The 144179-nt window shown below is 35.5% G+C and overlaps 1 protein-coding gene and 1 long non-coding RNA gene across 2 annotated transcripts; both read right to left on the reverse strand.

Annotated features, from left to right (window-relative positions):
- Positions 1–9197: 9197 nt before the first annotated feature.
- Positions 9198–9532, reverse strand: LOC149566749 (uncharacterized). Its single transcript, XR_016362295.1, has 2 exons — positions 9426–9532; positions 9198–9318 (listed from the first exon to the last, which is right to left on the reverse strand). It is a non-coding gene; the product is annotated as an uncharacterized LOC149566749 (long non-coding RNA).
- A 225-nt stretch (positions 9533–9757) lies between these two features.
- TWN2 (valyl-tRNA synthetase / valine-tRNA ligase (VALRS)) lies at positions 9758–108058 on the reverse strand. Its single transcript, XM_089820086.1, has 21 exons — positions 107599–108058; positions 107445–107516; positions 90821–90883; positions 90462–90631; positions 90236–90308; positions 72289–72354; positions 72082–72165; positions 71897–71974; positions 71640–71723; positions 71421–71500; positions 68567–68624; positions 68103–68405; positions 67702–67872; positions 34275–34465; positions 33763–34165; positions 27703–27954; positions 27106–27612; positions 26819–26922; positions 26605–26704; positions 10219–10364; positions 9758–10133 (listed from the first exon to the last, which is right to left on the reverse strand). Exons 1-21 carry the CDS (start codon positions 107713–107715, stop codon positions 9965–9967), a joined length of 3291 nt encoding a protein of 1096 aa, XP_089676212.1. The 5' UTR covers positions 107716–108058; the 3' UTR covers positions 9758–9964.
- Between the last annotated feature and the right edge of the window lie 36121 nt (positions 108059–144179).

Consider the following 144179-nt stretch of genomic DNA (forward strand, 5'->3'; position numbering starts at 1 on the left):
GCTTCTGGTCAAAGAGTGAATGCTAAAAAATTAGAAATTTTTTTCATTAACACCAAACCTGAAATTGAAAAATAGATCTTTTTTTTTCATTATTTTGGCCGAGTTTAGTGCTCACCCATTCAGACTTGCAGCCATTTTTTACTTGATCTAGTTTCTCCACCATCTTTGTGGCTTTGCTGACTCAGAGGAAGGCCAACATAGATACCCTTATTTAGCCTATTGCTCCTCAGTTGCTATTGTTGACGTCGATCCTGCCACTAGAGCCCGCGGTTGGTATGCTCAGGCTACTATCCTACTGAGTTTAGTGGGGATCGACATTGATCATCTTCCTCCCTACCAGTTCTCATTGGATGCCCCTACTCATCTACTCCCTTCTTGGCAGGAGTTGAACGGGCATGTTAGACTTGACATTTACAGGGAGTATATCACACGGACCTAGGTGGATCCTCCAGGGGGACTATGTCCAAGGATGGCTTTCTACACTGAGCACTTCTTAGTTATCTGAGATGGGATTATTGTACGCCCTGAGTACTTACATAGATACTGGACTCATGCCTTGCATATCTCCCTTGGCTCCTTTAGGGTGGGCTCACACAAACTCTGGATTCAAGTCAATCACCATATTGCTAGAGAGGATCGGGTGTGTACACTTTGTAACTTACCAGAGGCAGAATCTGAGATTCATTTTCTTTTCAAATGCCCCATATACTACGAGATTAGAGGGAGATTTTACTATCTGTTTAGAGACTGCAAATCCCTCTCAAATTTTTTCAGGTACATCGATCAGCGTTGCATTGCACTCTATCTCCGCGAGTCCTTATAGCTTCGTGACCATACTTTACAGCTTTCATTTCCCAAGAGTCAGACCCAGGCACAGCTTATTATGACCTTCTTCTTGCCCTTAACTCCAGCTCGGGGTTTGAAGTGACCGTATAATTTCCCTAACACGGGTTGTTCCAGATCGGTGAGACCCCGCAGGGGACCTTTTTGCCAACGACACTCCTCTTGTGGCACTCAGCTTCATCACAGGGCTTCTGGTAGCTACACAGATAAGTCACTGTTGAAATTTTTCCCTATGAAGACGGATACCTAATCTTTTCCGTGATGTTTCCTACTTTCTTCTTCTTTTGTTGTGCTTGTTCTTTTTTGGACACCGTTTGGTGCTCCGTTTGTCTGCTTTTTCCTTGTTGTAAGCTTCCAGTCCCATAGACCCATGCTGTGGTCTTTTGTTGGACATTAATAAATTTATCTTATCTTATCTTATCTATAATATTATGGGATATAAAAGAGGTACATTCTCATGTAAAATTAGGAATAGAATTAGAAAAAGGAAGTAAAACTAACAAGTGTTGGCATAGTATTCTTGATAGAATGGATGCTAGGATAGGAGGTTGAAAAGATAAATGGCTTACAAAAGCTGGTAAAGTTACCAAGATCAAAGTAGGTTGTCCACTCTTCCAACATACCCTCTTTCCTACCTACCTCTATCTAAACATATCAATAAGAAGTTTGAGGCAAAACTTAGAAGCTTCCTTTGGAATGACTTTGATGATAAGAAAAATTGGCTCTCATAAAATGGGATAATGAATGTAAACCAAAGAAATTAGGAGGCCTAGGTATCAAAAACTTAAACTAATAAAATGAAGCTCTAGAGGCCAAATTGACATGGCGACTTTTTTTAGAAAGAGAACAAAAATGGGCAAAAATTATGTACAACAAATATCTAAATGTTGTCAACCCTTACTCCTTGTTTAGAATGTGGACCCTTCCTAAAGGATCCAAAAGCTATAATTTTATAATTAAAAATAGGGCCCTAATTAGTAATTATCTCACTTGGGATGTTGGTAATGGTGATGAAGCTCTCTTTTGAGAGGATTCATGAGATGGGCAACCCCCAATTGATAGCATGGGCATTCCTTCTATCCTTAAGGAACAACTAGTCAAACTTTGGGGGTGTAAGGTTAGTAATTATAAAACTAAAATATACATTAATGGTGTTATTAGCTGGGAATGGAAAACCCTAGACAAGATTGAACTTGATTCGGCAGTTTAAAAAGGTTTATGAAAATATAATTCATAAGAAGAAAATTAAGAAATTAGAGAGAAATGGAAAACTCATATAGGCAGCATCAAAAGATGGCAGATTTATTGTTAAATCTGGATATAGAGTAATCACTAACTCCCAAAGGTGGGAAGAAGTAAATATCCCCCGTAAGCTTTGTTGGGACTCTTCCCGTATGCCAAAGGAAGGATAATTTCTGTGGATTGCCTCACAAAATAGGATTTTATCTGCTAACAAACTCAGAAATTTTGGCATTGAGGGTCCTTCTAGATGCGTGCTTTGTAAACATGACAGTGAAGATGTTGGTCATCTCTTATTTAAATGCCCATGTTCTCAATATTGTTGGGAATGGCTCCATCATATGCTGGGTTGGACAACTCCTATGCCAAAATCTCTAGACGACCTTAATAGGGGTTGGCCAACTATTAAGAATGGAAGTATATATGGAAAACTCTAGAATATTTGTCCATCCATTCTTGTCTAAGAAATATGGAAAGAAAGAAATAGAAGAATATTTCACGATCAAGGCATGAGTGCTCTTGAGCTTACTAATAAAATCGAGGCCTGTATTGTGGAAACCTTAAACTCTCACCTTAGGAAAAATCCGAAAGAGGAAGGAACATTTTTAGAATGGGATGGTCTAATGAGAAAGAGTTGGGAAAGTCTTATTAATCCTCCACTTATGTATTAAAAAAAAAATAAAGATGTGAGGGACAAGTGTAGATGGATTCCTCCCCCTAGCGGGTGGGCCAAATTAAATTTTGATGGGGCCTCAACAGGTAATCTTGGTATGGCGGGAATAGGATGCATCATTAATAATGACTCTGGCAAGTAGATAGCTAAAAGAGTCAACTTTATTGGATCAACCACTAATAACCTTGTGGAACTAGAAGCTCTTCAAGAAGGCCTCCAAATGTGTCAAAATTTAAGTATCTCTAAACTTATCATTGAAGGAGATTCACAGATCGTCCTAAATGCCATTAGAAAAAGGGAAACACCAAACTGGATTTTAAATTCTAAACTGGAAGAAATTCTAAAACTTATGGAAATCTTTGAAGATATTCAAATTCTCCATATTTTTAGGGAAGGTAATAAAGCGGCAAATAAATTAACAAATTTAGGTGCTAACGATGAAAATATCCTAATCTATAATCATAAAACTTAAGCATAAATTAAAGAGCCTAAGTATTAACTGAAATTGGATAATGCAACTTTCATTCGTAATAACTTAATTAGATCTGACTAATAATTTAGCCAATAAGGGGTTTAGTAGTTATCTCTTGTAGCTGCATCATAACTTTTAGATATCTTTGTACATATATGGATTTTACACACACACACAAGTGTGTGTGTGTGTGTGTGTGTGTGTGTGTGTGTGTGTGTGTGTGTCTATAGCTTTATTCCTATATGTATGTATGTATGAGTTCATATATATATCATTTGTTAGGAGTAATCTAATTTAACCCCAGGTAGACTAATGTTAAATTAAGTCACTTCTAACTTCCAATGATTCAATGGTTAAAGATTGGATTATACTCTTAGTATTGCATAAGCTATGTTGGTCTTGTATCTTTTTTTAGTATTGTGCATCATATATTAATAGTTTTAGTTGTTGATTGGGTGGCCTAATCAAGATACGTTCTGGTGGAAGTTTGTGATGCTTTTCTAATTTAGAAATATTCTGATTCTAATTCCTATGGTTTTAGTCTTATGTTACTAACCCTGCTAGAAGCAAAACATTTGTTATGGTTTTGTTTGGCAACCTAGTTTGTACAAGGCATAGATTTTTTTAATGGAACAAAGTGGAGGCTAGGATCTTCTCTCCCTTTTCTTCGCTTCAATTGGCCTCAATATTGTATTGTGTTACTTGTGGAAATGCATAACGTAATCAATGTAAAACATTAACATATTGATGAGCCCAAGCTCACAGAGGTATTCTAAATTGTAAGAAATAAACTAGAGAATGCCCCTTTAAATTATGTATAGTAAAAAAGTATGTCTCGAGCAAGACTAGAGGTTTTCTTTCCCCGTTCTTTCCTACCAATACCCATTTGATCGAAGGACTTTTAATTTCTTTTATTTATTTAATAATATAATGAAAGGCTTTGGTCATTCACCGATAAAAGAAATTAAAAATTAAAAATAATTTATTAGACATCCCAATCTCTAATGGTTTGTACCCATGGAATAATATAAGATCGGGTTTCTACAAAATAGCAAAAAAATTAGACAGATTTTTCTTTAGATGAGACTTGTTTATCTTCAATTTCTTCTTTAATTCATATATCCTACCTAATGAAGGCTCGGATAATTTTGTGTTTAGACTAGATATAAGAGATCAAACCTACTCATAACCCCTTAAAATGTGGAAAAATGTGGTTTCTAGATAATTTTCTAAAGAAAACAAACCAGTGGTGACATGAAGAAAATGTCATTAAATCAAAAATGTTCTACTTTCACAAAAACTAAAAGGAAAATGGAAAAAATCTTTTATGGAATGAAGAACATTTCAATAACATATTCGAAGAAAACCTAAACAATGAAAGAGGAATTAAGGAAACTAAACAAAGAAATTATTAAAGATGGAATGAACAATGAAAAATATTTGAAGGAGAAAGACTTATTAGCCAAAAAAGAAAATATATTAGCAAAAGAAGACATATTCTCAAAATAGAATTTTTGTCAAATATGGTTAGCAGAAGGAGACAGAAACACAAAAAAAACATTACAACACTATTTATAAAAGGAACGTAAATAGAATCACAAAGATTAAGGATGGGGAAGGCAATGTAAATGAAGACCCAACCCAAATAGCAGAGGTTTTTGTCAAATATTTCACTCATATCTTAAATAATTTTGAATGCATCCCAAAAATAGTTGAAGACAACAAAAATCTAAATAAAGGATTTTCAAAGGAGAAGATTAAAGAAGCACTCTTTCAACTTAACCCAAACAAATCAACAAGCTCAGATGTGTTTCAAGCTTTCTTCTTTCACAAATATTGAGATGTCCTTGGTCAGGATTTATGAAAGGCTATTGAAGCTACTAGAAATTCAAAATCATTACTAAGATGAATAATACATTCTTAGCTCTAATCCTTAAGAAACCAAATTGTGAGGATCCAGGTGACTTTAGGCCAATAGCTTTAGGTAATACCATATATAAAATTTTATCCAAAGCATTAGAAAATAGGCTCAAGAAATTGCTACCAAAACTAATATCAGAGGAACTGACTGTTTTTGTTCCTTCTAGGTCAATCTTGAATCGAATAATAATCATTCAAGAACTTATACACTCAGTGTAATCTAATAAAGATTCCTATATGTTAATGAAGTTAGACATCCAAAAAGCTTATGATAAAATTGATTGGAGATTCCTATTTAAAACTCGTATAGAATTTGGCTTCTCTCATCAATGGATTGATCTAATTTTTAACTATTTTTTGACACCTTAGATCTCCATACTTGTCAATAGAACCTTTGAAGGCTTCTTTAACATTTTGAAAGAGATAAGGTACAATCTCACCTTTTCTTTTTATAATCATGGCGGAAGCCTTTGGTAGAGCAATTAAATCTACACAATCAATAGGTAATATCAAAGGAATCCTTGTCACTGATGGCATTCCCAAAATAACTCATCAACAATTCGTAGACAATATGATTCTTCGTGGAGAAAGCACAGTAGAAGAGGCTAGAAATTTCAAACTAGTAATAAAAACCTACATGTAGGCTTCATGACAAAAAGTCAATGCAGCCAAATCAAAAATCTTTTTTATTAATACACTCGACTTTTAGAAAAATATATTCGTAACGTAATGGGTTATAGGAAAGGATCCTTCCCATGTATACACTTTGGTATCCAATTAGAAAATGTTGTTCACAATAAGAATTCTTGGAACCCAATCATGGATAAAATAGATAAGAAAATGGAAAGTTGGAAGGGGAAATGGTTAACTAGAGTGGGTAAATCTACTATGATAAAGGAAAAATTGTCTGTTATCCCCACATATCATCTTTCCTACATCCCCCTTCCTAAAGGGGTTAAAAGTAAGTTAGACAATAAATAAAAGAACTTTTTTTGGCAAGGCACAACATATAAAAAGAAACAAGCCTTAATTATGTGGGACCAATTCTATTGACCCAAAGAATTTGGGGGATCAAGAATAAGAACCTAGGTTGGAAAAATGAGGCCTTGGGAGCCAAACTAGTATGAAGGATGTTCAAGAAAGTGAAAGTAAATGGGCAAAAATCTTATTCCATAAATATTTGGATAGCTCAAATCCCTTGTCCATCTTTCGGACTAGGAATCCCTTAAAAGGGTCTAGAATTTGGAATTTCATATTGAATTGTCATCTCTTATTTCTGACAATCTTACCCGAGACATTGGTTTAGGAGAGGATTTTCTATTATGAGAATATTCTTGGAACAGTCTCCCTCCCTTAGACATTTCAATTTGCCAATAAATATAAAATACCCTCACAAGTTGTTGGGAGACAAGAATCAAAGACTACGAGATTAAATTGAATGGCTTTTTGTACAAAGGCTAGCAGTGGAACTCTATAAAAGACACGTCCCTTTCAAACCAAGAAAAATGCATTTTTGACCAATTAGTAAGCTAGAAGTTTGTTAATCATAAGCATATGAAGGATAGGCTAATTTGGAGAGCTCCACAAAATGGACAATATAACCTAAAAATAGGATACAAGAAGATTATAAACTCTTAGCTATGGGATAAAATTGGCATCCCCCTCAACTTATGTTGGGATTCAATCTATCTCCCAAAAGTTGGTATCTTTCTTTAGGTGGCTCTTTAGAATAGAATCCCTATCGTCGATCATTTTTACTAAGATGGATTTTGAAGGGCTTTCTAGATGCTCCCTCTGCAAAAATGATTATGAATCCGTTGAATACTTATTATTTCAATGTATGCATGCTCTGCAATTTTGGCAATGGCTATGCCAGAAACTTAATTTTCAATCAGCTCAACCAAATAGCCTTCTTGATTTTCTTAAAGGCTGACCTAAACATTGGTATTCTAAGGTTTATGACAAATCTCTGGAAAATCGTTTCTTTCATTTAACCATGGAAGTTATGGAAAGAAAGGAATAGAAGAATTTTTAAAAACGATAGGTTGAAATTATGTCCCTTTTTAAACAAATTAGAAGCATGTATTGTAGAAGTGGCCAACAATAACCTTAGAGATACACACAAAGACGAAGGCTCCATTTTTTAGTGGGATGTTGAAATGTGTAAAAATTGGCATAGTCTAATTAACCCCTTGATGACCTACTCAAAATCTAATATGTTAGAATGGCTTACAAATGGTCTCCACCTCTACGAGGCAGGGCAAAGCTAAATTTTGGTGGAGCTTCTAGAGGTAACCCCGATCAAGGGTGTATTATTCATTCTAACAAAGGTAAATGCATAGGAAAAAGAGTTGAGCCTCTACCGGTAATATCCAATAATCTAGCAGAACTAGAGGCTTTAAATGAAGGAATAAGAAAATATTCTTAAAAATATTAAAGGATATGTTGTGTATAGCATTAATTAATCTTCCAATACCTTCGTTATAATCGAAATTCAGGAATAAACAGGGGATTCTAATAATTAGGTAACACTTCACATCTAACTCTCAATGATCAAATCATGTTATTTTGTATCCAGAATTTAGTCTATTTGGCTATCCACGGAGCATTACTCTAGATTGGTCTTTCAACCCCTACTTCGTATTTATCGTTTATTCTTCTACGGCTTCAGATTATCCCTTCAATCACAGGCATGCTAAATGAAAGTTGGCTTGAAACCAAACCAATCCATATCCTAATAAGCTACATGGGTGAAGCTCTCTTCCAATAGACTCGTGTCCAGCATTAATAGAACGAGTAAAACTAATATCAATAAACAAATACAAAAAAAGGGAATGTTGGAACGACTTATTAATCATTAACTAGGATTAATAACAAATGGTTTGATATTGGACATCTTTTAAGAAAAAGACTCTTAGAGCTCTCAATATCATTACAACCATCTAGCTTTAACCTCCTCGATCATGTCATTTTCAAGAGATTAATACATTAATCAATTAAAATCAGTATAGACATGATAAAAGAAAAAAAAGAAGCCATTGGTAACAAGATAAAAGAGAAATCCAATTTATTATTATTAAATGCCAATATATTGTCATTCAGCGCATTTAGGTAGTAGCTAGATTTTGATATTAACCACTTTGTCTTGGTACAGGCTAATCTCCTACAAAAAAAAGTACAAAAGACAAAACAAAGTCAAAATTTTAAAACATATTGATTTTTGTCTAAATTTTTTGTTGTTTTCGACTACAAATTATACAGATCATGAAGATCAAACGTGAAAATTTTCAAAGAAGTCCACAATGTTTTCAATCTTTTGAAAATTGGTCAACTATACATTTTTGTGGGAGGATAACCATATCCCTTTGTTTTTTAGTATTTGTGATTTGGTTTAGGTCTCCTAGAGCTCTTCCCATTCCTCTTGATCTCCTTCATTTATGATAGATATGCTTTTTCAGTTTTTAGCCAATTTGGCCTTATTTTAAGCATTTCTATTTTGTCTTAATATTCAATATAAATTTAATATTTAATGGATTTATATTGTTTCTTATCATTGCAATTAGATTAAGACGCCCAATTCATAAGAAACAGATTTTTAAACCAATTTTGCATGATCAACATTAATTTCTTCTAAATGTACAAATCTTCGGATTATGACGGTAAGAGGTGTGCAATCTTTAATATTTCAATTTGGTAGCATCAATGCTAAGCCATTAGACATATAAGACTCTTCTTTCTACATATTAACCAAAATATTTGATTTTATGTTTTCGATGTCTTTTAAGACTAGATAAGTAAAAGGAATTTTACTACCTTAATTAATTCATATCTAAAATTCAATATATAGTCAAGCTTTCAATTCCTGATGTAAACTAACCATTGTAATTAAATTTGTATGGCATACAAAGATAAATAAGGTTATTTCAATCATCCTTGTTGATCTAACAACGATCTTGGTTAAGGACATTTGTATGCAGGATAAACAAAACGGAAATTCTAACAAGAAGGCTATGGAACAAGATTATGAATTTTAAGTAAAAGAACAACGTATATCAAACAGAAGACCATATTTCATATTGTAAAGTGAAGTAGTTCTTACAATCTATTATATTTGTAAATAGGGGAGTGCCCCTATACACAGTTTTCTGGACTGGATTCCAACTTTCTTTGACTGTCAAAGAATGGAGATGCAAAAAATTACTCGATTTCATTAATATTTGACAATGAAATGAAAGATTTTTAATGATGCTCACGAGGCCACAAGCCTAAGGGACCCACCTAAAACTCCTTAGTCAGTCTGACGTGATTTCTCCAAGGTGTCCCTTTTGTTGTGAATCTGCATGAGTAAAATGGCCATCTTGATCACTTAGTCATTCAGACTCAAATAAGATAATCATTATTTTTTAAAGTATCATTGTCTTGTTACTGCTGCTCTTTATGTTACTGCATATTTCTAAAGATTCACTGTTTGTCAAATCTCATTGTGTAACCGAGTCTGCTCCATAACATTTCATAAATCAAGCGAAGCAATTCACATAATTTTGTGATAAATATAAATTCTTGTATTTGCAACCAATAAATCATCAAAGTAGTCATGCAACTAGATACTGTTGTAACACGAAAAACCATGACAGGCAATACCTTATTTTCATAATCAAAGCATATATTTAAGACAAGGCTAATGGATGGACAAATGTTATTTCTGCATTCGAACTCAAATAAATACTTGTCAAGTTTCTGGTCACATGAGCTAAGCTCTTCTGAGCTACAAAACTGTTCCCTCTTGACACAACATTTAATATTTGAAAAATTCTTTTTCATCTGCTGTTGGCCAAGAGTTTTTCAAAGTTTGCATTTGCCTCCTCAATGATGTTCAGTTCAGCCATTAGTTTATTCAACTTGGCCAGGTTTTCTTCTTGAATATGGACTGGTACTTTTTCGCTATAGCCAGGAATGTTCATTTTCTTTGATAGTGCTTCCTGTTGCCTGCTACCAGCAAGAAAATGTATAAGATCGAGAAACAAATGTGAAGTCCCCCATGGTATGGTTTATGTAACCTAATCTAACTTACCTGGAAATATCATCCTTCTTTTTGCTAAGTTTTGAAAGTTCAACCTCTGCATCTACTTGACCTCGAAGTAATAAATAAGCAGAAATCTGATCATTTACAATATTCACTGCACACCCAACTGGAGGCGCATCACCTTCCCTTAGCACCTGGTAAGATACAGCACATAAATTAGTGTGTTATATGTAAGCAAGCAAATATTACTTGAAAAATAAATTATGTGCTATGCTAAATCAGCAGTTATGAACAAAAGACAGACTGAAAAATGAAGACATGTGCATGCCAAAGATGATAGTGAGTTTGAGAATAACATAAATTCAACACTATTACGGTATGACTACATGATGTTTCTTGTGCATTTTCAGGAATTCAGCTGAGAACAAAACTAAATAAGGACACCCTCAGAAAACACAATCAAATAAATAAAAAGTATATTTCTAACATGCACAGGTAAGTAACCAATTGACAATGTAAATGACAAAATTATATCTAACAAAAAAATTTAAAATAAGTTCAACGAGTCCTTGCTGTCTCAGACTCTTGAAACCATATTTGACTAAGTCCTTTTCTTTTGCAATTTATATAGTCCGAGCTTATCTTGTCCCACCAGAATGGTTACTGATGGCCTTGTGACAATTTCCCTGGCTAAATTAACAGGGTTAAATATTGATGTCATATGCAGCATTTGATTTAAACTTGGCCTTGACATCCATCTTCCTGTTGTGATATTGCTATCAGGATTTTTTTGAGTCAAATTCATTAGCTCGTGTATCATGAGTAGTGGTTCCCAAGAACCCATCTCTCGCAAGAATGAATGGAACACTTAGCACATATTGCATCTAGGTGATAATCACAGAGGTCAAGCACTGGGACTTCCTCGTAGACCCCCCACCCTAGTACTAATCCAGCTTGAACACTCTTAACTACAAAGTTTCCTTCATGGTTAAGCACACTCTGCTTGCAACCCCGTTCGAGGCTAACAAATCATGTAAATGTATGTTTAGCATGGATCAAAATACATATTATCTCAGGAACATTCATAAGGGAAACTTGACAAATCAGACAAGGGCTCCCAAGCTTACTTTCACTATGTTACATGTTCTCAAGATAGAAAAAATGCACTCCACAAGCAGAATTAGGCAACCTGAGATACCTAGGGTCGGAGGATGCAAGATCAGAATCATTCCTAATCAAAGAACATCTATAGACCCAGAACAAGAAGGCATTATTTTTAACCGTCTTTCATCTGCCCTAAATATCTATTTTGCTTCTTGTTCATTAAATAGCTTGTTGCCCTGCATTCTAATCATTCTGCGTTGTCAGCCTCTTTACTAAGGTTGTCTAAACTCATATTTTCTTTTGTGCTTTCCTCCTACTTCTCTCTGCCTATTGTGGGGAAAGCCAAGGCTTCCAAAATTATGTAGTCTTTTTTAAAGTCTATGTTTTATTTACACCATTCTTCTCACCTACCTTTTTAGTTTCCTTAAATTAAGGCACATGGACTTAATGTGAAGTTTCACACCATCACCTCACCCCATTGCAAATGGGGACTCTTCTTTTTGCTTCAATTGTAGGAGTAGGTGGTCTAGGAGCCTTAGGTGATTGCAACAATTTCAAGTCTTTAGGCCTTAGTAGGAGGTAAAATGGTTGCAAGATCTAGTCAAAGGGATTGAGTTCGGAGTCTTAGAAAATGGTCGATCAGATTAAGAGGCAGCCAGGCAACAATTTGACTTCATCTTGAGCACAAAAAGAAGATCCGCTCAGCCCCAATTCATGGTCTTGTTTCCAGTCAACACATTAGGCAAAACTGAGGGAAAAATAATGACCGACTAATAGAAGAGGCTGTGACTGTCTACATCTGGAATTCCTCTGGCTTATAGGAAATTTGTCATGGGAATTCCTCTATTCTAGTAATCCCTGCCTTCACAAAGACTACCGAAATTTGGTAATATCTAAGTCCTTAGGTTTGGGAAAGGATCAAATTTGCCAGATATGGGTGAATTTTGAGTGACTTGATAGTTTCGGAAGGTTTTCAGTGCCAAGATTAGAGAATTTCCACCATGGAAATTCATGATTGCCACAATTTCGATAGTGATTAAAATGCCTAAGTGCTGTTACCCCACTTTTCATCCCTTAATCATTCTGCAAAGTGGAAATTTTGTGTCCTAGTAAATTCCTAGGTGTTTCCGAGTCTAAGTTCAAACCTCTTTAGGTGGAAGGAGTCTTCATCGGATTTTTCATTTTCCCCTTCCCCCCCACATTTCATAGCCGAGCGGTTTTCCTTTTCGTATGGTGAGTTTTTGTGGGTAGCTTAGTACCTAATCCGATGGAAATTCCCGTAACATGCAACGATCATTCACAAGAGTTGTATCCGCTTGCGGCCTATCATTTTCTCCATGAAAAGAAGAAGCTTGCAGAAATCTAGACTATCCCTTCTCCTCGGCAGGTTTTCAACCCATGAACGCGATTTCTCGTGAAGAGCACCAAATGATGCATATGAGCCACAATAAGAAGATGATGAGGTACCTTATGATAAATTCTTGTTTCCTTTATGATTATCTACCTCAGGAAGTATTAAAGATTCATCACAGCTCTCAAAATCATCCTAGGTGGAAAATTGAAAATTGACTTCTCCTCGGCGGGTTTTCAACCCATTAAGTCTATTTTCCGCAAAAGGCAATTCTAAAGGAAAGGAAACGAAAGGTGGGTCCCTAATAAAGCTTCGCACTCCTTGTGGACATCTCTAAACCCAAAGGAAGGAATAAGTCAAAAAGAAAAGTTGAAAGGCAAGCCTAGGCGGAGAATTGAAAATCGTCTTCTCCTTGTCGGGGTTTCAACCCATGAAGACAATTTTTCGAATTTTAAAGAAAATAAAGTATGTAAGCAGATGGAACCAACAAATTGTACGTAAAACATCTTGAGATGATCATGGAAACAATCTAACCATTGTGGGAAAGATCTATAAAGTAGAATCCGATTTGGCGCAATTTCCTTACGAAGTACTCTATTTATAATTTTCCGAAACTTAGTGGAAAATGGGAAAGTAAATATGAACGATAGAAAATTACCGTTGGCCAAACGGAAAAATGAAAGGACATCAAGGTATCCGTTGAAAATATGCATTTATTGCTACGATGGACCTCTCTTTTAATTCATGTGTGTGAAGCGAACCCTAGAGATTAACAGATGGATTGAAACCTCTATATAGAGATATATGAACAGTTGCAAAATTTACCACTCTTACTCAAACTGTTATTCTGTTAATTTGCACAACTTTTGTTTGAAAAGCTAGCATCTGTGCACTTACCATTCTTTGCTTTCCTAGATTTTGAAATTCACCCATGAACAAAATGGCAACTAGATTCGCGGGTTTTGATGGGCTAAATGGAATCAAGTCTGCGTTGTAGAATTTCACGGTCACCTCTCTCCATTTCTATGATATGCAAGATTTCCAGGAAGAGAGTGAGATCGAAGCTAATTCACCCCATAACTGAGAAGCTCCGAGGATGCAAGCTAGTTGAGGCGGCTGGTTTCCCAGTGGCGGTCCAAGCTCCAAAATTAATCTACGAATGCATAAATCATTACAACCCAAACACCAGGCATATTGTATTGTCGGATGATACAGTATTGATTTCCATTGATAGAACAGTGGTAAATTGTCTACAAATTCTAGAACGAGAGGAGTTTTCAGATTTGACAATTCGTAGAGCTGTCTCTAAGTTTTCCGCAAAGAAAATGGTCTGGAGAAAGGAGATTATGTAATCATGGTTTCAAAAGCCACGGAGCACCAAAAGTAAGGTCCCTAAGACCCTTTTTGGTACTAATCTCAAACCTAAGATTGTAGACATCCTGGTTCTCCTACACGGATTGAAAGGTGAGGTAGAAGCTTTATATTTCGTTGAGCAATATTTCTTTTTGGTACATGTCATCTATTCAGATACCCAATTTATTGACTGGGCTTACGAGGTAGGTGAGAATCTATCCAATGCTCTCAATGCCACGAAGCTCTACAACACCTTCTATATGTCCTCTTTTCTGATTTACATGTTAGCTTCTCTACAGTTATGGTCGGGCCTCCCGAGGATAGAAAATTTCCCTAATGAAGTGAAGTCCTATGAATTCTACCCATGTTTGCAACTGGAAAATAGTTATGCAGAATATATAAGCGTTAATGATACATTTACAATGAGAACTTGCAGAGAGCTCCAAGGTTGCCCAAAGAGGAGATTCAATCCAAAAGCAATGGCGGCTATCAATTAATTTGGCATCCAATTCTCATCTTTTTCATATTTGCGTCGTGCAGCTTTTGATGGGTTCCCCTTGAAGCTGTCGAGGTATCCAAGCGATATGATTGTGCTGATCAAGATCGTGAGGCAAGCAATCCAAGTGAATGTGCTAAGCGGGAGTCTGAAGAAGAAAGGTTATGAGTTTCCAATGAAGGTGGGAGCTTTTAGCTACGAGTCCTATTCCGATGCAAAGAACATGTTAAAAGTGTTTGAAATGAAGTATCAATTGGAGATGTACGAGGTCTTGAGACCTATGTTTGATCCAAATGAATATGCAAGAGATGTTCTCCAGATTGGTAGTGTGATCAAACATGTCACCACTGTTGAAGACTACTAGATTGATTTCAGAGATGAGTTCAAGAGCCATGACCGTGCTTTCACCAAGCCCACAGTAGATCAAGTAAAAATGTATAAAATCAACCTTGGTGTTAAAGGAATTGAAGATGATGGGCAGAATATGTATAGTAATACATATTTAACAAAGTTAAGAAATACCCCTATCAGTTCAAAGCCCTATCAAGATGTTGGGGATGATCTAGAAGTTATGATAGCCCAAATTATTAAAAGGATTGGGAAGTGGGTCGAGTGGACTACAACAAGAAGAAGCCAAAGTAAAAGTACCCCCACTCAAGCTCCTTCAACGTCTACCCCTGCTTCCTCACACGCTGACACATCAGGTGTGACCTTGGCCATAACTCAAGGACAAGCTCAACCGGTGGGTGGAGATGACCAACCTCCAGATAAAAACATTCCTTTGAAAAAGACTTGTCAAGATGGCTCCTCTCCAGTGATTGGTGCCTAGCCAGAAGCTGAGAAGAAAGTAAAGAAGCCAAAAGATAGTACTGCTAATCCGATTCCTTCACCTACTAGCAATCCAATCCCATCTACTAGCCCTGCACTTCTCCTTCAAAGCAGCCCTCATCTGCAAGTAATGGACTTAGGTGATGGAGGAAGTAGTGATAGTGAGTCCACTAAGTCAGATGAAGTAGCCAAGAAGACTGCAAAGACAGAGAAAGGCCAAGAGTCCTCAAAGCTTGTCTCTCAAGCTCAAAAGAATCCTTTCTCTTTGACCACAAAAACAATCACTTCGGTCAAAAGGAAAATGTTTGGCATAGATTCTCTTGGGACAGCCTCAAAGGCAATAGGCACGGATTCATGGTTAGAAGACACTTTGGATAGAAAGAGAGAGGAAAAATGAAGGTGCTCCCAACAAGGATACCTTATCCCTTGTTGTTCATTCTAGATCTGCATTGACTAAGGTGAAGAAACAGAAGGCCTTGTTTATCCTCAAGCAAGATCCTAAAATAGGACATTTAACAATGGAGATAGCCAAACCTAACAAAGAAGGAAGGATTGAGGATATGACTACAGATGATTTCACCATGCATTCAATAGATCTCAGGGAAGCCGGAGACAATACCAAAGTCGGCTTATAGAAGTCCACGAACGAGGTGATCGAAGGACAACTAGAAAATCTTAAGTTGTCAAAGGTTCAAATGAAAGCAGAGATACAAGAATTGAACGGGTATATTAGACAATTGGTCACTCCGTTGGCGAGCATCTCCGGGATGCCCATAACTAGAAACCCCACTACTACAGATGTCCAAGCACTTATATCTCAACTTCAAGAAGATAAGCATTTTGGGCAAATTGGAAGAGAGTGGAGTTAGAAGATCAAGGTGGAAGGACTCTCTGTTATAGACTAGATTGGTAATGCTATTTTTAGATTGGAAATAGAGAAAGATAATATATCATCAAATAGGGCTACCTTGGCTGCAGAAAAGGTCAAGAGTGACGATTGTGTCTCTTTGTTGAAAATGCTCATCCACGTGAAAGTGAAGGAGGTCGTTGAAGCAAAGATTTTACCCAAAGGAGATAAGCCCCTAATTGAGTGGTTCCAAAGTGTGCAATTCAAATCTGAAATGATTATGGCAGTGAAAGGACATAAAGAAATTGAAGCTCAAGCAAAGAAAGAGCAAGATAGAGACTATGAACTGCTAAAAGGATTGCATACTAATTCACAGTCTAGTGGACAAGGGAAGGCAATAATTGGAGTAACTATCATGCAAGCAAACTTCACTAACTTCTGATGAGTTGACAAGAATAACCCCTAGTTGTCAGGACAAAATTTCTGAGCTTCAGAAGCTTGGCGTATGTGTGCACGTGGCCATGGAAGAACTACAGACCGGTTGAGTGCCATCAAAGATCTGGCCCGAGAGCATTCTAAGTGGCTCTTGAGGTACAGAAATGTGCATGTCCATAAGCATGAAGAGTTGATTCCGATCATTGCCAAAGCCTATAGGGCAAAAGCAAAAAAGGGGAAGAAGGCGAAGTGATTCATATTCTGCCCTTTCCATTTTTGTTTTGTAATCATTGTAATAGACGAACTGGCTCTTTGCCATTTGTCAATTTTGAGAAGATGAACCGATTAAACTTCCATTGTTACAATCATCTCGAAATCCTATATGTATGATAATGAAAGAATAATAAAAGGTTGCCAAATTTTTGGTGTGAAGTACTTGATGTTATAAAGTCAATCGAATGGTATTTCTGTATCAATCATTTTCTGTTCCATTTGTAATTATTGTTGTTTCTCTTGATCTTGATTTGAAACGAGGAATAAACAGAGTTTTATTACCCCTATTTTAATACAGCGAACTTAATATGATATGAATTGTAACTTTAAGCTCAAAGAGATCCTTTAGATGTTTTCATTCAATATAACCTTACAGCGAACTTAATATGATATGAATTGTAACTTTAAGCTCAAAGAGATCCTTTAGATGTTTTCATTCAATATAACCTTTCTCTGCAATTTAGTTCCTAGATAGATCAATCAGTCTAGTGCATATTAACTATGAATTCATAAGATGTGTGAGTCCATAGATTTGACTAATCCCCGAAACCTCACTTCTTGCCTAGGTTGAATTCCTTGTAGGATTGGCTTTGTTTACCTCTCCTGTTCTCTGGTTAAGAACATACCCTGTTTAGATTTAGGAATAAACAAAATTCATTGCAGATTTCACAATAGGGAGCTATACCTAACAATTCAGAGAAAAGTAAATCTTCAAGATGCTACTTTCCAAGTTGTTGTAATCAGAATTTGTTCACAAATTAGGGCACTTGTGAGTCAAGGCTGGAAAGAACAAATCTGTTTACCAACAAGTGTGAAGCAAAAATTGAGGTGGTGAAGGGGGCAACTTTGGAAAGTTTTGAAGTTAGAAGGTAATGATACGTGCTGGAATTCTGGTGGGAAATCCTCTAATTAGAGGATTTCTGCCATGGAAATTCCTCTATCAAAGGGACCTCCGCCTAGCCTTGAATCCTTCTTTTTGATGCAATTTGAAGTTTGAGAAAGGGGAGAGGAGTTAGTATATCAAATCATTGAGTGTTCAAACAAAACAATTTTTTGAAACAAACTGAACTACAAAGTGGATCGGAATAAGAGGAATTCTGCCCATGGATTAAACCATGAAAACTCAACCTATGAAGAATGACCTCCCCTATAATGGCAAATTGCCCAAGTTGCTAAAAGGCTGATAAACAAAGGTCGAAGGCCAACAAACTAAGCCAAAATGAGGATGAAAAATACATTGGCAGAATTCCTCATATCTCGGGAATTTTGCTAATCATTATTATTCTTCATATCATAGAAATTGGATGAAAGCTCAATGACAAGGTGTTGAAAGAAAAAAATTGAAAGTCTAAAAGATAGCAATGGAACAAGTTCTGGACTGCAATGTCAAGGGACGGAAGGAAGGCCAATATTGGTGGAATTCTGGCCCCATAGATTCCTCAAAAGTTCAAAATTCCACCCCCTTCTAAATACAGTTCATGGCCAAATCAAGCTGAAAGTCTAAAAGATAGCAATGGAACATGTTCTGGACTGCAATGTCAAGGGACGGAAGGCCAATATTGGTGGAATTCCGGCCCCATAGATTTCTCAAAAGTTCAAAATTCCACCCCCTTCTAAATACAGTTCATGGCCAAATCAAGTTGATCACAAGAGAGTTCAAGGTTGAAAGGAAGGGAGGTTTTGATTTAAGAGAAAAACTCAATCAGAAGACCGAGAAATTCTTGGCAAAATTCTTCTGATTAGAGGAATTCTACCCAAGATTTCTCCTCTAAAATGGGTAATTTTAAATAATAATAAATAATTCTTTTATAGTCATTGGCCTGTATTATGAAATAAAAGCAGATCAATCAAAATAATTTCATTGGCTAATTATGGCTAGGTCAGCCAATATTCAAGAATGTGCCCTTTCAAGGTCTCCCTACTTATAAAATAGAGGCAAGATGGATTCAATTTAACATCACATAAGGACAAATTTGTCTCTTCTCCAAGGCAGCAACTGTTAGCATGAATGCTGATGATATTCCTATGGGGGAGTATCCTAGCATTGCTGGAACATTGGAGAGATTGACAGCATGATTGTGTGTTGCATTCATGACTATGTTTATCATTGATGTCAACATAATGAAAAGATAGGCAATGTAGCAGACATAGATTGAGGTCATAAGAATCAAGTATTGAAGATGAGATCAAGCGCAAATGGGGACATGTTCTACAAGGTGTCTTGATGATGTGACTAAGAGTGCGTACAAAAAGTCAATGACTAGTAATAGTTATTTGAGATTTACAAAAGACAGTATGCAGACAGAGTTCCTGAGAAGTTGTTTTTGGTAATCGGACTATATCTCCTAATCGGAATAGAATCTAGTTAAGCGCAATAAGACAAAGGAAGAAGACAGCCTGATGATGATGTCAGCGAGTGCACGAAGTCCAAGGTCGCACATGTGAGAATTTGTGAAGATTGTGAGCCGACAGTGTTGTGTACTTATGAAAAGATTTAATGTATTGTTTTATCTTAATGAGGTCCTAATGCAATTGCAATTGGGAAAGCCTCAAGGCTGACCCAATGAATTATTTTGAGGACTTGGTATAAAGGATTGTTTCCTTGGTTGTGAATGTAATGTATTGGAATTGTGAGGTATATTGGTAAATGTGAGTAAGCAATCAAAGGGATCATTGCGATGCAAGTTTGCAGATATGGTATTGAGATCTGAGAAGTGTTTTGGTGCGGTAGCGGCACCGTAAGAAGATTGAGCAAGAATTTGAGTTGCTGAGATCAGTTGCATTTCTATTATTCTGAAAGGAATAATACAAAGGCAAGTTGGACAGTGAGTTCGGTAGTCTTGCCCCTAAAGCTATTTGAACAATGGGTCCATCTGCATTCTACAACTCCTAATAGGAATTCAAAGTCTCCTAACAAGAACTGATATGTATTGAATGTATTTCATTGGCTCCTAATAGAGTCCATACTCTTGCAAGGAACTTATATATTAGTACATCATTTGTGAGGACCATCCCCATCGAGGTTTTCCCTCTAATCAAAGGGTTTCCTAGTTAACATATCTGGTGTTATTGTATGTGTATCTTCTTATGGTTACTGTTGATCTTGATCACATGTTTAAGGTTTAATAAGGTTGATAAAAGTTGTATTGATCTGATAACTGATTCACAACCCCCCCCCCCCCCTCCCCCTCAATTATCTTGGTGGACTTTACTTTCTAACAATCAGTATCAAAGCTTGGTCAAGTCCTAAGTTTGATAGAGTTAATTATGAAGTTGGAAAGAGGAAGATGAGAAGCAAGATGAAGGTTTGTGTTTTGATGATGATGAAGAATTTAAAGCAAGTATGGAAAGATTATTGAATGATAGTGATGATGAAGATGATGAACATGGATTGGTTGAGAAAGAGGAAATAATAGAAGAGATAGCTCTAGTAGCTATTGTTGATGATTATGATTTAGATGAAGAAGTTAATCCTAAGTCTAATCATGAGAATGTTGACTTATTTTATGAGACTAACAATGATTTGCAAAATGAGATTCAAATTGTGGAACAAAGAGAGGAACCAAGAGCAGAAGTACGAATTGAGCCAATGAAACCAACACAAAACAAGAATTTGACAAAGAACCACCCTATTGATCGAATTATTGAAAGCAAAGACAAAGGAGTTATGACAAGAGACATTGTAAATAAGAATTATGTTTGATTTCTCAAGTTGAACCAAAGAGTGCAGATGAAGAATGCAAATACGATTATTGAATTCAACTAATGAAGGAAGAACTAGATCAGATTGTGAAGAATGAGACATGGGAATTGGTCCCTAGACCAAAGGACAAAAATGCTATAGTAGCTAAGTGGATTTTCAAGAACAAAATGAATGAATAAGGAGAGGTTGTGAGAAACAAAGATAGATTGGTATGCAAAGGATATTCACAACAAGAAGGTATACACTATGAAGAGACATTTGAACGTATTACAAGAATTGAAGCAGTAAGGATGTTATTGGCTTATGCAACAAATAAGAAGTTCAAAGTGCATTAGATGGATGTGAAGTCAACATTTTTAGATGGAGAACTTCAAGAAGAAGTCTACAATAAGCAACCTAAAGGACTTCCTTTGATAGAAGAAGGAGATATGGTATGCAAATTGAAAAAAACATTGTATGGATTAAAGCAAGCACCTAGAACTTGCTATGCAAGGTTGGATAAGTATTTGGCAAAATTGGGATTTCCTAAAGGTATTGCAGAGAGTAACTTATATTTGAGATGAAATGAAAAATGAATTTGAGATGAGTATGATTAGTGAGATGAAATATTTCTTGGGTCTACAAATTGTACAGAACAGTGATGGAATTTTCCTATCACACACTAAGTATTTGAAAGACTTGTTGAAGAGATTTGGCTTGGAAAGTGGTAAGCCTATTGGTACACCTATGGTAACTGGTCACAAGTTATCTAGAAAAGATGAGACACCTACAGTTGAGCAGAAGAAGTACAAATACAAGATTGAAGATTCAGATATAGCCAATGCAATTGGAATAGTAGCAAGATTTCAAGTTGATCCTAAAGAGTCACATTATGCAGCAATAAAAAGAATATTCCAATATTTGAAGGGTATACCTGATTTTGGGTTATGGTATGATAAATCGAATGACTCTACTCTATGTGCATATATTGATGCAAACTAGATAGGGAGTATGGATTTTAGAAAGAGTACAAGTGGTGGAGCATTTTTCCTTGGAGGAAGACCGGTTTCTTAGCTAACCAAGAAACAAGATTGTATTTCACCAAGTACAATCAAAAGCAGAGAATGTAGCAACAGCAAACAATTGCAATCAGATCATGTGGATGAAACATATGATGAAGGACATTGGGGTAGAGTTTTTAGAACCTGTTATCATACATTGTGATAACACATGTACAGTGAGTATGTCTAAGAATCTTGTATTACATTCTAAAACAAAACACGCATAAATTAAGTATCATGTTCTGAGAGAGTAAGTTGCAGAGAAAGAGATCATATTAGAGAAGGTTAACATGAAGGAGAAGATTGCATATATTTTAACAAAGCCTTTGCCTATTTGTGAGGTATGATTGGGGTTATGCCCCTGCCTATTTTAAAATCGAAGATGCAGAGATTGCATTAATCCAGTGGTACAAAGTACTATTGTTTATCTGGATTGAATGCGTATGCTTCCTCTATGGGGGAGTATATATGATTGAGCAGATTCATGAAGGACTCTTGATAGCTAGTATTGAACATTGTCTTTGGAAACTTGACTTGGTTGAAGACATTTGAGTAGCTGATTGACATAATGATGTCTTTGTCATTGATGTCAATGGAGGAGATAGAGTGCATGAAAAAACATCTACTATGATTGGAGGAAAGTGGGGAGAAGTAAGTGCAGCATACATGACAAATGAGTATATAGAATGAGGGAGAAGTTTATCAATGGGGGAGCAACAATTGTTCCTCAAAGTTTTAGATTTGATTGAAGAAGATTATTTGGAAAGATGATAATAGCAGCAACAGAACAATATGTTTGGTATTCTTGGAACTTAGATGTTTTTCATCTATCTTATCATCAATGCCAAAGGGGGAGATTGTTAGCATGAATGCTAATGATATTCCTATGGGGAGTATCCTAGCATTGTTGGAGCATTGGAGAGATTGACAGCATGACTATGAGTTGCATTCATGACTATGTTTGTCATTGATATCAACATATATTAGTAGAATAGCAAACAAAGATTGAGGTTTTACGGATCGAGTATTAAAGATGAGGTCAAGTGCAGTTAGGGACATGTTCTACACTGTGTCCTAATTCAATGGTCAAGTGCACATGCAGTAAGTGAAAAACTAGTAGTAGTTATTTGTGATTTACAGAAGACAGTTTGTAGGTAGAGTTCCTACAAAGTGGTTTCTGGTAATTGGATTATATCTCCTAACAAGGAATCTGGTTAAGTGTAGTTACAAAGAGATAGAAGATAGCCTGATGATGGCATCAACGAGTGCACAAAGTCTGAAGTCACATGTATGAGAAGTTGTGAAGATTGTGAGCCAACAGTATTTTGTAATTGTGAAAAAATGTAATGAATTGTATTATCTTATTCAGGTGCTATTATAATTGTAATTGAGAAAGCCTCAAGGCCAACTCAATGAATTATTTTGAGGACTTGGTATAAAAGAAGGATTGTTTCCTTGGTTGTAAATGTATTGTATTGGATTTGCGAAGTATATTGGTAAATGCGAGTAAGCAATCAAAGGGATCATTGTGATGCAAGTTTGCAAATCTAGTATTGAGATATGAGAAGTGTTTTGGTGCGGTAGAGGCACTGTAAGAAGATAGAGCAAGAATTTAAGTTGTTGAGATCAGTTGCATTTTTATTATTCTAAAAGGAATAACATAAAGGCAAGTTGGACAGCGAGTTCAATGGTCTTGCCACTGAACCTATTTGGGCAATGGGTTCATCTGCCTTCTACAACTCCTAACAAGGTTGGAATTTCTTAACAAGGATTCAAAGTCTCATGACTGGGACTAATATGTACTAAATGTATTTCATTGGCTACTAACAGAGTCCATCCTATGACAGGGAACTTATATATTAGTACATCATTTGTGGGTACCATCCCTACCAAGGTTTTCCCTTTGATCAAAGGGTTCCCTAGTTAACATATCTAGAGTTATTGTGTATGTGTATCATCTTATGGTTACTATTGATATTGATCACATATTTAAGGTTGATAAAAGTTGTATTGATCTGATTACTGATTCATCACTCCCCACTCTCAGCTATCCTAGTGGACATTACTTTCTAACAGCAATTACTACTTATAATGACAGCAAGTTATCCCAGGACTAACAATGATGTACTTTCCAGTACAGTAAATTCACCCTTAATTTCCAGCAAGTTGAAATCTGAATTGGCTGATAATCAAGGGAGGGAGGTTGAAATCTCAGGGAAACTGAAATATGGGTGAATATAAACAATTTCATTTCAAGGTTTGATGGGAAGGATTAAAGAGAGTTGAATCTGTAACTTGTTTGAACTAAAAGACATACTAATATGGGTGAATATAAACAATTTCATTTCAAGGTTTGATGGGAAGGATTAAATTGAGTTGAATCTGTAACTTGTTTCAACAAAAAGACTTACTTATTCTCAGATTTTAACATTTCAAGACTTGCAAGAAATGAAGGAATCCAGCCTGCAATTTGAGGCGATCTAGGATTAACTATTCTGGCTCGATATGTAGTTCCTTTTCACAAAATTTCCAGACTCTCACATAACATCATTTCAAGATTTGCAGGAGGAAGATAGTTGCTTTGAAACTTGAATCAATCCATGATCTGAGCCCCCTTTGTTTTGGTACTAGTGCAATGTAGTCTTATGAAAAGTCCAGATTTCATCATTCAACAAACTTGATTCCTTTCCTTCGTTGTTTTGCAAGGTCAAAGATGTAGGGCTTGGGAGGTGGAAGATGGAAGCTCAAGTCCAAGACTTAGAACGAGATCAAGCTACAGTAGGAGTGCTTCAAGTTTCAAGACATCCAAATCAGAGGAAGATACATCATCAAAGTGCAATTCAGGTTCCAGATCAAGACAGGTTCAATCACATGAAGACATCTTCAAATACAACAGAGTTCAAATTAGATCGAGATACAATTTCAAGATGCAAATTCAAGTTAAGCCATGAGAAAAATCTCAAAGGATAGAGAACACTCGCAAGATGAGGCATTTGAGAACATGGGCCATCACATTCATCCTCAAGAAATTAATAGTTCTGGAAGAGTTAATCAAAGTTAGAAACGTTGAGTTACTTTATAACAATCAACAAAGAAATATTTGCAGTTTTAATAGCCACATTCTACAAGCCAAGATTCAAAACTCATCTTCTTAAATGGAGCTATAGGATAAGGATGATGAGGTGGCACTGAGTTGTCTTGGTTCCGGCCAATCTGGGCAGGATCCTTACTTTACATAATGGAATCATCTGGATTCGCAGGCTCGCGAATCCGGAGGAATCCACTATGTAAAACAAGGATCATGCCCAAATCAGCACAAATCCAGTAGGAATCCTCAAGGATCCAATGCAAATCTGTACAAATCCTTGAGGATCAACAGGGAGGCCAAGCTTTTAAGTGGGTCCAACTTATTTAATATGACTTTTTTTAATATTTTTTTTGCCTTCTAACCCTAAAATGACCCTTATATTCAACATCCAAATATATTTCACCTCAAATTTTCTCTCTATTTTACTCTCATTATATATTTCTCTTTTTTTTTGTATATATAATACATGTATGCATGTATGTATATACACGAATTCTTATGAATCATGATAGGAATTTTTTTTTCACGAATCCACGGAACTGATTCACATGCTCAAGTCGGATTCGTATCCTGAATTGGCAACTAAGGAAAACTCCAATTCAAGCACAATCAATCACATTATGCCAAGTGTCATTTTCTCATTGACTAGAAAATCATTGTAATTTTCTTATTGGCCCACGATGTGGTGTGCTCATGTAATTAGATGTGAATTTGGCAACCCTAATTACAATTTCTAGGGTTAAATCTTGGCCCTTGATCTTCAATTGCATTGGCCTTTTGTGTGATTGAGTGTCCATAAGAGGCCAAGGCCTTCTCATTTGTAAAGAGTTAAACACTAATAGTGGAGTTAGAGGCTAAAGAGCTAATACTTTAGGAGATTAGGGTATGCTGGCTAAGGAAGGACTTGATCAAATTGTTACTATGATGCTTATCAAAGTATTTGATAATTCATTAATGGTTTTCATAGTGGATTATTTAATATTGCTTTGAAGTGTTGCATGGTTTTCAATCTTTCACTTGGAGTAGATTTATTTTCATGTTGAAGTAGTTTAGTTGAATGAAAGTAATTGTGGATGTCAGCTTGCTTAACTTGAGCAAATCTGGGCCACTAGCCTCTTGCTGATTGTAAGTGTGCCTTGTGAGGTTAGTCGATGATTGAAAGCAATTAACTTCAATTGATATTCACTCGTTATTTTACATCCAGGTGATGGTGATGGAGAGGGAAATTCTATTTAAGACTATTTGAGTGTTCTTTAGAAGCTTGCGCTAGGCTAGACTTGTTGATTAAGCTGCATCTAATAGAGTCCTAAGTCATCCATGATCCCTTGCATTCATAGTTAGAAGTAGAAGTAGAAGTACATTTAAATTTTAGTTGAACAAGAAAAGTTGAAGATCAAAACTATCTTTTCATTGTACACTGTGAAGTCAAATCTGTAGAAGTGCAAGCAGTTATCCATTGAATGAACAGTATAAGACCCCTAAGTGATTACCTGCAAATCACATCATTTCATTGAGCAAGTTTCCATAGTTAATGGAACCTTTAAGTCACTTCATAATCTTATTTTGCAAGCTTAGCATGACAGATGACCTTATATCAAGAGAGAATTGAATTTGATGTTTCATTCTGAAAGATTGAGTATTTGATTCTCCATGTTGTAATGGAACAAAACAAGCAATTTGATCAACACATTAAAGATTTTCAAATAATTCAATAGTATTATCTACCATCCCAGCATTTCTAGATATGCTTCAACATTCTAATAATGATATAGTATTAAAAAGTTCACAACTGACCCTGACTCATAAGAAAAAAAATTTCAAATGTTGACGATGAGATACCTACATAAAAATTGTATTGGTCAGGGAATTCTTATACCAGAGTAAGATTACAAAATTTGGCAAACTACTATCACTACCTTCACTGATGCTACAGTTGCAAGCGTGCAGATCTCTGCAGCACATCTTTCCAGTACTACAGCCACATCATCAGTTTTGCATAGAAGAAAAGCCTCTGGCCTGGAAATGCATTTTTTGGTTAAGAGAGGATCTTCTTTAATAACGTCTGTACTTATAGTAACATAATCATGTAATAAATAAATTTAGTGTTAGGTATTGAATTTCAAGCGCTACCTTTGCTTTGGTTGTAATAGATAGGTCATACGAAGCGACCTTATTGACCTTACTGTGAATTCAATAAGAGCCATTTCTGACTCAATATCATCATTTGTCCATTCCTGCAGTGTACGAAAATGACTATAAGTTTCAGTCAAACTATACACCAGAATAGATATCAAGACAATGATCAACATAGACAATAGTTAATCACACCATAGGTGTCTATAATAAAAAAGCATAGTCAAGCAGGTAAAGGAAAGCAAATAAACCATTAATACAACAAAAGCCTTTACATTACAGACCTCCACTACTGCAGGATAATCAGAAATCATGATTGACTCTTTTCTTGAAGCATCACCTGGCCTTTGAGGAAGTCGCTGCCACAACTCTTCAGTAACAAAGGGCATGAATGGATGTAGTAACCGCAATCCAGTATCCAAGCATAGCCATAATGTATCCCTGGTTGCCTGTTTTATTTCAGCAGATGTTGAATTGTCATCTGCTGACATGACAGGCTTTATTATCTCAATGAAAACATCACACAACTGGTATTGCCACCAAGAATAAACTGCACTTGTTGCATCAGAAAACTCATATGCCTCCATGGCTGTAACAGTCTTTGAGATGGCTTTATTTAGAGCTGTGAGTACCCACTTGCAGCCAAATGGCAAAGATCCAATATTCAATTCCTTAGAAGGCACAAAATCTTTTCCCAGATTAAGCATTGCAAAGCGTATAGCATTCCATAGCTTATTGCACCAATGTCGATACCCAACCACCCTTTGGATATCCAAATTTATCTTATCTGACTGTACATTCAAGTTAAAGCATGCAGAACAAGTTAAAACACTCAAATTATAATGTTATTGTTTACCAAAACTTAAGATTAAGATTAATACCTGAGCAGTATAGGCAACAAGAGCAAAACGAAGAGCATCTGCCCCACACTCTGTTATACCATTTGGGAAGTCTTTTACTTGCCCTGCTTTTGCAACCTCAAGTTCATTACGATCAAGATTTCCTTGCTCCAGCCTTTTATGAAGGCCCTCTAGTGTTATACCATTTATAACTTCCAAAGGATCAATAACATTGCCTAGTGACTTGGACATTTTACGGCCATGAGCATCACGTACCATGGGATGCAAATATACCTGTATCAGATGTAAAGAATTATTTAAGAAATAAATAGAAATGTGTACATACAAATCGAAACAATGAGAATGTGCAATTATATAACTCAAGAATCACATATATACAATCATTGAGACTCATTGTTTGTTTCATCCTACTCAAGTTGTCAGTCTGGACCAAAGTAACGATAATCAGAATCGGATCAGAATCGGTAAGGCCAAATCGAATCGTGAATCGGCCACAAATAAGCAAATTTAAAAAACCCTTGAAATTTCGTAACTTATTTCATTAACCCTTTATCACTGGTTTGATTCACCGATTCACAAAAATGTTTGGCTTGAATCAAATCGCCGAATCGTGTGAATCGCTGTGATTCTCGTTACTATGGTCTGGATGCCTAACAAGTGGGATAAAAGCATGAAAACTGGTGCTTGGGATTATCGATAAATAATCACTTATATAAGTGCTGAAAAAGATACAAACATTTAAAAATGCTTCTGGCAGCCATTACATTGCTACATTTCCGATAGATCTTAAGATCACAAAGAAACTCCCAATCCAAAAATACAGCTACATACCGAGTGGTGGTGTAGAAACACAAAACATTGGAAGAGAAAAAAAAACTAGAACTCTGCAAAAATATATAAGAAGATAAGTGTGAACCAAGAGAAAAAACTTTCCACACACTTGGACAGTTGGCTCCTCTTTATAGCCCAAGTGCTACTATGAAGCCCTAGCTGGGTTACTGCCCAGGAGTGAAGAGTAAATCTCCAAACTAACATGCACTGAGTCAGTCACTCAAGATAAAAGTGTCAAATCTTGACCTAACCAAGCAAAGCTGGGGGCATAGATCCCAAAAACAAGTACAATTTTTCAATTAGTTTCAATTGTTGTTGTATAAAATGGCAACCCAAAAACAAGGAGTATTCAAATGGCATCCCTAAAAGAAGTACAAGATGTACATGCAGAGTAATGGAAACCAATGAAGATTGAAACTGACAGAAAGAAAAAGTAATCATGTGTCTACAGTCTGTCAGGTATCAAATGGGGATACTGATAGAGAATGACTGATATAGAATCAGTAATCATTGTTGGAGTACTGATATAGAATCTGAGAATGCTTGATAGGTACTCCCCTAACACTTGAGGTCAAAGAACTGTAGGTAGAAGAAATGAAACTACTATTGTGTGTTGGAGTTGATAGCTAACCCCATGGTTCCCTGAAATCATCTGCAACCAAAATGCCTATCACATCTGAAGACAAAAGGTCACGATTAATGCTACACAACCTTTAGAGAGAGCGATCCAAAGAGAAATCCAATGTTTGGATTAACCTGTAATGCAATTGGATAGATTACAATAAATGCTTGTTAAGGCATAATGAAGAAACCCTAGATGAAAACCCTAGGACAAGGTCAAAAGAGAGCTTGGCAAGTGTCCACATCATAATGAATGAAACATGTGCAAAATATAACTCAATCTAATAAGTTCAAAAGGACTCCAAAGTTTGCCTTGACTGCGATAGAGTGATAAAAGGATATAATTAGATAATTAATTAAGTGAAATTTGAATATTCTAAATACTTTAACACCCCGCTTAAGATTAACTAAGGGGTAAACTGAAAGCTTAATGGTGAATGCAAAGAAGAATGCATGAATGCACGAATAGGTCCCGACTACCAAGCCTAATGAGGTACCCATGTGCAATGAATGCAATATCTCACAACCAGAGAAAAGGAGATAAGTATGTGGAAAAAATTCCTCCCCAAAAGGAGATAAAACAAAAAATAGATTAGTGAAAGAAGGATAAAACAAGGACTCAATATGACCCCGCAAGGACTGCTTCGACCACAGTAGTACAATACATGTGCCAATGATGAAAGTCTAAAGACAGATCAAGATCCAACGTCACTAAACAAAGTTTCTCTTCTTAGCAAGAAAAAAAAGTCAGTAGAGATTGGAGAAACCATTCCCATAAATTGGAAGAATAAAAAATCCAAATCCAGATAGTGTTTCTCTGGAAATTGCTTAAGTATTGCTATGTCCATAAAAGATGATGACGCCACAAACCAATCAGGTGCATGTCCAATGAATGTAGAAGGTGACAGTCTAGGATTTCCAAAAATGGTCTAGGAAAAGCTCCACGGGCAATTAAGATGATAACACTAATGAGGCTGTCAGCAAAGAGGAGATAAATGTCCTCAAGACGAACCTCCATATCTGTGAGTTGAGACTCTACAAACAAGCATGATATGCCTGCAAGATATGAATCCCAAGTAGCAATATTTGGAAGAAACGGAGGTGATGGGCTAATAGAAATGATGTGGCTATTAGCAAAAACATGCAATGAATATCCTCAAGATAATCTGCCAAATATACAATCTATGACTCTACATACAAAGGTGATATGTTTGCAAGATACAAATCTCAAGTAGCTATGTCTGGGAGATGAATGTCATGATGCATGGAATCAATGTGGGCCGCACATGTGCCGAGGCCCCGCTGATCAAGAAAAAGAATAGTAAATGAGATTTCAGTACGAATAGGGGCATGAACACAGCTATCTGTTCATCAAAATATGCAATACCTATGGTATACTCAAGCTCCTCTAAAGTATCATCAAAGAGTACGTAATCTGCATCTGCTACAAGGTTCTCTAGGAATGGAGAAATATGGAGGTCTCCATGCATCTAGCAGAGTTTAGTCCAAAGTGAACAGGGACAATCAATGTATGATGTAGCATACACTGTCAAGATCCACACTATAACAAATCAATCCCACAGCACGGTTTATGATAATACCCGTGCTGATCTACACCCTTGTGTGATCAGTTCAGATATGAGTCCACATAAACAAGGTGAAAAATCCAGCCACTAGAGACGTGTCAAGATGCCATTTAGCCCAAACTCATCATTACCTGTTGCCAATAATAAGAAAAATTTATGTCCCAGATTATGCCATATTTTACCCTTCATATTCATTTTAATGTTCCATTTTCTCCTTCTATGTTGCATATGATCTAATATTTATAAGTAATATTTAATATAGTTAGTAGATAAAATATGTGAATAAATAGATGAAATTGTATTTATCTAACAAGTTGATAATATGCTATTGTTCTTCCTGTCGCCCGCTATGTATCATGTAGCTCTTTCATCAATATAAAACTCCATCAACTTTGAAATAAGATGCATTTGCTGCACCCTACGTAAATATGAGGAAAGGGCATTGAATACTAGTGGAGGATATGATGCAATATGGAACCTTCTTCTTGTGTGCCACCAAATTACACAATTTCTTGGTAGATGTTATGATAGAATGATCTCTCACATAATACATGAGGCTGATATGCTTTTACAGGACTCTGTAACTCCCTCTCCACCAACTATTCTATTTTCGTATTGTAGGCAATATTATCAAGCCAACCACATGCCTTAATGGCCGAATCTCCACATATAATATTTGTACGGTGGTTAAAATGATATCAAGTCGAGTAATATGTGGGAGGACAGAAATTAACATCCAAACATAATTCATTTTCTGTTGCTGTTGATAATGTGACTGAGAAATGATTAAGTTTCATAGCTCACATGGACAAGGCACTCATTGGTCACCTCTTTCCTATATTCAGATTTTGTTATATATTAGCCATTTCAAACCATGGTTCCAGATTTACGGGTGAAAACAATGTTATTTTGATAACAATAAGTTACCTACTTTTGGCATACAACAGATTTCTGTTCTATTGCCACATATTGCTTATTGTACATATTATCAAAATGGTTTTAAACCTGTTATAAGCTTTTCATATAAAAGCAGCGTAGCATATTGGAGAGGCAGATTTGAATATATTGTTTTCAACAGGAAGAAATTGTTGTACGCAGTTTGAGGCTGCATTATTTAAAGTAAATAAAACATCAGTTGTCGGATGGTCACAGCAGCGTAGATCTTGTTTCTCTATGCATCGTGCAAACTAAGGAGTTCGGGCCTGCTCTTTGGCGAAGCACAATAGTATTTTTGTTTCGTGTGTTTTTTTAATATGTTAGTTAAGCATTCAATTTCATAATTAGTATTTTTGTTTAGTGTGTTTTTTTAATATGTTAGTTAAGCACTCAATTTCGTAATTAGTCTATTTGATAAATTAGATGTTTACATTTTTATCTGTTTATTGATTTCTCATATTAGTTATTTTAGATCTGAATGTATTATTTATATAACTAGTAATGTTATTGTTATCTATTATTGTTTTTAATATTCTATAGATTAATGTTTATATATGTTTCAGAAATTCCTGTCACCAAGAAGTGACAGTTCCCATCGCTGGGATTTACTTGGTTTTTCATAGATTCAATTTCATGTGTTGTAAATGCATTCATAAACCCTCATCTCACAACTACCATCCCTTGATAGCATATTGCTCGGACGCCTTTCGCAAGCTTATGCTCTCGGATTGACATGTATAGACCAGCCAAATTCCATCATCAATCGGTAAAACCTTAGTGCATGCAACTCAGATCAAATAAAGTCTTTCCCTACTAACATATCATTTTCCAGTGCCAAAATGTCTCAAGTAATTGACCCAAAACTGAAAACAAAAAAATCTGAACGAAAAATCCCTAGGCAGATGTTGGAAAAAATTTCATATATGGATCTAAAGAGGGCTATGAATCACCTTTCTATAATGGCAAGATTACAAATATCAGCGATACAGGCGAAAAAAGATATGAGCTTGGATATAGAAACAGAAGATCTAACTTTGATTGAGAATATCAGAAACCTAAATGTAAAATCTTAAAATGAAACCTGCACCATTAGAAAGTGCTCGGAACTATCAATCTGGTGATATCGTGTTTGCCCAAATTTGACCCCATAGACAAAAGTTATGACAAAAGGAAAAATAGACCAACTTTAGCCAACTGATAACCATCAAACACAATTATTCCAATCAGGTTTCTGCAAAATATATCATTACATGCATAACCTATCAAATTTTGTGTCAAACAACAGGAAGACAGGAAAGAAAAAAATTTCAAGCAACGCATTGTGGATAGGAAAAAAAAGTACATTGGATAGAATGTAGTTGAAAATAGCGGCGATATACCACTAATCTCGCATGATGCCATGAGCTAAATAGCAAGGCGATATAATCGCCACTGATATTTTGAATCATTCACGCAGTAATAAGGGATAAAAAACTCATGATATCCATCAATATTTTTGTCAAAAAACTGCTGACTAAAGTCAACTTTAAAAACAATAAAATTCCCAAAAACTGTTTAAGGTTTTTCCATTTCCTCCGCTAATATTTTGCAAGCATACGAGTTAATCCCTTCGGAGTCTGGAAGCATGCCGTGGTCGAAGCAATAATGGCTTCAACCAAGCAAGTAAAGGTCAAAGGGGCAAACCAAAAAATGTTTTTGTTCGATGCCTCCTCAGAGGAGAATGTAGGATGTCAAGGTGCATTAGGGTGAAAATGGCCAAGAGGACATGAGGCATGAGTTTGTTGATGTTTATTTTTTATTGAGAGAGATTGATCCAAAGAGGAATATATTGTTTTTGTGCTTGTTCTCCTTCCCCTAGGAGATGTCTTTTCCCAGGCGTTGTATTGGCAAACAACATCCAATGGCTGAATCATCTTTTCATAGTCTTGGACCCATCGGTACTCTACATCTTCATGGTGGAGTCAACCCTTTAAACTAGTCCATTAATTAAAAATGGCATGAGGATGCCCAATGATCCATACTTCAAAAAACAAGTACAGAAACATCATTATTTGTTGCGACTCCCTCCCTAGTCCAGGAGAAAAAAGAAAATCCCATTTGAACTAACCTGTTTAAAGGGAACACATCCTGTAATCTTCATTCCTAGTATTACCATACGAGCTACCCAGAAGAAAAGAATATCATGTCCAGTTTCAAGCAGCGATGTAGGATAAAATGTCCCCATATCAGCAGTGTCTTCAGGCCAACCCATCACTGAAAAAGGGAAGAGCCCAGAAGAGAACCATGTGTCAAGCACATCCGGGTCTTGTTCTATATGATAATGTTTCCCAGGGAATTTTGCATTTGCTTCAGCTGCAGCTTCTTGTTCATTTCTTCCCACTACCCAATGATCATTGTAGAATCCAAACTCTTTGTATGCATCATCCTCCAAACTGACATACCATGCTGGTACACGATGGCCCCACCAGAGTTGTCTGGATATACACCAATCTCGTATGTTCCTTAACCATCTGCATGACATACACCGTTGACAAATGAGCACAATCGAAACAAGGATCTTGAAAAAACAAGGTTTTGCATTAAACTAAAGGCTTAAATGAACATGATAGTAAAAGAAACCTGAACCATTCAGCTTCATACTGTTTCGGAATGATCTCAAGCCTACCATCTTCCACAGCTTCACAGGCTTCCCTACCCATGTCACTGCAGTTGACAAACCACTGTGGCTTAATCATCGGTTCCACAATGTCATCACTCCGTGAACATGTGCCAAGACGCATCTCATTATCTACAGAGCCTCTGTAAAGACCCTGTATCCATTAAACAAGAAAGTTCCAACATAAAACAAATTTAGAACCTTTGTGTTCTAACAGATAGATAAAATATGCTTTGCAAAACAATGTCTTATATTACAGTCCAGCTAATGCAAATGGAAATGATGTGTAAAAATTAAACAGCTTTGAAAAAATTAAAAATTCTAAACTGCCAGAAAGTTTGTTAAAGAAATTTAAATGCATAGAATAGTGACCGTGCTATTTTGTTTTTGGCAATTAAAGAGAGACATAGCCCATCTTTTCTCATAGTAATTAGATAGAAGAGGATTCAATTATGGCAGAGCATGAACAATAAAACTTTGGTAGTATGGAAAACTATCTTAGAATTTACTCTTGGATAAAATGTGCCCATCAAGCTCCATGTTTTCAAGTGAACATACTCTTGCCTAAGGAAGAATACAATGACTCAGAATCAAATTCTTGCCAGTGCATGTGATTGAAAAGCCTTATGAGAGGCACCACAGGTTCTCCACTAAGTACCTGATAAACCCCAGGGGATTGCATGCATCCCCTTCCAGAGCTTGCAGACATGAAAGCAAGAACCACATACATGACAGAGGAGTCTCCTCTAAAAACTTATCTTCTAAAGCAGTGGTCACAACTTCAAACCCAAAATAAGATCGAAATTCTCCTATAATTTTGCTTATTAAGCATCCCTAATAAATCCTCACTTGCTTATAAGTAATCTAACTGGCAAACTTATTTGATGAAGCTGACTTTTACAGCACATAAAAGGTTGCCACAGGCTACAGCTTAAAATAGTGTGGATGATAAATCAAAACCTGTTAGTGTCTTCTTACCCTTTCATCATTATTACATAAGCACAAGTCACCATCACTTTGAGACAGAATTTCAAACTTCTTAACCATTCAGTTATTTTTTATGCTCAAACCAAAGCAATGCTGAGAATAGGATCTTCTGCACAAAATTTGTGTATGCTCTCAATAAAGTAGGCACTATATGACTCCACCGGCAACTGTTCTTTTCTGTTTTCACTCCTATGCATAATATAAGCTCCTGGTAGCCTCTCTTCTCCTTCAATAACATTTGAAGCAAACAGGAAGTGATAAAGAGACTGCTCTTGCACATTGTCTACCACATGCATATGCTTAAGAGTGTTTTGAGACATAATGGCTTCTAAAAATAACATAAACCATGAATAATGAACCCTCCAAGAAAGTTCTGATATTGAAATTTGATAATCACATATCCCATGTTTTTCAGAGATCCTTCAGAATTTTTAGTCTTTACCTTTTTCAAGCACTAGGAACCAATTTCACAACTTATCATCTTGTTTTGCCTCTTCATAGATCATGGTATCAAACAACTTGCAAGTTGACATACAAAAGTTCTCAGGTATCAGTCTGTGAATGTACAATGAATGTAGCTTAATGTACTAACAAATAAAGATACAATTGTTTCAGCAATTAAATACTCTTCCTTGTGCAATTATTTTCATATCAACAGTGAGATGTGTGTGGTGTCCCCATCAATTACTTCGATCGGAAAGAAATTAAATTATCATCACGCATGCCCCAACAATTTCAAGATGAATATATTTTAAGAATCAAGATTGACCTGTTATTTGCATAGACTCAACTTTGAGACACATTGGCAACCATCCTCTTGTTGTCAGAGGCACATGACCTGCAGATTGAAATCTATATATCTGAGAGGAAAGGGCCTGCAGATCTACTTCATTTTTCACATTTATTTGCTGGTATAACTCGGCCATGTGTTTTCAAACCTACTGACCTACTTCACTCAATTGGAAGCATAAATTAGTTATTTTCTCATGTTTCTGTCCACCATGCACTTAATACATTCGGACAATTTCATCAGATAGCATTGTACAGGAATTGGATAGCATCTCCAAAAACAGCATTTGTAACTTGATGATCATCAATGCCAGTTATAAGACAAATATTGAGGAAACCATGCTAAAGGATTTTTTTCTTTCTTGCTCCAATATTATAAATTATTAAGTATGATCCGATTGTTATTATCATTGTCTCCTATTGTATTTGATTTAGTTTTCGAAGGTTATGACCTTCATACTTCTTTTTCTGTTATAACTTAATGTATTTCTGTCACCAGAGAGCAGTTATAATGTCCCTATCCTAGTTTTCCCTGGAATCACAATTGCAACAAATTACAGTTAGTGTTACACCTAACCAAGAAAATATTCCTTTAAATATTTCTTTGAATGTCATGGGTGCCCCTTAGAGGATGGTATCTATTATTGAGCGCTCCTTACATGGTTCCAATGACTTAAGAGTCTTGCTTATTGTTTGTCATGATTGTATGGCTATTATTCTTAACATATTTTGTTTCATGTTTTATAACACTTTGTAGGCAACTTACTATACTCGTCAAAAGGTCTCATACTATCACTTCACAATGTTTTTGTATTTGAATTCTCGCACCTTCCTTCCTATCCTTATATATTTCCATGGCATTATCATATTGAACAATCCCTATGTTGTTTTACAAGTCTTACCAATGTTATTTAGGGACTGAGAAAATCATGATTGCAGAAAGAAGGGTCTTGATAATCTGAAACATACATCCCATTTTTACTTGATGCTGAAAAAATGATACATGGAGCAAACATATAAATTTGAAGAAGATGTGAAGCATATCCATAAATACACATGAAGCATAGACATAAATAGATGTAAAGATGGAGTATACACTCAAGGGATGAAGCATCCTGGTTAAACATGTATGGTATGCAAGTACATGTTGAAGCACAAACAGAAATATATGTAAAGCATGAATATACACTTAAGGCACAAAGCATCCCTCTAAGACATGTAAGAGACACAAGTACACAAGACGCATGCATGAAGAAGTGTATGCAAGAACTCACGTAGGGCATGAATCATACATGTGAACACTTCAAACATGAATCATAAACATGAGGCATGAATCATAAAAGTGAATACACTTAAAGCACAAATCATATGCATGAGGCAAATATACATGTGACTGATGGTTCATAAACATGAATACACTTAAATCAATGAATCATACATCTAAGGCAAGAATCATAAACAAGAATACAGTTAAAATACGAATCATACATACAACGCATGAATCATAACAATGAAACATTTAAATACACATCAGACATGTAAGGCATGAAACAGTAAATAAAGGCATGTCAAACACGTAAAGCATGAAGCAATACACATAAATGCAGGTCAGACATGTAAGGTACGAAGCATTACATTAAGGCAAAGCATAGATGAGGAATGTTCTCCTGGAGTAAACATGCTGAAATCCATCTGTTGTAAGCAACCCAAGGCATACAAGAGACCAAAAAAATATCCATGGAGTAGAATTCTTATATTAGACAAGAAGTTGTTATAACATATAGAAATCAATATTGACCTAATTGATTTTATTTTTGACCCGCTTAAGAAAATGGCTGTATAATTAACCCTAATTAGAGGACTGTTAAATTAGGTTTATCCCACAAGCTGGCAGGATTATGCTCTAATCCCATTTCTACTGGCCCTGTCCTGATTTGCCGTAGAATCACAATTGCAACAAACTAGTGTTAGGGTTATATCTTAACAAGTAAATATTTCTTTAAATAATGTGATCTTGAGTTAGATAGGATAACATCATAATCATATACTATCAATATAATTATGCAAGCATATTAGAGACTGGAGGAAGAAACATGAAAAGTCCGCTAGAAGCCATTTCTACGCAAGCCCAAGAGTGGATGTCTGTCAGAGCCCTCTTTGCTCGCTTAGTGGTTTGCTTGTCTTATCAATGTCTCATCCTCCTAAAGATAAGTGTCAAGTCGCAAACTTGGGCAGAGGTTGTAAAGGGGTTTCTTGGTCCTTAGGTAAGTGCCCTCTTGTCTCTAGCACCCAGTTTGTGATCAACTTTAGGATAGGTTACTCACATGACCCTTTTATAACCCTCCTCTTACACCCCAAGCCCTTCCTACAAAATGGATTTTAAACAGTCAGACATATCTTATATTCTATCATGCTTGAGCATTATCATTATGCACAAGCAGTATGTATATATATAGCAACATTGCTTGTGAAAAGGAAAGCGCTGAAAATGGCAGATCAATCAGGCTTCTTTATTACTCTTGGTCTGAACATTAATCTCCTTGATATATTTTCTGTAAGACTTTAACAAGTCAATCTCAGATTTATGAGGTTTTGTTTGGAATGCTTCTTATATACATTCTGCTTCTCTTCCTGATATCTTCGTGATTGTATTTCGTTTCGTGACTGAAAAGATCTTGCTTGGTAATCGCATTTTCTTGCTAATTCTGTTTCGTTTTGACAATATCTGCCGATTGTACTTGATTGATTGAATGATTTGTTCGTTCAATTATGTTTTGCGATTCATTCCCTTAATACCTTCATATCTCATTGGGGAGACACGTCTCTTTGAAGAGAGATATTCATTTAAAAGATCTTGTTGCCTGATCACTGCCTTATTGTATAACTCAGATCTGATTTTCCTGATTATAGATCAAATGCCTATTGTTTATTTCTTGGATGCCCTTCTCCATGTATAACCCACCCTAGTCATATTCCTCATGAAGGTACGAAGACCCACTATTCTTCCCACAGAATACTATTCCCTCAACTGATGTGTCACTTCCTTAATGCCAATCACAACTCTACCCTAAAAAACACTTCATTTATTTAATTAAAATGTTATTTGACGAACATTGCCCCCTCTTTATCTCAGTCTGCCCTTTGAATTTATTACGAGGTAATTGGTAAATACTTGCTTATAAATAACAGAGACCGAAAGGTCAATTTATACAAAAGAATGAGACGATGTTTCCTTAGGAAACGATCGTAAAGAATAGAAACATTCTATTCCAAAGAAAGCAAAAAACGAAAGCAAACTAAAGCTAAAGATATTTACAAGATAACCATTAACTAATAATAGACGTCTTATCTATTATTGTAATACCCTCCCTTAATGGTTAATCTATCTAACACACCAAGCTGTCCTCTGAATTTGACAAACTTATCGGGACCAAGAGGCTTGGTGAGAATGTCTGCAGTCTGATCTGTGGTAGGAACATACTGCAGATCTATAGTCCTGTCTTCAACCAGCTGTCGTATGTAATGACAATGAACATCCACATGCTTGGTTCGTTCATGGAAGACTGGATTCCGTGCTAACTTGATAACGCCTTCGTTATCAACAAACAGAGTAGTCGATCCTGCTGGTGACATCTGCATATCCCCAAGCATCCGACGAAGCCAGACAGCTTCACATCCTGCCTTAACAGTCCCTCTGTATTCAGCCTCTGTAGAAGAGAGAGAAACTGCCTGCTGCTTCTTGCTGGTCCATGTGACTGCACCGGATCCCAAACTAAACACATATCCAGATGTTGACTTTTTATCATCAACAGAGCCTGCCCAATCTGAATCTGTGAACCCACTGAGTTTAGGATTAGAACTCCGAGAATATAGAAGTCCATAATCATGAGTGCCCTTCACATAACGAAACACACGCTTTGCTGCCATCCAATGATCAGCCTTAGGAGCTGTCATAAAGTGTGAAATATAGCTGACTGCGAAGCTGATATCAGGCCTAGTAGCAAATAGGTAGATGAGGCTGCCTACTAGTTGCCTATACGTAGTATCATCAACGGAAGGAGAATCAGACTTGGCTGATAACTTGAGACCTTTCTCCATAGGTGTAGATGCAGGTTTGCAATCCTGCATTCGGAATTTGTCTAACAAGGCCCTAGCATATTTGGACTGAGAGATGAATATACCAGAAGACTGTTGCCAAACTTCAACACCTAAGCAATAATGCATGAGCCCAAGGTCAGTCATATCAAAAGACTGGCATAAGTGTTGTTTGATTCCCTGAATCAAAGATGCCGAACTGCCAGTGATGATCAGATCATCCACATAGATAACCAGAAGGATGATGTCACTGTCAGTAGTCTTGATGTACAGATTTGAGTCTGAAGAACTCCTCTTGAAGCCTTGATCACTGAGGTACCTATCAATCTTGATGTACCATGCCCGAGGGGCCTGCTTCAAACCATAGAGAGCTTTTACCAATCTGAGAACCTGATGGTCTTTACCAGCAACCTTGAAACCAGGAGGCTGCGTCATGTAGACCTCTTCATGGAGATCACCATTCAGGAAAGCACTCTTCACGTCCATCTGATGGACCTTCCAGCCAAACTGTGCTGCCATGGCTAGGACTAATCTGATGGTGCTTATCTTTGCAGTAGGAGCAAAGGTCTCCTCATAATCAATGCCCTGACGTTGAGAAAAGCCCTTTGCCACTAAACAAGCTTTGTACTTATCCAAAGTACCATCTGATTTGTATTTGATTTTGTAGACCCATTTGCAGCTAATGGGTTTCTTCCCTGGGGGAAGATCAGAAAGGACCCAAGTGTTGTTCTTCAGCAGGCTCTGGTGTTCAGATTGCATGGCCTGTTCCCACTTTGGAATTCCTTTAGCCTCGGAATATGTTTGAGGTTCAAACACACTGTGAATGTTGGCCATAAGAGCAAAGTTAACAGAATCTATAGTTTTGCTCTTTTTCCGAGTAGTTTCCCATCAATGAGCTCATCATCATGAAAATCAACAAGTGTCTTAGCCCACCACTTAAGCCGGAGAGGAGAATGACCAACAGTAGTACTAGGAGATGCTTGATCAGCAGGATCCTGATCAGAAGAATCTGGATCAAACTCAGGTGAAGCATCTTCAAAACGAGGTGATCCTGCAGGAGAAGCCGGAGGTGGCTGTACAGGTATCACTGGCAGGACTGGAGCTGTAGGAGCTACTGGAGCCCTCCCATCAAGTGGACCTAATGGAAGCCGAACTCCCAAATCATGAACCTGCATAGGCTGGTCTGTTGGATCAGGAACAGGAGAAACAGGCATGAATGGTCCTCGCTGCTCATCAAAGACTACATCGCGGCTGTATATGAGACGAGATGTCTCAACATCAATAAGGCGGTAGGCTTTGTGAAGACTGCTATATCCAGCAAGCATCAGTTTCTGACTCTTGGCATCCAACTTAGTGCGTGAAGCATCAGGAATCCAAACAAAAGCAAGAGAGCCAAAAACCTTCAGGTGACTGATTCTGGGCTTGCGACTTGACCAGGCCTCTTCCGGAGTTTTACCTTTGACCGCCACTGTGGGTGACCGGTTCAACAGATAAACTGCAGTGTTAACTGCTTCTGCCCAAAAACGCTTCGGAACATGTCTGTATTCGAGCATGGAACGAGCCATCTCGGTGATTGTCCTGTTTCGACGTTCAACTACACTGTTCTGTTGTGGCGTGTGGGGTGTGGTGAACTGGCGTTGGATGCCATGTGTATCCAAGAAGCTGGAGAAAACATTAGAACAAAATTCCCCCCCATTGTCTGATCTAAGAGTAATAATAGATTTCCCAGACTCTTTTTCAACTAAGGGTTTAAACTTCTGAAATACAATAAATGCATCGGATTTTTTTTTAAGGAAATACACCCACATTTTTCTACTGAAATCATCTACAAACAACAGAAAATACCTGTACCCAAGATCAGAAGGAGTGGCCATAGGGCCGTAGATATCAGCATAAACAAGCTGAAGTACTTGAGAAGCTCGCCAAGAATCGCCACTGGGGAAAGGTGTGCGATGTTGCTTCCCAGCCTGACATGCGTCACAAACTCCAAGGTGTTGGGTTTGAATCTCTGGCAAACCAAGAACAAGCTCATCCCGAGCAAGTTGTGAGAGATAATGCACATTTAAGTGCCCATATCGCTGATGCCAAAGTGTGCTGATGGAAGATCGCCGAGCAGCCATAGCTAAGTCCTGAGAATCACCAGAATCAGTAAGTCTGAAAAGACCATGATCCTCAAGACCAACTGCAACAGTAGACTTAGTCGCCCGATCAGTGATGGTGCACTGATGTGAACTGAAGGTGACTGCCAAGTGTGGAGAATGTCGCAGCAACTGACTGACCGAGAGTAGATTTAGTTCCATCCCTGGAACGTAGTACACATCAAGGAATATGAGCTTCCTCCCAACAGACTGAATTTGAATGTTGCCTTTACCAACAACCGTGTACTCTTCTCCACCACCAAAGATAACAAAATCTGAATAAGGCTGGTAGTCAATAAACCAATCTCTGCGGTGAGTGAAATGTCGAGAGGCACCTGAATCAATGTACCAGGCAGATGACTGTACATGATCTGTGGGTCTTTTAGCCATGAAGGCGTAAAAGGCAGATTTCGCCTGCTTAGTGTGCTCTGCACTGTTCGCTTTGAGTTGCGAACCTGATTGCTTAAACTGGGCAGCTAAGCGTTTCCGACATGCAACCTTCATGTGACCATACTTGTGGCAATAGTTGCATTGAATGTTCTTCTTTTTGGTACCATCGGATGCTGGAGCAAAAGACTTCTGCTGAGATGGTTGCTGAAACTTGCCCTTATCCTTCTGAAAGGATTTCGCAGCAAAGGCTTGCTCAGTGGAGGTGGAACTGGAGCTGCTACCGAACTGTTGTTTCCACCGATCTTGCTGAAGTAGCAGGGTGCAGAGATCAATGAACTTTAGATCAACACCAGTAGATGTGATGTTGAGAGTCTCGATAAAATGCTCATAGGAATTTGGTAAACTCCGAAGAGTGATTACCACAATATCCTCTTCCTCCATCTTGCGACCGATGGCAAGTAACTGATCACGGATTTCCTGAATCCGATTCAGGTGTGCCTGGAGCGAGGTGCGCTCATCCATGACAATAGAAAACAAAGTGTTTTTCAGAAAGAAGGCTCTGCTCTTGTCGGAAGTCTCATGAAGACCTTTTAGATGTGTCCAGATTTCGGCCGCTGTCTTGCCGGATGGAATCTGAGAAAGCTGGTCATCAGCTACAGATAGTTTGAGAAGCATTACTGCCTCTCGATTGTTTAGATCCCATGTATCTTGATCAGGACCCGAAGAAGTCGGACACTGCTTAACACCCAGAACAAGTTGATCGGTGTTTCGATATTCGAAGATTGCGATGATGCGCTGCTTCCAGATTCCATAATTGCGACCATTGAATTTGGAATTATGCTCGAGCAGAATATTTGTCAGAGATGCCAAGGCACATTTTTCAATGAAAATTGTGAAAATCTGTGAAGGCACATTTTTCGAAGAAAAAATACGGAAGACCCAGAAGAATCAGAGAATGACCCAAAAGAGAGCTCGAAAAACCCAGAAGGAATCTACTGTCGTTTTCTGAATCCGCTGGCTCGAAAATCGAGGCACCCAGAAAAAACGGACGACAACCCAGTTGAGCTCTCGAAAAACCCATCAAGAATCTGCAAACAAAAAATTTTTTGGACCCCAAAAATTAGGGTTTCGAAAAAAAAACGGCCCTAGCTGAAAAAAGCTTGAAAAAACTTCAGATTTCTTGATAAAAAATGGTCGAATCTGCTTCCCATAGCACGATGATAGACTGAGACGGCTAAGAGCATGAAGATTTGATACAGAAACATGCAGATTTTCACCCCAAAAACGTGAGTCTCCAAAAAATGGCCACGATTTCCACGCGATTTGCAGACCCGTAATTCGGGAATTTCTCCAAGCAGAAAAACCCTAGGTGGGTTTTGGAGAAATTAGCTGAAATAATTTTGGAAAAATTTAAACAAATAATTTCGAGAAGAAATTATAAATTTTTCCAAAAAAATTTAAGTATTTAGCTCTGATACCATATTACGAGGTAATTGGTAAATACTTGCTTATAAATAACAGAGACCGAAAGGTCAATTTATACAAAAGAATGAGACGATGTTTCCTTAGGAAACGATCGTAAAGAATAGAAACATTCTATTCCAGAGAAAGCAAAAAACGAAAGCAAACTAAAGCTAAAGATATTTACAAGATAACTATTAACTAATAATAGACGTCTTATCTATTATTGTAATAATTAAATGCTATAATTTTATTTTATTTTTGGTTGGCCCTGCATTCATCACTGAAGTTTTGGGGCTGCGAGCCTATTTATTTTGTTGCAATTTCCTTTATTGGCTGGGACATGACAGTACTAATGTAATTTTTTCTGTTAATCATTCCTTTTGTGTTACAACTTGGCTGTCTAATTTTAGTCATTAGGGCCAACTTTGGTATATAGGAATTTAATTTTCTATTATTATGTACTTCCCAGATTTGGACAACTACATCAGATGGCATGAAGTGCTACTTTTCTTTTGCCATGAGGAATCAAGAGTTTAGTCCAGCAACCCACAACTTACCTCCTTACAATGCAAGCCGTCCCTATAAACTCTCAAACAATGTACAAAGGACATTATACCATACTGTTGATAAATCACGGTTGAACCCATGACCAGAGCTACCTAAAGTAGCAGCCAAGACTAAAAGTGCTAACCCCAAGAGTCGCATTAGAGAGTACTTGAGGAAAAGACTTTATAGTTGTCTACATGCCATTATCAAGGACATTCTTCAAGAATATGTGGTGGTTATAACAATAGTTTACAAACTCACCAAGTCTCACTTAAATTTCGGCTGGGTAAGTCTTCACCATATTTACTTGGGGGTTACATGTAGAAAAGTTCCCAAGCAGTTCTGGCACTGAACTCACACTAGCACTCGGAAAATCTGAAGCTGAAACTTGCTGGATGCAAAGATTCATTGGGGAATGTTAAAAAACTATAAATTGTTATATAAAGATTTCTCTGTAAATGTCCTATGCCCATGCACCTGCACCATGGCATCATGCATATTTTGAGCATTCTTGAGTGAATTGTTTTGGATATGACAAGCAGATTTAGGGAATTTTGGGTGTTCAAGTTAATTCTTTCCTTTCTTCTTTCTTAATTTTCCAGTCATGTAGTTTTAATCTGTTAATATTAAGTTTGTAAACATTATTTACAATTTTATGTGCCAATATTCAATTCAAAGAAATTTTATTGATGATTTAATCTCTTTTTTTTAAGAAATTGTTAGCATTTTTCCTATACAATTCTAGGCTTTAAAGTCAAAAAAAAAAATTATTTCAGTTGAATAAATTAATAGGGTTGCTATTCAATTTGTGTATTACATTTGAAATGAATCTTATGTTATATGAATTTTAATTTATTTTTCTTATTGTCATTTTTTTGTATTTATGCTAGGTTACCTGGTCCGGTCCCCATGCCCTTGGACCTGATCCAATCTGCAATGCAGCAACAATTATGTTAAATAAAAGTTGTTTGGAAAAAAATAACATATAGCATTATTTCAAGTTTCTATTCAATTTGTGTATACGTTTGAAATGAATCTTATATTATATGAATTTTAATTTAGTTTTTATATTCACATTTTAGAGTTTTTAAAACATTATTTTTGTATTTAAACTGTGTTACTTGGCTCAGCCCCCGAGGCCCTTGGACCTGGTCCAATCTGTGGTCCAGTAACAATTCCCCTGTGGATGTGGACAATGTCTGGCTTAAAGGCAGCCAGTTCGATCTGGCCATAGTTGGCCAGACCACATGTGAAACAAGGCAAGTCCATGCAGACAAGTGACAGACAGTCAACCTGGTCCAGTAACAATTCCCCTGTGGATGCCGACAAAGTCTGGCCCAAAGGTAGGCAGTTCAATCCGGCCATACTTGGCCAGACCACATGCGAAACAAGGAAAGCCCGTGCAGACAAGTGACAGACAGTCACGTTTTTTTGGTGCAAATTCAATGAATTTTTCACATCCAAAAATCTGTTGGTTGGTGAAGTTAGAACCTATTGGGGTTCTTACACAAATGGGTTGCCTTTCAGTGTTGTTTGCTCCCCATACTAGAAGCAGACGTTGAAAAGTGTCAATGAAGCTCCAAGAGCCCCAGTTATGAGAAGTACGCACCAGCTTGTTAGAAAGAGAGTTCAAGGGGGTTGAGGGTGCATTGAAGCTCATAAAGAATTCATGGATTGAATCAGATGTATAGATTGTTTCAGATAGGTGAACGATGCAAGAAATCACCTCCTCATTAATATCATAGCACGTTTTTGAAATCTTTCAATTATAAGGAGCAAGTAAAAGATGGGCAATTTATTGATAATATTCTCATCTCCACCATTAAGAGAATGAGACCTAGAATCATTGTCCACGTCGTAGAAAACAACACAAATAACTGTAAAGCTGCTGGTTTGTTGGTTGAAGAACTATATCAGCATATCTTTTGGGCACCTTGTGTGGTCCACTCACTTTATCTTATGCTACAAAAGTTTGGGAACAAAATTGGGTGGAACAAAGAGGTGTATGCAGAGGTTATGTGCATCTAGATGTTCATCACAAGCCACCACATGACTCAGAATTTTCAGATTATTTTCAAGCTTGGGACTATTGAAGCTAAGGGAACTTGAAGTGGTAACTTATTTATTTTATTTTTAAAAAAATTGACAATTTTCATTTTCTGATTTTCCTAATTTGATTGATTAATGTGTTTTCTTTTTAAAAGTTTGTCTCTATTTAATTGTACTTTTTTCCCTCTAATTTACATTAATAGATTGTTGAAGCCCATTTTATATCAAACTTAATCATCTTGGGATGACTTATGAAAGCGAAAGTGGCACTTTGCAATAAGGTGATCAGAAATAATTGACCTATATGGAGGTAAAGAAGCACTGAGAGGGAAACATAAAATAAGCTACGGATATCGGATGACTTGTGGTGTGAATTTGTTAAGTGTCTCCTTAGCTTCCTCCTTATCTTCACTACACTAACATGGATAGTCCTTGCCTTGGGGATGTGTATGATGGCAGACTTCATGATTGACAAGATGAAGAAAATAATAAATGTCAAAAAGCAAGACCCTAAGGAGAACTTCTTCAAACAATTCCAAGCAATTGTTGTATAACAATGGAATGAGAAGGTACAACGCAGCATTCTTAGACTCTTTCTTCATGATGATATGCGAGACCTTATTACAAATGACTTCATAGAGTTTTTTTTTGCAAGAGGTATAAGAGATGATGCTCTTTGTATCGATTTCTAGAAGGATGCAGTTGGCGGAACCCCATGGCCAACGATTCCAATTGCTGCAGCCCCTTGCAATCAGAATTATATCACAAGCTTTTTTTTTTTAAAAGTAATTTACTTCATCAACATGGTTTGCTAGTAATTTTGTAACTTCAAAAAAAATTATTTTAATTGTTCACTTTGTCTTGTATTCATAGGTTGCTAGTTCATCTGCGTTAGAAAGAAATTGTCGCATGTATTCTTTCATCCACTTAGTAAACTGCAATAGATGACAATCGAAAAGATAAACTTAGTGTAGTCCAACTTGCATCTTCTTTCACACAAGCAGAATGAATACAAAGAAGGGGAGATAGATATGGAATTTAAATGCAAAGCATACAAACTTGTATACTTCCACTTCTATTGTGACTGCTGAGTTGAAAGAATTTGGCACCAATGATGTTATTGGTGCAGCCGATCCTCATTGGCCTTGCCACTATTTGTGAATCAACTAATGCCATTGAAGAAGATGAGGGTGAGAATGAAGAATTAATTATTAATCCATTAGTTGAAAACTTGAAACAATGATATTTGAACTTGATGTTATGATTCATTATTTGACATTCCAATATTTTGATGTTTAAGTATATGATGCTAAGATTACTGTGGTGTTTTTGTTGTTCATATAGTGACATTCTAATCTTAATTTATGCTTACAGGCTGCATACATACATACATACATACATACATACATACATATATATATATATATATATATAACACGGTTTTGTACTAGTGAACCCAAACCCCATTTCAGAATTTTGGCATAACAGTGAAACAGTTCTTCGAACCCGAACACTTACCCATACCGCCAACTTGGAGTTTAAAAATGTTGCAAGTTAGACACGATAGCATCAAGTTCCGAATCAGTATTAGTATCAATTAGTGGAAACCATCTCACTCAAAGTTGTAACCCCATTTAAAAATCTCATGATAGGGCAAATATCAAGGAGTGTGATTTGTTTGTTGCCATAAACAAGCTTAATGCGGGCATCAACCACCTCAAGCACCATATTGCATGAATTCCTTACTAGGACACAAGCATTGTCACAAAAGAGGCAACTTGAGAGATGTAAGAAAACCTTGCCTTGTTGGATGTGATGAAAGCAAAGATGAGGACACAAACACCAATAGCAACAACCATTAATCCTAACGTGCCAATGGATGCAAGGGGAGATATGGTAATTATATGGGCTCTAGTCATGGTCTATGCATCTAATGCTCATCTACCTCATTCAATTTATTCATAGCCTAATCACAGATTTCAAAGATAGGAGATACAACCAAATTTCATCAAACATACAACCTACACAATGAAGGGCACATGACCTAGTAGAGAACTTCTACCTTGCACAACCCATACCTAATTCAAATCCATCTCAAGAAAGATCAGTGCACCATTCTAATATTATGTTGAGCACTTCAGGCATTAAAAGTGCAATGCTAAAATAGTGTTTTATAGCATCCAAACTCAATAAAACCCCAGATGTTTTTCCCCAATATGTAATTTTCTATATCTTTTAAATACTTTCATAAAGTAGATCTGATGTTTTGGTTGTCTGATTGGCCAGAAATTGATTTGGAATTTTAAAATTAAAACCAGCAATTTACATGTTCATGGTATTTGTTTAGAAATCAAATCTTCATTTTGATACTAACTACCATTAGCACCAAAGGGAGGTGCAATGGTTATGCTGATAGCAAGATATACATGCTAAATAATATGTTAAAGGAATAACAAATATAACCAGAACATCAATTACATCCTGTACCATTAACTCTAATTGTAATATTAAACCTAAACTTAATACTAATTTAATGCTAATCCTAAGACTATATCATTAATTTAAATCTAAGGAACACCAACTCCAATACTAATTAAACTTTAATGCAAACCATAGTACTGTCATGTTCTGTACTCGACTTGAGAAGCATCTTCACTTGAAAAATCAAACCTTTGCTAGTGTTACAGATGCACATGTTGAGCAAGTACATACAAAGGTCATTGGAAATAGATTGCAATCAAGGATGAAAGAATTTGATGTGTAGTCATGGGATAAAGAGTGACTGAAAACCCTATAAAATGGAGTAAGTGGGAATTTTACATTGTGGGGGGAATTATAACCAATGTTTCATTCCCATTATTTGAAAAATGCTTATATGGAGACAATTTTCTGATTTGTTGCATGTGGACCCTCACTAGAGCAACTTGTATCAATGATGTTTATGCGCAGATAAGTATTTTTGAGTATTACATTTATCTACTCGCTGTATTCTTTCTATTTGTAGTTCTATACATGCTATAAGAGTTATTTGCCTTGATCTTTTCCTTTATGTCTAAGGATGTTTTTTGCAGGAAAAGAAGGTTCGTACCTTACACATGCTACCAAATATTGTGCAGACTCAATCTTATGACAAAAGCTCCGAAAAAGTTGGGATCTAGAATTCATTAGTCATCTGATGATCAAGCTTGGATAAAGTGAGACTCTTGAAGTAAATATTTGCGATGACTCAGATTATGAGTATCCTTCTATATTAAGAGGGAGTCTGACACTTCTTCAAAGGCAACGTAGGAGCTCAAAATATACATATATATATTTATATATTTATACATAAATATACATACATACATATATATATTATACAAATTATTATTTTTAATATATTAATTAAATGATGATTAAACCTTAGAGACATGTCTCCTCTCATTCCTCTCATATTTATATGATATTCAAATCTGAATTTGGAACACATCAATTACAATGGCCTTGTTAGTACATTTGCAGAAAATGATCATTGTTACTCAACATATTGAAAAAAGTGATAATGTGCAGATAACATGATTATATATTTTATATGATCTATCTCATATGGATGTATGCAATATGATAATATATTTTACTCTCATGCATAATGTTAAATATTTAGATTTCAAACACTGACATCACCCCGTGCTATCAGTGATGTCAGTGTTTGAAATCTAAATATTTAACATACGGGGTTATTTTTCCTTTGTACCGAGTTATAATTTTTCTACGTGCCCTAAATCTTGGTGTTATCATTTTTTTTGGTGTTATGAGTTTGGCTTGGGCTTCTTCCTTCACCCCTGCATTTGTGTGTATTTGCATTTCTTTAACTTTTTGCTTTCTTTGGTGTGTGTGAGCCCTTGCCCTAGATCTGGTTGACCATGGCCGCCAAGGATAACACTGATGGTAGAGACAAACCGAAGGAAGACATCATTGATGAAATAGGGAAGTAGGGTTTTAAGAACACAGATCCTAAGCCCTCTTATAGCGTCATTGTTGCAGATAATATCGCGAATGTGTTACCAAAGACAGTAGTTTTCAATGGAGCATTTTGTAGAAGAAATGTGAAGATAGGAAGTAACGAAGCCAGTGTTGACGAAGATAGACAAAGTGGGACAAACCCAACAGTGGTAAACCCTCAAACATGAGCCGAATAATGACATGGTAAAAGCCATTAAGCTTGCGCAAGAACACTTAAAAAGTGTTGCTATCTTTTTTGTTTGCGTGGATATTAAATTTCTTCCTGCTGGAAAATTTAGGATGTTTGGTTTAATAATGGATGGGGTAAAAAACTTGGAATTCTGGTTAACTTTAGTAGAATGAACCAGAAGGGCATGTTTGTTATTTTCTTAAAAAACCATGCTATGCACATGAATGTTCGTAATAAAGGATTATAAAATGTTGGCCAGACTTTGTTTAGGACATTCCCATGGTCTTCCAAGAACCAACCAAAGCATTTGTATTCTTCCTCAGCCCCTACTTGGGTAGAGATTCAAAATGTATATCCAAAATTCTGGTCCATTTTACCCCATATATTAAAACCCCTAGGGTTAGTGCTTCAAGTTGAAAATTCCAGAATTACCCTGTGGCATCTCAATGCTCGAGCTCTCATTTCCATTAACCCTAACATTAACTTTCCAGAGTAGATTTCGGCTAGACCTGAAGAGGACACTTTTTGTTGGAAAATTAACAAACTGGGTGATGTTACTATTTGTTTTCATTGTAAAGTTAATGGCCATGATTGCAGAGACTGCCCGCTGCTTAAAAATATTCAGAAGTCATTTGTTCTTCCAACCAATGGCCAACTCCCAAACCCTAATTTTGTGGACTCTTTGAATAAGGATGATGCTATTACCAAAGATAGCTTTGTTAATCATGTTGATGACCCTAACAATGCGGATATCTTGCAGGTTGATCATGGAGAAACATTTGTTACTTTTAACTAATCCCTTACATGGGGAGCAATATGTTGTCTTACATGTTTCTCACCAAAAACATAATACTCATAACCCTTTTAATTCTTGGCCACAGTATATGCCTTAAAATTGAACGCTCAGCAGTTAGCCCTCAAAAATATTAATGATTAAATAGATTTGGGTTTGAGGCAGCAACCTTTGGGTTCAAATGGTTGCCCTGGTTCAGTGCCTATCCACAATGAGGAAACACATTCTGACAATAACACTACAAATAATGCAGCAGACATTACTCCCATAGATTAATGATTTAAAGAGATAGTGAACAAAAAAAAAGAGAAAAACCTATGAAAGAACAACTACTGGGAAGAATTGTCTGAGAACTGCCAAAATGCAAAACAGTGAAATGCCTAAGTGTTTTAATAGATTGTGTAGCAATACTACCCAACCCAAAAGTTGATTATGAATTGCGACATTCACAGTTGGAATATTAGGGGTCTCGAGATGGTCGACAGTAAATATATGGTGAGAAATTGGTGCAATCAATTGCACCATAAAGATATTGTTTGTCTCCAAGAGATTAAAGTTTCTTGTTACCATGCTCTCAATACTCTTAAACTCATTTGGGACAAGGCTAAATGTATCTACTCAGGGCATGTTAGAGATAAGGGAGGTGTTGCTATTCTAATAGGCCCGAGATGGATTGACAATATGGTAACTCATGAAATTTCCCCTTGTCAAAGAGCAATTTGGGCCATCTTTAAAAATAATAATAATACTTTTGGAATATACAATATCTATGCATCTAATGATTATAGAGAAAGAGCAATCCTATGGGATTGGCTTGCTGAAAATCTCCCTAATAGTAATTGGATTTTCATAGGAGATTTTAATATGATTTAAAATGGCTAGATAAAATGGGTGGTTCAAAACATGAATGGAAGGGTAATGAGATGTACTTCTGGTCCAAGTTTAGAAGAAGGTTCAAGATTAAAGACCCTTTGGGAAAAAAAAAGGAGATGGAGGGAAGTTGGTTCATATGGCATATCAATCAAGCTAGCAAAAGAAGGATATATTGCAGGTTAGATTGGATCTATTATAATACCTACTCTATAGAACTGATGCAGCAACCAAGGATGTATCCTGTCATGGTCCTTCTAGTCAGTATGTCAGACCACTCCCCCATCTTAGCATGTATCCATTTTAAGGAAGATGATGCTCCTAACTATTGCCATAAGAGGAATTCTTTCAAACTTCATACCTCTTTGCTACATGATGAAGATTCCCTCGATACTATTAAGATGCCATCTATCCTTACTAAATTTTGCAGCAACTCTAGCTCTTCCAAGCACAAGTGAGATCTAATGGTTGAATCTTGGAGAAAGATCTTTCAAATTATTGGGGCCAAAGAAACTAAAGATAGAAGGCTTAAAGAACATATTTATCAAAAGAATCTCAGTCATATTGAGGGAAGATTACAGCACGAAGGAAATGATGTGGATTTGGAGAAAGAATTGGTCACTACTAAGATACCGTTCAAGAACATTCAGAATTACAAAATTCAGGAGCAGAGAATCAAAGCTATCGCCAACTGGCTTAAAGATGGTGTCAGGGGATCCAAGTATTTCTTTAACTTGATTAGAGCCAAACATGTTAGGGAGAAAGATTGGGAATATTCAAACTGAGAAAGGATTCACTAATAACAATATAGTTATTATTGATGCTTTCCAGCATTATTATAAAGAGTTGTTCACCTCAGAGGTTGAGCAACAGAATAATGAAGTCCTTAATAAATGTCTTAGGCTCATTCCTCGCAAGGTATATAAAATTCAAGTGAAGATCCTTTGTCAAAGCATTGAGATCCAAGAGATTGATGATACTATTAGTTCTTTAGCCAATGTGTAACATCCCGATTTCTCGGGTCTTATTTAACAACTAACATCTCCAAGAAATACAATTATTACTTGAATTTCATAGGAAGATAGTTATAATAGTCATGTTCATGTGAAAGAGATTTACCGTTAAAAACAGTTAAACAAAATTTCTTAACTTAAAACATCATCAATGAATTTACTATAGAAAATAAAATCCAGATACCATGGAATTCAAACCAAGAAATCATCGTAGGGATGCTTCCGCAACCACCCAAGTTAGTCCCCATATACCACTATAACAATATCAAACAACAAATACCATCCAATACTGCTACATTGAAATTAAATGACGATTACCATTAAATACCATTATATAAAATTAGGGCATTACATAAAATTGTATCAATTAGGACATCGATTACCATTGGATCATTTAGGGCTTCTGATACCACTGTATCAATTAGGGCTTCTAATACCACTGATTCAATTAGGGCTTTCGATACCACTGATTCAATTAGGACTTCTGATACCACTGTATCATTTAGGGTTCCAGATACCACTGAATCAAATTAGGGCTTCAGATACCACCGTATCATTCCCTTCCTTCCAATTACTTTAACTGTGGCAATAACTCAAGATTAGAAAATATGCTCATATTCAATATTCATATAAATGAAAAACAATTCATAAATCTATCTCTCGCATCCAAGTGTAAAATAACTGTAACAATGAATTAAATTAATCTTACCTTCTTGCGTATACATCATAAAAGTGATAATACTTGTTTCCGACAAACAATTGAATGTATAGTTTATCTTTGTCCAATGTGCCTCCGACAACTGGGGGAGAGGTGAAACATTGTCAGGGGCTTAACCACCCAACCTCGGACCTCAACTTTATCCCCACACAATCTCTAATGAGAAAGGCCCTCCCTACCTGGAATAGACAGGGACCATCTTGTCATCAGCTAAGCAACCTGGTATCTAACCATACCCCTCGCTTGACAACATGAGATTACATTAAACGGAATCATGCATGAGCTATTAAAAAAAAATCATATTAAAATAATAAACATTGATATGTCAAAGCTGATTACTGTTTCATGTTATTACAGATTTCTTTCTCTCACCTCATCACCCATTTCCTTGGCTACACAGCCAGGTGAGTCCCAGGTGTTCGAAATTCTTAGAACCGGTTCTTTCTGTTGATTCTTGACAGATAAAAAAATATTATATGTTTTCCATTTTATCACAAATTGTGACTTGAAAGAATATGCTCTTTAAAACTAGCGGAAATATCATAGACTCTTATTTCCAAATTGTATAATTAAATCATGATTTTTATTGCATCTTCAATAAACTCTATCTCCAAAGGTTTCATCCGATGATTATAACTACAGTTTAGCTATTATAGAAAATCGGAAGCCAATAAGTAATGATATGAGATATACAGCTATGCTTAGAACATGAATGATATATAGTTCCAGCTTTGTCACAACCTGTGATTTGAGTGATTATATTCTTTGAAACATGCAAAAATAACTACCATCCCGATCCTGATGACTAGTAGCAATAATAATCTCTTGATGACATGAATACTTTACTATGATTAATGGTAAGCTACTCCCTAGAGTTATTTAGTTAAAAAATAATAATCTTCAGCTGCAACTATGGGAATCATTTTGCAATAATAAAGGGATATAACAATACCTAGGAATGGCTAGCACATAACCCGATATAAATCCAGAACTCTCTGGAGTCTTGCTAAGCAATTTGTATTAACTCTTCTTCGGTTTGCTTGCAGGCGAATCCAGTGTATAAATACCATAGTAACGAGAATCGCGTGAATCGGCGATTCAGCGATAAGATTCAAGGTGGGCGATTTTTTTGGAGTTGGGAATTGCCACACCCAATTTTTTTGGATGAATCGCATGAATTGCCGGTATCAGCGATTCATCAAAAAAATCGCATGAATCAGATGAAAAATCGGCAAGAAATCGCCTGCGGCCAGAAAAGTATGGAGTTGTAAATTTAAAAAAAAATAACTTGTTTTTTTTACTTTCTTTTTGACCTATTCTCTTTGTTATAACCCTAAAGGGCTTTCTATTTGTTAAGCATGAGTAGAAGAGAAGAAAAGTGAGAGAGAAGAAGAGAAAAGAAAAGCCATAGGTTTCTAACCGGCAAGAAGGAAGAGCACCAAAGAGATCAACAGTCCATTTGGAGAGGCCATCAATTGCATTGGGGGCATTAAGGAGCCAATATCAACACTCCTCAACTCATTTGCAAGAGGTAAGTGCTCTTTTTTTTTTTGCATGTTAGTGTATTATGCATTTTTTCTTAAATTTTTAGTGTATTATGCATTTTTTGTTAAATTTTTATAGTTTTTAAGATTTTTAGTTTAAATCTTAAAGGTTCTTTATTTTTACTAAGTTGCAAACTAGGGTTTGTTGTTTTGTAGCTTTTATTAGCTTCAAACTTTGATATTTTACATTAAAAAAATTATTGCAACAACCTTTGCTTTCATTTTTTGCAAATTCGCAATGGGTAAAAAAGATGAATGTTAAAAATATAACGAAGAGTTTCCTAGAAGAACCAAATATCAAACAAAACGTATGTTTTGTAAAGAAAAAATAACTTATGGAGGTATTTATAGATTGAAATACCACATTGCTGCTATACCTGGACACGATGTTACAATTTGCACTCACCAAACTCCTAAGGCAAAACGCACTTGCTTAATGGCATTAGAAAAAATTGAAAAAGACAAAGCGAATAGGAAAATGCAACTTGAAGGGTTAAAAGGGTATTGGCTCCCATGTTCCCGCATCCACATCTGCATCTGCATTAGCTTCCGCATCCATAAGTTGTGTTGGAGAGGGTTCTTCTAGGCCTCCTTTTTATCCTAGTTCTTCTGCTCGTGCTAGTGCTAGTCGGTCACACACTAAGACAGAGACCCACACCAACCTATTGCAGCCTAGAGTGTGGAAAAACAAAATGGATAGTTACTTTGCGCCCCGCACTACTCCTGGTTCCCAACCCATGCTTGACGGCATGGGTTTGAACAAGGAGATTCATGATGCTGCCAGAAAGGAGATATGCAAATTTTGATACTTTTACAACATTCCATTTATTGCAGCCAAGTAATTGATTATTGTTGCTTTGTTTTCTTTAAAGTTAAAATTAAAAGTAAAAGTAAAACTTTAATTATATCTACTTGTTTTATAATTTAAGTCTTTGACATCTAAATTTTTATTTGTGGCAGGGCTCCTTATTGGCAGAACATGATAGATGCAGTTGCAATTTGTGGTCTAGGGTTTAAAGCCCCAATTGAGGCTGAGCTAAGCGGATACCTCTTGGATGAGATGGTAGAGGACATGAGGGTTGAGCTCAAGGAGAACCGAAAGGAGTGGATTGCAAAGGGTTGCACCATCATGACTGATGGTTGGACAGATAGGAGGAATAGAACACTCCTCAATTTTCTTGTATCCTGTGGAGGTGATTGATCATTCTACTTTCCTACATACATAATTGTAAATTTTGATTTGTTGAATGCTAATTTATTGATGATCCATTTAATATTATAATTCCTTGTTTTGTTACTTGTAGGATATACTATGTTCATCAAATCCATTGATGCTTCCGCACATGTAAAAAATGCCACATAGTTATGTGAGGCTATTGAGAAAGTCATAGCAGAGGTGGGAGAACAAAATGTGATCCAGGTGTTGACAGATAATGCAGCAAGTTATGTTTCTGCATGTAAACTTTTAACTTTTCAAGTTTTGAAAATAAATTTATTTAAATTTTGAAATTTGAATTTCTAATTGACTTAAAATTGTTCTAGGTAAACTTTTGATAGAGAAGCACCCCACCATATTTTGGTCCCTTGTGCGGCACACTGCATTGACCTCATGTTAGAGGAAATTGGCAAACTTGAGTTTGTCAAGTCATGTGTGGAAAGGGCAAAAAACATATGCAAGTTCATTTATAATCATTCATTTGTCCTTAGCACAATGAGGAAGTACACAGGAGGCAAGGAGTTAGCTCACCCAGGTATCAAGAGGTTTGCCTCGAATTTCATCACCCTGCAGTCCTTGTTCACATCAAGGGATGAATTGAGGAGCATGTTTGTTGGGCGGGAGTGGATTTGCTCTTCCTATGCTACGACCACTGCAGGGATAGATGTGGGGGATTGCATATTTGATGAGGATGGTTTTTGGAAACCCGCTAGAGAAATCCTTAAGGTAAATTTATTGCAATTTAATATTTAGTATTTTACTTTTACTTTAAGTTATATTATTTTATATTAAGTTTTGACTCAAATTTTTTGTTTTACTTTATTTGTACGTCACTGAGCCCCTTGTAGCTTTGCTACAAACTGTTGATGGGGAGAAGCCCTCTATAGGCTTCATTTATGAGGGCATGGATAGGGCCAAGAATGCCATCAAATCCCAATATGCAAGAGTGCAGGAGAGGTATGGCCCTATTTGGGACATCATCGATAGGAGATGGCAGAATCAGCTCCATTGACCCATCCATGCAGTAGCTTACTATCTAAATCCGGCATTTCGTTTCCGTCCTGAGTTCAAGGCAAATGCGGAGGTTCTCACCGACTTATACACAGTGATTCAGAGGTTGAGTAGCGATGAAGATAGTGTTGCTGCGATTGTTGAGCTAGACCATTTCAACAATAAAGAGGGGCCACTTTTCTCTAGCAGGATGGCCATAAATGCTCAGACAACACTACAGCCAAGTAAAAAATAAATAATATATTCAATGTTCATGAATCTAGCTTCTAAACTTAAAGTTGTTTATATAATGCATTAATTTTAGAGTTGTAATTTGTAAATGAGACTAATTGTTTTTGTTTTTCCTTATTTCAAATAGATGGTGGCAAATGTTTGGGGCCACAACCCCAAACCTTCAAGAAATTGCCATTTGTTTTCTAAGTCAGCCGAGCAGCGCTTCTGAATGTGAGCACAGTTGGTCCATGTTCGAGCACATCCACTCGAAGAGGAGAAATAGGTTGACAGTGCAGAGGTTGAATGATCTTGTCTTCGTTCATTACAACCTTCGTCTTAGGATCAAACAAATTTTGGGCATTGACTCCTCTCCGATCATTCTGGAGGAGATTGATCCAGAATCAAAGTGGATCACAGAGACTGTGGAACTAGTCTTCACTGAGGAAGACCGCACGTGGGTTGACCAAGTGGATGTAGAGGCTGAAGCTGTGGCCAAGGCAAAGGAGGCAGCTAGAGCATGTTCAGGCATTGGTAGACACACATGCGCACGCACAGACGCAGGCCCTAGCGACATTGTTCGTGAGCCCATTGCCCATGCAAGGGACATGGCTCGGCAGTCCTCTAGGACCTACCTTAGACGCCTTTCTTATAGGCACACTGGATACTCAGAGGCTGAGGTTGAGGCTGCAGCAGAGCTAGAGAGGATGATGATGAGGCTTGAGTTGGAGCCTTGTTTTTATATTTTGTTTACACTGTATAGATATTGATACTGATACTGATACTAATACTGAATCACTGATAGACATACGTTTCAAACTTTCATGGATCTTCATCTTAGATTTATACATACATTTATGATTTGATGTCTTATAGATCTTCATGATTTCATCTTACATACATTCTATGATTTGAATCATTATGATCATTTAATTTTTATTTACTTCAGCTAGCCTACAATTTACATTTTAGTACATAATGATAACATAGTTACATATGTGATGGATTTTATGTTTCATGTTTATGTATGTTAAGTTTTAACTTCTATTTGATGATGTTATAGTGTGTTTAAGTTATATTCAATAAAGGGTGCATGAAATAAGTCTTAAATTGTTAAAATCTCTACATTTAAAGGGTTTTTTCAAATTTGCCGATTCATCGCCGATTCACAGGCAATTCACCCCCGATTCACGATTCGATTCGGCCATGCCAATTCCATTACGATTCTGATTCTCGTTACTTTGATAAATACTACTTAAATCTTCGGTAAAAATAAACATGTACGGCAGGCTAGATTAGGAAAGTGCTGCTATGAAATGAAAGGGATTTCAAATGGACCTATAGAAGTTCAATTGTGCATCAATGGTGAAGGACACCGCATTTAACAGAAAAGAATACGATATTAAAAAGGAATCGGAAATGGGAGTTCTCCCTCTTTTTCTCACTCGACTCCCAATAAGAAGAATGAAGGTTGAATGTTATGCGGAAGTGGTAATAATAATGGAAAAGAAAACGTTGCCAGCAAAAACTCAGGTGAATGAAATATATATCCGTCTCTTCTCACGGCTTCCACATAATAAGAATAAAAATGTGACTTCTTAGCTCCCATCTGTTTCTCAAGATGTCCATTCGAATTCAAACATTAATTCCATTTAACATGCCAAATGTTAATTGGTTAAAAGCAAGAATATTAAAATAAAAAGCATGGCAAGAAAGTTGGAAGATTATAATTCAAAAATTATAATAATTCAAATGTTATTATAATTCGTATATTATTATAATCTTATATGTACACGTAAACATCACTTTATTAAATTATTAAATTATAATGGTGCCAAATCATTTTTATATTATATGCGCATATATAGATATATCTATATAATAATAAGGTGAATGATCATATTAAATCCTTAGAAGTACGTTTTTATATTTCAACTCAATTAGTTTATATTTCTCAAACTATTTAAATAAATAGCTCATGAGGTTCCACAAATGTATCTTGTTTCAAATCGCTAGGTCCTCAACCCATTTGCCCAGTGATGGTGATGTTGCTATGCCTAATTCTTTTCTAACAATGCTTCCACCCCTTCAACGTGTTTCCTGAAAGGAAATTCTCCGTGATTAAATTATATTATCATAATAAATTATTTAATCGTAAATAATCATAATAGTTAACCATCTTCTCAATTCCATGAATTTGTGACAAATGATCAACTAGTTTGCTATCTTAATTTGAAATTATAACGACTAACCATCTTACCATTTCGCAAGATTATAACAAATTAAACTGCCAACTGACTTCATCTAAACATCAACGGCTATATTTCAAATTAGGTCCAAATTTGGGATCTAACACAATGGGACCTTGATGGTTTACCAGGGGAATTCTACATAGAGAACAAAGCTTGGATATCAGCAGAGCTTCGCCGCGACTATGAGGAGGCCTTTGAGGTTGGGACCCTTGGTGAAAACATCAACAAGGGAGTCATTAAATTGTTACCTTAAGGGGGAGATAGATCTCAAATTAAAAATTGGAGCCCAACCACTTTGTTGACTTTGCCATATAAAATTATTGCTAAACTATTGGCAAGAAGAGTTGAAAACATGCTTGTGGTACCATTTTTGTCACACAAATTGGATTCGTCAAAGGGGGATTCATTTGAAAACTTAATCACTCGTTGGGAGGCTATGAAATGGGCCAAAGATAATGGACAAAATGTTGGTATGATTTTTCTTGACTTTGAAAAGGCATATGATAGAATTGAATGACAGTTTGTGATTGGTGTTCTCCAAGCCATGGGATTTCCCCCTTTCTTTTGTAGATCAGTTAGTGTTCTTTTCAAAGATGCTTCCACTATAATTGAGGTTAATGGTGAATTATCAGAGGTGATATTCTTGGGCAGATCTATCAGACAGGGATGCCCCCTTGCTCCTTTGTTTGTTTTAGTAGCAAATGCTTTATCGAATGTGCCTAAGACTAAAGAATTAGGCCTACATCTTAAAGGCATTGTGTTGCCCAATGAGGAAGATTTGATTTTAGAACAATTTGCAGATGATACTGTTAGAAAGGCCAGGGTTGTTATTGCACCAAAAGATCAATCTGTTAATGCCCAATACAACCAATAGTCTTATAGAATCACAGGAGGTGGTTAAGCCATGTCACGAAGCTTGCGAGGGATGCTGGCCCAGTGCCAACAATCCCCCTCCCAGCGTCACTCATTGTGGCCTGTGGGATTCGAACCTGAGACCAAGCTCTAATACCAATTGTTAGAAAGGCCATGGTTGCCATTGCACCAAAAGATCAACTTGTTAATGCCCGATACAACCAATAGAGTTATAGAACCACAGGAGGTGGTTAAGCCATGTCACGAACCCTGCGAGGGATACTGGCGCACTGCCAACAAATACATCTTTGTTCATTGACCTCTCTGAGATTAACTTTGACAATATGGTGAATAGATTGTTTTTCTTTTCTAAAGCCTCAGGAGCCAAGATCGCTCAATTGAAATCCTCTATCCTTGGTTAGGAGGAAAACCCTACCAAGTTGGTCTTGAATAAAAGGTAGCAATGGGTTGGACCCAACAAGATCGTAAGGTATCTCAGTATTCCCTTTTTTAAAAGAGATGTGGAATTGGATTTTTAAAAAGATTGAAAATAAACATCTAAAATGGAAAACACATTTTCTTTCTTTGGCCAGGAGAACCCAAATTGTCCAAAAAGTACTTTCTTCTAATGCAATCTATTATGCCTCTACCTGGATGTTTGTTAACTATCAGTATAATAAGTTACAGAAAACTTTGAGGGAGTTCCTATGGTATGATGGTATTGGGAATAAGAAGAACCATTATGTTAAATGGAAGAGGTGTTGTTATCATAAGAATCTTGGTGGCCTTGGCATGAGAGATCGCAGAAAACAAGATCTTGCCCTTGAACAAACATGGAAAGGGTTAATCAAAAACAGCTTGGTTAGGGCCAGGATTAAAAAGGGTAAACAGTGGGACGATGTTCCTATGATTGACATTGTTTTGGGGAGCTTTGATGTTAAGGTCGCAGGATCTATAGTGTTTCAATCATTGTAGAAGGCACAGTGCTAGGTTAAACAGATGCTTGACCCAAGGGGTGCTGCAGGGAAGAATCCATATTATGCAGTGTTAGACAGATCTATATGGTGGGGGATCTATCATAACGATAAGCCCTTGGCTCTTACTCAAAGTTGTTCTGCCAAGGTGTGGAATAAGAAAGGCATGTGTCTGGTTCAGGATATTGTGGTCAAGAATAGGGTGTATTCTTGGGATGAATTAAAGTGCAAATATAATCTCCCTCAATCCCAAAAAAGGACTTATACATTGATTATCAAAGCTATTGGTAACTTCTTCCTAGGCAAGATTTTCAATTCTAATCACTTTCTTGAACAGGTGAAGTGGGCTGATGGTAAATTATTGAATGAAAGTTCTAGCAAGCATATTTATAAAATGCTTAATGGTGAGATGAATTTTTTTTTTAAAACCAGATCTGCAGTTTTGACTGGTCATGCTCTAAATGGCAGTTTGTTTTTTATTTGTTTTGGCATTCACATATTGAACCCAAAAAACTTTGCTTTAGATGGTTGTTGTTGCTCATAAAGTTGGGCAGTTCGTTTTTTATTTGTTTCGGCATTCACATATTGAACCCAAAAAGCTTTGCTTTAGATGGTTGTTGTTGCTCAAAAAGTTGGTGATTGGTTTTTTACTTTCTCCTCTTGGTAAACAATCCATTACTTGCTTGTTGTGTAACTGTGATGAACTTTTGAACATTTTTTTTGAGTGTAAGTTTGCATCCAAAGTGTGGTCTGTTTTCTTTGGGCATGGTGTTCATTGGAACCATAAAATTGGTCTGTCATGGCAAGAAGTTCTTACTCAATTTATTGAGATTTTTTATACCAAAACTAATGCTTTTTGGTTTTGTCTTACTAATGAGATTTTATGGTTCTTCTGGAAGCAAAGGAATGAGGAGCTCTTTCAGCAAAGGCAAAGGGATCTTATTTGGTTTGGGATCTTACTTGGTTTTTTCTACAACTCACCCAATCTAATATAATGTCACAGGTGATGGCCATACTGGAGATCTCGAGGGAAAGATTTATCACTCTGCTCAAAGAAGGAAACCTGCTGTTTTTCAAGGAGAACATCAAGCTATCTTATTTTGTGGAAGTTGCACATGATAGAGAGCTGCTTAATGTAGAGACTAAACAGGATAATGGATTAAATAATACCAGGATCTCAACTGGAATATTTTCAAAGAGAAGATACCATTCAAGTCCAAAATGAAGCTGCATATTATGGAGATGACTGGGGACATCCATACTACAGGAACAATTCTATGGATGGGTGGAATGGACCTTCTAGCTGTTAACTGTGGTACTTTGGAGCAGTCTATAGTCTGAATATATTCATGTTTTGACTATGTGATCATTGTAATTATGCACTCTTGTATAGTCGTGACATTCCTAATTTAGGTGCAGTCTACACTGCTCAGTCAGCATGATTTTTTTTGATGTATCAGCTTGACATCCTGTACTTCTTTCCTGTTGATAAACTATATCTAATCCAAAAAAAAAAAAAATGATTTCCTAATTTATTCATCAAACTGTTGTAGGCAATCATGTGGAGGTAAGGAACGGAATACAAGGAGGAAGAACTAATATGAGATCCTCTTCTAAGAATGTCGCTTCATGATGGATGGCAAAATGCTTGCCACATGGGGCAAAGGGGTCCCAGGTATATGTATAGTTTTGACACTCCTAATTTAGGTGCAGTCTATCAGCATGATTTTTTTTGATGTATCAGCTTGACATTCTGTACTTTTTCCTGTTGATAAACTATATCTAATCCAAAAAATAATAATTTAGATTTCCTAATTAATTCATCAAACTGTTATAGGCAATCATGTGGAGGTAAAGAAAGGAATACAAGGAGGAAGAACAAATACGAGGATCCTCTTCTAAGAATATCACTTCATGATGGATGGCACAATGCTTGCCACATGGGGCAAAGGGGTCCAAGGTATATCCCGTCCTTGGGATTAGATGAGAGAGATACTCCATGCGCCGTATTGTGGTTTCCCCTTCAACCTAATGGTTGATTGTTGGAATGAATTTAAATAAGTCTAAATCTAGGAGGGTCAATAAGGTAGCATGAATAGGCAGGTCAACAACAAGCTTTCCCACTATGTACACCACCTCATGATGTATGGTTGGCGGTCTAAGACATGGGGCCATGGGGAATGGTATATGGCTTAGCATGAGTGCTGCTTTGGCACCTTGCCATGTCTCCTCATGTAAGCCCTATCTAATAATATTTTATAGATATTGTATGATCTATTTAAATCAAGATGATCATGAATATATATGTGCCACATGTTATTTTTCCTATAACCCTAGTACAAGTGATCGATTTTATGATTTACATATTTGATAATTATTTAACATGATTGCAAGATCTCAACCAAGAACTATTTTTGCTTAGACTTGTGATTTTACAGCGAAATTTGGGGCAATCCCAAAAAGGGGACCTTACATTTCTCCCTAATATGTAAACAGGATATTTAATTTGTTAATGGTCACACATCATAAATAGTGTTCTGTAATAGATAGATAGGATTTATGAATTTGCTAATGGTTGCCAATCATGCATAGTGTTTTGCAATAGGTAGATAGGATTTATGAATTTGCTAATGGTTGCACATTATGCATATTGTTTTGTAATTTTCTTTTGATGCTTAACGAGGGGAGCTACCCCCTATGGCAGTACCTATACCCTATGATAGTACTTACCCTAAAAAAATGTAAGCCGCAAGGGGATGGAAGAAACATGTGTAATGAGACTATATTTACAAATTTTATACCCCAGAAAAATACCTTAAACTAGTGTGAAAAAGAAAATATTAAAAAATATATCCATATGAATAGATTAAAAAAAGTCCATGACAACTGTGAGAAAAATTGACTAAAACACGGAAAGGAAATGTAAAATCCCCTTTCTCAATTTATAGTCAAATAATGATCAGATTATATTTGCTCAAACATATTAGTAATCAATATAAACTTAACATATTTGATAGACAATAATTAATATATAATTATAATGAAGAGATGTGATCGATTGTTGATTTATTGATAGAGATTGAAAATGGAGAATGAAAGAGGGAAATCAGAAAACATTATATATAATTATTATTCTTTAAGATAGAGATAAGAATGGAATGAAGCCACAGAACAATTACAGAACTGATATACAGCAGAGACATTGCTGAAAGAAAGTACACAGATTATAAATAAGGCAGCAGCATATCTATTAGTATGTCCAGAATATTTGTATGGTTATCTTAATGATTTTAATAAAGAGAGAAACAAATAATTATGGAGACAAAAATAATCAATTATGTATATACATACTCGAGACTTATTATTGTTAAGTCTGAGAAGAGAGAACAGAGGTGTATTCACGTAGAGTCTAGTGTAAATCCAGCCAATCAGTTATTCTCAAGTTTGGGCCGGGATCAGCTACCCTGAGCACCTTGCAGGCAAGTCCCAAGGAAGGCTTAAGGGCTTGGATTTATAAACTTTGAGGGAAACCGTCAAGTTTGATGCCTAAGCAATCTATTTACATCCTAAGCATTCTTCTCGACTAGAATTAATAACAAGGTTTGCATGGATTCTCTCAATTGTTTATAAATATTCACATTTAGTTCAATTCCTATATTAATAGTATAGATTAAATTAGCAAGGGGCATTACAAATGGTATCAGAGTGTGATCCTACCATCCTGCAAGGTAAAAGATGGAGCAAGGAAATATTCTAGTCAATAAGAAGGAAACTAATAATGTGTGAATTGTGTGCGTGCTCTGTGTCTTCATCCATTTTATATGTATAATTTGTGTTTGCTTCGTGTCTTCATGCATTAACGGTTTGTATACTCTTATATTCATGCATATATATTTCATATTTTCAAGTGCATAATCCATGAATGGTTCTACTTTGGTTATCTAGCGCAATAGAATAACTAGAGAGAGAAGAATTAGAAACATTAATATCATGCAAATGGGACTCTGGCCAAATTTGATTGGTATAATTATAAGATGGTCTAAGATCATCTCTCTAGAAAATGACAGAAAACTTATCTTAAGTTACCAAATGTCTCTATCATTTAATATGGAAACATGGAATTGCTTTAAGGACAAGCAATCTTGGGTAGGGGAGGACTGTAATGTCCCCATTCTAAAAAAAATTTGAATAGCAAAATTAAATATAAAAATAAATGAATTCTCAATTCATAGTCAATTAATGATCAAATTATATTTGCTCAAATATAACATATTAATAATCAATATTAACATAGTTGATAGACAGTAATTAATATATAATTATAATGAAGAGATGTGACCGGTTGTTTGAGGAGTATGATTTGAAAGAAGCATGTCTTAGAAGATATATTGATAGAGACTGGAAATGTGGAATAAAAAGGGGAATCAAAAAACATAATATATAATTATTACTCTTTAAGGAAAAGAAAAAAAAGGAAAGGAACCACAGAACTGATATACAGCAGAGACTTTACTGAAAGAAAGTATACAGATTATTAGCATCTGCAGAATATTTTTATGGTTCAGTATTTTGATAATTTTAATAAACAGAGATCACCAAACAATTATAATGGGGACAAAAGTAATCAATTATGTATATACATGCTCAAGACTTATTAATTGTTAAGTCTGAGAAGAAAGAACAGAGGTGTATTCAGGGAGAGGCTAGTGTAAATCCAGCTAATCAGTTATTCCCAAGATAGGGTAGGGATCAGCAACCCCGAGGACCTTGTGGGCAAGTCCCAAGAAAGGCTTAAGGGCTTGGATATGTAAACTTCGAGGGAAACCGTTGGGCTTGGTGTCTAAGAAGTCTGTTTAAATCCTAAGTGTTCTTCTCCACTAGAATAATAATAAGGCTAGCATGGATTCTCACAATTGTTCATAAATATACACATTTAGTTCAATTCCTGTATTAATAGCATAAATTAATTTAGCAGGGGACATTACAGGAAAAACTTAAATCTGATTGCATTTTTACTTGTACCATGCAACTGTCCATTTCACATTACTCACATTCTGTAACATAATTTATGCAAAAAGATAATAGAAGATTTAATATATTTTCACCATGCCTAGATTTTTTCTATAAATGGCACAATTGTTCCAAGATGTTGAATTTGAGCATAGAGTGGTTCAGTTCCATGAAATGTGGGGCATGCAAACTAGAAACATTCACAAAGTAATTAATTATATTCCCATTAACTAGTCCACTTTTGAATCAGGTCTTGAGATTTTGAGCCATAAATTTTACAGGAAATTGCAGCAATTACCTTATTTTTCAAAGCTTCAATTACTGCAACTCGGGCATCAAACCGCTTCATTCCTTTGAATTCATTACCCCCGTTGCTATTTATCAAGCCATCATCAGTGAAAATGTTAATAAAATCTAGATCGTGTCGCTTACCTACTGCAAAATCATTTGGATCATGTGCTGGAGTTATCTGTAAGAAACATGAAAGACAAAAAAAGTATAATAATATCGCGCCACACCTGGCTTGGTATAAAATGAAATCTAAATTATCTAAATCAAAATCATATAAATAGTATTCCATGAGTTCTTAGTTGCAATTGAACCAATATCTGGCAACAAAACATGAAGGAAGAAAGAGAGAAGGCTTGCATTCATCCAAACAAACTTCAATTGTGTCATCAGATACAAACAGAACATTACCTTGACAGCACCAGTTCCAAACTCTGGATTGACAAGCTCTGAGTCACAGATGATAGGAAGTTTTCTTCCATCAAAAGGGTGGATGGCAAATTGTTTGTGCAAATGCATGTATCTCTGATCAGTAGGATGCACAGCAATGGCAGTGTCACCTAGCATTGTTTCAGGTCTTGTTGTTGCAACAACAATCTCTCCCAATCCTTCATCCAAAGGATAAGCAAAAGATGTCAGAACTCCAAACTCAACTGGATTTTTGTACCCAGGGACTTTCCGTAGTGTTCGCTTATTGATGTCAATGTAGTCTACCTATACAAAACATTAATTCAGCATACAACAGATTATTAGACTTACCACCTTCAAATAAAAAAGATGAGAAATGTAATACTTGAAGAGTGCCTACTACAGGTATACTAAAAAAGACACAAAAACTATGATATAAGATAAATGTTAAAGAAAAACAAGCATACCTCAATATCAGAAATTGCTGTTCTTAGAACACAGTCCCAATTCACAAGTCGATGATCTCTGCTTAATGAAGATTATATTATTAAATAGTCTCACATCTACTATGATATGCATATATTGAGTATAATGCCCAAAAAATATAGAATAACATACTCAGCAACCTCTAAGGAAATCCTTAAAAACAAAAAGGAAAAACCAGCAAGGCTGAAAACAGTCTGAAATTATCGGTACAAACTATCTACCAGTACTGATTAAAGATTGTTCAACTTGTATTAAAGACAGGCGTTCACTGTTCAAATAAGATAGAGGCATTCAGAGGACAACTTATGCAGCAATGCCATAACTCAAAAGCATACAAGCAATATCAGTTGTGTGCATCTCCAGTATTAAGATAATATTGCACAAAGTATCATGGAAGTTGGCTAGCAACCAATCTAAGAATCACTTATGCAAAATTCAGGTCTTAAGTTCTTCAATGCACAAAAATACTTTACACGTGCTGTGCAGGCATGTATACAATCGTGTAGTCGCTTCGTATAAGCAAGCCATAGCATTCTTAATGAGCAAGAGAACACAAATGAAACTACAAATCGTAGATCAAAGCATCTCAGCACATAAAGAACCCTCCTATCCCATCATATCCTAAACTTGGAGTAAAGATACTATTTTTCTCTACACCTAACAAACCACCTATGATTGTTACTTTAAGAGACCAAAGGGAAAATTGCTAAGAGAATTTCACAGTGAGTATTGAAAAATTGTCAATTGTCACATTGCAGATGTATCAATGGAGATGGAATGGATTTCAAATTTGTCCACTGGCCATATTGACAAAACATAGTGAAAAATAATAATGATACTCCAAAACAGTACAAGAACGCTTCAAACAATTATTGGAAAAGAAGGGGATTCATTAAAACTCTTAAGGGATTATTGGGACAAGCTTTAAATAACAAGTTTATATGAACTATAGACAAATAGGTGATGACCCCAATTCAAGTAATGTTTAAAGTTTTAAACAACAGTGCTGGGTCAAGCAGATGGAAAATTAATAGAAGAGGAAGCTAAACATCTTGGTAACTTAACTCCACAACTGAGAATAGATGCACAGTAAAGATATTTACTATGACCTAGGATTAATTGGTTTGATCTGCTGCTATATGTTGCATAGGTGAGGACCCAATTTTATTGAAGTTTAAATAGCAGTGTTGGATAAATAAGATAACAAATTGATAGATAATATATATAATAGGTCTATGGGACTGAAAGATTACAATAGTGAGGCAAACACCAACAGGAACACACAAAGGTGTCCGAAAATAAATGACTAAAACCAAAGCAACAACAACAAATAAAGAGAGAGAGACAGAGAAAACACTAAGAGAGACTAGGAGTCATTCTTAGGTGAAAAGAAATCAGTTACTGAATGATATGCATGCCGATGTGCAGAGGCACTGTACTGTCTCTAGCCACTCGCAGAGGAGTGTCGCTGGTGCAAATAATTGGAACGGGATTTGACACATCTAGATAGCCCAGTAGATCTAAAGAAGGGCTTTTCACACCATGCAAAGGAGGTAATGGTGTGCAATAATGAGCCGAGTAGACGAGTGTTGGTGTGGAAGCAATGATTGGATCATGCTATCACGGAGCATAGTGGCCTCACGAAGATAAAGTGCAAGACATTTCTAATCATAATAGCTGAAAAAGTCATAGGGAGAGAAGCATTCACAATACAGACAGAAGAATCTCCCTCTGATCTCATAGTATATAGGGCATCGAAAAAGGAAATGAGCCTCGGTCTCCACCTCCCCTAAAGTACAAGCATACAAATCCACTTCCCACTATCAATATGATGATCAGTCTGAACCTGAAGACAGTGAGATCCAACTCTAAAAGAACCTAAGGAGATCTGCAGGGCATGAGACCATCACCGGGAAAGGTAGCTAGGACAAACAATAGTCCCATAAGAAATCTCCAAAAAGTGCTCTGCGTAAAAGGACATTTGCAGGCGTAACCCACCGAAAGGGTTAACCTAGGTAGCGACAATGTAATGTCTTTAGATGTCAAGTCGAACATGCTCATTTAACTCCTGTCGAGAGGGGAGAAGATGAGCGGGGGCATCTAATGAGAACTAAAAAGGGGGGAGACGATCAATATCAATCCCAATCAAACCCAGCAGAGAAGAAGCTTGTGCATACCAATAGCGAGCACCAGAACTAGACTTAGCATTCGCAATAGAAACAGACGAACAATAAGCTAAATAGGAGTATCGATCACAGTCCCCAACATTATCCACAGTCCCACGAAGGCAATGGAGGAACCAAACCAAATCAAAGATGGCTGCAAGACTGAAAGGATGAGCACCAAACTCAACCAAAATGACACTGTGAGGACTAAACCTATGAATCTGATGATGCGCCTCAAGAACAAAGTCTGAACCCGCTCTATCAAAGCCCAATTTGAGCTAAGAAGAGAAGGGCCCCAGACCACAGATCCATAAAGAACAGTCGGCCGCACAAGAGAGTCAAAGAGAGATAGCTTAGAGAAGGTATCCTGCAAGTGATGTCTAAAACACTGTTTCTCAAGCACAGCAAGAGAACCCCTACACTTACTAACTCTGGGCTAAGAAGAGGAAGCTAAACATCTTGGGAGCTTACACCTATTGCAACTCAAAATAGATCATAATACTATGAAAAAACATTAATTGGTTTGATCCAACAAAACCATTAAGGGAAGCACTAAGAAAATAAGACAGATTGAAAATGCCGCAATAGGTATCCAACAGAAAGGCCAATCATAAATTAAATTTCTACTGCAAAGATATGCATAGATAAAACGATGAACTAAAGGAGATACCTGTAAATAAGACCATCTTTATAAAGATGAACAAACGCCTCTGTCACTGCATTTGATCTTTTCTCGTCCATGGTGAAGCACTGTTTAGAAGCATGAATGAAAAACTGTTATAGGATCCGCAATGTCATTTGAAGAAGAAAGAAGAAATAGTCTGTAAATGAAATCCAAGGTGCAACATTCAAGGCACTCAACAATCTAGAGAAAAGCACAATCCCTGACCTCCCGTGACCAATCAAGCGAGGTTCCAAGACGACGCTCTTGATCCAAAATTGTCCCTCCATATTTTTCTTTCCACTTCCAAACCTACAAATAGCTCATAGAATTAGTTGCAAAAAACTCGTATAGGCTGAGATCAACAATAGAAAATCAATCTAACGACAACTCTCAAAACAATTATGTTTGCTAGACTTAGCAGGTATTTACTAGTACTGTATGATAAAATACTAAATCCACTCAAATATAACAATCAGTATCACCTCTTCGACAAACTTCTCACGTCCAAGATCATGCCTTGTTAGTCCTCTTTCACGCATTATCTTTTTTTCTACCACCACCTATAAAATGTGCAACACAAAATTGCTTTCAACAAGGTTACATGTATGTTATAACAAACTATAACAAGAAATAGTATGTGCAATACTGAAGCAACAAACATTTAAACCTGTGTTGCTATTCCAGCATGGTCCATCCCAGGCACCCAAAGAGTATTATACCCACTCATCCTTCGCCACCTAATGATTGTATCCTGGAAGCAAAGAGAGCTGCTCTAATAATATGATAAAAAGATAACAAAACTGTATGCAAAGGAAAAAAGAAAAAAACATGAATAGAGAAGAAATATGAACACACAGTATAGTTATAGTTATACCTGGATAGCAGATGTAAGTCCATGTCCTATGTGTAGTGCACCAGTAACATTTGGTGGAGGTAACACCTGGAATAAATAACAATCGAAACTCAAGAAACGCAGATGTCTTTATTTTTCAAAAGCAGAGTAAAAGATTACATATTTATGAAACATGTATATAATGAACCAGCAAAAACTAGATGTCTCTCCTCTTCTATCTCAATTTTTTTAATCAAGAGATTCAAGACATTGGTTATTTCTTTTAACCAGCAAAAATTAGATGTCTCTCCTCTGTTCATGCCATTGGTTATTTCTTTATCTCTTTTTTATATTCATATTGGATTCGGTTTCCTTGCCCGTTAGTGGATGGCCTCCGTGACTTCAAAAAATAGCTTACGTGGCTTCTTTTTTAGTCTCATCCGTCTTCTCTTGTTATCGTCAAGCATATTGTCGATTCATATTAATATTTATTTTCTTGGTGTTTTCTTAACTGTGGCATCTCATTACTGCTATTCGGTTCATGTCAAGCCTCTATGAAAGATATTTGGGTTGATGTCCTCGATTTTGCTCCTTTGCTAATATTGGACCTGGTTCGATTTAATCATGCTCAGTGTTATGGTTTTTTTCAAGTCTCAGCTGTGCCAATCTTCTGTAACAGTTCTGGTGTGCCCTATTCATCATCATTGATTTGTCCAAGAGATTTTTGCTGAATATTGATTACCGAGCAAAATGTGGCATCCAGGTGTGCTGACATGTTTCACATCTGACGTGGTTCCTTATGATCGCAGTTCCAAATTATTAGTGTCAATTAAATTTTTTATTTATTTCATTTACTCATATTTCTAGACTGCATTTGTTCTTATTATAAGAATTTTAGTACAGGTACAATCCTCTGGCACTGATTCCTTGCAATTTTGTCCAGCCAAAATCCTCTTTCAATCATTGTCTTTATTGTTATTTTCAGCTCAATTTTATCTTGATAAATCTATCTAAAACCTCCAGATTTCTGAATCCTTCAATGTCTGAGAATGGAGATATCCTTGCTTGGTTGCAGAATTCCTGCAATTAAAACTCATGGATTAGAATGTGGGTTCTAGTTTAGAAACTTTTGGATTAATATATTTCTATTTTTCTCCAAAAGCAGCAAGCAGTATTACTACAACGCATGCTGATTTCAAGGGTTTTAAAGTCTTGGGCTCGGCAATTCATGGCATGTATGGGGATTGTAGTTTTGAGTCTTGATAAATGGATGAATTGATTCTTAGATTGTTTGCAGTCGGTTTTACTGAGAATACATAATCTTTCAGCGTAAGAACATTTTGTTGTAGAGCAGAGTTCTGGTGCAACCAGAATACAAAGTTAAGTATTCTATGATTATATATCTTGAATATTGATCAAGAATTTTGTTATAACATTGGGAATAGTGTTTGCTTTTAGCATTGATCTCTATATATCTCTTTATGATAGGTTAATTTTATGAGTTATTTTTAATCTCTCCTGGTTACATGATGGATCAAGAAGCAATAAAATGATAAGAGATTATATGCAAAAGCCGTCTTCCAATTCAATGAAGATATGTACATCAATTCAGTCCCATGACCGGAAGCAACGACCCCATGTTCATGGGACTGAATTGATGTACATATCTTCATTGAATTGGAAGAAATGATATTCGAAGGGAGATTATTCAGCTTCAGAGGGAGTTTGCATGACAAAGGGACAATGTTTAATTATTTGCAAACATGTGTCAATATAACTGCTAAAGCTCCTTGTTTGATCAAATTGGAATCAACTATCTTATTGTGGTGTCAAAGTAGTCCTTGTTGAGAGGGAGTCTCTATTGAGAGAGTATCTCAATATACACATTGCTAATGACTTCTTTTCGAGAGAAGTTCAAGGTGAAATCTCTTCTTCTACCCTCCGCAAGAAGGTACAATGGATCCACCCTCTACAAGTAGTCATTGTGGACTTGCATTCTTCTCTAGGAGAAGTTTCAAGTGAAAGCCCTCAATCCACCCTCTGCGAGTAGGTATGGTTAAAATGCATTCTTCTCTAGAAGAAGAATGAGGTAAAAGCGATCGTTCCACCCTGTGCGAATAAGTATGGTGGACCCATCCTCTAGGAATAGGCAAGGTTAATAATGTTTGTTGAGATAACAATGTTTTATTGAGATAATCTATGATGAGAATTTGTAATTGGCATTTTGGTTGCAGCTATGTGTGCCTGCCATAATAAAGATCTCTCTCTTGCCATGAAGGGGTGTTGAAGATTATAGCTGCATTGAGATCTTTACCTCTAATATTGCTATATGTCGAAATTGTGAAAAGATTTATGATGATATTTCCAAGTGACCATGACATGGCATCCAAGGTGTGGTAGGTGTCTCATCTAAATATCTAACATTTTATTATATGAAGAGTCATGCAAAGAGACATGCATTTCAAAATATAAAAAGCCTCACATTTGGTAAGTGAAGAGACCTTCAATTATGATATTGACGCAAGGAGGGGCGGGGAACTAGGGCCAACAGCACCCAGCTCTCCAAACCACCATGCAAGAGTTAACACAATGGAACACACAAGAGAAGAGTAAACACTTATTGATTCATCAAATGATCAACATACATGCCCAGCTGTAAGGCCTTCTGGGTTACGGAAAAATACAAAAATAAAATTCTCAGATCGACGATCATACATAAGTTCGCATTTCCAAGCACGTATCCTCCTTAAATAAACCTCTAAGTTCTCTCTAAGTCCCTGCTCCTCTCCCTATAACTCAATCCTAGGCCTCCTTAAGTACTTGTGCGGCCACAGGTTGGCCTATCACATTAAATGTATGCATAGCCATAAGTCGGCTCACAACAAATATTAACTACCTATACCAAAATTAAATGCGAGCAAGGTCAACCCAAACTGGAACCAGACACAAACCACTTGACAAACGAAGACTTCATAACAACACTGGCACTCGGCAACCACACGAGCTCGACATCCAAAGAGTCACTCGGTAGCAACTACAAACTTGGCATCCTCCAACGCTCAGCAACCAAAGGAATCACTCAGCAAAATCTAAAATCTCGACATCAACTAAACGCTTGGCAATCACGGAAGCTCCACAATGCAAGACATTGCAACTCGACAGAAAGGAAAACTGAGAACATGCAAAATATCAGTGCAACCCAAGATGCTCCTGCATCAGACAACCAGGGTTGTAAGAAAAGATTATCCTGAAACATAGAGATTACAACACTCAATCCAACTCAGATTGAGAAATCCATGAAGCATCTTTAATGGGTCTGTTCTTCCACTTCACCAAATATTCATAGTAATAATTTTCCTCTTGTGCTCTTACCAACTCTCTAATCCAATATCTATTCAACTTCTTCAACCTAATTCTTAGGATAATCTTTTACCACAACAACTTCATCATCTGACTCATGATACTTATATAAATCAGCAACATTGACTATAGGAGATATATCCATGTCATCAGGTAACTCAACTTCATAAGCATTTCCACTATCAAACTTCTTCAAGATCTTATAAGGTCCAAACTTCTTCATTTTCAACTTATCATATGTTCCAACCGGATTCTTCAAATGAACCATCACCTCATCACTAACTTCAAAAACATGATGTCTTCTAGACTTATCAGCATTCTCCTTATGCTTCTAATTACTTTGTTCTATCCTCAACTTCACTTCCTTATGCAAGGACTCCATAAAATCAGCAAATTCTTCTCCTGCAATACTTCTCTTCTCTTCACTAGCAACATCCCTTAAATTTGATACTCCTCTAGGCTTCATTCCAGTAACAATCTCAAAAGGTGTCTTCCCTGTACTCCTATTCACAAAATTATTATATGCAAACTCAGCTTGTGCCAATACCATCTCCCAATTATGTGTTTCATCTCCAACTAAGCATCTTAGCAAATTACCCAAACTTCTATTCACAACCTCTATCTACCCATCAATCTATGGATAGAATGTAGAACTAAACTTCAACTCAGTACCCATCTTCTTCCACAAAGTCTTCCAAAAATAACCAACAAACTTACTATCTCTATCAGAAATAATACTTCTTGCTAATCCATCCAATCTCACAATCTCTTTAAAGAAAAGTTTAGCAACATGCTCAGCATCTGATGTCTTCATACAAGGTATGAAATGAGTCATCTTAGAAAATTTATCCACAACAACAAATATAGAATCATACCCCTTCACTGTCTTAGGCAAGCCAAAAACTGTCACTCCAAGGTTTCTCAGGAACAACAATAGGCATATACAAACCAATATTTTGACTTACTCCTTTTGCAACTTGACAAACTACACAACTCTTCACAAATTTCTGAATATTCTTATACATTTGTGGCCAATAATACTTCTCTTTCAGCAAACTCAATGTCTTATCCATTCCAAAATGTCCAACCAATCCACCACTATGTTTTTCCTTGATCAAATTCAACCTCATCGAACTTCTAGGAATACACAATTGAATTCCTTTAAACAACATACCCTCGTGAATGAAATATTAATCATACTTATGTGATCTATTAAATTTGGTGCTCTGCACTCTCTCCACGCCTCAGAAAAATCAAGGTCAGTATCATACAACTCTTTCATTTTATCAAAATCAAGAACTTCAACTTTCATCTTAGTCAATAAAGAACGTCTTCTACTCAATGCATCAGCAACTCTGTTGGTAACTCCACTCTTATGCTTGATCACAAATGTAAAACTCTGCAAGTACTCAAACCACTTCATATGTCTCTGATTCAATTTATGTTTACTTCCCAAGTATTGTAAAGCTTTATGATCAGTATACAACACAAACTCTTTAAGAATCAAATAATGTCTCCACCTCTTCAAAGCTTGAACAATGGCATAAAACTCTTGATCGTATACACAATACTTCCTTTTAGCATCATTCAACTTCTCACTAAAGAAAGCAACAGGCTTACTTTCTTGACTTAATACAGCTCCTATTGCACTACCACTTGCATCACATTCAACTTGAGATACCTTATTGAAATCAAGCAAAGCCAATACGAGCAACTCAGCAACCTTTTGTTTCAAAGTCTCAAAACTCTTATCAGCTCCATGTGTCCATTTGAATTCATTTTTATCTCCTCTCATTGTCTCAGTCATAGCATTACAAACAGCACTAAAATTCTTTATAAACTTTCTATAAAAATTAGCCAAATCATGAAATGGTCTTACCTCTCCCACATTCTCAGAGGTAGGCCATTCCAGAATTGCTTTAACTTTCTCAGGATCCATCTTCAAACCATCCGCTGAAATCACAAATCCCAAATACACAATCTCCTCTTGCATAAAATAACACTTTTTCAAATTAATCATCAACTTCTCCTCTTTCAATTGCTGCAATACTTGTCTAACATGCTCAAGATGTTCTTCCTTAGTCTTGCTGAATATCAAAATATCATCCAAATAAACAATCACAAACTTACCCAAGAATCTTTTCAAAACTTCATTCATCAACCTCATGAAAGCACTAGGTGCATTAGTCAAACCAAAAGGCATAACCAACCATTCATACAAACCATCTTTTGTCTTGAAGGCAGTCCTCCATTCATCGCCTTCTCTAATTCTGATCTGACGACAGCCACTCTTTAAATCAATCTTGGTAAAATACTTTGCTCCACTCAAACAATCCATTATGTCATCCATCCTCCGCATAGGAAACATATATTTCACTATGATCTTGTTAATAGCTATGGAATCAATACACATTCTCCATTCTCCATTATTTTTAGGTGCCAATACAGCAAGTACAACACATGGACTCAAACTTTCTCTAATCAAACCTTTCTCCAACAACTCATACGATAGTCTATTAAGTTATTCATTCTCTGTAGGTGTCAATCTATATGGTGTTTTGTTCGGCAAACTAGCTCCGAGAATCAAATCCATACAATGACTTATGCTTCTTACTGGCGGTAAACCATCACGAATATTTTCAGCAACAATATCCTTATACTCGTTCAGCAATTCTGTAATTTCTTCTGGTACTAGGCTACCACTATCTGCTGTCACTCGGTCATTACCAACTTCTGTTGTCACTTAGCCATTACTACCAACACTCGGTCCTCTAGGAACTATAGCAAAACAAACTTGATTCTTCTTCACTTCTTTTTCAAATCGTTTCCCATTAACCGTGCAAACTTTTATTGCGGTACAATTAACCTCATTTGGACTTTCAATCAAAGGCAGCAATATTTGTTTCTTCCCATTCATCCAAAGAGTATATTGATTCAATCTTCCATCATGTACAACATATCTATCATATTGCCAAGGTCTACCAAACAAAATATGACAACAATCCGTAGGCATAATATCACACAACACTTCATCAAAGTAATGTCCAATCTTAAACTTCACAACACATTGCTCACTTACCAATATCTTATGCTCATCTTTGATCCATGAAACATGATAGGGTTAGGATGCTTTAGCCTCTGCAATGCAACTTTGTCACCAGCTCTTTTGATGCCAAATTTCTAGAGCTTCCACTATCAATGATCACCTTGCAGCATTTTCCAACCATCTTACATCTGGTCTTGAAAAGACTTCTTCTAAAGATAGGTTCCTCGTCACTTCCCTTATTACATAAGGTTCTTCTCACCATTAGATTTTCTCCAGCCTCAAGTCCACTTAATGAACTCTTAATGTCTCCTTGAATCACAGCATTTCTGTTACCTTGCCCACTTTCAGAAAATCTAGATTCAAAAGATCTATGCCCTTCTTTACCACATCTGAAACAATTACCATTAAAACCACCTCTAGGTTAAAAATTACCTCTTCCTCGGTAAGAATTAGTACCTCCTCCATAAGAACTACCACCTTTACATTCAATCTTGTTTCTATCATCACTCTTCCATTTTACCCTTATCTTGCACAGAATTGTTAGATCTACCACCTTCTCCATAGGATCTACCTCTACCTCTCTGGAATCTACCACCTCTACCTCCTTGTCTTTGTTCATGCTTCTTGGTCAAGATATCCTCAACTTTCAAGGCATATTGATATGCTTCCTCCACACTTTCCAACTTCACAAAACTTATTTCATCTTGAATTCCAAATCTCAATCCATTTATGTACCTTGCAATTTTCTCAACATCATCATCCACATGTCCAGATCAGATGTCCAACTTATAGAATTCTTCAATATATTCTTTCATATTCATGTCTCTTTGCCTCAAATTTTGCATCTTTCTCAATAAACTAACTTGGTAATTAGCAAGAAGGAATTTGTTCTTTACCTTGTTCCCCATCTTCGGCCAAGTTCTAATCATCTCCTTTCCTCTCTTTTGTCTATTAGTTTGCAAATGCTCCCACCACATTGAAGCATGACCTTTCAGCCTAGTAACTGCAATTTTCACCTTCCTATTATTACGAGTGTTTTCATACTTAAAGAACTACTCCATATCCGAGATCCAATCCAACACAGCATTAGTGTCTAACTTTCCATCATAGGGAACAACTTCTACAGCAGGCTTCAAATGTGCCCTAGATAATACTCTCGGGTAAAAGCACAAACCTGTGTCACCTTTTATAAAGAAAAGTGATATCAGAATGTGACAGTTCAACATTAATGACAAAAAAAAATGGTATTTGCATTTAAAATATGAAGATGATGTAAACTGATGAAATGTGTAGAATTGTATGAATTTTATGCCTATAATTTTTATTATTTTTTTGACTAAGAATTTATTCATTTTATTTTATTTTGAAGTCCCTTTTTTAACTGTAAAAAATATAGGATGTAGTTCCCGTCAAACAAGTATGTGAAAATCATCTTTTTTTGTTATGATTTGAAAATATTTTATAGATGACATGTATAGCTAGTGCACAAAAAAAGAAATAATTATTTTTGATGTATATTTTCTTTGTTATAAGTACTCAAGTTCGACCTTGTCAGAATCCAACAGTTTTTTCCTCCCGTCAAAACTTCCCTATCAAATCTATACCTTCTTGAAAAAAAATTACATATTCATGAAGAGGATTCTCTCCTCTAGTGATAAATATATTTTTTAAATTTTTTTGATATGATTTACTATTTTTTTTAATTTTTTGAGAGAGCATCTTCTGAAATGTTGAAATATCGACTTATAATATTTTTAGATTATAGCATATTATAACTAATCAAAACACTCAAAAATTTATATAATGATGATATTGAATCTGAAATCTATAAAAGGGTATTTTTAGTTTTTTTTTAAAATTGAGTTTTGATAGAAAAATGAGATTTGACCAAAACAAGTTTTTGTATCACAAACGGTGACACAGATCTATGCTTTTACCCTCAGATCAGCAATCTTTCCTCATCTTGATCTTCTTTAGGTTCTGGATTAGGGTTTGGTGCCACCGCTTCATCATCACTCACATCCTCAAGATGCGCTCCTCTCCTCTAGGCTATCTCCACAACATCTAATATAGCTATAATTTGTCTCAATGCATCTAACACGGCATTATCAGCATTTCCTCTACCACGAACCATCTTTACAGATCAAGTTCCTACAAGATTGTAACCCTCTACAAGTTATAGGTCAAATCCATAGATCTACAATCCTACAACCAAATTTGAATCAAGGTTCTACAACCAAAGCCCTGTACAAATTGCCTCACACTTTGGCGATCTGCTTGCACACTTAGGAACAATTGTGCTCTGATACCAGCTGACGCAAGGAGGGGTGGGCAACTAGGGCCAACGGCACACCCAACTCTCCAAACCACCATGCAAGAGTTAACATAGCGGAAACACACAAGAGAAGAGTAAACACTTATTGATTCATCAAATGATCAACATAAATGCCCAGTTGTAAGGCCTTCTGGGTTACGACCAAATACAAAAATACAATTCTCAAATCCACGATCATACATAAGTTCGCATTTCTAGGCATGTATCCTCCTTCAATATACCTCTAAGTTCTCTCTAAGTCCATGCTCCTTTTCCTAGAACTCAATCCTAGGCCTCCTTGAGTACTTGTGCGGCCACAGGTTGGCCTATCACATTAAATGTATGCACAGCCACAAGTCGGCTCACAACAAATATTAACTACCTATACGAAAATTAAATGCGAGCAAGGTCAGCCCAAACTGGAACCAAACACAGACCACTCGACAAACGAAGACTTCACAACAACACTGGCACTTGGCAACCACATGAGCTAGGCATCCGAAGAGTCACTCAATAGCAACTACGAACTCGGCATCCTCCAACGCTCGGCAACCACGGAGAACTTGGCAACCAAAGGAGTCACTCGACAGCAACTAAGAACTTGGCATCAACTAAACGCTCGGCAATCACGGAAGTTCCACAATGCAAGACATTGCAACTCGGCAGAAAGGAAAACTGAGAACATGCAGGACATCAGTGCAACCCAGGATGCTCTTGCATCAAATATGAAGAGTCTCTCAATTTTATGTGTGTGTGTGTGTGTGTGTGTGTGTGTGTGTGTGTGTGTGTGTGATTACTTTGTGGGATAAGTGTGGCATTTAATCGAAAGCATTGTACTAGGATGTTTACTATTTTAATAAAGGAGTGTTTTTTTTGGTGTCGCTGGATTTTTCCTAGGATAAATGTTGTCTTTATGTGCCTTGTTTGTTCTTCTGTTTATGTTGTTCTTCTTTATTTCTGGGCAAAACATTAACAACTTAAACCTTTGTGAAACAAGTTTTGCGAAGATTTAATAATTTCCAATGCCACACTAACACTTGCATGTTCTTCCTTGTAAAATTTGATAACCAAAATAAAGGACACCATCTTATGATAATTTTTTTATGATTTGCCAAAAATCTCAACTTGTTGATGATTGCATTTGTGATCTTCTGTAAAGAACCAAAGCCCAAATAGATAGGATTTTAACTCCTCGCTGCTGCATATAGTGGAGAATCAGTTGGGGTCTACAATTTACTTCACCAAACCTGATCAAAGAATGTCTCAAGCAGGAAACAATAAGAAGCATGAGCAGTACACTGTACCAAGTTCAGAACTTTCAAGACGTGAATGAATACAGGTGCACCACTACCAAGTCAAAAGAGAACTCCTTTGCACTGTACTTTTCTTCCCAAACATGTGGCTCAAAACACCTTCCTCGCTATTTCATGTAATATTTTCAGAGCCACAAAACATAATATCTCTCAATAACCTCTAGAGTCCAGACTGTCCTTACACATAAATATACATTTTATTCATAATGCTCATGCTCTATAAAATGGCATAGCTTTCCATATTCATTATTGTCATATTTTCTAAATTTCAAATCTCTGAATCAGATTATTTTAACAAACAATGCTGAAAGCCATTTACAGCAAAAAAAAATGTTTTCTACGACTTGCTATGGTTTTGTTGGGTATTTCTTGACTTAACCACACATCACCCATCAAAGATGGGACCTCTATTTTTTTGCTAGCTTGGCCCTCTCATTTTGGGGGTTCTCAGTAGCTCTAGGTCGAGTCTCAAAAGATCCTTTGTTGTTATGGATGAGGATTGATAAATTTTGATTGCGCCTTGAGTTAGGTATTGACCTTCGTCATTATTTTGATTTTGATTTCCCTACGAGCTCAGGTTTATGAAATAGTGTGTTAATTTTGAGCCCTCTGAGGGTAATCCATTAATATCCTACGCTTTTGTGAAGCCTCTGTTTTGACTTTTTGACTAACTATTAAACACAGAAAAGATAGCCCCAAAGAGAAATACAAAGGCATTGAGAATTGATTCATATGGAGCATGCATGTTTGGGAATTATCTAAATTTTGATTGAACATAAATTGGAGAATCCAGTGTAAAATCAAATGAGACAAAATGAATTTCAAAGTGAAAAGCCAGCATGGGGCTTTTGATTGTATGAGAAATTAATCGATTCAAGTATACATATGAGGTATGAGGAAAAGTTGCATCTAAAAAATCCAACATAACAAATGAATATATGTGGAAAGAGAAATTCATAATGCCAAGAAAGAGTCTACTCAATTTCATGATATGTATTCAATGGTACTCGAATAACAGTATTCAGAAAGGTTTTTCAAAGGTTTTGAAAATCACAAAAGGTATTCTACAGAGGAAAAATACCCACAACTGGTCCTCCTTTATTCTTAAATTAATGCATTTTATGGAGTTGCGTTACAGATGATTATCCACCATCTTCCTTGAATCATGACTAAGAATTGGAGTCTTAGAATCTAAAATGAAAGATTGAAAGATCATCTTCGCTATCACCGAGAGAAGGAAAAATACAGGTGATGATGTTAAAGTTGAGCTTTTGCTCTTGCTTCATTGATTGCATTTGAAATATCCATGTGCTCATATATTGTGCCTTTGTTCGCGGAAGGAGCTCCCCACTTTGATGCATTTAGTCAAACAATGTCCAACACATCCACATAACACACTCAATCAAACTATAGAGACATAAAAGGATAAGGAGACGATTGGAAATTCTTCAACGCCTTTAAGAGCATGAATTTGTTATGTGGTGACGAGATTGGCATTGATCGATGCTATTTCACCAACATACCTTGTAGACAACTCTCAAATGCGAAAATGGAGAGCAATGGAGAAGGTATTGCATGCTACATGGAATATACTCTTGGCATTAATCCATGACCATCAACAATGCATGTTAGCCGATGCAGTTAAGAAATTTTGGTATTACTAAGTATGTTAAAGATTAGTTCGGGCTCTTCAATGATAGTGAACATGATTACAAAGTAATCCCATCCATTGCAAAGCAATAGTTAAAAGCCTCAGCACATATATACATGTTTTAAAGGGCACAAAAATTCTCATATCAGATGCACACCCATTGTAATTCTCTAGGAATGAACAAAATGCTTCAATGTTTGAAAGTATATCAAAATGTGTCAAGTGTGGTCTCTATGAAGCCAAGGAATTATAGACATAGAAAGTCCATATTATTCACGATACTCATACACTCCCAGAGTTAAACTATTGGTGAAATAATTTATGGTAGAAAGAAATGGCTATATAAGGCATATACACAGTCAAGGAATGTTAAACAATAAATAATCTGCCTGGTCTCAATTGATGCCCTTAAGCATGGGTTCTTCATGAAGAAGCCCAATTGAATGTTCAAAAAATGATTCCAAGCATAGTGACAAACACAAGTAAAAGGATAGCTTACTAAAGATCTCTATAAGAACCCCACCCTTGCAAAGAATAAAGACAACCTGATCAGCATGATAGAGACCATGTATTTTGCAATAAAAGGAATTCTTTGAACAAATGAAAACTTGTATCCACTATGGAGGCTCAATGTTTACAGAGTGCAATTCAACTCATGCCAAGGAAAGTCAAAGAAAAAAAATCAACCGCCCTACCAAAATCCCGTCCGAGCCGTCTTTTGGGCACAAAATGAGCATAGTCACGGAAACATTCCAAAACAAAGTTTTGCAACAGCATCCAAATCTCGCTCATTTACTCTCATGGACGCAAATCCAACATGGTCAAAGAATAATGTGAAACATAATATCCTTCATGGAGGACAAATCCTACTCTAGTGCATACCATGGCAAATGACGAAAATGTTAGAAAATGGAAAGTTCTTGCATGAAGCTCTAAACGTGTCCAAAGCATTTGATGATCGAGCAAGTACAAAGGCAACATTCATGGTGGAAGACAAGACAAACCTTTTGCAAAATGGAGGAAGTCAAGGAATTATGTTTTACCAAATTCTTCTCTGACAAACCTCAAAGTCTGGTCCGGTTCTTGCAAAAGTCTAATCCTTGTCACATTCTTGCAAAAGTTTGCCACAGACCTTCAAAGTCTGCCCGAATTTTGTTAGGTGAAACCTGGCAAGAATTTTTCTCTTGTTATAGCGGATTTGTAATTATATAGTAGGATCTTAACCAAATTTGGCCTAAAGATTACATTTTTTAGTTTTTTGAGTTTTTTGGGTTTATTTAGTCAAGTCAACCATCCAACCCTAAAATAGACCACTAAAAAGGCCAAAAAGTTAAAACATATGTCATTTGTGCCAAAACATTAATACATGTGGCAGTGGTTGTGTTGCTTTGTTATTAGCATAATGGTCTATGAAGTTATTTGCTGCTACACACATAATATGTGTACATATACAGACATATTTTATTAAAAAAATACTTTTTTTATAAATGAGCCTAGAATGAATTCGAACCCATCCCTAATAAAATTCAAATGAATTTTGAACCTGCATCTGAACTGGTAACTTAAGAGAAATGGAAAATTTTGTGGGTAAGCATGAATCACACCCTAGACACAATTTCACTTGATCCAAAAAAATATTAATTGCAAATAGTCCATTGTTAATGTCACAATGCACCCAACACCGTTTCGTGTGAACAAGGGAGCTTTGTAAAGGAAACAATTCATGATAGGCCATTTGTGCTTATGCTATAGGGAACGAGGGAGACATTTTAATAGAAAACAAAATTCTATAGGAAGTGTTTGGAAATGCAAAGGATGGTAAGGAATCTTTGTGAGATTAAAATATTTTTATTAATTGCATGGGATAGCAAATATTAAATCCAAATTTATTCCCCCCTCAGTATAGCCTATTCATGAAACATTTTAGTAAAAGTGATCGCGCCCAAAGTAAAAAGATGGGAGAGGGGACAAAATAGCAAGAAGTTCGTAAAGTGAGGAGGAACAAATTTGCCATGGTATTGAACCAAGGAAATGTCCTCACATATGAGATGTCTCAAAATCTAAGATGATGAATGTGAAAGTCAAAGCTTGAAAAGGTTTTGGCGCTTTCGAATTCTATATTTAAGCCAATTTGGAATAAAAATTGATAAACAAAAATAGAAATTCAAGTCAGCATAAAAGGCACAAAATCCATGCCAAGCTAGAAATCTAAGATTGGGAAATAAATGGAAATTTATGGAATTGAATTGAATATTTAATCAATAAACTTTTGAAAATAAAATATTAGATCAACTAGAAAATATATTGGTTTTACGGACTTAATCTCAAATTAATTAAATATAAAATTTGATATTTAATAGTTAATTAACTTTTCGAAAATTGAAAAAGTAACGAACTTGATCAAAAATGACATGGAAGAAAATTGTATTCCTTTGGCTTAGTTTGAGTTTGACAAAGAAAATTTTAGACATTACAAGGAGTTCAAAGTTTTGAACGAAAGCATGTGAGTTTCGAAGTGAAAATGTTGAAGAAAGAGAGAAAAGCGAAAAGCACAAGAATTTTGAAGAGGAAGAAAGTTTCTTCTGGAGAAAGAAGTTTCAAGATCCCATGAGTTCAAATTTCGAGTTTGAAATGAAATATTAAAAATGTCTTCCGTTTTAATTCTAAGCACAATTCTTACATCAATTATTTTATTTTGCAAGAGTAGGGATTCTAGTTCCACATGCTCGAGGAAGCCACTCAAGTCTCGGTAAACCAGTTCCAAATGTTCGAATTCAAGCTCCAATATTAATGACATCCTAGTTTTCAAGTGATCGAGTTCAAAGTATTTGATGTTCAAGACTTTAAAGGATCAAAGTTCAAATCCTAAAACCCAAGAACATGACCAAGAAATTTTTGTATGAAGAGGCTCCAAAATAATATAATCCTTAGCAAGGAATTCAATTTCATTTCATCGAGTTGAATTCCCAAGCAAGTACCCAAAAGGCAAAAAATAATCAAAGCGAGATAATTTCAAACGAAATAATTGGGGTTAGAACCAAGATAAGGAAGGGTACAATATGAAATATTGCTTGCTAGCACAAAACCTAGTCATCTCCACCCACTAAACAAGGTCTTTCAAGACAAAGTCAACATATTTAAGAAAGAGAATCAAGAACTATCCATTCAAGGAAAACTGATGCACTTAATGCATAGTGGGCATGGGTAGTGGGCATCAATGTCACTTGACTCTCATCTTGAACATACATGTGCAATGGGCAATTATTATGCACTGTGGTAGTGGATTCCTTCTTGCATTAATGTAAATTCTTCATTCTTTGCCCTAACCCTAATTAAGACTAAGATGGCAAAATCTACATCATTGGTTATTGTTTCACTCCGAGCGACTTATGGTAATCAAGGACCTATATAAAGGCCTCACTTCTCATTTATTAATACTTGGTATTTTAGTGCTTGCTTGTTTCCTAAAACCTCTCATTTAGATCAGGTTTAGAAGATAAAAGTGTTGTGATTGCAATGGCAAATATGATAGTATTTTGATAAATTCCTTTGGTTCATACTTTTGACGTTCTAACTCTAAGTCCTCGTGCAAGGTTTCCAATTCATGCATAGTTTAGGATAACTTGGCAAAGCAGAGCGTGGTAAATAAGGAATTTGTCCACCAAGTACAATCTATTGTTGTCATTACCCTTAGGAGTAGATTAGAATCTTCGAACCCCAATTCTCATTTATTGTTGCATATTCTGTGAAAATCCCAAAAAAGTGCTTCATTCCAAAATCCTTTAACAACTCCCAAACCCAACATGAATTGAAATCAAATTGAGTGGATATACGTAAGGCCCCCTGTGATCATCAAAAAATCACATCAACCACTGAGCTTATCCATTGTCAAGACCTAACATAGAAGGAAACATGGAGCCATCATATGATCTTCTCGCAATCTTAGCATACACAAGACTTTGTTCAATAGAGGATAAGATACATCAATATTTTGTTCTACTATTTGGTGGGTCATAAAACACACATCAACAAGTGTGTACCCTAAAAGTATGACTATATCTAATGCAAACTTACCAAAGCATGTACTCAACGCTCAAACAGTCATCTTACTTAAGAGAAAAGCATCTTCAAAACACATGATATAGCTTTAGAAATCATTCTCAATAGAACTTGCTATCTAGAGCATTGCATGCTTCCATTGTGATATCCCCACCAATAATATCTATATAATTAAATAAATAACGAAAAATATAATATTAATAATGATATAGTATAATTTATTATCATATCATAATAGTGCATTAAGTGATAAAATATAATATTTAGATTAATTATCTAAATATATAAAGTAAATATATTATGAATTATATGCAATAGTATTAATATTAATATTATAACAATAAATGTAATTGATATATTATTAGTATAACATATGTAATAATATAATTATAATATATTTTAGTTTATGAAAAGACGTGACTCATAAAAATACTATATATAGAGTTTTAATATTGAGAGAATATCATTAAAAAAAAAGGAGAAACATGAAGAAAATATATGCAACTGGTTTGCAATCGGAAAAATGAAATAAATTAATTGTAGGGGGGATTACAATTGGTATCAGAGCAATGAATCTGCCAGCCTGTGGTACATATTTACAAAAGGATCTTTCAATTTCAGAACTCCAATTTATTTATCAAAAATTTCACCAGTGATAGCAAAGAATCAGTGGGATCTATATCAGAAAAAAAAATCATGCAAAAGAATGGATAATGGTTTCTGTGGTATTCTCAGATACAGTTTAGTGATACAGAATGTCGTATGAGTCCATATTGGTATAAAAGGTAAATATTAGCAGTAAAATGTTTATAGGCAGTAAGCTTTCAAGTGCATTATCAACAATTAATTCTTCCAGCGGCAAAATTCAACGAAGCTTTTTATTTTGTCATAAAGGTACAAATATGTTACATGAATCTAAAATATTTGATCAGGCCCATCAACTATTTTAAATGCCAATGAAAACTTTGTGAGCCGAAGTTCTTATACAGCCCCTGATAATTTTATTATATAGTCCCCAATAGTTCATTTACCACCTCAAATAATTCAAATGTGGTGAGGGAAAGTGATCAAATATTACTATATAGAATTGCTCGTATCAGTGCTAGCCACTAGCACGATCTTATACACAGCGGAATAATTTTCAGAGATATATAAAGTAAATATATTATGAATTATATGCAATAGTATTAATATTAATATTATAATAATAAATGTAATTGATATATTATTAATATAACATATGTAATAATTTAATTATATTATCAATTACAATATATTTTAGTTTATGAAAAGACGTGACTCATAAAAATACTATATATAGAGAGAGTTTTAATATTGAGAGAATATCATTAAAAAAAAAAGAGAAACATGAAGAAAATATATGCAACTGGTTTGCAATCGGAAAAATGAAATAAATTAATTGTAGGGGGCATTACAATTGGTATCAGAGCAATGAATCTGCCAGCCTGTGGTACATATTTACAAAAGGATCTTTCAATTTCAGAACTCCAATTTATTTATCAAAAATTTCACCAGTGATAGCAAAGAATCAGGGGGATCTATATCAGAAAAAGCAATCATGCAAAAGAATGGATAATGGTTTCTGTGGTATTCTCAGATACGGTTTAGTGATACAGAATGTCGTATGAGTCCATATTGGTATAAAAGGTAAATATTAGCAGTAAAATGTTTATAGGCAGTAAGCTTTCAAGTGCATTATCAACACTTAATTCTTCCAGAGGCAAAATTCAACGAAGTTTTTTATTTTGTCACAAAGGTACAAATATGTTACATGAATCTCAAATATTTGATCAGGCCCATCAACTATTTTAAATGCCAATGAAAACTTTGCGAGCCGAAGTTCTCATACAGCCCCTGATAATGTAGCTTACAAAGCTACTGAAAACAATGTAGCTTTGTATCAGCAAAGCAAAATTAGCAATTACAGAGTGGATAATCTATTAAGCAAATACAGTAATATGAGACATTATATTCACCCAATCTAGACATCTTGAATTCCCTATACTCTTTCTCAAGCAAGGCACAGTAAAAATCTTGAAACCCAGGCTGCCTCAGATCTGATATTTCATCATCTCTAAAATTGAAATTCTTAGCTTTCTCTTGTGATAATAGTTTTCTTTTAGAGGGCAAAAGGCAAAAGGTTAAAAGCCTGAAAAAATTTATTTATATAACAAATCCTGTGATAGCAGTTATCTTTCCTAAACCTGAAAGATAAGATTACGTACAATTACAAATGGAGGCTTTTTGCTGTTAGCATCAGCCACAAAGAAACGAGACTTCTCCCACCATTGATACCATCTGAGAAGCAAAGTTTAAATTAGCTTATAATAAAACAATGCTTGTGAATCAAAATAAAACATACTATAATCCTTGCAGACTTCAACAAAAAATTCTACTCTGTACCATAAACAACCTTCTGACACATTAAGCCTCAGAAAGAACATCACTTACGCAGTTTCCACAACACTTGGATTATACACTTTGGCCATTTCTGAAGCAAGCCTTTTCTTTTCACCAAGAGGAGTTGGAGGGTCTTGATAGTCCTCTTGGTTTTCATCTGCCCCAGACTTCTTTGCTGCTTTTTGCTCAGCTTTCCTGGATGGCTGTAATCCCTTTTCAGCCTATTCACAAATTTGAGAATGTGAGAATGAGAAAAATAGCTGTCCACTTCTATAACTTGACAATATACCTTGGAAACATGTAAGCAAAGTACTTCTCAATAACACATATCGAAACACATAGAAGCCCCCATAAAGATCAAGATTCTATCTTCAGCGTGCATGCAAAAAATAAAGCATAAATAGCCCAACCTGCGCTTTTGCAGCTTCAGCTTTCTGTGCCGCTTTCAATTTCTTCAACTCCTTTTCCCTTGCCTGCATAGTTTATAGACTTATGAAATCAGTGACATGTACATTGACAACTCACCTCAACTAATAATTTGACAACACAGCCATGACAAATTCAGGCTCCAAAGAAAACATACTATTTATAGAATATGCCAATCTTAAAAATGGTCACAGACTATGGATGTATATTCAACTTTTCATCAGAAAACTTCAACATAAATGAATAAATGTTCCACAGCATTTCGGGGTTGGGGACAGGGGGACAGCAGGGAAGCTTGATTCAGTCCAAGTGCCATTTTTGGGGATGACACAAAGAAGGTGATAAAGTTATTTTTTTTAAATGTCTCTCTGTGTGTGTGAGATTGTCATTTAAATAAAGATATCAGTTTTTTTATTAGCTTTTCGATTTTTCTTATCTAATTTATTTTTTGATGACATAGTTTCGAAAACCAGTCACATGTAACAATTTTTATTTCAAATGAAAAAAAGGTTTATTTTAAACATTGAGCTTTTTTTATATTTATAAAATTAAAAAAACATAATATTTTAAATGTAGAAGAGAAGAATAGAAACCTGTTTGGCACACATTGAGTCAAGCAGACTGCAGCCCCCTGATGCGAAAAATTATCCCTCACCACTTTAGAACCAATCAGTTTATTTTTATTTTTTAAACACTTTTCCACAACTTTTATTGACAAAACATTTGGCATTCATGAGGGGCACTTGGCTAACGCCGGGACAGTTGAAAGACATCTCAGATGTCCCAGCGTCCCTCCCATTTCCAAGGCATTTTCAGCAATTTGGTAAGTTGGGGGCAGCAGGAGTATGTCCCCACACATCTCATGTCCCCCAAAAAGCCATGCGGAAGGGGGACATGGGCTTCAAAGGCACAGATGCGTCCCTTTTGAAGCCTGCAATGAATAAATAAAGAAGTAGGCAAATAATAATGGCCCTAGAGGGAAAAAAAATATAAGATTTGACAGAAGAAACGATATACATACTCTAAAGCATTGACCACTGTTAACTAAATTTTTACTCTAGTTATATAAACAGGTAAAATGGTCTCAACACTTGTCCACTTTAACACGCAAGTTAAAAAACTGTTTAGTTGAATAAATAGGTAAAATGGTCTCAACCCTCATCCATTTTAACACACAAAAAGTGCACTATAAAGCTTAGAAACAGCATCCAATATGTATCAATTCCTACAAAATTCAATTGATGACTTCAATTCATAAAAATAAGGCTTGTGTAAAGAAAGCTATTCAACCAATTAGAAATTATTGGAAAACTTCAGGTGTTTCTGTTGGATGTGAAGATGCAAAAAATCGGTCATTGATCAATGTCATTGCAGTGTCACCCCAAGGGGCAATGTTTCTGAAGACGATTAACTGTGAAGGGAAGTGAAAGATTCACAGCTCATTTCCAAAATTCTCATTGAGGCCATAGAGATGGTGGGTAGTGAGAATGTAGTCCAGGTGCATACAAAGAATGCCAAAAACTGTAGGGGTGCAATTGTTTTGGTTGAGGGCCAGTAAACCATATTTTTTGGACACCATGCACCGTACACTCCCTAAACTTGGTTGTGCAACAAATTGGCACTCAAATAGATAGGGTGAAGCAAATTTACCAAGAGGGGGAGGAAATACAAACGTTTGTGAGGAACCATCACATGTCACAACCGATATTCAGATCATTATCCAAATTGGAGCTGTTGAAGGTAAATTGTAATTACTAAATTTAATTTATTTATTCAATTTGAAAAAAATTTATGTCATGTTCAATTACCAAACTCAACATAACTTTGATGAATATTTATTGACATATTGTTAACTTACTTAGGTGATTGAAACCCGATTTGCATCTCATACTATTGTTACAAGATGACTTGTCAAGGTGCAAGGGCTATTAAGCCAAATTGTTATTTGAAGCCAGTGGAGTACATGGAAGGCTTCAAGTTGAAAGAGGGCAAAAAAGGTCAAGGCATTGATTTTGGATGATAATTGGCGAGGTCATGCGCAATTTGTATTAGATTTCACAAACCCTTTCATACTATGCTCCACTTTACTAATATAGATCAACCTTGTTTGAGGGGATGATGTCTATGATGGCATGAACACAACGGTAGAGAAGGTAAAACTTTATATACAAACACATAAGAATGACCCTACCCTATGTTAAGTCTTACGCAATCAGCTTGAAACAATCATTCATCATCACTGGGAAAATATACCCCATTGTACCTCCTTGCATATGCCTTATCTACAAGGTACTATAGCGAGGAAGTACTTGCTATGCCAAATAGAATAGCACCATATGTGGATGAAGAAGTTGCCAGGTGCTACAAAGCTTTTGAAAGACCCTTCCCAGATGATGACATTCATAAAAAGTTAAGGCCGGAATTTAGCTTATTTGCTTCAAGAGCAAAACTTAGTCCAATTGCAATAAAGGACCAATGTGACAACCTCTTGCAATCAAAATCCTCTCAAAAGTAACTTTTTTTGTTTTTTGCTTACCGCTTGTATCTACAATTCTTTAAATTGCTTTTCATTTTTATATTTTGCTTTTGTTTTTTGAACATTGTCCAAGTTGCAAGGTCTTATGTTGTTGAACAAAATTGGAGTACATACTCCTTTATCCACTTAGTGAAGTGTAACCTGTTGAGCTCAAAAAAAAGTTGAAGACCTGGTTTACAATCATACCAACTTGTGTCTTTTGACATGCAAGGTGGATCACTACAATGATGGGACAGCCAAGTTTTAGGAATGAGAACCTGAGTGTGCAACCTTGAGTGCAACGATTTGAGATCTTACTACATTCACGGATTATGATGTTGATAGCATCAATTGGAGAAGTTAAAAAAAAGGATTTTTTTGCGAATCGATGAGTTCTGATTCGGATTGATGAACATTGAATCATGAACTATATTTTGATTTTGTATTTCTGATGATTTTCTGACTTGCATTGGAATCATGAACATAGACGTATATTATACGGTTTATAATCTTATTGAATATTTAGTTATTAGTTATAACTTGTTTTAATTTGAATTTGAATTGGTAAAGTACCTTACTATCAAATGATTTCAATTTGTATATTTCTTGCATTTCTTTGCATATATTGTTATACATAATATATTTATATAAACGTATCCAAACACATCTGCAACCCTCCCCCCAAAAAAAAAATCATGCACCCAATTCTCACATCTGCATCTGGACTGCAACCGAATCAGTAACTAAGCCCATGACTACTGAAAAATTAAATTAGAATCCTTCTAAACATCGATGTAAAAGAGTTTGGACTATCAAAATGACTGTAAATGCATCCCTCATAATTCCAGATGCACTTAACACCATGTTATACCCTACCAGGCAAAAACAAAACCACAATTTGAGGTCCAAAATTAACACTAGAACTGAGAACTACATGAAAAAACTTGGTAAAAGAGCATTGAGTATTGTTTTGGAGGGGTCTCAGCCACCAATAAAGAGCCTGACTTTGATGACATGGTTGTCTCATGCTTATCCTTATAATTAGTTTGCATTGACTTTGATTCAAAACAAAATCTAATACTCATCATAGTAAGGCATAAGATAAGGTAAATTTTTAAAATCATAATCTGGCTGCCATGACCTGCCTACGGTTGAAATAATTTGCAGATTTAGTAACCAAAGCCAATGAAATATATGCGAAAGACCAACCCTACGAAGGGAATCACCTTGTAAGAAGTCTGACCCATCTTATTGCATAATCACTTCATTTAGGATATTAAGAAATGAAATAATAGTTAGGAAGACTGATCTCACTTGAATGGTCGCCCCCTTTACTGCATCGTAGAGGATGGTGACAAAAACATAGGAGTGGGCACTTAGAGTCTACACTGTTGGAATTCAATTTTGTGAAAAAATCATTAATAAGAAATGGTTGAAAAAGAATAGGTCCCATCATTCCAAGATTCTCAAGGAGTTGGTATGGCTTGACTTGCAACAAGAGTATAGTGACATGATCATGATACTCAATTGCATCTTTGGGATGCCTCATTCCTATAAATTTGAAATTGGGATGTGGTACTTCATTGAGCAAGTGACAGGAGAAGAGGACAAGATAGATTGGGTTGGACTGATTAGTGATAACCTAAATGAACAACTGATAAATTTGGAGCACACAAAAAAATTTATATGAGCTCATACATCATTTATATGCTAGCACGAAGGATGAAGTATGATGGACTAAGATGCAAAGAACCGATTAGGAGCGGAACCCAACACCTGAAAAATCATGAATACTACCCACAATTGTAGTTATATTCCAGGGATGGTTATGTGAGAGTTAATGATGTCTTTGGCATGCACATAGTCAAGACCCTACAAAAGAGGCTTCATATGAGATTATGGGAGCAATGAAGTTGGTAGACGATTATGGAATCTAGTTCATCTAGTTACCCACCTTTTCATACATCCGAGTTCGAAGATTTTCTTTAAAGCCATACTAGCTTCTGAGGTACCCAATGCATAAGATGGTCTTGTTGGAGCTTACTCGACAACTCACAGTTTATGACAAGAATCAGAAGGGGAAGAAAAATCTTGGATTGAAATTCCCAATTTCTGTAGCAGGAAAAACTGAGATGTGCACATATGTGAAGGAAGCAGAGAGATCATCGTATGAACTCCACTTCATTCATCTTCCACTTTATCCGAAAAGATCTAATTTTGATCCCTCCAACAAGATCAAATCGGTAGCAAGATCAAAGTACCAACATAAAGTTCACCTCTAGGATTTTTGGGCAAATGTTGTGGATGAGCATTATCATCAAACATGTTTAGAGTATGCAACATATTCCAAGTTCCTGATCAAATGGAGGACCCAAATGTAGTGCAAAAGGGATTCATCTGGAAAGTGCAATTCATCCATGCGGATGGCAAAGGAGGTCATGGATCTTAACATATTGTCGAAGACAGTCCTGGATTTCACTAAGTGATAGATTGAACACAATCTCAGCAAACTACTTATGCCAAAAATGGATTTGTATATCAATTGATTGGCCACTGACCACTTAGGGATGAATGACCCAAGCAAATATCTGAAGGGAGTATTGAAGAAAGGGAAACTCTATCGGAAAATGTAGAACATGGGAAAGGGAAAGAGGTAGCTCAAGAAAGGTAGCAAAGAAGTAGGCCAGACATCCAAGAGAGCCTCAGTAGAAGAAGCAAAAGTCAGGAGATGTTCCCTCTTCGCCAAGTCACATTCCTAGTGTACAAGAGATAGAAAATTTTGAGAGGCAAGAAGTAGCAACAAGTATAAGGAGATTTGAGCAAGAAGAAGATTTGACAAGGCCAGTATAGGACGAATTGAGAATAAATGCCTATGAAAAATCTGCACAAGGGAAAGTTAAAGATAAAGATATAGCTACAGAGGAAAGTAGTTGGTATCTTGGAGTGAGAAATGATAGAAGTTGAGGATGTTCCAGAAACATAAGAAGCTCTTGTAGCAGCAACAGAGACTCTAATTGTAAAGGTTGTAGCTTTTGAAGTGACAGTGGATAGTCTAGAAGGTAAAGAGGAGATCAACATTCGAGTAGTGCAAGGGAAAGAACTACTGGTAATCTACGAAGATCACAGTATACCTATTCTAGAATGGCTTAAGAAATAGATTCAGAAGAGTCAAGAAAAGGAGGTTGACACAGTAGTTGAATTGCAACAATTTTGGATCGTGTCAACCAATCCAAGGAAAAGGGGAAAGCGAAAAGGTTCACTAAGGTTGTCAAGGGAGAATAAGGGTCTAGGATTCTGCAAATAGCAACTCCTACAATCAATAAGACTAAGGATCAGATCACTCCAAATGAGTATCATGTCACAGAAATCAATCTGAGTCATGCTTCCCATGAGCAAATCATAGAAGAATTTTGGTATTTTGTTCAAGAGAGGTTAAGTTATTTTGGTATTTAGTTCTACTATTTAGTGGGTCATAAAACATGCATCAATAGAATCTAGCACTAGAAGGAGGACTTTCACATTGTTAGAAAGTTTTGGAAGAAGTTTCACAAACTGGAGTGCATTAATTAATTATCACCTGAGGTACATCAAAGAATCATAAGATCTACTCCAAGGGCGAAAGAACTACAAAAGATGAACTTTGCTCCAGAGCCTAGACAAGACAAGACAGAAGCATCTACAAGTCAGAATTCACCAAGTATAGCCGATCTTACAAGAATATTCAAAACTCTACCACCTCAGCATCAACATGGATCGACTCAAGGAGTTCTACAAGGTGCTACACAAATACAACAACTATTTGTGAAAATACCTATACAAGTTGTTGCACATACCAACAACCAGTTCTATCGATGGCCCAATGATGGCGTCCCTAAAATGCATTGCCCGTTGTAACATTTGTCGCCTACCACGATATGCAAAAAGTTCCTAAACACTTTTGTTCTAAATTCTTTGTGAATGATATCAATCGTCCTGCTAGTGAACACATTAAAGTTTTTAAGGATGCTCTCTAGAACCGAAATTTGCAAGAAGAGGACAAATTGTTAGCTTATTCATTGGGCAAGGAAGCTTTTTACTAGTATATCAATTTACTTGTGAATTCAATACAAACTTGGCAAGAATTGAAGGATTCTTTCCTCAAGAAGTTTAGATTGCCTATCACTATCACCCCTACTAAATTGTATAGGTAGTTCATCGAGATAAAAAGACAAGAATGTCCAGGGTCAAGGAACATTTCCCTTTCCCTTTCCCTTTCTTCCCTTTCTTGATTAAATTAAAGGCATCGACGTAGGGCCCATAAAATTAAAGGCATCCCATCGACTAATCAATACTTCCAATAACCGAATTCAGAGGGCTTATTCAAGATTGTGAAATCCTTAACGCACAGGTGATGATGCAGCATGACATATCTACTATGCAGCCCTAGCTTGTTTCACGTCCATGTTTGTTTAGAAAACTCATCAGGCTCCTACAACTTTGATTCAAGCATATGTCGAGGTTGAGAGAGTTAGTTTGCAATCACCTGCAACTGCGAATAGAGTACCCAATTACTTTGGAAATGCAAATACGTTGAATCAAGGAATGTTGAATTATGTTTCAACTATAAATCTTGTTCCTACACCTCCTAACCAATTGGTATTGCATCCTGGAGTTCCTATGTCACAAGCAATGCTCACACAACCTATTAATTTTCAAAACACAACTTCTACAAGGACACGAGGAAAAAGATGAAATGAAATAGTTGATTGAACGAGTGATAAAGTTGTCCACTAAGGTTACTTGCCTCAGGAATCAAAATCACCAATTACTAAATGCACGGAGGAATTATCAATCATATCAAGCTAACAACTGATGTTATCAAGGGAATCCTCCCCTTCATCACAATAAGAATCAAGGACATAATCATGGATATCAAGAAAGTAATCAAGGATATCAAAGCAATAATCAAGGTCATCAAGACGATAATTTTGGATATCGTAATAATAATCAAGGGAATTAAAGATGATCCTCCATCTTCTAAGAATTGACCAACTGATAAAGTTTTCTTTGCAGAAGTGACACTATCTGGATGGTGTAGATTGCATGAGAAAAATCAACATTATGAGTTACAATGTAAGGAATTTCATAGAAATGCTGATATTTTCAAGGGAGAAGTGAGAAACACTACTGCACCTAAGAATCCTCCTCCTATGGCGTATGAGCTAGTATCTGCACCAAGATATGATCAAGCATTAGTGTCCGACGATTTCAAGTTCCCTCCCTTGATTATCATGATTGCATGTCGATACAAGCTAATTAGAAGTTCCTGCCTACTTCAACAAATGGTCCCGTGGAGACGCCACGATATCAAGTTCCACTAGAAAATCAACCTCCACCAGCATCCCCAAATGAATCTCTACATAAGGATGGATTTTTCTTCCCTCCTCTCTACAATAGTGTCTTGGTGGAGGGGACAAGTGAAGTACAAGCTTTTCAACAAGTAGGCTATCATAGCTGACATATATATACATTGCCAAGGCATAGGCAGATTTGAAGGTGCCCTAGCCAAGGCAGGTAGTAAGAAGTGGTATTCTTAAATAGTACTAATTGAAGTATAAGTCAGCAATTATTTTATAGAAGATACCTTGTTTAAAGAAGAGGAAATAAAAGGTGTATATTTGTCATCTTAGACGACTATATAAGGAGGAACTTCATTTGGAGAAGGGGCTGCAAGGAAACCAGTTCAATTAGCAATCAGCACTCATAAAGAGCAGATCAATACCCAGGATATCAGCAATCAGACACAGATCAATCAGATTGAAGATTTCTATTTTTTGCAGGCCATAGCATTCTTGTCGATTGTGGCATGCATGAGATATATGAATAGTGTATACATGATTAAGATATTATCTAACATAAAAAAAATTGTGTGAAATGCTAATCAGTTTAGGTTCTTCATTTATCTGTTCTCCCAAGGGAACGATCTTCTGTAGGTGAGAAAGGATATATAAGGAGCAAGGTGTATCTTGTCCTTGGGCTTAGATGGGAGGGATGCTTTGGGCACCCTATTGTAGTTTCCCCTCCAACATATACAATGGTTAATTATTAAAATGGATTCAAAGGAATCTCAATCATAGGAACCTCAAGGTGAATAAGGCAGCATGAATAGCGAATGCAGATACAAGCTTCCTCACTAGGTACACTATCTTATGAAAGATGGATGGCATAAGGCCACATCAGACAAAGAGGGGTATATCTGTCCTCGGGCCTACCAGAAGGATTGATTCGGGCATGTGATGTCCTCTGCTGAGAATTTGACCAAATCTAAGGATTTTTATAATTTGCTATGTCATGAAATTAAGTTCAGCGTAAGAAACAATTTAAGATCCATAATACCAATAATTAGGATACTCAGTCCCAAGTTTTCTATTGCTCTCCTACTCAATAACCTTAAGAAGGAATGAAAATTACTTAACATTAGGGCACTTGGAAACCAATCTACAAGTCTTGGCATATGCATACCTGTCCTGGGACATCTCTCTCAAGGATTTGTGACATATGTCCTTATCCCATCTTGGAAGTACATTGCAAGGTATTGCTCCATCTCTCCCTGGCAAAACCAGCCTATCCTCTTAATTGTATTAGTGAATGATTTTAGGAAACAGGGTATGAGTATACTAATTATAAAGTATATATAAAAGTATATCATATATGCATAAAGAAAAACAACATGACCTGTGTGTATCTTAATCTGAAATACTGCTATAATTATTATAGAGTATGTTTTGAATCGTTATAACAATATTAAATATATGTAATGCAAATCAGTATCAATCTGGTATAATTCCCATATTACTGACAGGATTCACTATTTGTCAGCAATCAGAATTGGTCACCCTTTTGATTACTTCCACTGTGACATCTTAATCTAATGCTAGATATATTCCTTTTCTTTAATGATTCCAGATACCAATTTGCTTCCATGCCTTTTGGATGGTGATTGAAATTTCTTTTATACCCTTGCTTCCAAACAGTTATGCCTCTTGGAATCAAAAAGTCACATCCTGTTCACTAATGATTTGTTAATTTTATACTATCGCACTTTTTTTTGTTAAACAAGTCACTTCTTTGTTGTTCGTTGTATATAAACAATTAATGGCAATTGCTGCTCATAATCATTACTTGATAATCAATGGTTGATGTTAAGAATATCAGTTTTCCACAATCCATTTTGATTTATTTTAGTGCTTCTGGTTTTTAATTGTGTCAAGTTTTTGAATCAACGTTTCAGATCACACTTTTCTTCTTGAGCTCTCTTACTATGTTATCTTGATGATGGATCACAGAGTGTGGTCCAAAACATTGATTCAAAAACTTGACACAAGTGAAAACCAAAAGCATTAAAATAAATGGTCTATGTACTTAAGCAACATTAATCGCTCCTTTTCCTTAAGTATTCACTGCATCTTACTTGGAGTCTTAGACACTCCTATCACCGTATTTGACTTAGTATATGGTCAGTCAAAAGCTCCCTCCATTGCTATCATAACCTTGTCGTTGCTCCTCAACATTCTTTACTCGCTTCTTAAAATATTATTGCCCAAAAAAAAAATTTCACTTGCTTGACTTAACTGAATTGATGCTAACTGTATTACCTTCTCTTAATAATGATCAACAATATTTGTTGTCCATTCAGTATTGTATCAGAGTCATAGCAAGGCACCCTATCATGTCTCCTTATCGAAGACCCATTACCAAGGTGCCAGGAATAGGGAGGGTAGGTATAGGCTTCCTCACTAGGTACACCACCTCATGAAGGATGGATGACAAAAGGCCGCACAAGGCCAAGAGGGATGGTATATCTGCTCTTAGGCCTAGCGTGAAGATCACTTCAGCAGCCTATGGTATCACCTTATCCAAGTCCCATTATGGACGAACCGAAATAATGAATCATATATATTATATGATTAAAATGATTGTGAATCTATGTTAGTTAACCCTAGTAGTAATGATTAATTTTATGAATTGATTTTTCAATAATTGTCTAACATGATTACAGGACCTATCTTGCTCTTACATTCTTTCAATGAAGTTACATCTCTAGCCATATTGTGTTCCTTGCTTTTATTGTTCTTGTGATTCTAAGACAAAATATAGGGTAATCCCAAAAGAGGACATCACATTAGCATGCATGCCTACTGGACATGGGAGATTTCCCTTGTTTACACAAGAGGCATTTTTCACATTACTCTTATACATATTACTCAAATTCATGCACCTTAAGTTTCAAGATCATGACCAAGTAAACTGTCAATGCCACATTGTTTGTGTGTAATGCCCCACCCGGAGATCCTTGGAAACAAGGATTCAAATCAAGCCAAGATATTTTTTTTTTTACAAGTATGAATGCACAAGACAACATCATACAGGGATCACAAAGATCGCAACGGAAGACTTCAACACAATCCCGGCAACCAACGAATCTCTGAACGCCACTACCAAACTAACACACACAAACAAAGCCAACAAAGACAACGCACATGATGAGGGCACAAGAAACAACCACTCATCAACAAAACACCAAGCTGGGGTAATATGCAAAATCCTATAATTTGGCTAAGCCTGAAATCCTGAAGCCCTAAAAATTGGCTAAGTATGGATTTCTGAAGCCCTGAAATATCCTAGAATCCATAACTTATCTCCGAGAGGTCTGAAACCTATCTCAAACGATTTGTCGCATATATTAAAATATATCTTAAGTATAAGGAATTAACTTAAACGATATATTTTAAACCTCTAGGAAATCTGTTTTGAACCAGGAAGGTGTAAAAACCAAAAGGGTGTCCAAAACCAACTTCCGAACTTTCATCCGACAAGCCTAGATAGCCCCTATTTCTCGCGCGAGAGAGAAAACTGGTCTCGAGTTTCGCGCGAGATCTCTCACTGCTTCGCGCAAGAAAGTTCGCACTTCGCGCGAGGACTATTTGGCTTCGCGCGAGGATTCCCTACGCGCCGCGCGAAGATCTACATTCTCACGCGGGAAGTGTATTCTTTCGCGCGAGGAAGAAACAGTCTCGCGCGAGGAAACAAATCAGCGCGACACAAAACACAAACAAAAAGCTAAACAAACAAGGAAACCTCCACATCGGGGAGTACCGGATCCACGTAAATCGAGGAATGAACACTCGAGAGCACTAACAGCAAGGAAAGAGAAACATCTAACCATCTAAAACATAAAAGCAAAGCACATACTAAAATAAACATTGCAACGAACAAAATACATTTCAGAACCAAACAACCAAATAAGTGCGCGGTTCCTCCCAACCGTCAATAGCATCATAAGACCATCGTGGGTCCTAGCCATCCCCCGCCCGTAACATCCCAAGCCACCGACCAAATCGTCGGTACTGTCGTAATAGGGACGTCACTACTAAAACATGCATAATAACAGCATAAGAAAATCTAACATGCTAGTGATAACGCATAAGATAATCCTGCAGTAGATAACATCACCTATCACATGGTAAACAGCAGTAAGCAATAGATATACTACTAAAGAAAATCACATCATCTAATCATATGCTAAACATCATAATAAGGGAATGCGCAAAATAAAATAACATCATCTAAACATGATAAACAAGCATCCCAATGAAAGCATAAATCACAAGAAAGCATACTCCGAAACCCGAAGTACCAAGTGAAGACATCCAGCAACGGTCGCACTAGGACAAAAGATCGTCTCTGTACACCGATCCCTAGCAGTGGTGAAGGTAGCTACGCCTCCCAACCACGTGGCACCCGTAGGTCCACACCCGCTGTGCTGATGGAGATAATGATCCAACCACAAACACACATAAAACACAACATCCATGGCTAAAACTCACGCCAGACAATATGATGGTTGCAACCAAGAACCTAAGACAATGCAAGGAGTACAGGTCCTAGTCAGACACTCAATAGGCTACTAAGTAGGGGCTGACATCATGGAGAGTCGCTTGGCATCGACAAGCCCAAGCTAGTATAGGCAGCTACTCTTCTCAACAGAAGGCGCACAACCTAGGGCAGCTACTCTTCACGACGGAAGGCGCACAACCCACACATTTTAATTATCTTGTATTTATTACCACCCAAAGTTTTAATTTAATTATCACTTATATAAAACTTCCTCTGCCAACCGGGAAGTAGTCACCAGGTTACAAGATAGAAGCCCCCTCCATATGCTACCCTACCCTACCCATGCTCATCCTACGACAAGTGCCCGTGGGCATGCATACTCCCATCCCAACCCCAATGATCATAACTTCCAGCAAATCCACGGAAGATCAGGCTTCACAAGTCAACCAACAAATGTACGCGTACGTACTCGTGTGTGGCGCACCACCATCACGAAGATCATAACACAAGGACAGGAATGAGAACACAATGCAAAGAAAACACCCAACCGAAAACAACACGAGAAGGACGGATTCTACATGAATCCCAAAGCCAATAAAATCGTACATCATAAAATCACTCAACCGGCCTCAATCCGTGAGTATGGATTCTACACGAATCCCAATGATGTAACAAGACCAAAAGATATGAACTTACTCAACTGGCCTCAATCCGAGAGTATGGATTCTACACGAATCCCAATGTCCATGAAACAAGGCAAAGGTCCAAAAGAAAACCATAATAGGAATAAAATCACTCAACCGAACACAATGTCGGGAGTACGGATGCAACACGCATCTCAATGCAACATAAAAGTGCAAAAGTGGTCTGACTGATATCCAAACAGATCATCCAAGTCCATGACCCACATTGTGCCAAGAAAACCCGAGAAAACAGGGCGGCACGCAAAACGAGGTAAAAATCCCAAATTTTGGAAAAATTTCAAAATTAAAACCCATTTGGCCTTTGGGTTCAAAAACCCCAAAAATCCAAAAATAAATGAAATCGGACACCGTATGCAAAAACGGCCAGCATAACGGTGCAAAACTCCAAACCCTCATCCCAACAAACAAAGAAATGTTCATACCCGCCCAACCGGGTAGAACTAGCATACAAAAACAGAGGGGAACACTAGTTCTCAGCCTCCAAACAAACGGCTACCAAAAACAGAAGCAGAAACGAAGCAGAAACAATAAAACAGGAAAGCCCTACCTCACAGCCAAACGGGCAAAACGGGAATCTGAACCGTAAAATAAATATCTCGCAGAAGTAGCTGAAAATCGCGGCAATCCAAAATTTCCCCGAGCTGGATCCAACGAGCCCAACCTCGCGACGATCCCACGCCCGTAGCTCCCACAACGAACAAAACAGTAAATCCTCATGAAGAGGATTTTGGGTTTTACTCTCCAACTTTCCAATTTGAAAGTGAGAAATGAGGAATTAAATTCCTTTTTGGATACTTATTCACTTTTTGGGTGAATAATCGATTAGGGCATTTAACTAGCCAATCTAGTTAAACCCCGAATCGACCCAAACGAAAACAGGCTATTCCTATAAATAGGAATTCATCTATGGCAAAGCTGCCAAAAATATAAAATAAATCAATTAAGAAGCCCGAAAACTCAAAAACACATAAATCTCCTGAACAACTTTCGCGACAAAGCGAAACTCTAAATGCACAGACACGCTTACTGGTCTAATCACATAATGCAAGTGAGTTCGGATTTAATAATCACCGAAAGGTTTAAATTAAACATTTAATTAAGGATACGTCGACCATACAAGGACGACATTGGTAAAATATGAACGGCTGAATCACTAACTCCATGTGCCACTGCCAGGGATATAAATCCTGCACACTAAACAACACGATCAAGTGCAATTGCATATAATAACATAGCCGAAGCAATAAATGCATTATATACCTAATTTAACCATTTATTTAATTATATTAAAATAATCTATTTACATCACTCACGTTCGCAAAAGGCATAGCAATGCAGGAATGAAGTAAATAACCATAGCATTAAATCCATCACATAACATAATCAGAGGTATGTCCAAATACCAGATAATCAGATAACATCATAAAACAGACTGTCATCTCAAAATGGCATCATCATGCAATATGATTAACTGAACATCATAGTAGTCTAATATCTATGATACTGGAATCAAAGAGTAACATTTGACCCTCAGATCATCTCAAATGTAAACATAACATGAGTAACAAATATCTCTCTAATCAGAATGTAACAAGGTAAATGTTCGCAGCACATAACCCAATAATCTCACAGAACAATCCATTTAATTACTTGCACATTTAATAATGATTGATTACTCTGCATTAAAAAGGCATTTAAAACACAATCATAAACATGACTAACCACTGCTATAGGAACCTAGTCCAGTGTAGCATGGTAAAAAGTACACAGTGCAATCTCTGCACACATCTCAAGGTAATCACGGAACAACCTCATGATACCACATCGATCCTGGTAACCACTGGCACAAACCTCAGTGAACCAAAAATCACATCATAATCTCAAAGATCAATCAAAAGCATAATCAACGCAACTGATAGAGAAACATAAATCTAAACACCACAACGGTGTCGACCACTCAGGGTCACAATCATGATCCATCACAACAAAAGATCATCAAGGTCGCATCCAACAGGACGACTTACAAAAGTCAAATGGGAGAGGCACTACATTGTGCCTACTTCTTGCAGTGAAGAATCTTTTGGAACAATGTGTATTATCCTTACTTTATATGATTGGTTTTTGTGACTTGATTATTTGAGTAGAGTTTGTTTGTTATCTCCTCAGCACGGAGGGAGTGGGCCTTCTTTGGGTTTCATGAGGCCAGGGGGCAGTGTTACTTTTACCATTGAGAGTGTTTCCAACGTCCTATTATGGTGTTGGATGATGCTTGTAATGGTTGCAATATTTTGTTCATCTTTGTAGAATTGTTCTATCTTTATCACATTATTCTTGTATCTTGTTTCAACGTATTAATTATAATGCCATTATGAGTTGTTGTATATGTTCTTTATACTTTGATTTGTATCTCATACCCTACAACTTGTGTAGTGGATGTAAAGTCTTTATATATTTGGATATTGTATCCGTTGGATTTTGGATTCTCATATGTGATGATATTCTTGATCATTCATCTACATGATGTAGAGTTGTATTTTATGAACGTACTTAGTGGATTTTGTTATATATGTAATTTTATGTTATAACACCCTTGAGATTTGTAATATATGTTCCAAGTCACATTGATACATGTGTCATTGCTTTCGCATTATTGTTACATTACTATTTGTAAACTCTTAAGAGGGAAAATATTACTCGGTAAACATAGTTGCATGTTTTAGGTTAATCTCTCTTGCATTACAGTTTGTGCCTATGTGCCTAGTTGGAGCGAAGAATCTTCCCGAAGCACATTAGATTAGTTAGCCTGGACTGTTTGACTTTCAGAAGCAGAATTGTTGTTTGTGCCTTTTTCTTTGAGGGAAGAATCTTCTCATGGCGCGTTAAATTAGTTAATCTGGACTGTTTTATTTTCAAAAGTAGAATTGTCTATGCAAAGAAAAACAATCTGGGTTTGCAGCTTGTTTCAAGATTCGCGCAATATGCACAATAGGCATATTGTAAACAATCAATGTTTCTAGTGCCAATAAAAACTCATCAACGATTGAATAGATTAATGGAAACTAAATAGTGAACTTGGTACAACCTCACAGAACATTACAGCTAATAGACCAATCATAATGCCCCCAAGTGGACGCTAAGTTTTTAGAAAAGTGAAAATTTGAGAGAAACATTACGGATTTTGTAATTTTTATTTCAAGATAAGCGAACTAAAAACAAAAGACTAAAAACTAAAAACAATTAGGATTTGTGATTTCTATCCCCTTACCCTTAAAAGCTCGAGGCCAACCATAACCCAACAACGACTGAACGCACCAAAGGCAATAAGCAATGAAGTGGGTACAATCTCATCAACACATACAGCGAATAGACTTAAGATAATGCCCCCGGGAGGACATTAGGTTTTCAGAAAAGTATCAATTTGTAAAAACCATTACATTTATATTAGTCGAAGATATATGCATAAATCCAGTCTGGAATATCAAAAATGCAAAGTGGGAAAAGAATGTGGACCACCTTGTCCTCTTTTTTTTTCTTCTTCTCGGGATCTTCTTCTTTCTCTCCACCTGCCTGTGCCATTTCCTTCACCTGCCATTGATGAATAGTAATTCAGAAAAGATAATAAGAGAGACTTTTGTTAGGAAAGAAAATAAAAACGAACAAATCTAACCGGCGGCATATGGCCGATCGAAGCTGTTGAAAGCCTGTTACGAAAATTGGGCAGAAAAGAAAATAAGGTACTGCCTCCTCTCGAACTCAATCTTAAACTTAGGCTTGCTCGTTTCATGCACTCATCGCTACCTTGTTCTTTGTTGCACGACGCTTTTATGTCAGAAGAGCATTTGAGGATTTGATTTAAATGAACACTCGCAATGGTCTCTATTCCTAAACCCTAAACCCTACTTAACCGAGGGGAGTCTTTACAGAGGGTACATACAGCGTGCTCCCAGAATGTCTAAACCGAAGGGGTTTAATTGTTTGAAATGTGGCCAAAACGCTAGCGTGAAGGTAAAGAGCTATTACCCAATCACAATGTGCACGAGGTTAATTGAGCTGCGTTCGGCCACGAAGCTTTAACGGCTTGAATATTTGCGTTTTGTTTGCTTTGATGTAATGTTCAAAGGGTTGACAAATCTTAAGAACAAGGGTTTGAACTTATATTTTACCTTTAGTTCAGTTGATGGTACATGGGATGGTAGTTCTAAAGTTCTGTTGATGGTACATGGGATGGTAGGGATGGTAGTTCTAATTTTAGTAGAAGTATGGTAGAAGTATAGGGTGGTGGTAATAATTTTAGTATAAATTCATATTAGAATGGTTTTATTTGTTTGATAATTTGTCTTTTTTTTTGCAATGCATGATATGTAATACATTGTTTAGAAACATTTCATATTTTGTAATGTATTGTTACGTATAAGTATCATACATTTGATTGTTTATGTGAACAATTATAAAGATAAGATAAAAAATGCTATAGTAGGTAATGTTGTCATCTAATAACATTGTCATTATTTTGGTTTCACAAAATAACCATAATTGATTATATGTACTAATGTTTGGTTTTATATTTAATTTACATTCTTTGAGTTGAAGCATTTCTATATATTTGGAGTAGTATAGTAGAATGCATATGTATTTTCATTATTTTACATTCTATTATTACAATGTACATATCATTATCCAGCATAGACTGTTGGAGAGAGGAAAGGTGGAGCATAATTATTCTTCTTTTGCCTGCAATAATAGGGGAAGAATTGAGTTAGATATCTATGTGTGATATATTAAATACTAATGAATAAATCTTTTTTTCATATGGTTGCTCTATGAAATTTTGTGGTGTACCTTTTGTCCTTGTTGATTGGTGGGGACCTGATTAACATTGATTATTGCATTGGCTTGTGTCAAGTAAAAATTTCTTCAACTAAGAATTATCTTAGTGTGAACACCATATTTTATTTGTCTTCCATATGTTCCTCGTACTTGGTGTTGTGAAGTGTTGGAATTAATTGGTCAACCAATGAGTCCTCAATAGAGCATCGGATTGGTTGCTTATTTTCAGAAGTTGGCAATGTCTTCAGATGGAGCTCGTGCACATAGTTGACATCTTGCTTACATCTAGAACAGTGGGTAGAATCTTCATCTAGTACTCCATAACCTTCAAATTTTTGTTGGCATTTTGGACAAAAAGCACTGAATGGACTATAGAATGGATTTGTTATTTTCAATACTCCATGAACCTATGGCAAAGTTCAGTTTGTTAGTTATGTTTACATTATAGTATAGGAATGTTAAAGTCTTCAAAATTAGCCAACATTACCTCAATGGTCTTCTGAAGTATTTCTTGTAGCATCTGCATGGTTATTTTATCAGTTAAGTTGCAGATGAATGTTGATATTCCTGTTCAAAGTCTTCTTTTTTGTCATTCTTTGTAATAATATTCTTGAAAAGTAGTGTTGGCATCTCATTTTTGGCCAATTGTTCTTACATCAAACCATAGTGATGGAGAAAATTGGAATGCATTTCTAACTGCAACAACCATACAAAATGAGATTTTTTTCATGTTTGATAATAAACACGTAGTTCAATGTAAATGTCTCATTGCAATAGTTTTAAGAGTAATTGTAATATGGCGATTTTTTACCTCTGCTCTGTCCTCCTCAAACATACCATCCTTTATTTGAAGAATGTTGATGTTGCCTTCTTTATGTGTCTCAATGACTAATGCGCCTATTGTTCCAATAGGGAAATTGCCTGTGCTAGTTAGGAGGCTTTTGATTGTAGTGCTTGGAATGAAATTGTATTCATTGCATATGTGATTGATTGTTTCTACTGTGCTTGTCTCTGTCAGAAGAAGAACACAATCACAATCACCTCTGTCGAATTCTGATTTAGCTGCAATCTCAAAGCCTATTATTGAGATACCCATGCCTGGTACTATTTTTTGATATGTTTTTGTAGAAGGTTGTTATTGACAATTACACTTATTGTAATTTTTGCCTTGCAATCTATTAGATATGCCCTAAGCACTTCACATGTTTTGTTGATTTTGTCAAGATTCACTTTGTAAACTACTAAGACATCACCTTCAAATGTGGTTTTTGCCTTTCTTGCATTTAGTTGTTCAATTGTAACGGGGAAAGTACTTTTGACTTTTGTCCTGCAATTGCATTTTTGTTAGGTGCTCGTTTAATATAGAAATGACCATTGAGATAATACATTAAAGTATACATATTTTACCATTTTGCTGATTTTTCTTGCCTTACTTTTGAATCCTTTCCTGCTCTTTTTGTTGCATCCATTGTTTCCTATGGTTACTTAGTTGCAAATAGATGGTGGATAATGTTAGTGTATATTGTTTAAATATATGAATAATTTTGAATTTCTAAAACGTTTATTTTGTAATCTATTAACGCGAGTGTCAGTGTATGAAGCTATTATCATATTTGTAAATGTAATTGTAAAAATGTTGTAAAATGGTCTAACCAATATGCTTCTGATTTATGGACAAAACATATATTTGATGTTGTATTAGACTAGATGTGATCAATGAGTGGTTTATTCATGGTGTGATTATCATTGAGGATGAAGTCAAAGTGAAGGTTTTGCATTTTTTTTAGGTATGTTGTGTTTTTGTTTGTTGATGTCATGTCAATGTTAAAATCTCCAGCAATATAGGTGATTGTTTTTGGATCGATTGTGCTTGTGATTTCATCCAGGGCATTGTTAAATTCTTTGAAGGGAGTATTTGGCCTCACATAGATATTGCATACATTGAAATAATTGGTTGATTTTGATATAGTTATTGTTAATGCCTCTATATATTTTGAAATGTGGTGTGATGTTCTATGTAGCATGATTGTATTTAGTATGAGTGTCATTATCCCATGAATTTTGTTGATGAAATGAGTATTGTACTCTAGAAATAAGATATTGTGTTGGGATGGATTACGTACTTCTTGTAAGCATATGATGTCAGCTAACATAATTTTATTGTCATTTTGTATATCATTTATATGAGTGTCTAAACTTCTTGTATTTAATGTGCACAAGATCATATGTATTATGGATTGTTGGCATGTAGCTTGATTGTCAAGTTTCCATTGTACATCTGATTACAAGTGTTCCATTTCTGTATTTATTTTTGGCTTTACTCTAAAATGTTTTGGCAATAGAGGTTTTACAAGAAATAGATTTTCCATTGTTTTTGTATGTGATAATGTTTTCTATGTTATTTCATGCTGCCTTATATTTGTTGGATCAAGTGTTAATGTTTCCATTGTTAGTCCTTGTGATCTGTGAATTGTGCATGCATATGCTAGTTGTATAGGGAATTGTTTTCTGATAGTTATTTTCCTAATTCGTTGATATTTTTTGTATTGGTTTAGCAATATGTACAATAGGAATCCAATCTTTTGTAATAGATTGGTTGTAGTAAGATGCATTTTATTTTTTGTTGGTATCTAATATTAGGATCATTGAATGTAATCCATAAAATATCTAACATCTCATATTTTGTGTAATGTTTGAAGATACCATTAGAGTCATTGACTAAACCATCGCTAGTATTGTAATTTCCTGAATATAACTCTATAAGCATATTTGGTTTTAATTTTATTTCAGTTGGTAGAGTTGTTGTGTAGGGATAGAGTCATATTCCATCTATGTTCTCCTCATATTCATCTATGGCATTTAGAACAATGACATTTCCAGACATCATTGCTGGCATTTTGTTGTTGTCAACATCTACATCATTTCTCCTATAGAAGAGAAAAGGGAGTGTTGGATCATTTGGAATTGTTCGTAGGTAGTTTTGATTCAAATAATTTATATCATCTATTGTTTGAATTGCCGTATGAACTCTATTTAGAATTTGAACAAAGGTTTCATCTTTTTGACACATTGTCATTTGTAGAGTGTAACATTTGACGTTGACTTTCCAAAAGTTGTGAGGTATTAAAGCTTTATCTGTAGGCCTATCTTTGAATACATTAGCATCCAAAACTAGTTGAGCTTGATATAGGTCACCGCAGAAGATTGTGTCTAGGTTTCCAAAATAAGCAGTTGGTGTATGCATAATTTCTTATAGACGTTTATCTATGTAGCGCAAGAAAGTTGACCCTACTAATGATATCTCATCAATCAAAATAGCTCTAAGTTGATTGTAATGTTTTGACATTTTGTCAAGTGGGTCACTATTAAGGGGTAGGAATTATGATTTGTCAAAGGGAATATGGAATTTTCAATGTATAGTCACACTGCCAATATTGTATGTTGCTTTCCCTGTATATGTTGTAACTATTCCTTTTGTTTTATCAGGGTCATTGTCTATATTATTGTTGTACATGCATAATAGGGCTTGATATATGGCTTTTGTTGTAAAGATCTTACAGGGTCCCGCACCTCCTGTTAGAAATAGGTTAAGTGGAGTTTTGTTATCTTTAGTTTTCTTTATAACAATGTCTTTTACTATCATTTGTTGTTCCTTGTTTAGCATTTGTCTAATTTTGAAGTATTCGACATTGTCAAGTATTGATGGGTGCTTTGCTATTTCAAATCCAGAATATATTGTGTTTAGTGCTTTGTTATACGTTGTTCCTACAATGTCATTTTGAATGTCACATTCGTCCTCTATGTTATTTGTCTTCATTGTTTCATTATTATCATTGTTATCTAATATTTGCATGTTGATCTCATTGGCCTCTTGATCAATGTCACCCCATGCATTATTGATCTTGTAGAAGAATTTTGAATGGTTTTTTGTTATTGTTGCCTCGTGATATGTAAAAGTTGATTCCCAAGAATTAAAATTTTCTTTCAAATGAGTTTCATTTCCTCTAAATGGTACAAAAAGTAGCAGTCTCTCTCTACAATAGTTTTTTGCATCTTTATGTTTGTTGTAATTGATAAAGTGTATTATACTCCATTTTTGCTCATTTTTATAATGAATTCCTTTTTCGTTATATTCTAAAACAAACTCAGCTAAACATGTGTTGTCAATATTTTGTGGTCAGGTTTTGTAATATTCTATTATGGATTTTGCGAGTACATTTTCTAATTCATTTTGTTCTTGATTTAGTTGTGCAGGTGATTTTAGTATAAAGATATGTTCATCATTTGGTCTTGTATCGACAAAAATACATCTCTGTGAAATTTTGTTCAGGGGAAGTGATAGAGCTAAATGCCCAACTTCTTGAGCTAACATTTGTTGCAAGTTTAACAAAGCATTTCCCAATTGGCATATCATTCTTATTGCATCTATGTTTTCTCTCTAGTGGTCATCTCTTATTCTTTCGAATGCACGTGTCATAGACTTGTCAACCTTTGCCATGTATGAACTGCAACACATTGCCACAGTGTATGCATTCAACACAAACTGAGCATCTATAATGACACTCCATAGCTCAATGATTTTTTCACAAAAACTATTATTCCATATTTGTGAAAGTTTCCTTTCAAGGAAAAGAGTGGCTTTGTCCAATATTGACCTTATAGAGAGAATGTAGTCTCTTTCTGTTGTCTGTAGTTCCTCTAAGAGCATTTCAAATGTGAAGGAATTGTCATATTTTTTTATTTTCCAAAAATGTAGTAATATTTGAAGCATTGGTTATAATTGCGGTTTTGTTATCAGAGAGTGAGTCTAAAATCATAGTATATAGTAGTGGAGGAATGGGAAAATTAAATCTGCATTTTATTTTCCTTGATTTCTTGCATTGTTTTGTATGGTGGTGCTTGTGTAGAAGAACAAATGTGGTTGTAAATTGTCAATATTGCATGTTATGTGGTTGTTGGCAAAGTGTATAATCCCCTTATTGCTTTCTCTCCCATAAATCAGTGCATTTTCAACCCAAATAAGCATGTGGTCGAGTTCATTCCCCCTATTTTGGAAGTCTATGACTAAAAAATAATCTCTCACTTTTCCAAAGAAAAAATTGTCTTTGGGTATTAGCTTTCTTAATGCATTAATCCTATGTCAATAATATCTTGTACATGTAATTGGATCCTTTCGGACTGATAGGTCATTGTCAATGTCCATGCATTCAGGCATCTCATTTTCTTGTAGTCGTTCTTGATGCAATTTGTGTAAATACCGAAGAGTTGTCATTAGAGGATTCCATTTTTGTTCAGCACTAGTGAAAGTGAGAAAAAATGTAGGAGGTCCAAGTTGACGTATCATTGCAAACACATTTTTTTCAATTGATTCATATAGTCAGGGGATATTCTGATTCTTTTGAAATCAATATATTCAATATTAGATTTTAATATTTTTTCTAAGTTAGGTTTATGTTTGACATCCTTTGCAAGCAACTTCCTTCCTTTTAGTTGTCCTTTTCTAATTCGAACCCACATTGTTGACAAAACTTGTTGTAAATATATTTTTATTGTTTTGAAAAGTAGATTTGTTGTATGTAGTGCACAATTTTGATGATGATGTAGTAGCTCCCATTGTGCAATTTTTTGATAATTGAAGTTATGCATAATGTCAAAATCTCTTGGTTCACCAAAGAAAAGTGTTGGAAAATTCATCTCCTCTACATATTTGTCTTTGAAAATTCCAACCGGATAAGAGTCTTGGGTAGGAGCGATTTCAATAATTTTGTTCCCCATATGGTGGATACTCCTCGAATCTGTGTACCCATGTAGTATTGTGTTGCTAGGATTGTCAATTTTTGTTTCACTTTGTGATTTTGAATCATTTGGACTCATATCGTCAATGTTATCATCATTTTTGTGCATGTCTAATGTTTTAGACCAATTATCATTTATTTGTATGTTTTCCATTTTGTAAAGTGTTGTCTTACTCAAATCAAGTAATACTTGCATTATAATATGTGGTTGTAACATGCCCTTTTGAAAAGCATTTTTATATTGCAAGCATCATTTAAGAGACACAACGATTGTTGAAGTGTTTGATACTAATAATGGTAGAGCATTTTGAATAATGTCAATATTGACAGGAACATTTATGATTGAACCAGTCAAACCAATTTGTGATTTTTTGTACCCTAGTTCCCATATTTGAGCAAATGCAATTTGTAATGACACCAAATGTTCCTCTAGTTGTGTTAAAGTTTGCACATTGTTTATTGGATCATTCTTCCTAATATTGGTAGGGACAACAAATTTTGGAATTTTTTTTTCCTTCAATGCAATCTTGCACATTTTACATATGTTGTTATTGGAAAATGCAGAGCTAGATTTAGTTGCATTGTATTGTTCATCATTTTGTGTTATCTTAATTTTTTGTCATATTTTTCTTAAAGTTTAATTGTTGACAGACCGAGCATGCATGTCTTGGTGTATCTTCTATTTTAGCTATATAATTGTCTATTGATGTTACAATTCTTATTTTTGACAATATTTTTGTACTCATTGTTATCGATGATTCTTTTTGTAGTTTACATTTAATTATCTTGTCATTGTTAAGTTGACTTTGATATATGTTTATTTTATTTGTCGTAATTAATTTTTTCATTGCAAGCAAATCTTTTTCATTGGCTTATTGCTGTGTTCTATTGTTGAATTGTATGTTACACTATTGGTCATATAATTTGTTTTTTTGTTTTTTTAAAGTAGTGTAATTTTTTTACCATTATTGCCCCTTATCATTTTTTTAAGATTATGCATGTTCATGCTTGTATGAGTACATTTTTTGGCAATAATGTTTATTAATGGTTCAAAATGACTGCACAGTGGATTTGCATCATGGAATAGGATATTGTATGGAATAGAATCTAGTCCTTGATTGAAGTCTAGATATCATTTCCCACTACTCATAGACCAAACACAATTACAAATCTTGAACCACTTTGATAGCCAGTATATACAAAATATATCTCCCCATAAGCCTTGTTCTTGTGTTTGATTGATTGTTTTTGCACAAAGTCACACCCTACGTAAGTGTTTACATTGTCTACATTGTGGAGTTCTTTCAAAGATTGAGGATGTAATTCCTAGTTATATGAATTTCTTGCCTCCTCATTGTTATTTGTGAGGGAGTTCATGAAGAAATCTATGATCCCAATTACATATTTCAATTGATTTGTATTGAAATTTGAGTAAATATTCAAATGTATCAAATAGGTAATCACCAACATTGTAATAGAAATCATGCAACTTGTATAAGTCATGTTGTTCAAGAATTTGGTCAATGTTACTTGTTTTTAAATGAGATTTGCATTCATTTTGGTCCATTTTCATTATTTTTAGAAATATCAATTAGAGTTTGTTTGATTTTTTCGTGGACTAATGTGAATTTATTTGATTGTTGTGATTCTCACTATGAAGTATTGTAGGTTTGAGTAATTTGGTTATTTGCAACTGTTTGTGAAAGAAGTAACGCTATCAAAATTTTGAGGATCTCAATCAATGGTCAACAAGTGTTAATGTTGACTAAAGAGAACAATCACTAACCAACCTGCATTTATGAAAATTTAAATTGTTGTTATTTTTTTTTTTAAATCATGGTTTTTGTCTTTCAATTTATAGATTTCAAGAGTAAATTAGAGATTATAACCCAATTTTTATCTTTGATATTAGACAAAGTTATGCTTTATCATAATTATCATAAACCCAACATTGTACTATGTCACAATTTTTTTTACTAATGTGTGACACAATTTTGACTTGCAACTCTACAAAATACAAGAACACTTGATCTATGTTCAATACTAATTAAATATTCTAAAAATATCTAACTGTAATCATCAAATATAAATTTTGGATCAAAAGTCATTGAAAAGTGCCTTCTTAACATTATATAACTATTTTTTACAGGGCTTGCATCATTTTCTACACAAAAGACAACACTTTTTTTTTCAAATACTTTAGACATTTTACTATTGCACACGAAGATAAAAGTTTTCAAATGAAAAATGTATTACATTTAGCTTTTCTCTTTTTCAGTGTTTACAATATTATATGAAATAGTGTTACATTGGCAGTGAGTAGTCCTATTGCAACATAAAGAGAGAGTGTACAATATGAAAACTATTTTGTTGAGCAATAATAATATTGTTCCAAGTTGTCTATGTCTATGGTATTTGAAACATCCATTGCATGGTGAGTCCCAGGGACATTATTATCATTTTGACCAGCACATTCAAAGTCTGTATATTCCGATGTTCTATACCATTTGGGAAAGTGAAATGTGTTGTGGTTGACACCATACATGTCCATCTTGTTAGGTTTAGTAACATGTTTGTTGAGTAGTGAATCAACATTTTGTTTGATGAGATTATTGCCATTGTTTTGTATGTTTGTCTCCATGTCGACATATTTTGAAATCCACTTTTCATTACCAAGGTGCACAGCGGTAAGATTTGGTTGGAATAGTTGGAATGGGTACGAGTTTATAGAACTTGAGGAATTTATATTCTCATAACCCAGTCCAAAATTGGGTAATCTAGATGTGCTATTGTAAGCTAATTCTAAGATTGGATACTGAAATGTTTTGTCACTTTTTGGAGAACACATTTTATTTGTGTTAGTGCCATATATGGTATCAATTTGATGTTGTACTGGAAAAGCTTGTTTTGGATTTCTATACAAATTCTCAAGGAATTTCAATTTCATGTCTATCATAGTTGGAAAGACTTGATTTTTGGTAATTACCACTATATCATCAAAATGATAAGTATCAGAGACCATTGGTAATGGAGCACTTTTTTCAGTTTCCATTGTAGATCGGGCAATTTGACTAGTCAATCCAATATCATTTGTTAGCAAGCCATAGATACTTTCTGATGTGTCTTAGAATACAAATGCAATATACTTGTAATTGCTTTGTATCCTTTGAGGGAAATTGCAGCCATATCGTATGCAATAGCAACCTCCTCTTTGATATTAAATGTTCCTAACCATTCTTGTTTTTGTTTTATAGGATTCCACACTTGTACAACATAGCGACCGTTTGAACATTTCCTAACACCTCGATATGACCTTTCTTTTTTATGGAGTTTAGATGTACTAGAAAAGGAGTCATATACTTTACTTGCTTCATCTTTTTTATTATGTTCTCTTGATCTATTCAATCTTGTTCTAGTTGAGATGGGAATACTATGTGGAAAGTAGGGTTGACTATGAGGTGTTGAATTCACATGCGAAAAGTTGGTGTTTCTATTACTCCTTCCCATTGACATGTTTTTCATGTTGTATGAAAAAGCTACATGTTGTACTATGTCAAATGTTCTGAGCCCTGTTTATTTTTGTAGCTTGGGCAATTCAATCTCTACTAAAACTTTACTAGGTGCTTGCTTCTGAACACCCCTATATGTCTTCTCCATTGCTTCTTTTTTGTCTCTCTATCACAAATGAAATTGTGTTAAAACATGTTGTGATATGAACATATTAGGAGTACATTAGAAATGAGAAATTCTGACAACCAACATTTTCAACTCTACATATAGCAAGCCATATGCAATTTTTCCAAGTAAGAAAAATAACAGTCATTATTTAGAAGCTCATAAATCTTTATTGATTTATGTTATTTATCCATGTCTCATTACTCCTAATCTGTTACTAATGAAATTTTTTTATTCCATTACATCAAAACACTTGATGCATATATTATGACTATAGTAATCACTATAATCAATTCTCCAAAACATAGACTATTCTCTACAAAGAAGAACAATCTAGAGTTTATCAACATTATCAAGATCAACACCATCAATTCCTTCATTACAAGTTCATCATATGTAGCCACATGCTCAGTTTTGTTCTCAATGAACTTGGTCATCATGTTTTGTGGGTATCCTTTGTTTACTGCAACGGATCACATTCCAGATGAAAAATTCATGCATATTAAAATAACATAAAGTTATGGGATTGGAGATCTTATGGAGTGGAAACAAAAATGTCAAGGAGAAAGAAACACAAACATAACTTTGTTGTCATAGAATGAAAACATTAGATGAAAGTGATTCTTTGATCACTAGTTCTCATTCTAGCAATGGTAGAACAATTTTTTTCCCAGCATAATTGACTATATACATATGAGATGCAATTGATGAAATTGTTACTAGTTCATAGTACCAACAAACATAGTCAGCTAAACTTATCTATGCACATAGTATTGAGATGCAAATGAGTAGATACATATTGTACTCTTTTTTTTCAATTCACAAAAGATGGAGCGTACTCTTATATGTAATAACAATTTTATTGTGGTAGTTGTCATGTTGTAACAGTTAACTCATCCATTTAGGATGCATCATCTTGCAATATCTGTTATAAGTTGAATGCAAGGTGACATGTCACTATTCGCAAATACAAACAAATAATGGTATGAGTAATGGTGGTCCATGGTTTTAGTTTTTATGGCTCCTATATCATCATCATACCATTCTCCTACAAGCTCTACATTGTCATGTCTCATAATCCATTCAAGTGAAAGAGTTGGATATGATATGAGAAGGTTTATTATGCATACAAGAGTGTCACTTTCAGTAGTTGCCCTAAATGGTGATAGTTGACAAAACAATGTTTTGAATGCTGGATTGAAAAGGGTGGTCCATTCTTGTGCAACATGATTTTTGTGAGGGAAATGGGTGATAATATCTTGACAATGACATATGATATGAGCTTCCTTATATAGTTGCACCGTATATTTTAGGTACATCAACTCTCCATTTTTCATGAATGGAGATAGAACATGAATTTGATTGGTCTCTAGTATCGGCTGAATGTTTCCCCGTCCATCATATCGAAACATTGCAACATGGTTGTCATATAAATATCTTTCCAATATTTTTCTTTGGCATTCACTTGGAAGTTGTAGGATTTTTTCAACGATACTAGATTTTGGACTTCCAAAGTGATGATCTATTGGGCAATTTATTGTAGTAAATGCATTCATAGTATTCATACTTATGCAATGTGGAGAGAGGAAACCTGTTGACAATGAGAAACATTTCTTAGATTTTGTTAAGCATCATTGAATTATAATATATTGCTTAACTTCAATTTTATTGTAAAGTGGAAATATTGTTGGCGGGAATGTAATATGAACCCAATTAATGTGTATGTTTGTATACATAAATGAGATAGATATTTAACAACTGTACAATAAAGATTGAGATGTTGAAGAAGGATGGTTTGCATTGTTGCTTTTTACATATTGTGAAAAATCGATGGGATACATATGCATTTAGAAGAATATCAATGCATTGCAAACATCTGAGATTCCACAGATGTTAAATGTAGTTGAATACTATCACATGGCACTAAAACACAAGAACTACCCTATTTTATATCAACCATAAAGGAATAAGATACTGTCTATAACATTAAAATTACTAACTTGCAAGGAGTATGGCAATACATATTACTTTAATAATATTGCCTACATTAAAATCTATTGAAGTTGAATGTTGAAATGTATACTTTATTGTAGGTTTATTTGTTGAATGCTTTGCACACTACATCAATTTTTCCATTCTATACAGAATTACATAGAAAATTAGTATTTTTAAAGGTAACATCAGAATGAGTGTAGGAGTTTCCTTTATAGTAATAAATAGGACCATTAGAATGCAAAATTCAACTACCATGACTAATTTGATGAAATCCATGGTGCTTTGAGGATTGAGCATATTGATATGGGTTAATGACAATTACATGTAGATGTAAAAGTCAAATTTGAACAACACACTTCTTTTTGCCAAGTGTGTCGATCTTGCAACATGAATATTTCAACTTTATACCTTTACACACCTGTTTGAGGTTTTTGAGCCACAATCAATATTCACCTTGAACATTTGTTTTTCCCTATCATGGTAAAACACACAATATATAATTGCAAACTTGATACTCAAGAATGCATTGTGCCCCTATTAAATTGAGAATAATTTTATAAATTTTGGTGGAGAATTAATTGTCTTTAATGTGTTCCTTGTTTACAATTCTATAAAGAAATTATATTATAATTAATTATTGAAATATTATTGTTGTCAATCAGGATTGCGCCTATAGCAAGATGCAAAATATAGCCATCCTATTGAAACATGGAAACTCTCTTGAGTGGTGGGTTGTCCTAAAATGAGAGATGAATCTCTAGAAGCTAGGCCAGTTACTAAATAGTGATCAGCTAAACCTAAATTATACGCGAGATAAGGGATGAGAAGTGAATGACAAATAATGGATACTAACCTAAATGAGGTGATACACTTATGGTTTTGAATGTAACTTCAATTAAATCAACATGAATTATGAAAGACACGATTGATTCACAATACTCAGACAAACATGCAACTATTTATTTTCAAGTGTGTGAAACACCGAAATGTACTAGCATTAATGTCAAATAGTCGATAGTGTCTGACATTGAGTAATGATATAACTACTCAATAATGTTTCATAACTACTCGTGTGAACTCTGTTTTGTAAGTTGATCTTCATTTCTTCCTCTTCTTCGACATTTGAACTTGTTGAAGCATGTATTGTAGCATTTATCATAGTCTATTGTATTTAGTCTTCTGACTGGTAAAGATTTGTTCATTCATTTTGTTAATTTGTTATTCTTAAAGGTACATACAATATAGAATGTTTCTTCTTTGTAACAGAAAAGTATCATATTCATAGAAGTTTACCTACTTCCTATAACTGTAATTATTGTCATGAATTCCTGCATTTAGTCTCTAAATTGTTCCATAGCAGCAACCAAGCCTTGCAAATTTATCATTACATAGTTTGTCTGATCTGGATAATTGAGAATTGTTGGTTTTTACATTTCATGTCATGTTCTGCCTATATACTTGTAAAGATACATATGCCCTCCATGATTTGACTGAAAGGTTCCATACCTGTAACACATGAACGTCCCTTTAACAATCTCCTCATGTCTTCAACCCTCTGTTATGGTTCAACTAGAAGCTCCCATACTTGTAATTTATGTGTGTCCCTTCAATAGTCTCTTTGGTCCTTTAGTCTTGGCCTCTACATGATTTAGTCAAAAGGCTTCATGCGTGTAATTTATGCAAGATCCTTCAACAACCTCAAACTTCATACCTGTATCTGTACATGAAACAAACTCATTAGCATAAACACATTTTACTTTCACATTTCTCTCTTGCCTTGTTGTCTTTTAATATAGTTATCTGAATAACCATGTTGTAGGAACAATAGTGTATAGATAACTCGAAATATTTCTATTGCTCAGTTCATATGAACTGACCCTCCTCTTCTTTCATTTTTGTAGGTCTATTCCTAGGTGGAGATGCGGGCTCAATCCATCAACATTCAGAACAACAAATCTTCCATTCAAGCAATGGAGGCCTTTCCCTTTATCTTATTAGTATTTTTCTATTTATATAGTGTGTTTATTCAGATATTGTGTTACAAGCTAAGAATGCTTGTGTGATATCTGAATGCATTGTATTTAAGTACTGTGTAAAATTTGAACACTTTGTACCTTATCAAAAAATAGTTCTGAATACTTCAATAAAAATGAATTGCTTTGGTACTTGTATTTCGAATAAAAGTGATCAATTTTCTTGCTTACGGATTTTTGTACTTTACTTTCTGCATCCTTTTCATTATGTAATATGTATTCTTAGCAACTAAATACACTTAGCTCTATATAAAGGCAAGCATAACATATCAATTTAGGAGGTATGTTAAATTGGTAACATTTTTGGTGACCTCTCAGGGGTGTTTGCCTGCTAAATAGTAATACATCAATTGCCTTATGCAAATCCATTCGGTACCAAGTCATCTTCAACATTTAGAAAACCAAACCTTCTCAAAATTTTAGAAAATTACCAAACTAAAAAATTGAAAAAAACATTGCTAAAATAAACACATCTCGTCATACCAATTTGAAACTAAAATTGAAAACTAAAAACAAATTTGTTAGTTGCCAAAGGATCCTGTAGCTCTTTGTTTTGATAACCAAGATGGAGTTGTATCACAACAAAGAGATAAATATGGTTTCTTCTTATGATCTTTGTATCATTGTTGTGAGGACTAATAGCTACTAGTTATTATGACACCTTGCAAATTTGGCTAAAAAATCTATTAAAAACAACTATAGAACTTCAACTGTTAAGCTTGAATATGTACCTTGTGTCATAACATCAATGTGGTGTGTTATTTATGATTGTACTAGAGTGATATACCAGCTATTTTGGAGTGACCATACCTCCTATTTTTCAGTATTTTCATGTTTTTATATAGCGGTATATTAGTCTAGTATGATGGTGAATAATACATCATATTACTATTGTGCATCAAAATACTATTCAAGTCAACCATGATTCAAAATCAGAATTTATACTTGCTATTTTTTCTGAAAGTATTTCAAAAGAATTTGTACCAGCAATATGTCTGAATGTTCTTTGATTTTCCTTATAGCTGAATGGCTGAAAACTATATCATGTCATCATTAACTTGTTATGAACCCATGAAGTATGTATGATTCAAGGTATTGAAATTCATCCCATGCTTTGTGTGATATGTACCTTATGTATTGATGGCAGATTGATAATGATTTGTTGTAGTTTCTAGTTTTATTACTAACAACTAACAACTAACATGCTGAAATTTGAATCTGAATGTGTTGAACACTTACTAAAATTTGAAAACTTAATCACACCTCTACTCTACTATGCCAAAGCACTTATTGCAATCTGGAAAAAAATACCTCAAAAGAATTGGTTGAGATGAATCCCATTAACAGGGATTTTTAACTCCTCTCCTTCAAGTGTAGATAGATGAAAAATATTGTGTGGTGTACTACTCGTTATGATATATAGACTAGCCCACATGGCATCAAGTTTCATATGCTTTCTAGGTCTACTTTTCAATTGATCCCATTTTAATATGATGTCTTCTAGCTGAAATTTTTTTGGAGATGCTTTCTTATTAAACATCCTCTTCATTTGAGCTTGATGATGCTCAATTGTTTGCAAAACACCTCTTCTTTTTTCTTCTAATTTAGTGAGTTGAGCCAACCTTACAGTCATAGGCTCTTCATCAATCATGTATAACTGATGCATAAAATCTAATGTTGGAAACTCAACTAAGATAGGTAATCTAGCCTCTTTACCATAAACCAACATATAAGGAGACATACCAGCTGATCTTTTAGGAGTTATTCAATTAGCCCATGGTGCTGATTTCAACTTTTCATGCCAAGAATGTTGATTCCCTTCTAATGTCTTCTTAGTAATACAAATTAGATTCTTGTTAGTGGATTCAACTTGCTCATTACCTTGTGGGTAGTAATTTGATGAAGTATTTAGATACACACCCTTCTTAACAACCCACTTCACAATCTTGTTTCCTGTGAATGCAAGTGTGTTATTTGAAATAATTGAATCAAGTACACCAAATCTACAAAATAAATCTTCATAATAATTTAAAACAGTAGTTTCATTTGCATCTTTAAGAGCTACTGCTTCAGTCCACTTAGTAAAATAATTAGTGGCTATCAATACCCACATATGACCTACACTTGATGGTGGGTTAATGACACCAATAAAGTCTAAACCCCATTTCATAAATGCTTGGTCCACCTAAATAGGCTATAAGGGTAGTGCTACAAACTTTCTTTTAATATTTGAATGCATTGTATTTAAGTACTATGTAAAATTTGAACACTTTTTACCTTATCAAAAAACATATTTGAATACTTCAATAAAAATGAATTGCTTTGGTACTTGTATTTCAAATAAAAGTGATCAATTTTCTTGCTTACTAATTTTTGTACTTTACTTTCTGCATCCTTTTCATTCTGTAGTATGTATTCTCAGCAACTAAATACACTTAGCTCTGTATAAAGGCAAGCATAACATAACAATTTAGGAGGTATGTTAAATTGGTAACATTTTTGGCGACCTCTCAAGGGTGTTTGCCTACTAAACAGTAGTAGACCAGCTACCTTATGCAAATCCATTGGGTACCAAGTCATCTTCAACATTTAGAAAACTGAACCTTCTCAAAATTTTAGAAAATTACCAAACTAAAAAACTAAAAAAACATTGCTAAAATAAACACATCTCACCATACCAATCTAAAACTAAAACTGAAAACTGAAAACAAATTTGTTAGTTGCCAAAGGATCCCATAATTGTTTGTTTTGATAACCAAGATGGAGTTGTATCATAACAAAGAGATAAATATGGTTTCTTCTTATAATCTCTTGTTTGTGGCATAACAACTGTATCGTTGTTGTGAGGACTAATAGCTGCGGGCTATTATGACACCTTGCAAATTTGGCTGAAAAATCTATTAAAAACAACTATAAAACTTTAATTGTTAAGTTTGAATCTGTACCTTGCGTCATAACAACAATGTGGTGTCTTATTTATGATTGTACTAGAGTGATATATCAGCTATTTTGGAGTGACCATACCTCCTATTTTTTAGTATTTTCATGTTTTTATATAGCGGTATATTAGTCTAGTATGATGGTGGATAATACATCATATTACTATTGTGCATCCAAATACTATTCAAGTCAACCATGATTCAAAATCAGAATTTATACTTGTTATTTTTTTTTAAAGCATTTCAAAAGAGTTTGTACCAACAATATGTTTGAATGTTCTCTAATTTTCCTTAGAGCTGAATTGCTGAAAACTATATCATGTCATCATTAACCTGTTATGAACGCATGAAGTATGTATGATTCAAGGTATTGAAATTCATCCCCTGCTTTGTGTGATATGTACCTTATGTATTGATGGCAAATTGATAATGACTTGCTATAGTTTCCAGTTTTATTACTAACATGCTAAAATTTGAATCTAAATGTGTTGAACACTTATTGAAATTTGAAAACTCAATCACATCTCTACTCTACTATGCCAAAGCACTTATTGCAATCTATAAAAAAATACCTCAAAAGCATTGCTTGAGGTGAATCCCATTAACTGAGATTTTTAACTCCTCTCCTTCAAGTGTAAATAGATGAAAAACTGTGTGGTGTACTACCCATTATGATATATAGACTAGCCCACATGGCATCAAGTTTCGTATGCTTACCAGGTCTACTTTTTAAACACACTTGGTCAATAATAGTGATGCAAAGCTTGCAGCCAAAAGCACCTATGCACTCTCCAAATCCCAAACAACACTTCAATTTTCCTTAAAGGTTGCAAACTGATAAAAAAGACTTCTAACAAATGTATCATCTACCTTGCAAGTGGACTCTACTCTTCAAGCCTAACCCTCAAACCTAGGGTTCTTGACCAACTTAGATCAACCACAACTCTTAGGGACTCCCTTTCTCCAATAGGCCTAAAAAGGAAAATTCTTCCTAGATGGATTATAACTCAACTCTCCTAATATAAAATACTTATATGGACCTAATCCATCAAAACTCTCCCAACTTTGGAGTTCTCAAACACCCAACAAGTGATTTACACAAATGTTACCAACATTCCTAATAGGGCTAATTCTTGCTTTCTCAGTCAAACTCCCAAACTTCCCAAAGGGCCAAAATATCTTCTCACCTTTTTGGACACCCTTTAAGCTCCTCTTAAATATTCCAAGAGATCATAATCTAACTCTACTCCAACACATTCTAACACTCACATTGAGTCATAGACCCAATTGGCCAGATTAGGCTAGGTTAACAAAGGAAGTGTAAGAAAATGGGTTCATAGACCTAACTCAACCCCTTATAACTCTTATTATCATCCAAAAAATCCTCCTACATCCTTCACTTGGATCAAATCAATTGGTTTGGAAGCTTGAACCTTCTTTCTTCTTCAAATCTAGACTAGACATATGGCAATGTTTAGTCTAGGGCTTGCTGGTAAAAATAGGAAACCTGCACCTACAACTCTAAGTTTCTACCAAAATGGAGTACCCTTTCCTAACTTGCATTCCCCAAGGGCATTGAAATACCATGGTGGAATTGCAAGTGGGTGATCCCACAATAATGGGTTCCACTTTTTGACCAATTTTGACATTGAAATCAATATTTTTGCAACAAACATCACGTTCAACTGACTATATCTCGAAAAATATAAATAATTTCAAGATGACATAAAATAATAATTTTGAGTACTCTATTCCTATTTTGTAACCATATTTTTTAATCTGAAAAATAAAATTATTTAGGTTAATTTTTTCATCTCCTTCCAAAAGTGATACATAATAAAATTCAATATTTTTAAAGAGTGACAGTCTGTTTGACACACATAACTTTTTTTCTAGAAATGATAATGACATAATTATTTCGATGTTAAATTCCTAACATCAATATCCAGAGGATGCATTTGGTTTGATTCATTTTGGTTGAATATTGTATAGTTTATGAAGTTTTGAAGTGACACGAATCATAATTCAGACATACGTTCCGTTTGACACAAATAATTTGAAGTCAATTTATCAGAAACCTTTTTCTTTTCTTTTTTGAATAGAAAGGTATCTCAATAAGCTAGTTCCTACATATTTTTCAAAAAAAATTTGACCTAATTTACTAATTTTCCCGAGGTGTTGAAGTCAGTTGATGCTGAATCAGTAATGAACCTATAATGAGTTAAACTCATATTTGAAAGTCTTAATGAATACAATATGTATTAAAATTATAGTCGTTGGAAAGCTTGCTTCAAGTAGCACAAATTGGAATTTTGCATTTTATAGTAGGAGATCATTCAATCTCAATTTTAGGGGTCAAAAGAGCCAATTTCATTTTTTCTCTAGAAAACAACACCAAAAATTTGTAATTTGAGATGTTCGCACGAACTTGTCTAACATTTTTGTGCGAACAAATGTTCGCATGAACATAAGAGAAAAAAATTTGACAGCCAGAAATTTAATTTAACGTGTTCGTGCAAACATTTATAAAAAGTTGTGTTCGCACCAACATACAAAAAGGGAAAATTTATCAATATCTCAATCGAAAACTGGAATTTTAATCGCAAAATCGTTGTTACAAATATGTTCGAATGAACATGTTATCAAGGTATGTTCGCATGAACATACCTTATTTAAACTTAATATGTTTGCGTGAACATAGAATGTTTATATTTTCGGGTGAACATAGTTAGCACGTCCGGGCGAACATATGTAAAATTCTATATGCAAATTTTTCATCATTTCACGATTTCCTTCATCCCCCAAAAGTGGTACCCTGTATTGTGGGTTCACCCAAGTTAGGAGGACATCTTTGTGAAACCCTCAGATTTAGGGCAAATCAGACCAACTCCTACAAAAATTGGTTTAACTTTTGTTGTAGATTAGATAAAGACTTCAAACAAAATGCAATATAACACTTATTCACTCCTCTATCCAAGTATGCCAAAATTTCACTCCTGCCAATCCATACAGGTCATATAGAAATGAAAAATAGATAAAATGATAGAAATTCTAAGTTTTTATTAGTGCTTGTTGTTCACCTATCTGTACAATGGGTTTCTCTACATGTAGAAACCTTAAATAGGTGTTTACCAATGGTCACAACCAATTTTTGAATGGTTATGAAGACCGTATAACCTCCTTGCTGTTTAACAACATATTTTGAAAAAATTGCTATTTAGCAACTTTTTTGCAATTTTTGATCTTTTGATAATTTTTGTCCTAATTACCCACCTAGGCTTCAAAATCATATCAAATGATTACTAAGACACCTAGACCCTCCTAGGAAACAAAAAATCCCTTATTCCCTCCTAAAACAACCTAAATTGACTAAAATTGACCTTTGGTTCAAATGTCATCTTGGTTTATAATGGTACCGATGATCCATTTAACCTTACATGTGGTCTTGACTCTAAAAGTCCTTCAAGATTACATCACCTAACCTATTACCATACAACTTTGTCTTTGTGCCCTGCACCATACTCCTTTGGCCATAAAACTCAAGTCTCTTGAGTTAGCAAGTCTTCCACTTTGAGCCCCATTTTATTGAGATCCTTTTTAGTCACCTAAGTTGCATCTTCCATAGGCTTGTGTTTCCATTTTATAAGGTACTGATAATAGGTCTTTCTCCTAGTTTCTTTCATGATCTTGGTGTCCAAGAGACTCTCCACCTAAGGTGGTGACTTCTTAGGAAGTCCTACAAGCACCTTTGCTTCATGAATTGCACCTACATCACAAATAACAGATCCCTTATGGGGATAGAGGTCAGAGACATTAAAAATGTTAGATAACCCAATATCAGGGGGTAGTTCCACTTTATAGGCATTTGTTCCACATTTTTGTAGAATTCTAAATGGTCCCATTTTCCTCATCATTAACTTGATATATTTTCCTTTAGGAATCCTTTCTACTATCAAGTGTACCATCACCATGTATCCTACTCTGTATTGAAGATCTATCCTTATTTTATCTACTATCTCTTTATACTTTTCAGTAGTCTTTTGCAACCCACTCTTAACCTCTTGATTAATCTCCTTTATGACTTCAACAAAGTCCTCTACCTATGCACTCTTTCTTTCCAAAGTGTTGACATCCCTTAACTCCATCACTCCTCTAGGATGAGTCCCATAAACAATCTGAAAGGGACTATGACTAGTACTTCTATTTACTAAGTCATTATAGGCAAATTCTGCCTGTGCTAAGATTGAGTCCCATGTGACTCCATGGTCTTTTGTTAAACAACTTAATAGGTTCCCTAAGGACCTATTTATGACCTCTGTCTAGCCTTCTGATTGTGGATGATATGCAGAAAAGTAAGACAAGTTGGTTCCCATCCTTTTCCATAAGGTTCTCCAAAAATGTCCTAAAAATTTTGGGTCTCTATCAGACACTATAGACAAAGGTAGTCCATGCAGCCTTACAATTTCTTTGAAGAATAACCCTGCAATATGTGAAGCATCATGACTTGTTTTGCAAGGAAGGAAATGGGCCATTTTGGAAAACCTATTCAACACAACATATATGCTATCATAGCCTTGTCTAGTTCTTGGAAGCCCAAGCACAAAATCCATACTAATGGAATCCCAAGGTTTGCTAGGAATGGGTAATGGTGTGTATAGCCTTGCATTTGAGGTTGTTCCCTTGGTTGTTTGGCACACCATGCACTTCTCCACAAATCTTCTTACCTTTATCTGCATTTTAGGCCAAAAATAGAATCTCTTGACCAACTCCAATGTCTTATCTAAACCAAAGTGCCATCCTAGTCCTCCACAATGCTTCTCTTTTATTATATTCTCCCTCATGGATCCTCTAGGGATACATAGTTGACTTCCTTTAAAGAGAAGTCCTTCCTACAAGATGAAATCTGCAAACTCAATGTGGTACTTATCATTCATCTCCTTATATACATGGTATGCTTCAGCAAAGTCTTCATCTCCTTCATACATTCCTTTCACGGAATGGATTCCCACACTTTCCAATCTGACTTCCTGGATGGTTAGATTCCTTCTGCTAAGGGCATCTGCTACTTTGTTAGCAACCCCTATTTTGTGTTTAATGGTGAAATTGTATGCTTGGATGTGCTCCATCCATTTAACATGCCTATGGTTCAATTTCTCCTACTTGTTCAAAAAGCTCAAAGCATGATTGTCAGTGTAAACCACAAATTCTTTGGGCAACAAGTAATGTCTCAATTTTCTTAATGATTGAACGATTGTATACAATTCCAAATCATATGTTGAGTATTTTTGCTTTGCCTCATTTAAATTTTCACTAAAGAAGGCTATTGGTTTACCTTCTTGACTTAGGACTCCTCCTATAGCCCTATTACTTGCATCACACTCAATGGTAAATACCTTCTTTAAATCAGGTAAAGCAAGGATGGGTGCCTCTGCAACCTTCTTCTTCAAGTATTTAAAGGACTGATCTACAACCTCATTCCATGCAAATTGACATTTCCTTCCACCCTTGATTGTATTAATCATAGGGGCACACACATCACTGAAACCTTTAATGAATTTCTTATAAAAGCTTGTCAAACCATGAAAGCTTTTTACCACACTTGCATTCCTTGGTGTAGGCCAGTTGAGAATTGCTTCCACCTTTCCTAGATCCATTTTGAGGTTACCCTTGGATATGACAAAACCTAGGAACACCAACTCTTCCTTCATGAAGACACATTATCCAAGTTGATCTTTAATTCCTTCTCCTTGAGTTTTTTCAAAACCTATTCCAAGTGTGTTAGATGTTCTTCTCTAGATTTACTAAAAATTAATATGTCATCAAGATAAACAACAACAAAATGATTGATGAAAGGTTTTAAAACTTCATTCACGAGTCTCATGAATATACTTGGGGCATTAGAAAGGCCAAAGGGAATCACCATCCATTCATAAAGTCCCTCATTAGTTTTGAAGATAGTTTTCCATTCATCTCCTTCCCTTATTCAGATTTGCTGGTACCCACTTTTCAAATCAATCTTGGAATAGTACTTTGCTCCTCCTAGGTGGTCCATCAAGTCCTCCATCCTAGGCATTGGGAACCTATATCTAATGGTTATCTTGTTTATGGCTCTTGAGTTTGTACACAACCTCCATGTACCCTCCTTTTTAGGTGCCAACAAAGCAGGGACTGCACAAGGGCTGATACTCCTTCTTATGAACCCTTTTGCAAGTAATTCTTCAACTTGCCTTGCTAATTCCTTATTTTGTTTTGGTGTCAACCTATAGGCAGGCTTGGTAGGCAATGTAGAACCTAGAATAAAGTCAATACAATGAATTACCTCTCTAAATGGTGGCAAAGTATCAATAGCAGGGTCTGAAATAACCTCCTTATACTTGTCCAAAAGTTTCCTCACTTCCTTGGGTTCCACATTCCTTATTCCTGATCTGCCTTCCTCCTTTTTGTCTTCTAGTTTTGGCTTCACTACAATGGCAAAGCAGGGTGTGTTATTCACCTTTAGGGTCTTCAAAAACTCCTTCTCTCCAACCATCATCACACTAGATGCATGTTGGGTCTCTTTTCCATCCTCTGGCAATGGCCTCATAGTGTACTCCTTCCCATTTTTGGTGATGATGTAGACATTGTTCCTCCCATAATGCTTGGAATTGACATCATATTTCCATGGCCTACCTAACAAAAAGTGACAAGCATCCATCTCTGCAACATCATAGACAATTTTGTCCTTGTACTCTCCAATTTGAAATTCAACATTAACTTGTTCATTGACTACAACTTGTTGCTCCTTACTTAACCATGAAACTTTGTAAGGGTTAGGATGAGGTGACCTCTTCAATCTAAGCTTATTTATGATCTCTACTAATGCAATATTATCAATTGAACCAGAATCAACAATTACCTTACACACTTTACCTTTTACCTTGCATAAGGTTTTGAATAAAGTCTTCCTTTAGGGAGGCTCCTACTGTGCAACTATCTTCAGCAGGGTTCTATTGAACATTAGAGATTCCTCTCTCTCTAGATCAACATTTCCTCTTGCTCCTTGGTCACTTTGTGCATCCTCTTCTTGAGCCAAGTGGATTCTTCTATCTCCTTCTTGGTTGTTGCCTCCCATTTTCTCAGGACATCTAGAAGATCTATGCCTCGTTTGATTGCAGGTAAAACACCTTCCTGTGAATACCCCTAGAGTTCTTCCTCCAAACCTTCCTCTCCCATTAGTTCTCCTGCCTCTAAATCCTCCTCTAGGATTTGTATCTCCTTCTACCTTCTCTTGATTACTTGTCTCCCTTTGAGACTTATTGGATGAACTTCTGCCTCCAAATTTTCCCCCACCTCTAGCATTTCCTCCTCTTCCTCTACCTTGAGAGTCACTCTTCCTTTTTTGTTTGTCCTCAATCTTGAAGGCCATCTGATAACATTGATGTACTGATTTGGGGTTAAACAATATCAACTCATCCTTGATGGAGTACTTGAGTCCATTCAAGTACCTTGCTAGTTTTTGCTTCTCATTCTCAAGGATCTTGGCCCTTATAGTGAGTTTATGAAACTCCTCTATATAGGCCTCCATGTCCAATTCCTTTTGTATAAGACTTTATAACCTCTGGTGTATCAGGACCTCATAGTCCTCATGCACAAATTGTCTTTCGATCTCTAACTTCATCCTCCTCCATGTTGCCAAGGGTTCCTTCCCTTCATCCTTCCTTTCATTCTGTAGGAAGTTCCACCAACTAAGGGCATATCCTTTCATTTTTTATTTTTCCACCTTCATTCTTTGGCTTTCAGGTGTGTTATCATACTCAAAGAAGTTGTCAAGTGCTTCAATCCAATCCATGCACTCCTCTGGGTCTAGTTGTCTACTAAACACAGGAAGTTCTAACCTTTGGTCCTTCCTTCCCACTCTTTCCAAGGCTTCTAACATTGCTCTTTGATATGCATATATGGCTTGTCTATCCTACCAAGGGTCTTCTTCTTCATTCCTTTCTTCTTCTCCTTCAGAGTCTTCTAGGACTCCTCTTTCCAACTTGCCTTTTAATCTATCCAATTCCCTCTTCATGGTTCTATTCTCTTCTCTTACTACCCTACTCTTTGCCATTTTTTCTTTGACTAACTTGGCCAATTCCACATTTGTGATCCTGAGAGGTATCTCCCTCTCTCCTTCCTCATTCTTTGACATCTTTTCTCTCCAACCAGGCTCTTAGTGGCTCTAATACCACTTGATGTAGAGCTTGTAGCCAAAAGCACCTATGCACTGTCCAAATTCCAAACAACACTTCAATTTTCCTTAAAGGTCGTAGACTGATAAAAAATGCTTCTAAAAAAGGCATCCTCTATCTTTCAAGTGGAACCCACTCTTCAAGCCTAACCCTCAAACCTAGGGTTCTTGACCAACTTAGATCAACCACAACTCTTAGGGACCCCCTTTCTCCAATAGGCCTAAAAAGGAAAATTCTTCCTAGATGAATTTATAACTCAAATCTCCTAATATAAAAGACTTATATGGACCTAATCCATCAAAACTCTCCCAACTTTGGATTTCTCAAACACCCAACAAGTGATTTACACAAATGTTACTAGCATTCCTAATAGGGCTAATTCTTGCTTTCTTGATCAAACTCCCAAACTTCCCAAAGGACCAAACTATCTTCTCACCTTTTTGGACACCCTTAACCTCCTCTTAATGATTCCAAGAGATCAGACTCTAACTCTGCTCCAGCACAAACTAACACTCACATTGAGTCACAGACCTAATTGGCTAGTTTAGGCTGGGTTAACAAAGGAAGTGTAAGCAAATGGGTTCACAAACCTAAATCCACCCCTTATAACTCTTCTTATCATCCAAAAAATCCTCCTACATCCTTCATTTGGGTCAAATCAATTGGTTTGGAAGCCTGAACCTTCTTTCTTCTTCAAATCTAGATTAGACATATGGTAATGTTCAGCCTAGGGCTTGCTGGTAAAAATAGGAAACCTACACCTACAGCTCCGAGTTTCTGCCATCATGGAGTACCCTCTCCTAAATTGCATTCCCCCAAGGGACATTGAAATCCCATGGTGGAATTGCAAGTTAGGAGGACATCTTTGTGAAACCCTTAGATTTAGGGCAAATCAGACCAACTCCTACAAAAACTGGTCTAACTTTTGCTGCAGGTTAGATAAAGACTTCAAACAAAATGAAATAGAACATTGATTTGTTCCTCTATCCAACCATGCCAAACTTTCACTCCTACCAATCTATACAGGTCATACAGAAATGAAAAAAATAGAGAAAATGACAGAAATTTTGAGTTTTTATTAGTGCTTGTTGTTCACTTGTCCATACAATGGGTTTCTCTACATGTAGAAACCTTAAATAGGTGTTTACCAATGGTCACAACCACTTTTTGAATGGTTATGAAGACCATAAAACCTCCTTGCAATTCAACAACATATTTTGCAAAAATTACTGTTTAGCAACTTTTTTTGCATTTTTTGCAATTTTTGATCTTTTGAAATTTTTTGTCCTAATTACCCACCTAGGCTTCAAAATCATATCAAATGCTTACTAAGACATCTAGACCCTCCTAGGAAACAAAAAAATCCCTTATTCCCTCCTAAAACAACCTAAATTGACTAAAATTGACCTTTGGTTCAAATGCCATCGTGGTTTATAATGGTACCAAGGATCCATTTGACCTTACATGTAGTCTTGAATCTAAAAGTCCTTCAAGATTACATCACCTAACCTATTACCATGTAACTTTTTCTTGGTTCCCTGCACCAAATAGCTTGCCTTCATCACCTTAAGAGTTGTAGCTCTTGGTGAGAAGTGACCTCCAGCTAGCCATTCATGAAATTGGTGCAAAATATGTTCAATCTAATCTAGTTTAATACATCTGAGCAACACACCTTGCAAATCTTTCTTGAACAAAATACCATTCATTAAACAGTAAGGAATGGCTTATAATACCTTTGTTTTGATCTATCCAAACCTTCATAATAGTGTCTTGTTTGCAAGAATTTTATCATATCGTCCATCCAATCATTCTTAATATTATGGACAATAGGTTGTTCATCATCTAATAGGGTCAACGCAACAACATCATCATGATTTAAATCATTATTTCCATTTTCAGCAAGTTGTTCGCATAAACCTTTGCCTCTTACTAGCTTGGTTACATTAATTTCAATGTCATATTCCATGGCTTTTGTGATCCAACCTGCTCTTTTAGTATTCAGATCTTTGTTAAGTAGAAAATATTTAACAGAAGGGTGAGCAACCATTAGTTTGATCTTGTTATTTGAAAACATATGTCTGAATTTTTTTAAACTTCTAATAACATAAAGAACATGCTTTTCAACAAAAGTATAATGTAATTCATAATCTTTAAGCCCTTCGCTGAAAAACCCTAATGACTATTCAAAACCTTCATCATTTTGCTATACTAACATGGCAGCAAGAGAATCAATGTTTCCATAGGCATATAATATGAAATCTTTCAAAAAAAATGGATTTAAAAATGTAGGAGCAACAACTAATGCTTCTTTTATCAGCTCAAAACTACATTTACCTTCTTTTGTCTAGCTGAAAACCATACCTTTTCTCAGTATAGCTGTTAATGACATTAATAATTCAGCAATATTCAGAATAAATCTCGTCACAAAGTTGATTCTACTTAGGAGACTTTGGAGCCCCTTCTTATGTGTTGGACATGGAAGAGGGAGAATTGCACTTACTCTTTCTGGTTCAATAGTAATACCTTCTTTAGATACAATGAATCCTAACAATTTACCTTCATGAATAGAAAAAACACTTTTCTTTGGATTCAAAGATATACCATATTCCCTACATCTCTCGAATATTACCCTTAAGTGCTAAAAATGATTCATTGCATTCTTTGAAAAATAGTAATGTCATCAAGATAAACAAGCACAAACCTATACATTAAGTTCAAGAAAGCCTTATCTATTACTTTCTAAAAGGTTGCACTTGCATTTGACAAACGAAATGGCATCTTTTGATAAGCCATAATTCCTCATTTGGTAGTAAATGTTGTTTTAAATTTGTCCTCTTCTTTGACCAAAATCTGATTATAAACAGAGAAACCATCCAGCAATGAAAACATTCTGAACCTGAAACAACTTGTAAGATTTGTTTCATTAAAGGCAAAGTATGTCTATCCTTCAATGAAGCTCTATTTAAATCACAAAAATCAACACACAATTTGATTTCTGCATTTTTCTTCCTAATTGGAACCAAATTTGAAACCCAAGAAGTATGCTTGATAGGGAATATAATATTGTGCTCAATTAATTTATTCAGCTCTTTGATCATAAAAAGTTCTAATTTGGGATTTATTGGCCTCTTTTTTTGTCTAACTAGTTTTGCACAAGGTTCCAATTCAATGATGTGTTGAGCAATATTAGGATCAAACCCCTTTAAATATGAATAATTTAGCTTTTTATCCTTTACTACTTCAATTTCTTCATAGTGTTCTTCCTTGATCTATAAGCTAGATTTATCCTTTTTAAGCTAATCATCAGTACTTAAATGGATTCTAAAGTTACCAAACCCTTAGGCATCTTATTTGTCCTTAATTTAATAATTTGGTCCTCATATTGTTCATGTAGTTCCTCTTAGTTAGGTTGAGAAAACTCAGCTTCTTTTCTTAAAAAATTAACAATATGTTGATCAAAATCAAAGACTTGCCAACTTTCAGCATTATTTGGTACAACAGGTCTGACAATAACTTTTACATGATTATTTCCTTTATTTTTATTGATTTCAGATGGTATATCATATTGTGCACCAATTGCAACAAGTCTATCAACATGTTTATTCTAATTTATGAGTAGAGATTTCAAATTAAATGCTTCAAAACCTTCAAGTAAATCCCACACTACATGTTTATAACTTTTCAGCAAATCATTTTAGTAGCATAGATGCCTCTAACTTGGTTAATAATCAGTTCTGAATCACCAAAAACTTGTACACAGTTGATACTTTGCTTTATGGCCTGTTTCAATCCATTTACAAGTGCTTTATATTCAACAACATTATTGTTACAACTGAAAGTAAATATGAAAGAAGCATAATACCTTTCATTTGCTAGTGAAATCAGCATACAAACTCCTCGCACACCTGTTTTGCTAGGTGAACCATCAAAAAATAATTTCCACACCTTATTACCTTGTTTTTCTAAACTTAAATCTACACTTTTCATGACATTTGACAAAAAATTAGTAGATAAGTAGGAGATAATTTCCATATCAAGTCAAATTGTGATATTGCTATCAGGATTTAACTGTGTGATTTTTGAGTCAAACTCGTTGACCCATGTTTCATGAGTAATGATTCAACATGAATCCATCTCTCATGAGAATAAATGGAACACTTAGCACTCATTGGATCTAGGTGCTGCTCACTTTCATGAATGACATAATTGCCCAAACTTGGTTCTTCAACCTATTCTTCTATAATTTCAGCATTTATAGCAGCCATTCATCTAATAATATATCAAGAACATTATCTATCTGCGTTTTGGACTCATGAACAACATTAATTTCCTCTTGGTCAAATAAAACAGCTACTGTCACATTTTCAACAACAACAACATTATGTTCAAGGCAATCCTTAACAATAGGTTCAGATGGAATTGTGATCTTAGTACCATACCTAGTGTGAAAAATATGTGAGACCAATATGTAGATACATAACCTCCTATTTTGGTAGTGAAATCATGTGATAAACATATGGAAAAATAGGGAGGTAAATCAATGATGTATATATCCATAGGGACTGAAAAATTAGGACAATCATGCAAGGTCAAATCCATGTTCCTTATAACTCCAATTGTCTCGATAGCTTTCCCATCTAGCTGGACTACCCCCTTTTCAATTGGTTCATATTTAAGGCCTAGCTAATCAACAATCTTCTTTGGCATAACTGAGCTAGCGACACCTAAATCTATCATGCAATTGTGAACAAGATACTTACCTATTATGACTGTAATGTAAAAAGGTGGTGGTTTAACTATCTTAGATGGTTGTTGTGACTCATTAGTGTTTGCAACCATTAGAACTATAAGAGTTTTCTATGCTAAAGCATCATCAGATAAGGTAAGTGACTGTAATGCTTCCTGTAGCATATCCTTTTGACTTGGGAGTGCTAAAATGTCCCACATGGAAATAGGAGCATGAGTCTTCTTTAGATGCTCAACAATATTGAAACTTTGTGTACTCACCTTAGAGTGGTTTTTTGATAAAGTAGGCTCCTTTTGCTATTGTAATGGTTGTAAATTTTCTTTTTTTGCTTGTGTTTGTTGTCCTTGTTGTACTTTTGGAACATATTGCATCTTTTGCACATTTGATGGTCCTAGTTGGGTATTATTAGCGTTAACCTATTGTTGTTTTGCCTTATCAACTTGTTGTTGTACATTTGCAGCTCGAGTCTTTGACCTTATTCCCGCTGATATAGGTCTCCAAACTTGGTTTTGATCAAAATTTGGTGCTATAATAGCCTTATCTTCACTAAAATTCATTAGAGTAACATTTGAGTTACCTTGTTGCTACATTTGATCATGATGAACTTCTCCTTAAGTAGTTATTTTTGTCCTTTAAGAACATCTCTTTTTCTTGCCTCAAGTGCATGCACACAATCAAGCCAATAATGACCAGTGTTACAAGTATTGCACCATTCCTCATCATGTACATAGTTGTTTCGAGGAACAACTACTACATCTTTAGAATTACTAGGAGTTGCATAATTGCAAGTTTGGTTAGCTCTTTGACCATAATTTCTTTGATGTCCTAAAGGTTTCCTTTGCTGATTTGATCCTAAAGCTTGATTGAATTGCCTAGTTTTCTGATAGAAAGCTTGATTAGGCCTATTGTATTGACCTTTTTGCCTTTTCAAATTAGTTATTTCATTTCCATAACTCTGCAAGTTTCGCATCATACTGTCACTTTTCTTAATTAAGTCCAAATTTTGCTCTTTTAGCTCTCTAATAGGAGCTGTAGCAGTGTGTTCTTCTGTTGCAACTTGCACATTGAATGCTAGTGATGTTGGCATAGGTGGAATTACAACTAACAGTGGTACAACAACTGGTACAATTTTTTGTATTTCTATAGAATATTGCATTGGAGGCCTAGGAGGTAGCTTGCCAGCTTGTATTAAGTTGTTTTTAGCTCTTACAACAATATCAAATGCATTAAGCAAAGTACGTCCTCCCATAGATTGTATCATAATTGAAATATTACTGTTAAAAGCCTTCAAATAAAATAGGAATGCATAGTCATTAGAAGGCTTAATAGATGTTGGAATTCTATCCCAAGTTCACTAAAAACAAAAGTTAAAATAAGAAATATGCTCATTAGGATGTCTTTTGATGGTAGTCAACCATTCCACCAAGGAGAGATTATTAGATTTATCTTCAAACTTGCTAATAAACAAGCTTCCCAATGCGTTTCATGAGGTAATTGAATTTATCACTAAACTTCTGAGCCAAATTAATGCTTTTCCTCTAAAATAGGTTGCTAATAATTTTAAAGCCACATCCTCATGTTGAACTTGGTGTAATCCACAAAGGGTAGCTATATCTTTGATATGTTCCACTACTGAAACATGATTTTCACCAATAAAATATGGTGCACTTTTCAATGCTGCTGGTGAAATATCATGATGAGCAACAATTTGTAAAGGGCTGCCAACAGTAAAAGCTATGAATGGCAAATTTTAGGCCGTTTGATGAACTGGTGGTACTTGTTGTTATACTATAAATGGAAATAAAGGTTGGTAGGCTAATTTACCTTCCACTAATATGTTTTTAGACTTTTAACAATAGTTGTACTACCACTTGTGGATGCTGAAAAGACAAATTGATCATTTGGTAATTCTTTAAAATGGGTACTTCAAATTTAGAATGATCATGAACACTTAAATCTCTAGGAAAATTGATATCTTCAATATCTATCTCATATTCTTCAAAATTTGTTGGCTGATCTTCAATTATAGGATATTCAAACATTGAAAAATCTAATCCAAATGGTGAAACAAACCTTCCTCTTTGTAACTAGTGGTGTTCTTCTTCCTCTTATTGACTTTCTGGGAGTTCTCATTCATAAAATCACTAGAACTGCAACTGTATCTATGATAAATGTTCAAAATATAGTCGCTAGGTGTTAATAAAATACCTTCAAAAAGGCTGAAATACTGCTATTCACACTAAAACAACAGTAAGATCTTGTTATTCAGAGAACTCTGAAGTAGTTTGTGGTCCCACCAGGCGTGCCAAAAAGCTGTTGTCAATCAAGATTGTGCCTATAGCAAGATGTAGAATCTAGCCATCCTATTGAAACATGGAAACTCTCTTAGGTGTTGGGTTGTCCTAAAATGAGAGATGGATCTTTGGAAGCTAGGCCAGTTCCTAAATAGTGATCACCTAAACCTAAATTATGCGAGATAAGGGATGAGAAGTGAATGACAAATAATGAATACTAACCTAAATGAGGTGATACATCGATGGTTTTGAATGTAACTTTAATTAAATCAACATGAATTATGAAAGACACAATTGATTCACAATACTTAGACAAACATGCAACTACAAAAGTGTTTCTATGCAAGGACTTGAATCTTCTTTTTTGAAAGGAGAACCTAAGCTTTACCAATTTTCTATAAAAAGAACAATGGTTAGAAACAAAGATCTATAATCACACGTATCAAGATTCAAATTTGCAATAAGGAATATAACTTAAATGAAGGTGAACACAACATGAAAACAAAGAATCCACAATATTGCATAAGAATCAATGAGAAGGAACCACTGAATCTCTATAATGCCCCGCCAAGGGATCCAAAGAATTAACCTAGAATTTCACTAAGTTTGGTAGCTCTTTTTTTTTTAAAATTACATGAAAGTAAATTCCACATACAACTGATTCACAATAACGGAAGCAATAGCAATGTCCATCTAGAGAGTAAACATAACATGCACAACAGGTTACATTCTTTAAGATCCCTTAACGTTGAATTACATGAATCTAACTAGTACAACATCCACATGAAATAATAATGATAAGTCCAATGTTCAATTATTACATATCCAAATGCTCATTCATCCACTGTACATGTCACAAGGTATGAAGGCTTAAAAGAATATACATATGTAGAATAAGGTACATCATCCTATTCTAATCCATGATACATCAAAGTAAAGATAATCACATGATACTCATGATACATCATCATGAAGTCATTTACATCCATCATAAAGATCGAATAAAATAAACTAAGTGCACGGTTCCTCCCAACCATTAATAGCATCATTAGACCATCGTGGGCCCTAGCCATCCCTCCGTGTGTAACATCCCAAATCACCGAAGAGATCATCGGTATTAACATAGCAGGAATGTCACTCCTAATAAATACAACATCATATGTAGAAAGTAATCTAACATGCAAATATAAGCATAAGATAACATCATCTAACATATGCTAATCATCAATGAAAGGATACATATCCACCATCACGAAGGACGCATCAACCACGACGTCTCAATGAATCTCAAATGATAAGAGTGGAAAATACACTACCACTCGACCGTGTGGTACCTAAGTGGTCCACTCCCACCGTGCTGAGGAGATAATCTCAAGTCCCAAACAGGCTATCAAATCACATAGCACAAGTCTCTAAAGTCCAGGAATCCTAAAAGTATACTAACTCAAAGGTTCCAATCACAAAACAGACATCTACTTCCCAGAGGCACACAATGATATGTAGGAACCTACTATGCAAGCGGGAAAGTGTCATCGCATTTATCTCGTACAAGTTACCCTGGCAGTTAGTTAAACTCCACGGGTCCATACAGATCTCATGCGGCCACTAGTATCCTTTCATACTGACAAGGCATACTATGGAATGCAAGGTCGCAACCATGTGTTCTCTCTACTCCCATCCTAGCCTATACAAGCGCTCAAGGCATGTGAGAGAACCAAAAACTCTTATCTTTTTAGGTTCATTCAGTTAGTATTAAGTGTGAATGTTATCACTTATTAATCCAACTTACAATGAGTTACCCTGGCAGCCTCTTAGGGCCCCGACCCCCATTGCAAGCCACTTCCTGACACTACATGCAGATATCCTACCCTAATGCTCATGGTATCATAATCATAAAAAAAGTCCATAAAATCATCAAATATCCACAATAAGAATCATCAAATATCCATGATAAAATCATCAAGTATGCATAAAAGCATCAAATCTCCATGAGCAATATCCATAGAAAATCATGACTACAACATCTCTCTATTGGCAACTGAAGTATCACTGATAATCAAAGTATCCTTTGGTTCTTAATAACTAGATTATATATCTCAAAATAGATCACCATATCCATTGGTTCTCAACAAGCAACCAAGAATATCTCAAAAACATACTAATCGAAGACTCCAAAATGGTTGAGTCATACATGTCACAACATGACATCATCAAGAGTAAATCCACATATTAGTCCCATCGTGGTGACTAGAATATACCCAAGGATAACTGATCGGTGACCAAAAATAATGGTTAAGTCAAGGGTCTCAAACATAAGATTCTCAACTTTAACAATCAGTAATCACAACCAATACATAGAGCATTCCATCACATAATCATGGTTGGGTTTATAAAGATCAAGAGATAAAACATCATCATGACATCACAATCACATAACCCCCAAGCCTCTGGTAGATGTCCTATAACTGGTCAACACTAGTCAACCCAAAACCCAAAACATTAGCATAAGGAATACACAATGTAAACACATGTTTTGGTTTTGCTAAGTTTCAAATTTAAATTCAAATACCAAATTTCAGTTAATGTTTCCAAGTTCAGAGAAAGAATTTAAAGGAACATTTTGTACGTTTTTCCCATGTACTATTTTTGGATGGATTAAAAGTTCCCTCTAAACTTCAGTTTCCAATTATAATATTTAAAAACGTTTCCACCAACTTTAATTTTCATATATATATTTTATAATCTTAAACTATTAATTAGATCTTAATAGTTAAAATTATAAAATTACAAAACTATTCATCATTATAAAGATGAATTCTTAAATCTTTCATCAACAATTTAAAATCTTTTAATAACATATCTACATATTACATATATACATATATTTATATTTAAATATATACATATATACATATATAATATATAATATTTATTTTCACATTTTATAACAATCGAATATTAATTTCAAAATTTATCATATAACATTAAAAATCGAATAACAAACTTCCCTTTTAAACAAAACAGAATTAAACATGCCGTTGGCTGTCACCGAAGTGACTCCTGCCGCGGGTACCCTGCTAACGCAGGTACCCTGCGATTAATACTGTCACGGGTACGCTGCGTAGTAGGTACCGCGTGACCATGCTGAGCACGGGTACGAGGTGCGATTCTGCCCCCACCCAAATGTGCATATATATATATATATATATATATATATATATATATATATATATATATATATATATATATATATATATATATATATATATATATATATATTTTAAAAACAATTAATCGCAGCGCGATTTATATTTGCGAAATACGTTTATTAAAATGTTTCTGCTCACAGTAAGGTATCCGACTTTTGACTCATATGAAAATATAAATATATATTATATATATACATATGTATGTATATATATATATATATATATATATATATATATATATATATATATATATATATATATATATATATATATATATATATATATATATATATATATATATATATATATATATATATATATATATATATATATATATATATATATATATATATAATAAGGTATATGTATATATATATACAGAATCACAGTATATTTATAAAAATGATAATTTATGAATACAGGCTTTCATTTTCAGAATCTCTCTATGAAACTTGTTTTCTCTAAATTTTCTGATAACTAATTCTAATGGGTTTGTCCATAAATTGCAACCCTAGCCTGTGTCA

Source organism: Cupressus sempervirens, chromosome 3, assembly GCF_028749045.1.
Source record: "Cupressus sempervirens isolate cs-2001-9-10 chromosome 3, ASM2874904v1, whole genome shotgun sequence".
NCBI lineage: Eukaryota > Viridiplantae > Streptophyta > Pinopsida > Cupressales > Cupressaceae > Cupressus > Cupressus sempervirens.

Coding starts and splice junctions, on each gene's coding strand:
- TWN2 (XM_089820086.1), bottom strand. CDS start 107,715: ATGAAACGAGCAAGCCTAAGTTTAAGATTGAGTTCGAGAGGAGGCAGT. Junction 10,365..26,604: donor CAACTGTAGCATCAGTGAAG/GTAGTGATAGTA, acceptor GTATCTTACCAG/GTGCTAAGGGAAGGTGATGC. Junction 10,134..10,218: donor AAGAAGGATGATATTTCCAG/GTAAGTTAGATT, acceptor TGCTGGTAGCAG/GCAACAGGAAGCACTATCAA.